Below are 143,877 nucleotides of genomic sequence, written 5' to 3' on the forward strand. Positions count from 1 at the left end.
CCTGGTACTCTGATCCCATGCTGCTATATTTGGCGATAGAAACATGGAATTTCTCTCTAGCGTCATGATCAAGCTTTCAGTCCAAGTTCAACATTTTAGTTTATTTTTTTGTTTGTAAGTTATATTATAATTATTACCTAGTTTCAGATTTCCTGCGCTCCTGTCTTTCCTCTATTTGTCTCTTAAGTCTGTATTTCTTTGTTAGACCTGCTGTTACTTCCTGTTTTACTTTGTTACCCTCTCGTCTCCTCTGCTGGCAGTGACGACGCACCGGATGGGGAGGGCGACAACCCACAGTTATTCCTGGAGACCACCCAAGCCATTTCAGAGCGTGGCAGTGTCCCACGGCAGAATGGGCTTGACGCCAGCCTCGCCGGGGACCTTTGGAGACATCTGATGGGACATTTTGGATCGCTTGGGCCTTTCCCAGGAAAACCGCTGCTGGCGGTTCTGGGGTTGTTAGATGACAGCAGAGGACCAGACACTGTTTGTGGAAGGGTGTCCCAGAAAAATGGCAGATCCTGGGCCAGTAAAAAATGAGATTCAGTACATCCTGGACCTTAGACAAAGCTGCACACAATTGGGAAGGTTGTCACTGAAAAATGTGCTCCAGGCCCAGAAATGTCAGCAGGGCCTCTGCAACAGAGTGGCAAAATTCACCAGGAGATAAACTACTTGTATTACTGCCTTCTTCAAGCTCAAAGTTAGTCACCAAGTGGCAAAGACCCTTTGTGGTCACATGGTGAGTGGGCAACATACAGACAGGGGTGGAGCCACACAGATATATCACCTTCATCTCCTGAAAGCATGGAGAGAGGCCAAAACCACTTCTCTGGTCTAGTGTCCTGGTGAAGGAGAGAGATGAGCTGGGGCCACAGATGCCAAGGTTACCTGAGCATGAAAGGCAAATCTTCCAGAGAGAACTGGCTGAAATGCTGAAAATAGTTCTTATAGTTCTTGTAGTGAAGAAAGGTAGGTCTATATGCTTCTGTGTCAACTACTGCAAGCTAGATTCCCTTGTCTGCAAATTCCAAGGAAAAAACAGCGTGAGGTTTGGACCTGTTTGTCAAACTTTTGTTTGGCTTGTTCCCAGCGCCTCATGGACCATGTGCTCTGTGCCCACGCTGCAAAGCTTCTTAACTGAAACACAGGGCTGGGTGCCGTTTTGTCCCAGCAGGTACGGGGGATTGCCACCTGATCCTGTACACCGGCTGGAAACTGACAGGGCAGGAGAGGAAATACAGCACAGTGGAGAAAGAGTGCCTGGCAATCCGGCCGGCGGTGGACTGTCGTCGTTCGTTCCTCTCACACCCAGACTGATGTGACTGTGTCAGAGGCAGAACTGAGGTCTAGTACAGCTGCATCAGCAACTACGATCAGATCAGCTCATTACAGCGTTCGTTATAGAAATAAATGGGATTTCAAGGTTCAAGGTTCTGTATTCGTTTTATTATTATTATTATTTCATATAAAATCTTAATGTTCTTTTTTATATTCACAGAAACAGAAGTCCAGGCTTCTTTCACCAACACCTCAAAAACATGTTGCTCAAAGTCCTGCTTATTCTTTATTTAGCAGTGACCGTTTCATTTTAAATAAGAAAGTAGAGTTTATACAAATTAGAGAACTAAAGAATAATCTTTTTTAAAAGGACAAAGCAGAAAGAAATGTTTCATAACCAAAATTGGTAAAGCTTGTCTTATACAGATGGTTTCGTTTCCTTGTTTCCTTCTTCATCCTTGTGGAAGACTTCTCCTTCTGGCTGCTTCCTCCAGCTCAGTGCGAGATCTCCAGCGACTCCCTGGTCCTTCAGCGTCTGTTTGAGCTGGGACACAAAAATGTGATTTGCAGAATATGACATAGACAAAATTATTCACTAATATTTGCTATTCACTCTTTTTTGCTGCTGCATAAGTTTGTTGTTATTAGGTATATGAAAGTTAAAGCAGCTTAAGGTTTGTTTCACAATAACGCTGGAGGTGACCAGTTACCTGTTTCAGCATGGCATCCATCACATCATCGTCATTCAGATCCAGACTGTTTTTCTCCAGCCTCAATCTCACCACTTGCTTGTAGGTAGGCGCTGATTAAAGAACGAGGGACACTCAGGGTTAGAAAACAAAGGATGGACAGCTTACGTCACCTGCTTTTCCTGCTGCCCTGAGTTTAGTTCAGGGTGTCAAACTCATTTCACATGGCGGGCCACATACAGCCTCCTTTCAGATAAACTCTCCTTTCTGTCAGTGACAAAGAAAGAAATCGCTCATCGTTTTTCTGACGCTCCAGATGTTGATCTTGCCGCTTTGACTTCCCATTTAAAGAGTTCGATCACAAATCTCAGAGTAAAAGTTGATTCTGCACTTTGACGGTCACGTAAACGAGGTGGTGAAACAGCACCTCAGACGCTTATCGAAGGTTAAGCCCTTTATTTTCAAGCGTGACTTGGAAAGTGTTATTCACGCCTTTATTACTTCACGTTTGGATCATTGCATTTCTCTTTCAATGGGGGTTGGGCAGGACACTTTGTCACGCTTGCAACTAGTGCAAAATGCCGCAGCACGATTTTTAACTGGCAGAAGGAAATTCGACCACATGGCTCCGGTTTTGGCCTCTCTACATTGGCTTCCAATTGAATTAAGGATCTGTTTTAAAGTCCTTTTATTGATTTTTAAATCTCTAAACGGTCTGGCACCTGTTTGCTTGTCTGATTTGTTGAGGCCTCATGTCCCCATTCGCTCGCTTCGGTCAGCTGAGCAACTGCTGCTTTCGGTCCCAAAGTCACGGCTACAACTTGGAGGAGGCCGAGCGTTCTCTGTTGCTGCTCCAATGCTTTGGAATAGCTTCCCTCTCCATATCAGACAGGCTCCATCAGTGCCAGGTTTTAAGTCCAGATTAAAAAACTATTTTTATTCGCTGGCTTTTAACTCTGTGGGTGACTTTTAAATTGATTTTGTTGCTATGTCTGATTTTTGCTATTTTATTACTATATTTGTATTTGTATTGTACAGCACAAGTGCCAATGATGATGATGATCCAGCTGTTTTCACGGTTGTTGCAGTCATGTTGGCAGACAACGGCCGACAGGATATCAAACAGGTTTGATTTTCTATGACTAAATGACTGATGATCGGGAGCTGGTCGTGAGGTCTTAATCGTGACCCCACGTACACAACATGATGCACGACACACGATTAAGGCGAAACTCGGGCCGATCCCCAAAAAGCTCAAAATGGACCAAAAACCACACAGTGGATGCCCAGCTAAAGTTTCACAAAGTAATTTACATGGAAGCTTTCTGTGGTTTCCAGTAGCACATTTAAAAAAGACACGTGGACAATCTGAAAAGAACATATTGAAATGAGTAGTAGCACTTTAGAGGATTCATACACATCACACGGTGTTTGAGAGTACGTGATAAGGGAGCATTTGCATGGATTCAAAACCTTGTAAAGCAGGAAATGCAAAGCAGCTTCTTCCCAGCTTTTTCACCAGGTGTGTGGAGTGGCAGGGTGACTTTCCCCTGCCTGTATTGAATACTGCTGTTTTAATAGTTTGATGATTTGATGGACTGCCTCTACTGCATCTTCCTAACGGACTGAAACATTGTGCATGTTACTATAAATTGTTACTTAACTTACTTTGAAAAATTCTGGTCAAAAGGACTGAGTGTAACTAAAGGTTAAGGCATAAAACCAGCATATTATACAGAAATCTAAATTAATTCCAAATTATTCTCAGACACTACACTGTGATTGGTGGGAGCCCCCCCCCCAGGGTAAAGAAGTGTGGGGTAAGAAATAAAGCAACCTCAGTTTCACAGCCTGATCTCACAGTGCAGCAAATCTGTTGTATCATTACTTTTGCTTCTTTATGGATGGTGTTTAACGTCGGTCTGGAGTGCAGCGTGTGAGGCTCTGAGGTACACGCAGTGTTGCCAACTCAGTAAGGAAAATCGCTATTGGCTGTCCTAAAAGTCGCTAGAAGTCGCTGAATGACGTCATCGCCCAATTTGCATAATTGGTCATGCTAATCTAATTGTAACCTATGTTGATGGAGAGAGAAATAACATCGTGCAAGAGACATAAAGTGAGTAAAAAAGTCCTAAATGCATTTAGAGTTTACTTAGAACTACAAATTAAATTTCTTTTAGCAATTATTGTTTTTTTTTAATGTCACAATTCCAACCCTGCTCCTTTACCCGGGCTTGTGCAGGTGCGTCCGCCTCCTCTGCACTGCACCGCAGGCCACGCCCCGCCACAAACATGTAATTAAATTCAAAACTGAAGACTACCTCGATGTTAAATCTAATATTGTGCTTAAATAAAAATAGTAAGTAGACTGAACTCAGTTTTATCAGCTTAAGTCAGTTACCGGTGGTTTTCGTTCAAAAAGCTGAGCAACTCAGTTTATTTGTGTTGGCCTAAATTAGAGAAATGAGGTAAGCTGGAAATTTTGCTGTTCACTGGTGGAAAGTAACAAAGTGCAGCTTACCACTGTAGCAGATAAATGCTGTTTTTCGATCACAGTTCCAGTCCTCCCATACTCCAGCTGGAAAGAGTCCTGCCGCACAAACCTTACTCCCTGTGCTTAAATCAGGTTGAGTTGGGTTCCAGTTTCTAAACGTGGAGTTACTACCATCTGTCCACTTCCAGGAGTCTCTGAAAAGGCCGATCCAGGCGGATTGCCCTGCAGGTAGCACTTCTGTTACTCTCTGGTTCTCAGACATGTTTCTCACACTGGCCAGGTCTGTGTGATGGGCTCTGCAGTAGCTCTGAGCCTCCGTCCATGTCATGAAATTGTTGATGAAGACAAATGTCACGTTTGGTCCTGAAAACAGACCAAAGTGAAGTGTTCTGAAGAACAATGTAGATCCCCGAAACACAACAGCTCCGGTTGCAGATGAAAATGCTGCTGACTTCTACATTTAAAAAACATTTTATTAATTAAAACCCTCACCTGTGACATCAGAACAAATGGCGTTAAATTTACTGCCACATCTGTCATTATTCCATAATCCAGTCTCATGTAACTTAGCACAGTGTTCGTTCCCTAACCAGTTGTCCGGTTGTCCAGGCTCCCAGTTTCTGAACGTAGCCTCATCATTTTTGTAGAAATCTGTGTCTGGCATCGACCACCTCCAGCCGTTAATGTCACCATACATCCCAATCCAGGCTCGCTGCAAGCAATAATTAAATTGTGTTGACTAAAACGATATGACCTACATTCCTGTCTTAGAAATGAAGCCTGAACTGAGAGCTCTCATTTTTCTTTGGAATCATTCAGTTTGAGCTGGACCGAGAGGAGATCTGGTCACCTGGTGCAGTAATTACCCAGTCACACCTGTAGTTACGTGGTCAGTGGCGTGTTATGTCGACAGACTCAATCCCCAATGGACCCCCTGCAATGGTAAAGTTAGGCTGTGTGTGGACTGTGTTGAGGGTGAGCTTTGGGGGGGAGTGGCCTGTGTCCAAAAAACTGAAAAATGTTTTGTTTTACACCCACGTACAGATTAAACACAAAATTACACACAAGGGAAGGAGCCCGAGTTAGTGCATGAGGTTGAACGGTACCGGCTGAGTATAGTTGGGATCACCTCAACGCATGTCTTGGGCTCTGGAACCAGTCTCCTGGAGAGGTGCTGGACTTAATCTGGAGTTGCCCCTGGTGAAAGGCGGCGAGCTGGGGTGGGTATCTAGCTTGCAGCATGTATGTAGGGGTTTCTCCCAGTGGACAAGAGGGTTTTTTCCCTGCGCCTTCAGGTCAGCGAATGGTTCCTAACTGCACTTATGCACCGAATGATGGATCAGAGTACCCAGCCTTCTTGGAGACCTCTGAAACAATAAGCTCCGTTGGAGCAGCCTTTCAACGCCGACACGAACCCGATGTATTAGCCAGAGGTCCCTTTGCTACGGTTCAGAGCCGCGGACCTGTTTTATATACGCGAGGAATAGTTTTCTATACGAGATCGCTGCAAAAAGTGCAGCCTTACCTAATGTCCACCTACTGTTACTCATTTATATTAAGATTAAACATCTAGTTGGTGTTGGTGTGGAGAGTAGCCTTCAGTATTCTGTAATCTGTAGTGGAGTACATTTTAAAAGTAACTGTCCCAACACTGCACAGAGATGATGACTTGACCAAAAACATAATGGACTACTGGGACGTTCAAGTAAAAGCACGAACACAAATCAGAAAACTTAATCCAACGATAGGTGAACATTTATCTGCAAAATAATTTTATTTTTGAGACAATTTTTCAATAATACATTTTTATGTGTGCTGAGGTGTTTTCATGGTGTTTTATTGCTTTTTTACCCAAAGGAATGATCTGAAAAGTCGTTTTCAGGCAATAGAAAACATATTTTTTGTAATATAGCAGATTCTTTTTAACTATAGTGCAGAAAAGTGACGACATCCATGCCTACCATGCCACTGATACATACAAACACATTAACTCCCACCTGTGGCTTACATATATCAATTTAATTTAAAAAGAGGATAAAAGTGTACTCACATTTTTGTATTGTGCGTAGTTCATTTTACTTGAGTCTGCCATGCTCTGCAGGATCTTCACATCCTCCATGTTTTCTATGGTGGCCAGGTCTGTGTATCTCTCCCTGCAGTAACTCAGAGCATCAGTCCAGCTCTTCCAGTCATAAACAAAATGGTACTGACGCTTAACATATGAGGAGCCTGAACACAGCCCTGCAGAAATGGAATATTATTGTGTTATATGTAAATATCGATTACATTTGGACTTAAAAATAATTATATAGCTTATCTGTGTGGTTTCAGTGGAATTGTAGTGGTATTAGCTGTGTATTTAATTAGAGCTGTAAAACCACCAATATTAATGTCATAAACATAAAATGACTTCCTAACGATGACTATCCTTCTGTTTCTAGATCAGTTAATATAACAGTAACACAAGGTCACACAGTGCTACCTGATACTGTGTTTAAAATGAATATGAAAATGACATGAAAAATAAAAAACACATTAAAATTCTTGCCTGCTGCAACTATGATGAACAGAAAAACCTTTTCCATCCTTGTCTCTTCCTTGTTTCTTGATATTTCTTGGTAAGTTATAGATTCAAATCTTTCATCTTCATGCGAAGTAAGATGAAAATATCTTAGCTCTAAGGATCACTATAGTTCACCTTCTGTCTCTGCATGTCCACCTGCATTCATGTATCTTCTCTGAGGTCGTCCTCTTTTCTTGGCATTTCCCTAAAAACAAAAATATGTTCTTTTTTTCAGTTGTACAACCTGTAAGGTGTACCTGCCACTCTTCAGCCCTCCTCCCCAGACCCCACCCCAGGTATTTGCCTTTAGAAAGTTTTTACTATGTAAATAAGAAGGTGCAGGCACCAGTACTTCCCATCAGTGGTTAGCATTAGCATCTTCACACACTATTTGTGTGTGTGGATGTTTTCCCATCAGGTGTGTTAACATGTGATTTCAGATTGTCCTTCTGAAATGAGATGGCCAGAGGCCACGTCACACTGGACTCTAGCTTCAGTGAAGATCTTTCTTTCTCTCCTGTTCTCTAACTTTCCCCCTGCTTTTACTTGTATAGCTCCCTCTGTGTGTCTCCCTCCATCCTTTTACACTGACTGCATGTCTTTCTCTTTAATGCAAACTCACTCCTCCTGCCTGCAGGAAGGTTGTTGGTGTGGTCACTGGAGGCCTGTGCAGTACAGTGCAGTGGATCACTGTGTCCACTGCAGCGGCAGCGTCATTGTTTGGCCGGAGGACCCAAGCTGGGTCACGACAGGACGCAACATAAAGTGACTTATTTTACTTCAACCTGAAAGACATTTAGCATTCTGCTTATGTAAAACTGGACAGTTCTCCAAGTGTGTAAAATCAGAGCACGGCGCTCTGCAGTCAGTTCATTGTTGAGCCTTATAACTAACCTTCATTTACAAAATCAGTATAATGACGCTCATGTGTGAGTTCAATAAGGAAGATCTTGCGGTCGCAAATTTTGAAGCCATCATGATAACCTTCTCCCGCTGACGATGTGGGGACCCAACTTTTTTAGCTCCGATTAAAATCAAGACACTCAAAAAGACTCTGGAAAAGAGTCGAATCCTTGGGTCAGAGTTTAATACTCTGAATCAAATGAACAGCAGGAAAAATACATACAGACATTTAGCAAGAGAATTACAAAGCAGAAAGCCAGCAAAGCAAAACCCCGGGTGTACAGCTTTAAGCACAGACGGCAGAGCAACAGCAGAGGGGGAAAGTGCTGGGGTGTCCTCTGGTCCCCTAATATATACGGACCAGTATCCCCGCCCCCTGCTGCTGGGTAACTTACCCACCCGTCCTCCAGCCAGACACAGCTGACACTGAGTCTCATCACCATTAAGCTCCCGTGTTTCACAGTGACGATGCTGAATGTGGGAGACAGAAGTACAAACAGAGAACAGGGAAAGCTTCAACATTCATGGGTGCGACGGCCATTTTTGTCTCCTCTGTCATTTTTTTTCGGTCTCCCTCTTCAGTGTCCAGTGCTGTGGACAGGCCTCCATGGACACCCAAAAAAAGTCACAGCGTCGCCTCAGCTGAAACCTACTAATACACATAAGGTTAAACTAATTCAAACAGCATGGTACAAGAAACAGAAACGCTAATATTTATTGCACTGCAAGTTCAGCTCACAGTAGTTTATTGTTTCTGCAGCAATCGTGGCGCGATGAGGAGGACGCTCAGCTGATGGTCGATGCAGGTCAGACTTTAGCACCCGATGTCGCTTTGAAACTAAAGAACAGGCATGTGTCGGCTTGTGCAGCTAGTTTCAAAACACAAATGTCCTCAAAGATTTGTAAATAAATATAAATGTGTTACAGATGTTCTGCACTCACAGTCAGCTGTTCTAGTGCGTCACTGACCGACTTCTGCCTCTGCTGCTTGCGTCTGCTGTCTCAGACATATTTGCACTCTTTCATAATTGTGACTCCGAGTCTCCTGTGTTTGTATAGTTGTAATAGTGTAATCACTCCAGACCTTTTCCATCTGTCACGTTTCTTTGTAGCCACTTAGAGGGTTTTTGCGCTGATATTTGAGTTCTTTTTAAAATCATTTTGCATCTACATGCAGTTATTTTCTTTGCAGCTAAATGAGTATGAGCCTCGTTTTATTTTGCTGTAGTACTGTAGTCCAGTGTAACATATGTGGTAGTGCCATCATTCTCTGGCTGTCAGCCTGTGTCACTCCTGTACTGCATATTTATATTATTTGTGCACTTTTACAGAGCTGGTTTTAATCTTGTTACACTGTGTATACTGACTAGAAAGGCTTTCAATTCAATTCCGTTTTTCTTTCCCTTCTTGTTGCAGTTGTTTTGTGTCTGAAGTTTTCTTGAGAAGCTTTTTCATTTGATTTACTTCAGTCACATCCCCTACATCCCTCTGTGGGTTGCAGGCCTGTTCAATAGTTCACACAGGCAGTCATTAGAGCGCCTGTAACATCTCCTATGGCAGAATCAGAAAGCCGTGAAAAAGATATTCTCTTTTCCAAACACAAAGGCAAACAGTAGAAAGCAGCACAGAGTGAAAGAGTCTGATAGAGGGAGGGTTAAAAGAGCGACGTACACAACAGAAATACAATCAGACAAGTTTATTTTAATAGAAGAACAGAAATGCTGCAGCACACACACATGAAGGGTGAGTCTGTGTGCAGCTCTGCAGAGCACCAGGACCAGAAATAGGCTGAGAGCACTACGAGCATTTAGCGATGAATATTTCAACCACTCTCTCACTTTGAAAGTCTGGTCTCTCATAACCACCACTCCACCTTCTGTCCCTGCTTTCACTTCTTTAAACTTTTAATCCACAATCTTTAAGTTCACATCTTTGTTACTTTCTCCACAGGCCTGCCCACCACACCCACTCAAACCCATGTCCATTGCTGCTCTCCATCTGGTCCTCTCTTTGGAAACACAATGCAGCAGATGTGGGAGCAATAATCAAATATATGATGGATTCACATGCATTCATAAAGAAAACTTTACCTGGTGATGTGATTGCTTCTTGAAAGTCCTATTCTGACTGCACGTGCATGTGAGATTTATAAACTGGAAAAATCTTATTGGCTTTGTGTTGAGGAAACCAGGGCGATGCTAACAAGAATGTTAGATAGAAAGACTGGCGTGGATCAAACACACACACATTTCTCATGCCAGCGTCAGGGGCCACTGTCACTTAAAAATACACACCAGCCTGCCACGTACAGGTTGAAAGTTTCAAGACTCCCTAAAACACATTTTCCTCGATTTGAGCCTCAGTGATGCAGGTCAGAAAAGTACAACAGTATCAACTTTCATTTTTGTATTGTTTGGGTCACTGAAAATTACATTTAAAATATTGTTGCTGTCATCAAAACTGGTCACTACCCTTACATATAAACGTTTATATACTGAACAGTATGTAAAGGTTGTTACATACGGTGGTCCCTCGTTTATCACAGGAGCTACGTTCTGAAAATAACCTGCGATGGGTGAAATCTGCAAAGTAGCCAGCTTTATTTTTTACAGTTATTATGGATGTTTTAACCGCAGTGGTTCACCTTTCGCTGTGCTGAAAACGATGTTGCACTTTTTACCCTTCACAGTGTAAAAAGACTAGAAATAAATGTTTTTCTTCTTTTGCATTTTATCAATAAATGTAGTGAAAAGTCAGCGAGCACCTGTGAAACCTCATGCTGCGTTAACTTAAATTACATTTGCCATTGAACAAAACTAAACTAAACTAAAGTACTGATGTGGATGAACACAGAACAGGAGGAGTAACGACAGCCTGTCGTACTCTTACCACAGAGATTGTTTTCACATCTGGAGGTTTTCGGGGCATCTGGAGCACAAATCGCCTTTAACATACGGCCGCACTCCTTCATAGTTCCCTCTGAACACACGTACACAAAATATCACACAAATCCAAATCAGACGAACAGAATCAACTTTGGGGGATTTCCTGAATGATTGAATAAACTGTTTAGTTTTAGTCTTAGAGTCATTTTCCAACAGAACTAACACGAAGCACCATTGATGTATAAGTGTATTATACTGTATTGTCTACATTATTGTGAGATAATTTTTTTTAATAGAAGCCACATTTAATGACGTCTCTGCCTTCAGTCAAACATAAAGTGTCATTATTAGTACAGTCCACAAGAGGGAGCACTTGTTGTAGTATTGTGCAGCAGTAACACTGGAAGGAGTCGTGGTACTGACGCTGGGTAGTAGTTACAGACGAGGAAGGAGACTCTGTCCCAGTCCAGTCCCTCCATAGTGTCACAGAGATGGAAGGCACAGCCCACTCTGTGTGTGTCTGCCCACACCATCTGTAACACACACGCACAGTTTAAACTGAGTGGATCTGCCACATTCTACACAAGCTTTGGACAATGTCCTCTGCAGTGGATTTTAAATAAAAATATCAGGATGTGATTGAAGTGACTCTCAGCTTTAATTCGAGGAGTTTAACAAAAGTGTCGAACTGTTTAGGAACTACAGTCATTTTAGTCGTATTCCCATTACTGAGAAGTAACCGGACAGTTGATTGATATTTAAAGTCGTTCTCAGTTTGGATATGCATTTCTGCAGATAAATGATGTTAGGATGATTCCAAGTGTTGAACACCTTTTTTGGTGCCACTGGAACAGCTCAAACTTAGAGACATGCTGGTCTGCTTAGCAGAAAACAAAGCAGCAAACTTGTGAAACTCAAAAACGACAACAGGAGCTTCTACAACAGCCCGCACACATAATTCCTGTATCAGAATCCTGAGAGAGATTCTGATGGACCAGAGCACATCCTTCATGTCAGCCAGTTTTGAATTACTGGGTATGAAGTCTATTTGGGCTAAAGTGTATCACCCACAGACTGATGGTCTGGTGGAGCATCTGAATAAGGCTTTCACTGATTAATGATGATGAACATGATTGGAACCAATGTATAGATCCTGTTTTTTTCACTGCGTTTATTAAATTTCCTGTTTGGCAGGAAGCCACATGGGGTTCTGGACCTACAAATATAAAACTGGGAGTGCCAAGCTCCAAAAAAACGGAATTCAGCATGTAATGGACAAAACTTCACGCTTTGGGTCAACTGTCATGTGAAAAAGGGTGCCTTAGGGTGTGTGGTGCTGACCCCCCAGTACTGTACATCAGCCAGTACATCAGCGGATGAGCCACGCTACAGCACTGTAGAGAAGTGCTTAGCTAACAAGTGGGCGGCCAACACCCTGTATTATTTCGTGGCTCAAGAGTTGGGAGTTTGTCTTGTAATCAGAAGGTTGCCGGCTCGAGCCCCGGCTCCAACAGTCTCGGTCGTTGTGTCCTTGGGTGAGACACTTCACCCGTTGCCTACTGGTGGTGATCAGAGAGGGCCCGGTGGCGCCAGTGTCCGGCAGCCTCGCCTCTGTCAGTGCGCCCCAGGGTGGCTGTGGCTACAATGTAGCTGCCATCACCAGTGTGTGTGAACGGATGGATGATTGTGTATAGTGTAAAAGCGCTTTGGGATCCTTAGGACCAAGTAAGGCGCTATACAAATACAGACCATTTACCCTTTTTTTTTACCATTTCCTCCTGAGATCCCCATTCACCCACTCTTTGGAACATTCACCCCTGCAGTGGCACAACAAATGTCAACAAATATCCACACCGTGACCACCTGTCGGTATCTGGCTCAAGGGTAGCAAAGTTAGTGGGAGTAAAGTTAGTGGGAGTAAAGTTAGGCCAGACTGCTTGCTGCCCTAATTTGGGCTTTGGGGTTTTCCAAACAGGCCTGATTATTACATATTTTGATGTATTTGAAAGATGTGGACAGATCACTCAGAAGTATTTTCTTCAACTTTCAATATTTTTTTACAAAATTCAAGAAAGTGTTAATCCCACTGATAAAGTAAATCCAAAACAAAAAGGGCTTTACAACAAGATGACAGACTTTTGTTTTATTTTTATCTCAATATTGTTTTAGTTTACACGGAGGGCCGTGGAAGCTTTGCAGTTCACATGTTTTTTGACAGTAAAGCTGACTTTGAATACAGTCAGACTAACCAAACAGCAGGAAGTAAAACTAACATGAAACGTGAAAAGAAAAATCAACTTTCAATTTTAAACAGGAAATAAACCAGAGAAGTAACACAGACTGAATACTGACACTTAGGCTACGTCTACACTAATCTGGATACATTTGAAAATGGGCGTCTGAAAACGCTCGGCGTCCACTCTATCGTTTTCAATCGTTTCTGAACAGTTGTTCATCCACACTGAAAACGCCGTCTCAGTGTGGACAGAAGGCCAAAACGGAGAGAAAAAGATGCGCTTTTAAACGAAAATGTATTAGTGTGGACGTGGCCTCGATAAGATGCCTGAGTAGAGAACAACGAAGTGCTGAGATATTTACACAGACACGAGAGGCACAGCCACAGATACATGAAAGAAACCTTGAACTCCTACTTACAGACATAAACCAGAACACAGGAACTTAAACGCATCAATAACCATAACATGAAAACAAAACTTAAGTCTCAGTGAGGTCCTAATAAATAAACTTTACTACTACAATCTACCAGAATAAAGATGAATCCAGAAACACACAAACAAATCAAACTCCTAAATGCAGAATAACAGTAAAACAAGAACATGTGACCAGGAGATATTTTATTTTGTATTCTTATGATCACAGTTATAATTAGAAGTATCAATCATCTATGGTAATCTGAGTAAAGATTAATGTATGCAGGTTATCATCATTGTAATCAAGTCTCAAATGGTATCCACAGCATTGTATTCACCGTCCATAACTGGAGGGTCCAGCAGGACCTTGTTCTAATTCATTTGCAGGCCTACATCAGAACATGCACATAGAGAGTTATGTAAACACGCACGTTCACCCTTATTTACACAGGGAGGTCATGTCAGGACATTCTCTAGTTGGACACACAGGCTCACAGAACTGCACAACATGACATGTCACACACTTGTTTTTCTCTAAAGTATCATCTGATGTTTGTATAAGGAGAACTTTGGACTATGGGGAGACTGTTATCATTTCCAGTAAGGTCTAACTGTGTGATGTCATCATGGGTTATATAAGGATGGGGAACGGTCCACTCTTTGGAGATCTGTGGCTGTACGCTTGTCTTCCCATGCTTCTCTTTTAGAAGTGTGTAATAAAATCACTATTCTTGTCACCTACACGGACTCGGCTGTTTTTCCTTCTTACCCAAACTGAACCAGACGTAACAAACACCAACACGTTTATTACTATAATGTGCTCTATGAAAAAAACCCAACACCAAACCACACATGAGCCCTGATCAACATTTAAAACTCATTTTTACAGGTCGTGTTCTTCTTGATTTGCTTTTCATCCCTGAGGAAGACCTCCCCGTCCGACTGCTTCCTCCAGCTCAGTCTGATGTCTCCTTTTACGCCCTTGTTCTTCAGCTTCTGTTTGAACTGAAACACACAAAAAGTGCTTTTCTGAATATCATTTAGACAAAACTCTTCACTAAAAGCTCGTTATGCTTACTGCTCTGCTTTGCAAGGATGCAGGATCACACATCTATAACTGATTTAACCCTGTACATTGTTCCAGTGTTTGTGGACAGCTTATACATTTCTTGATTGGTAAATAAAGGCAGGCAGTATTCAGAGGACTACAGTTTGAGGTAATAGAGGTAATGAATTATTCAGTCAGGTGATGTCTGTTCCCTTATTATTCCATAACAAATTAAAACGATAAAACAGTCTCAAAGTAATCATTCATTACTTTGAGTTACTTTTTACATTCATTACTTTGGGTAAGTAATGAATGTAAAAAGTAACTCTTTGAATAACATTTCTAAAAGCTATTTTTGTGCAAACTGACTGAACCTTGTGCTCTATTAGTGCATTACTGTAATAATATTGTTTGCAGATTTAAACACCTGATTTTAACCAGATGTCAGCAGATGTTTTATGTTGCCCTGGCTGATTTCCATCCTCGACACCGACAGTATTTGCTGTCTTTATACGAGACTGTGCACCACTCACACACAGTTCTTTATTTTAAGTCCATCACAGTTCAGAAAAGTAACCTGTTTGTCTGCACTAACCTGCAGAGGATTTTCATGCAGCCTTTAAATAACGTACATGTAAGCTTTAAATGAGCAGTCGTTCCCTTTAAAGTTAAGCTCGTTTCCTCTCCCTTCCTGTCTTTCTTATCTTTCTCCATCTCTGACTGAAGTTAGCTGCTTCTTTTCTCTCCCTGTGACATGCAGCAGCTGGACCTTTAGTTAGCAACGCACTCTGAGACAAACAGCACACTCACAGGATGTGTGTTTGCTGAGCTGATAGAAACAAATTACCCAACACTTGCTCCCTTTATTCTTGCCACTCTTTTGTAGGGCGAGCCAGAAGCACCACAACCGAAACTTGCAGACATCCGTTCTGGTGTGGTGTGAAAAAAACAAATCCCCAGCAACATCCGCTGGGATTGAGAGGATTGCCTTTCATGTGTCACTGTTCAAACTCAAATCGGTTTGATGTGTGAAGGCTCACAGCGGCGTAACACAAAACTCTCCTCAAATACATTTGTCTTTATTGAACAAAAGCAACCAACTGCTGGTCAGTGTTTATTCACACCTCCCCCAAAAAGCTCTCAGTATCAGGTGAAGATCAAACTGAGGGGCAGACAGCAGTAAAGAGGTGAGTGGGGCCAAAAAATGAGGCAGCTTCAAAATAATTACTTATGAACAGTGTTGGTCAAGTTACTTGAAAAAAGTAATCAGTAACTAATTACTGATAACTTTCCCAAAAAAGTAATCCCGTTACTTTACTGATGACTTATTTCCAAAAGTAATTAATTACTTAGTTACTTAGTTACTTGTTAAAAACACGATTTACAACCTGAATAGGTGATAAAGCGATAGATCTTTCAGCCCAATTCTACTTTTTCTGCATAATCCATCATACAACATGTAATCAAATGGAAAAGTCTCTTTTTAAAACTTGTTTTATTAGTTTTAATCTTTTAACTTTATGCATCAAGCAAAAATTTAATTATATGCAACATTCTCTGACTGGAAGAAATTAGTTTAACATTTAAACCTATTTTCTGCACATTCCAGCACATAAAATAAAATATTTTTTGTGTGTTTACACTCAGTCTTTCAAATAGATGCAAGTAAAACACAGCAGAAAATAAATAAAGTCAAAGACTCAGCGGTCCTGTTGCTCTATTTTCACCTGTAAAGCAGGAGTGGGGTAGGCGGAGGTTTACCCTGGTGCAGGTGTGCCGCGGTCAGTGGAAGAATCCGCGAGTTTCTCTGTGAGTTTCCCATTACGTCGTAGCTACTCGGTGCTTGCTTGGACGTTTAGGGGTTTTTTCGCTGTAAAAAGAAGTTTTCTTCCCACGCACGATGGACACTAATGTTTTCGTCTCTTTTTATGGAATCAAACTCAAAGTAAGGTCAGTACTTCCACGCTTTAAACGCTGCACGCTCATACTCTCTCCTGCACTCGATATGTGATCCATTGTTGATCTGCACACAGCTGCTGTCACCAACGTCGCACTCGCTTACGTCACTGTCATGAGACATTCTCGCAAAAAAAATCACAGTTTTAGTAACGCAGTAACGCAGCGTTCCTACAGGAAAGTAACGGTAATCTAATTACCGTTTTTGCATTAGTAATCCCTTACTTTACTTGTTAATTGAAAAAAGTAATCAGATTACAGTAACGCGTTACCCCAGAACTAGTTTTACCCCTGCACTGAGATCATGAGCTGTATAATTACCTGTTCCAGCATGGCTTCCATCACTGCAGGGTCATTCAGATCCTGATTGTCGTTTTTCCCCATTCTCAGTCTCACCACTTGCTTGTAAGCCGGCTCTTTGTAAATAATGAACAAATGTACGGGTTTAATTGTAAAGGTAAATAAGTAATGCTGCATGTGCACAGTACAGTAGCACTTTGTTGTTGCTGCCCTGAACGTTCTCAGGGATTTGTTATTTCAGAAATGAAGCAACATCAGTTTCATAACACTGTACTAAAGCTCTTGTGTTTTTACTTTCTTATATTAAGCTAAGCTGACTGTATTGACCTTTGTCATAAAAACATACGTTGTCTGTAAAGTTAAACAGCAGCCTGCAGTGCAGTCTGTGAGGATCAGAGATGATGGTAGCAGCCTTGTCTCCATTTGAAAAAATTGCATCTAAATTCAAAAACTAAAAGCTACATGAATCAGAACTTACCACTGTAGCAAACAAATGCTGTCTCCCGGCCACAGTTCCAGTCCTCCCATTGTCCAGTAGATCCAAAGTTTGCTGTGACACAAAATTCATTTTTGACAACATGATTGGGTTCATTTGTATTCCAGTATCTAAACGAGGAGTTACTTCCATCCATCCACTTCCAGGAGTCTCTGAAAAGGCCGATCCAGGCGGATTGCCCTGCAGGTAGCACTTCTGTTACTCTCTGGTTCTCTGACATGTTTCTCACACTGGCCAGGTCTGTATAATTAGCTCTGCAGTAGCGCTGGGCCTCCATCCATGTCATGAATTTGTTGATGAAGACAAATGTCAAATTCAGTCCTGGAAAATAACCAAAGTGAAGGGAGAACAAGACATATTTAAATGTAAAATCCAAAGACATTGAAAAGACTTGTAGAACTTAAACAATTTTGTTTTAGGGTTCTGTATGAATTAACATCCTCACCTCTGATGTCAGAGCAGAGTGCTTTAAATGTATTGTCACAGTTTTCATCAGTCCATGAGCCAGTCCACTTTAACCCAGTACAGTGTTCTTTGCTCATCCAATTGTCTGGTTGTCCAGGCTCCCAATTTCTGAAAGCCACCCCGTTTTTGTATAAATCTGTGTTTGACATTGACCATCTCCAGCTGTTCATATCATCGTACAGTCCAATCCAAGCTCGCTGCAAGGAACAATTGAAATGTGTTGTGACATAAACTATTGATCTCAATTGTTTCATAAAAAGCCTTGAAACTAAAATGGTATTTTTTTACTTTCGAGTCATATATTTTGATTTCAATGTAAACTGGGTGATTATCAGGTCATCAGTTGCTATTTCTTTGGATCTTGGTCAAACAGCATTTGATGATGGTGATCTTTATTTGTCACTTGCAGTTGCCTGCAGGGAAACCATACATATATTAAACAAACATCACGTTGAGGAGACAGGTCAGAATAGGTAGCATAAAGAAAAACAATGAAATGTACAACACAAAAGGGGAGGAGCAAAAATAGAACTCTGCTCTGCTCCTGACAGGGGATCACTAGGAGAACAGAAAACAAAAACTACTCAGCACACAAGCACATGAATCTTCACACCGTAACACCATGAAAACACGTGACAAGCAACAGGGGTGGGTGAGTAGGGTTACAGTAAGGCAATGTAGACAGCAGCATTGGGTCACGGTATCTCTGAGGAGTCCAGCTAACCCGCCGTATGATTCAGGTGGGGGGCAAGCATCTCCATTCAATTCAATTTTATTTATATAGCGCCAAATCACAACAGCAGTCGTGTCAAGGAGCTTTATATTGTACAGTAGATCGTACAATAATAGATACAGAGAAAAACCCAACAATCATATCACCCCCTATGAGCAAGCACTTTGGCGACAGTGGGAAGGAAAAACTCCCTTTTAACAGGAAGAAACCTCCAGCAGAACCAGGCTCAGGGAGGGGCGGGGCCATCTGCTGTGACCGGTTGGGCTGAGAGAAGGAAGACAGGATGAAGACATGCTGTGGAAGAGAGACAGAGGTTAATAACAGATATGATTCAATGCAGAGAGGTCTGTTAATACATAGTGAGTGAGAAAGGTGACTGGAAAGGAAAAACTCAATGCATCATGGGAATCCCCCGGCAGCCTACATCTATTGCAGCATAACTAAGGGAGGATTCAGGGTCACCTGGTCCAGCCCTAACTATATGCTTTAGCAAAAAGGAAGTTTGAAGCCTAATCTTAAAAGTAGAGATAGTGTCTGTCTCCCGAATCCAAACTGGAAGCTGGTTCCACAGAAGAGGGGCCTGAAAACTGAAGGCTCTCCCTCCCATTCTACTTTTAAATACTCTAGGAACAACAAGTAGGCCTGCAGAGCGAGAGCGAAGTGCTCTAATAGGGTGATATGGTACTACAAGGTCATTAAGATAAGATGGGGCCTGATTATTTAAGACCTTGTATGTGAGGAGCAGGATTTTGAATTCAATTCTGGATTTAACAGGAAGCCAATGAAGGGAAGCCAAAACAGGAGAAATCTGCTCTCTTTCTAGTCCCTGTCAGGACTCTTGCTGCAGCATTTTGGATTAGCTGAAGGCTTTTCAGGGAGTTTTTAGGACTTCCTGATAATAATGAATTACAGTCGTCCAGCCTGGAAATAATAAATGCATGAACTAGTTTTTCAGCGTCACACTGAGACAGGATATTTTTAATTTTAGAGATGTTGCGCAAATGGAAGAAAGCAGTCTTACATATTTGTTTAATATGTGCATTGAAGGACATGTCCTGGTCAAACATGACTCCAAGGTTCCTCACAGCGTTACTGGAGGCCAAGGTAATGCCATCTAGGGTAAGAATCTGCTTAGATACAATATTTCTTAGATTTTCAGGGCCGAGTACAATAACCTCAGTTTGATCTGAATTAAGAAGCAGAAAGTTAGCGGTCATCCAGGTCTTTATGTCTTTATAAGACATTCCTGCAGTTTAACTCATTGGTGTGTGTTATCTGGCTTCATGGACAGATAGAGCTGGGTGTCATCAGCATAGCAGTGTAAATGTATGCTATGTCTTCTAATGACGCTGCCTAAGGGAAGCATGTATAATGTAAACAGAATTGGTCCTAGCACTGAACCCTGTGGAACTCCATAACTAACCTCAGTGTGTGAAGAGGACTCTCCATTTACATGTACAAACTGGAGTGTATCAGATAGATATGATACAAACCACGGACGGTGCTGGCATAAGGTCGGCAGCCTTAACCCAATTTCCTTCGGGGTCAATAAAGTTTTATTGGAGATTATGTATCGGACTTTCAGGAGCAGGACCACGCCTCCAAACACGCTCCTTCCGGCTGTCATCTATATAGGTTCCTCCAGTTCTGCTAGCTGTTCATTGTCGTTTACGTGCAAACAGGGTCCATTCTCAGCGGATACCTTTAAACACAGCTTTCTCACAGGAGTAACATAATTTTACTCACATTTCCATTCGCTACAGTCGTCCTCTCGTCTGTCAGCGCATCAGATGAACAACTACTCAAGCTCTGCGTCCATCGCTTTTTCTCCGGCAATCCAAGAAACACACCAAACGCCTTATTTACTAAAGCAGCCGCAAACCTTCTACCAACGCCTTGCCAGCTTCCCTTCCCTCCATCCATCCTTTGCAAAATTCAGCAACATGCTTGGTATGGCGGTTTTGGCGCCAGAGCACATCGCTGCCTGCCGCCCTGCTCTTTTTCTGGCTCAGTGAAACGGGGCTGCCGTGCAGGAGCGGCCACGGTCGCTGACGATGCTCTTCATTGAAGACTCATGCTGGTTGACTCTGGCTCCCAGAAGAGCCCCATCCCACCCACTGCTGCGGACAGTTTAGCGGCAAGCCACGGACTGCAGCTGATTACGGCTAACGGTTCTAGTATTGCAACTTATGGGGCAAGGTTAGTGACTGTTAGTTTCCACGGCCGGAAATTCCAGTGGAACTTTTTTGTTGCTGCCAGCTCGGCACCGATTTTTTTTGTGCCCACGGACTGTTAGTCAACGTTGCTCACAGACGTTTGATTGATGCTGTTCTTTTCACTACCCTGTCTAACCCGGGCCGCCCACTCCCTTATTGGGGCCAGTTTGGTGGCCTTCGGGGACATATTTCAGCGTTTGCTGTAAGAGTTTCTGTTGCTGTCAACTCCTAATTTCTCCAGCGCAGCAGCAAAATACAGGGTTGAGGATTACATCGCCACGGTTGGTCCCCCGGTGTTTGCGTGCGCGCGTAGCTGCTACCCTGTCCATCACCCAGGAGGAGTTTGAGGCCATGGAGCGCCTGGGCATTGCGCAGCACTCGAACAGTGCCTGGGCCTCTCCACTTCACATGGTGCCCAAGTCGGAGGGGTGGTGGCAACATTGAATGATTGATTGGGTTAAGGCTGCCAGCCTTGCCAGCGCCATCTTACCCTCCGACCATACATACATTACACAAACATCACATGGGGAAGACAGGTCAGAGAGGTATAACAATGGAAAATGCACAACATGAGGAAAGACGAGGAGAAAAAAGAACTCCCCCCAGACTGAGCTCCAACAGGGAGATCAGTTTGAGAACAGAAAAAACACCTCAGCACATGAATCGTCACATCTCACAACACAGAAGACATGAGCTTCGAAGGCGTTCGGAGGGGGTGGGGGGTGAGTGTAGGTCTGTGGAAGATCAACACGGCCATCGATGGCCTTGAAGGAGGGACAAAGGGTTCTGACAACAATCCTTTTATCATGGAGAATTTTGTTGTTTCACTCAGCTTCAACCTTGGCAGGCCTTCAGCTGGTGCCAGTGCGAACAGCTGCATCCAATTTTTACAGTTGGTCTAATTCTCAATTATGTGTTATCCATATTGCAGAGCCATGAGCTTCTCCAAGATCTTATCCATATTGTGTTCAAAACACAGTCTGAGTACTCACAGCCCTGCCAATTGTCTATCATGTCGAACAGCCTTATGGGATTTTGAACAGCTGTAGCTGCTTCTTGTTCTTCGATAAGCCGGGTCCAATCAGCCAGAACTCTGTTATTGTGGTTCCAAATTGGTAGATGTCGTTCAATGTCCTCCATCGAGAGTGTCGCCAGACACGATGCAACCGACCATCGAGTATCTGGCAGCAAACGGCTCCGCAGGACAATCGGGCTCTCCCAAGCCCAGCAGGGGGTCAAGTCTGTTACGGGACCAGTTGATCCGCCTCGGGTCTCTCCTCCTCCTGCCTCCCCTTTCCCTCATCCACCTGCTGGCCTCCGTGGAAGCTCCGCCATAGCCTCCACCAAACAACTGAGTTATTTTTACACATCTGCCAGCATCTGGCCAATCCACCACATTTCATTGTTTATACCGTTAAAACAAAAAAAAAAAAGCTGAGGAGCCCCTTTTGTTGGTCCTTCTTTGGCTCTCGCACTCTGGGGCCTGGATCTCCTGCATGCCTGCTTCATGCTCCTCACACCCTCAAGCAGATCGTTACATGGACGAACCTTTTGAATACAAACGTGTTGATCCATACAGGTGTACACACACGTGATCAAAAACAACACCTTTCTTGGTTGCTACCTCAAAGCACGTTGTGCACTGTTGGTCCTGCGTGCTGCACAATAACATTCAGTATTTAGTATTTACTGTTACTTACATTTATTTAGTTTATTGCAGTGATGTTGTGTGTATTGTGTTGCTGTCTTTTTGCTTGCTTTCTCTTTTTTTCTCTCAACAGGTAACCCAGGTGATTTCTTTCTTCTTTTTTTAAAGCTTCCTCTCTCTCTCACTGTCCCTCTTCCTCTCCCTTTTTTCTTTCTTTCTGTCTCTCTCTCTTTCTTTCTTTCTCCCTTTCCTATCCCTCAGTCATGTCTTTCCCGTTTCTAATAACTTAAAAAATTAATAAAATAAAATAATAACAAAGGTCAATCAAATGGACCAATACAGCAAGGCTGTGATGATCCATTTGGTAAAGTAAATCCGTTGAGCATCTCTCTTGGCCTTCAGACAATAATTCTGATTGCTAAAGAACCAAACAGGACAGGCAAAAAGAAAAAGAGGAAGAGAAAAAGTGTACTCACATTTTTGTGTTGTGCGTAGTTCATTTTACTTGAGTCTGCCATGCTCTGCAGGATCCTCACACCCTCCATGTTTTCTATGGTGGCCAGGTCTGTGTATCTCTCCCTGCAGTAACTCAGAGCATCAGTCCAGCTCTTCCAGTCATAAACAAAATGGTACTGACGCTTAACATATGAGGAGCCTGAACACAGCCCTGCAGATATAGATGTGAATACTGATTTTACATTTATGCTTAAAACAAAAGAAATCCATCTTAACTTTGTCATTATATTTTAATGTAATAATATCTACTTTTATGTGCAGTAAAATAACTTAGAATTTTAACAATTTGGTGCAAACTATGATTCTGTTTTCAGCACAGCAATGAAAGAGAAAAGTATTGTACAGCTAACATAATAGTTCCTAAAGGTTTCACAGTGCTGATGTTGCATTAAAGAAAAGTGGAAATGATAAAAACACATTAAAATACTCGCCTGATGCAGCTACGATAAACAGAAAAACCTTTTCCATACTTGTCTGCTTCGTGTTCCTTATCCGACTGAACGTGCAACTGATCTTTCAGCTTGTCTCATGCAAAGTGATTATAGGGAAAATATTTGCATTCGACACCAGTTGGTTTTATGCTCACTGCCTGCATCTTTGGTTAATGAGGTTCTACTGAAGCCCGTGTTTGGTGAAGAGTGAGGCTTTTGTGAGTCTTGCTTGTTCACAGGTGCAATGACGTCACAGGTGTACCTGATACACACTCCAGTGAATCACCTCAAAACAAACTGAAGCAATCTGATAAAAACAAAATGTAACTTTTATAGCAAATATAAGTATGTTCTACTTTTAGCTTCAGATGAACAAAAAAAAGGTTTTTAGATTTTAAAAGTAAAGTAAGACGTAAAAAATATGTTTGACGTGTGGCAGCAAGTAGCACATTTCTTCTTTTTCTTTGAGATGTTCCTTTAGGGGTTACTGTAACATAAGAGTGTTTATTATTCCCAGAGCTGGTAAGTTGTCATGGTGGATGATTTGCCTCCACCCTGTCTCCACCTCCTCTTCTGTCACATCAACCCTTTGCATGTCCGGTTTTCCTGCATCTATAAATATTTTCTTCTGTTCCTCTTTTCTGACCCGTTTATCTAGAAGAAGCTTTAACATGTAAATAAAAAAAGGTGCGGCACTACTGCTGCTAATATATTTTCAGCTGATCTTCACAGTGTCCCTGTGTGCATGCACATGTGTTGTGAGCCTTCGTGTTCAGTTTTGCCATCGTGTGTAACTTTGTAATTTCAGATTATCCTGTTGAATTGAGATGAGATTATTGGCTGTGAAAATTGTGTACATCACTGTTCGTTGTATGCTACTGATGACGGTCATTCCTGTATATACATAAACTTTCCCATTGGTTGGTTTTTATCTCTGCTTTGGTGATTTATCTTGGGGTGACCAACTGTCCTAGGAGAACTGTGTTCCCAGGGGAACACAGCCAGCAACTGCAGGTGAAGCTTGGGATGTGACCGGTCCATCCCCAAAGCCGGAGCCACCCCGAGCTGTTCACAGACAGGGGGCTGGCAGCCTAGCCTGCGTAAGTGGTGGTGCTGGGGGTGGACCCGAAGGTCCACCCCCAAGCACCGTCACCACGTGCTTGTCTGTAGACAGAGGAGCCTCAAGAGTGAACTCGCAATGAGACACTCGAGGTCAGACACATAGTCCCAGCTACTGGGCATCCCCGTGCTGGCCGTCTAAGTCCATGACACACAGGCCAAGCACCAACAGGGAGCCAGCATCGCAGACTGGGGGACACTCACTCACTTGCTGAGGCATCAGACACAGCGAGGACCGACCGGCGGGCAAGCCGGCAAATGCGGCAACACGCCAGGAGAACACAGCCTGCAGTTGCAGCAGCCTATATGCCAGACAGAGACTGGCCAAGGAGGCTGGAGAACACACATTCGCTGGCTGACGTATCAGACACAGCGAGGCCCGGCTGGCGTGTAAGCCGGCAAATGCGGGCAACATGCCAGGGGAACACAGCAAGCGGCTGTAGTGTAGCCGCTGGAGAGGAGCTCCAAGCCAGGGACGCGACCCGCAACTCGCCCCAGGGCCAAGCAGTACAACACACTCACTTATCAGATACAGTGAGGCCCGGCTAACATGTAACGGGCGAACCGCCTGCAGGGAGCCTGACGCTGCGGGTTGGAGAACACTCACTTGCCGGCTGGCGTATCAGAGAGAGCGAGGCCCGGCTCGTGTTTGCTTAAAATTATCTTTAAGCAAACATTATTGTTAAAGTTCTTCATGACTGGGCCAAGTGTCCTCTTTTTTGGAAATCAAAATATGGTCACCCTAGTTTATCTTATTTCTCTGTACACATGATTGAAAACCACAACCAGTATAACTAAGTCGCAGACTCACAACAGAATTAGAAAAACAGGCCTTTAAATAAACGGTCAGTGCAATCTACAAACAGAGCAGAAGTTGCCAGAAATGATCCACCATTGGCTGTCCTGAGGTGCGGTGCCTGCCTTTCAGTGGTCACCTGATCGTCACACCCATGCACACGCACGTGTGGCTCATCACAGCTGATAAACACTGACCATACTTAAGGCCTGGTTGGAGTGGTGCTCCTCGCTGGAGCTTTGTACTCACTAGTGTTGAGCCCGGCTTAGTGTCTTCTTGATCTCCCTGTGAGTCTGACATCTAACTCCATCTCCTTGTATAGACCTCCCTGGGTCTGAACCTGTCTTCCCTGGACCCTTCCCAGTTGAGCGTGAGTGAGAGTGACTGTACATTGTGGAGTGTGACCGTGTGTTTCCCTTTTACCAGCCAGTTATGTGTTGTGGTTGTTGTAACATCTGCTGCCCTCTTGGCCTTTTTAACCTCAATGTGCCTTTTATTTCAATAAATAAAGGATAATTAACTAAAAATGAAATGAGTAAGATTCACTGTTAATCAGGGAAACACATGATACAGTACAGTACATGTACACATGGGGCGATCGTGGCTCAAGAGTTGGCAGTTCGCCTTGTAATCGGAAGGTTGCCGGTTCGAGCCCCGGCTTGGACAGTCTTGGTCGTTGCGTCCTTGGGCAAGACACTTCACCCGTTGCCTACTGGTGGTGGTCAGAGGGCCCGGTGGCGCCAGTGTCCGGCAGCCTCGCCTCTGTCAGTGCGCCCCAGGGTGGCTGTGGCTACATTGTAGCTGCCATCACCAGTGTGTGAATGTGTGTGTGAATGGGTGGATGACAGGTTGTGTAAAGCGCTTTGGGGTCCTTAGGGACTAGAAAAGCGCTATATAAATACAGGCCATTTACCATGTTGTACTGATAATTTTGCAATAAAACAGCAGTTTATTTTGATCAGTTTGTTGCAAAACACCCCCAAACCAATTTTAGCATTCTACAGTGAGTGGGTGTACTATTATTATTGCTGTTATAGTAGAAAAGCAGAGAGCGCCACATACAGTGGATGCAAAAGTATTCGGCCCCTTGAACTTTTCCACATTTTGTCACATTACAGCCACAAACATGAATCAGTTTTATTGGAATTCCACGTGAAAGACCAACACAAAGTGGTGCACACGTGAGAAGTGGAACGAAAATCAGACATGATTCCAAACTTTTTTTTACAAATAAATAACTGCAAAGTGGGGTGTATGTAATTATTCAGCCCCTGAGTCAATACTTTGTAGAACCACCTTTTGCTGCAGTTCCAGCTGCCAGTCTTTTAGGGTCTGTCTCTACCAGCTTTGCACATCTACAGACTGAAATCTTTGTCCATCCTTCTTTGCAAAACAGCTCCAGCTCAGTCAGATTAGATGGACAGCGTTTGTGAACAGCAGTTTTCAGATCTTGCCACAGATTCTCGATTGGATTTAGATCTGGACTTTGACTGGGCCGTTCTAACACATGGATGTGTTTTTTTTTAAACCATCCCATTGTTGCCCTGGCTTTATGTTTAGGGTTGTTGTCCTGCTGGAAGCTGAACCTCCACCCCAGTCTCAAGTCTTTTGCAGACTCCAAGACTGTCCTGTATTTGGCTCCATCCATCTTCCCATCAACTCTGACCAGCTTCCCTGTCCCTGCTGAAGAGAAGCCCCCCAGAGCATGATGCTGCCACCACCATATTTGACAGTGGGGATGGTGTTTTCAGAGTGATGTGCAGTGTTAGTTTTCCACACATAGCGTTTTGCATTTTGTCCAAAAAGTTCCATGTTGGTCTCATCTGACCAGAGCAGCTTCTTCCACATGTTTGCTGTGTCCCCACATGGCTTGTGGCAAACTGCAAACGGGACTTCTTATGGTTTTCTGTTAACAATGGCTTTCTTCTTGCCACTCTTCCATAAAGGCCAACAAGGAAATCTTTGTGTAGCCTAAGCCTGCTTTAAATGTCTCAATAACTTTATCCCTGACCTGTCTGCTGTGTTCTTTGGACTTCAAGGTGTTGTTGCTCCCAATATTCTCTTAGACAACCTCTGAGGCCGTCACAGAGCAGCTGTATTTGTACTGACAGTAGATTACACACAGGTGCACTCTATTTAGTCATTAGCACTCATCAGGCAACGTCTATGTGCAACTGACTGCACTCAGACCAAAGGGGGCTGAATAATTACGCACACCCCACTTTGCAGTTATTTATTTGTAAAACATGTTTGGAATCATGTCTGATTTTCGTTCCACTTCTCACGTGTGCACCACTTTGTGTTGGTCTTTCATGTGGAATTCCAATAAAACTGATTCATGTTTGTGGCTGTAATGTGACAAAATGTGGGAAAGTTTAAGGGGCCGAATACTTTTGCATCCACTGTAGTCAGTGTCATTTGCTGAGTCCCAGTGGTCAACTGCAGTATTTCACTGAAAAAGTCCCCAATTACCTCCATTAAAAAGAGACGTCTCTAAAAAAATAATGGTATCTTCAACATCGAGCAAACTCAGCTTTTACTATCCTTACTGTGAAATATTAGAAGAAGTCACACAGTATCAACTAAAGGAAGTAAGGTAGGTTTTTTATTTATTTATCTTATATACAGACATTTACAGCCACCTTTGCTACAGTTATTTAGGATAATTATGGTAATTTTCCTTCTAAGACAGCGTAGCAGAGATATGTCAATTGTTAGATGTTGTCCAGTTGTAGTTCCAGTCTGAGAGAGAATACGGTGTACAGTAGACATGTAGCGGTGAAAAAGAAGAAGCAGGGTCGTCAGTTTGAAACACAACAAACACACTCAGTGATTATTTCTCCTGCAAACCTACTACAACACTAAAATCCCTGTAAAACAAAATGTCTCCCACTCGGTTAGCTTTCACTTGATGATGCTGATGCACATCACTTTCATCATTACACAACATCCAAAAACAAAGAGGTGATCTCAGCGGGGGATCAGTTTGTGAGCAGCTCCTCTGCAGCACTCCAGTGCTGTTTGGTTTTCAGTGCAGAGGAAGCACTGCTGTAAATATCTGACGGAGCTCAAACTCCAAATGAAAAATATGTAAGTAAAATAATGTTCATATATATATATATATTTTTTTGGTATTTCACTTTCTTATTTTAACACGTTTTTGTGCATAAAATAAGATCATTAGGACTTTGCACAGTTTTTGATGGCATAGTAGCAACAAAACATCAAAAATATGAAGCAAATTCAGTTTTTTAGTGTAAAAAACCGGCTAGTTCACGTATCAGAGTTTCTGCCAAGAGTTAAAGCAGAACAGCAGCTCAAAGTAAGACGAGGGATATGATTAACTTATTAGCACAAAGACTGGAAGTAGAGGAAAAACAACCGTTTGGGGTTTTGACCTGTAAACCAGCTGTGACGGTTATACAATTCTTCCATAATTTTCCATCTATTAAACTGTTCAATAATTTAAAACATTTTTATGATCTGACTGGAAACGCAGGTTTCATTAATGACAATCCTGCTTTTACCTTCATTTAGACTACACGGGCCGGCATTTTACATCCTGGACATTTTTACATGTAAAGATAGAAACGGATAAAGTTACAAACAGGTTGGTGAAACTTTATTACATTTGATATTTTGACAAAATATTTACACTTCATTTTAGTAAGTTTAAAACAAAGTCTAAATAATTACAATATTCAGTGTCCTACATCCTCGGGGAGTCGGATGAAGTCATTTGTGCTCATAGATTTAACAGCACAGTTTAAACCGTTTACTGTGTTTCTGTGAAGGTTGAATGAGGCTTAAAACATGGGGTCCAAAACAGCTGCTGCAAGTGTTCAAATTATTCGTTAAGTTAAGCACAGGTTATTTGATCTGATGATGTCATCAAATCTGGAGACAGCTTCCAGTCTTTATGCTAAGCTATAGGCTAACGATGTTCAGACACTCCTCTCAGACTCTTACCTGATGTTCTGATGGACACAGTTGAATCTGATATAAGTGAAAAAAAACCCTCAATCATCTCTGAAGCGGTGAGGAAAACAACGTGTTCACGTACAGGGACATGGATCTCCCTTCTTTCACGATACAACTTATACATAACTTATTATGTAATTAAGGAGTTTATATTGTGCCAGAAACCACATATTTTTAAGACAAACTTGCACGAAGCTGGCACTACCTAACCTGTGGTTAACATTTTACACCCAATTTAGCCTGTGGGTGTAAAGGCCGACGTTTGGGGGTTAGCAGATATGTGGACAGGCCTTCCAGCTCTGTGCTTTGAAAAAGGAAATAAAATCCTACGCTGTTTTTAGCACATAGGCAGTGAATTAAATTAAACATGAGAATGGGCAGAAAATGTGACGTGTTTTATGATTTTTAATTTTCTGTCAATTATTGAGCTACTTTGTGGCTAGCTAGTTTTCAGGGTTTCCTGTGTACCTAGAAATTTCAGCAGCAACTTCTGCAATTTCCATCCACTGGTCGATGTTTGTACATGCTGATAACTTTTGAAAACTGAAACTTAAAAACTGACGATTGCATAGTCAGCAGTTATCCGATGCATTGATCTCCACAGAGAACCTGCAGGTAATCAAAACCTGCTCAGGTGTATGGAAGCCCGTTTCAGCCACTAAATAAAAACAAAAAAGCCAGTATCCATAACTTGAAATTTCGAGTTATTTTCTCGAAATTTCGAGTTAGCTCTGCCAATCAAAAATATACGTGAATGAGGTCGCTGTCTTGTTTCCCGGAAGCATATGGCGCAGAGGAACGCGCACTCAAAAACGGATCCCAACAAATTGGCGCTTTCGCGAGTACGTTTGCTGATAGTAACACCATGTGATTCAGCTAATAACACAGGGATTTCATCATTTGTGAAGCCAGGCTGAAAACACTCAGCAATCTGTGCGACTGGATGTAATACCGGTAGCTTAGCTGTAGCATTTGTAGCTGAGGGCTTCAGCTTCCGGGTAACATGGAAATGAAGTCATTCACGTAGATTACTAATTGGCAGCGCTAACTCGAAATTTCGAGTTACTTTTCTCAAAATTTTGAGTTAATAAATCGAAATTTCGAGTTAATATGTCGAAATTTCGAGAAAATAACTCGAAATTTTAAGAAAATAACTCAAAATTTTGAGTTATGGAACCTTTTTTTTTTTAGTGGCGGAAACGGGCTTCCATGCAGGTGTGATGAGTAAAAGTACAAAAGGAAATCCTTTTACTACAGAGACTTACCCAAACCACAAATGAAACCATCTAGCCAAACTGCAACAGTGACCATGACTGTGTGTCCATGAACCAATAGATTAATCTTTTTTTCTTAACTATTTCACAAACTGCTCTGAAGCTGTTTTGGAAAACATCATATTTCCTGTCAGTGAACGGTAGTTTACTGGCTGTAAGACTTTAGTTTTCCAGGCAGGTTGAAGCAGGTTATGCACACATTGTTTGACCCAAATCTCAGTCAGACTTGATGCAGATGTGGCAGAAATGGCAGCTATGTTATGGTGAGGCTGATTTATAAATTGACCTATTTTGCTCGACAAGGCAGAGAGGGGAAACGGTGGGAGGGATTAACGAGGCCATGTGCAGTCAATGCAAATATGGTGAAGTGAGGAGAACGCTTCCTCTTCTTCTACTCACAGCCTGACAATCAGGATCGCAGTCAGACAGGCTAGCAGGACTGAAGGCGAGGACATCGAGCCAGCACTGTTCTGTGCAGCGCTACTGTCCTTATTTATTATACTTCCAACAACTCTCTTCACACCTTTCTCCTCCTTATGTGGCGTTTCATTTAGTTTCTCCTCTTCCTCTTTCTCCTGCTCCTTCTCTTCCTCCCTTGTATCAGGACCGATCTTGTTTATCAGTGTAGCGAGCGTTGTTGGGGGGGCAGATGGAGGCTTGGTGGCCTCAGCCGTGGTGTGTGGAGGCGGTGTATCTTCAGTGCTCGATGCAAAGTGCACGGTGGGAACACTGGGAATGCCGTCAGCGGTGGTAGACTCCACTGGAAAGTCAGGTGTTGTAGGAAGAACATCATCATCTGTAGGTTGGAGGGGATCAGTTGTTGCATCAGGACTGGATTCTCCTGTTGTGAGCATGGGATCAGCTGTCACATCATCATCATCTTCATCCTCTTCTTCTACTGTGTCGGGAACTGGAAAACATAAATGAAGGTAAACTTGTTTTAATCTGGGATCTAATGAGGTCTCGCAGTCGTTAATGCTGCCAGTGAGAAATATTTTTAGGTAAGGGACCCGGGCACATGTGCTCATAACAGAGCTGACGTCCCCTAAACTCTGTTACCATTGCTGCAGAAAAAATACACACAGGCATGACATATAGAGCTTCGAGATCCCACAAAGTCACAATTTAGTTTGATTCGACCCACACTGGTGGATCTACAGTCCATATCAAATTTGACATGGGACAGCACGATAGCACATATATATTATATTAAATTTATATGCTGATAAAAAATACATCAATAAAAATAAAGTCCTAAAATAAAATGCTGATGTGGATGAACACAGATCAGGAGGAGTAACGACTGTACTCTTACCACAGAGACTGTTTTCACATTTCTGGAGGTTTTCGGGGCATCTGGAGCACCAATCGCCTTCAACATACGGCCGCACTCCTTCATAGTTCCCTCTGAACACACGTACACAAAACATCATACAAATCCAAATTTAATAACTCCAGATTGTGTTACAAGAAAAACAGAAATAAAAAGAAAAGCTAACAGAAACTGAGTCAAACAGTTGAGTGTTAGTCTTTGTTAGCATGAGGCACCACCAATGAATATATATGCATCGTATTAAATTGCCTGTATTACTGTGAATCAACTGACTTTAAAAAGTAGGTTAACAAAGGGATGTTAAAATATACAATACAGCCCAAAGAATTCACATTTAATGACGTGTCTCCTGCCTTCAGTCAAACAAGTAAAGTGTAACTAGAAGAATTTGCATTTTCTGCAAAAATGCAGTGTGAATGCTGTGTGGTGGAAATTAACTGCTGAAAAATGCAAACGAAGCAGAACTTTCTGCTGAAAAGAAGTGAAGAAGCTGAAGTGTTTGCTGAAGACAGCTTTATTTGAAAGGGTACACCGAAGAGTGTCAAGAAAGAAGAATGAGCGAGAGCGGGGAAGATGTGCGGCAAGAGCTACGGGTAGGATTCGAACCTGCGCCACCCAGTATACTGGCAGCTGCTCATCTCAGTGAGCCAAACAGGCACTTATCTCAGACACTGGAGTTGGAGGTGAAGAAGCTGAAGTACATATTAGAAAAGTTGCAGAATTCATTCAGGATTCCTCTCAAACAAATGGCCATAATTTCCTAACCGTTGGGTCTAAAATGGTCATTCTTGCACGCTTCTTTTAAGAGCAGATGGGGAAATCTTCAGGTGTTCATAATTCATTATTACAATATGAATTATTAAAGATGTATGACTTGTAATGTAACATAACTGAGTAGAAGAGAAGTGAAAACTTCCTTGACTTGCTCTCAAACAACGTTTTGTAACGTTAAATCTATTTGAAGCATCCACCATCATTCTTTAACAATCATCAGGCTTTGGTGAACCATCATGGAGGTTTTCAGGTCTCTGTGGAAATCCATGAAGGAGATATAACAAGAGAAAAAAGTGCTTTATTTCCGGAGTTTGAAATCCGAGAGAAGCACAGATTTCCTGCCCTCAAACAAATGCAATTCATGGATAAACAGAACAAAAATTATTGAATTGTGAGCATTAGGAGTGTCTGAAGTTAAATTGGCCAAAGGCTCAAGCTTTGAAATTGTTTCATTGAGGAGATATGACAACTGGAAAGCGGCTCGCATTAGAGAATTCCAGCCTGATTGTGTTTCTATGGAGAGTTTTCAGACTTTGTGTAGCTCTGAGACGATTTGACAAAAATCTCTTACTTACACAATAATGATAGAGTGAAAACTGAGCGAGTTTTCACTCAAAGCAAACTGCATAACAACGTATGTATTTTCTGAAAAATCATAATGATGCAACTGAAAACTTAAAGAGGGATTAAATTAAAACGAAAGAAGATGTGAAAAAGCTGAATTCCACATGAATAGCTCAATTTGTGTGAGTGCTTTACAGCATTCACACAATTATTAGTACAGTCCACAAGAGGGAGCACTTGTTGTAGTATTGTGCAGCAGTAACACTGGAAGGAGTCGTGGTACTGACGCTGGGTAGTAGTTACAGACGAGGAAGGAGACTCTGTCCCAGTCCAGTCCCTCCATAGTGTCACAGAGATGGAAGGCACAGCCCACTCTGTGTGTGTCTGCCCACACCATCTGTAACACACACGCACAGTTTAAACTGAGTGGATCTGCCACATTCTACACAAGCTTTGGACAATGTCCTCTGCAGTGGATTTTAGCCATTTTAGTCGTATTCCCATTACTGAGAAGTAACTGGACAGTTGATTGATAATTAAAGTCATTCTCAGTTTGGGCGTGCACCCTGTCATTGTCCACATACATAGCCTAACTGTGTATACTGTGTGTGTGTGTGTGTGTGTGTGTGTGTGTGTGTGTGTGTGTGTGTGTGTGTGTGTGTGTGTTTGTGACCTGTGTGTAGTGTCCACACATCTTATCTTCGTCACAGCTGTTGTTCTGGAAGTCGTAGTCCAGGCGTTCTGCACAGAACAGATCAATTAGAACACACTATTCTAATGTGAACAATGATGAGACTTAGTTGAAGAATCACCACATTCAGGACATATCCAGTGACAAGTAAAGGTTCTGCAGTCAAGATGAACATCTGGTATGTTTATCCTGAAACTTGAGAGATAATACAAAATAATAAACAGAAGCTATAACAATAAGGTTCAATAAGGATGCAAAGCTAAAGTGCTGGTCTGGCACAGGGCACTGCTGTCAGAAGTATGATGGTTGGAAAAACCACAAGAAATCTCACAACACAAAAACACAATTTCAGCACAGCTGAGTGAAATCAAATACAAAAAGTGTTGAAAACTGAGAAACTACATCAGGAGCTGTAACTTTAACATTCAGTGTTAAAGTTACATTTTTATACAAGTTCAGTAAATCACTGATCCATAGTTAATGTGTGGTAGGTTCATCTATTAACATCACAGCAGCAAAAATACTTCTAGTGATACTGCAACATAACAATGCATTTAAAATCTAGTCTGCATTCGACTGTAGCAGAAATGTTTTTAGTTACCAAAGGTGAGGAAAAAATCGAAACTCCAACCTCAGCCTGAGTGTGCCACAGCTGAGCTGGTGGATATTAAAGCTTATAAGTTTCCTCAAACTAGTCCATATTAGAAAAATTATAACTTGGTGAAATGCTCGAGTCCTGTTCTGTTAATTTGCGTTTGTTTATTACAGAGTGACAGTTTTTGATTTATTGCAGTAACGAGCGCTGTGACAGTGTTTAGTTATTCCTTCAGATTTATGAGAATTGTCATTATCCTGAACATTTACAGTCACAGTTCAATCCACACTTTCACAACAGCAGTCGCCTCAAGGTGCTTTATACTGTAAGATAAAGGCCCTTCAATAATACAGAGAAAACCCCAACAATCAGGTGTCCCCCTAACAGCAAGCACTTGGTGACAGTGGATTAAATGCAGAGAAGTGTACAAACATATAGTGAGTGAAGAAGAAACACCCAGTGCATCATGGGAATCCCCGGCAGCCTACACCTATTGCAACATCACTAAGGGAGGATTCAGGGTCACCTGGTCCAGCACTAACTATATGCTTTAGCAAAAAGGAAAGTTTGAAGCCTGATCTTGAAAGTAGAGATAGTGTCTGTCTCCCGAATCCAAACTGGAAGCTGGTTCCACAGAAAACTGAAGGCTCTGCCTCCCATTCTACTGTTAAATACTCTGGAACAACAAGTAGGCCTGCAGAGCGAGAGCGAAGTGCTCTAATAGGGTGATACGAGAAACAAAACTAGTTGTGGTGATCGTATTTTAAAAGCAGCAGTAATTTTTTAAAACCCCTGAGAAGTCGACTCAAAGAGACTGTCTTTCTGTAGTAAAGGTTTACTAGTGATTATAAATAGACAAACATCTTATTTGCTCTGACTTTTCATTGTGAAATAGATTGGATTGCAGATCTCGTAGTTGTAAAATACTGAAAACCAACACTGCTTGGAGCGGTTTTCTGTAAGCCTCACTTCTACTGTTCAAAGATAACCACTGACTGTAATCTGTCTGCTGTAAACAAGAAAGCCAACAAATATTTACTTCTGAGATCACTCACCCAGGAACCATTTCTCCAGAGCCGCTCGGAGGTCCAGGGGCCCGGTGCCCGCGTACAGATTCTCTCCAGTATCTTCCAGTTCTGGGTTGTGGTTCCAGATGCATTTAGCAGCGTAGCCCTCTGCCACCAGCTTCAGGTTTGGATCCCATTTCTGCAAACAACCACTGAATGTTACAGAAGTGCTGGTTTGGCACCACCAAATCTGCTGTTTGTTAATCATAAACAGCTCGTGTCATTTTGCAAGGGAGTGTGTTATAACTTTAGATACAGAGAGGAAGTCACGTAACCAACCATATTACAAGCTGTCAGAGTTTAAAGCAATCAAATGAACATGTAAAAGTAAAGCTGGTTGACAAAACGCCTTTTTCCAACATTCCTGTCATGATCCATTTTTTATTATTATTTTTTGTTTCTGTTAGTTTCTGGTTGTACTTTAGTGATTTTTTTAGATGCTTCCTTTGTTTATCCTGGTTTCTATGTTCGTGTATTTCCTGTTTTACTTTGACAGTCCCGTGTTTTGCTTCCTCCCTGTCTCGTTGGTTCATCTGCGTTTCCTCTGCTTTTCTCGTGTTTTCCAAGTCCCAGGTTTCTTCAGGTCTCAGGCTCTGTATTGTTTTTTCCCTCTGTATCTAGTGTTGTGTTGCTTAGCTTCCCCCAGTTTAGGATTTTGTTAGTTTATCTCAGTTCCCCGTTGGATTTGGTTTTGTAGTGTTGTGTGCAGCCCCAAATAAAGGCTCATCTTCTGTTCAACATCTACCTGCATCTCTGTTGTGTGTTGATCATGAACTCTACTATAGGGAAGCCCCAGAATAAAAAAATAAATCAATACACTTGAACCATCCTCATTGTTGTTGAAATATTTAAGATTAGTAGAAATAGAGAACCAGTTCCCAGAGGTTCAGTTCCTTGGAACTGTTAGTGTGCCTGCTTATGGATCACGCTTATCGGATCTACTTATCTAATCAGTTCAGTTACATTTTGCATGCCGGAGGAGGAAAATAGTGGCTCAGTCTCCAGCCTGGACATTACTTTTGTTTTTATTGCACAAAAGGACGAGTTAATTGCAAACTGCCTGCAGGACGGAAACAACTGCATGATGCTGCCAACGCAACTCCAGCTCTTTACAAGCACCTGCACCACACAGCATGCGACTCATTCACATGAAGGTAAAGTCTTTGATATGCTGCTTGGAGATTGTGGTGACTCTCAAAGCTGAGCCAGTAAGAACCCAAAGACAATCAATGAGAACTAAAAAAATCAAATGAATCTTATCAGTGCCCATCCCTACTGATAATTCTGTTACAGCTAACTTTCATTTCAGAATTATATCCTGTTCATTACACTGTTGATACAAATTACAGTGAAACAGCAACAGTAGCAGACGGTAGCACACAGTGGGTCTGAGGTACAGGTACAGGGAGAAAGATGTAAGAACGAGAGAACACAAGAGGAGGAAGTGGAAATGTAAAGCCTAAGTTTTTTTTGTAATCAGATATTGATTGTGTTCATGTTGTGTTGCTGAAGTGTTTTCATATTGTGGGACAAACATAATAATTATGGCATAATTGTGCTCCATAAGTATAATAACTGTGTGTTCAGTGCTGCCTTGTAAGTGACTCTCTGTGAAACACAAGCTGACTTTTATGCTTTTATTCATCGGTGCCGTACATGTGGCTCTGATATCTGAGTCGCGGCCTTGAAGTCGTTGGCTGGTTTGCCCGGATCAGGACTCGAAGCAGAGATGAAAGCAAATTTCATGCATACAAGTACAAAAGACACACAGACATCAATGAACTGGTGCACATCGTCGTTCATGTGCTGCAAGCAGCAGTTCAGCAGGGATGACGACCACGACTCTGTCCAGTTATTTGGTCTTCATGTTTATTTGTGCACGCTGCACAAATCAGAGTTTTAATGTAGACACAGCACCGATGCTTTCACGACAACTGAGTGTATATGTTTTATTAAAATTTCACACCAGACGTTACTAAAGTCATACTTATGAATTATTGTTTGTGAGATTAAATTGGTGGTTTTATAACCCTTCTCCATTTTTTGGTTCCCTCCCCTCTTTAAACCTGCTTTTAATTATCATGATAATTTCATTGCATTTCCCAAGAGTTCAACAAGCCATAAAACAGTAAATCCAAAACAGCAATGTACAAATATTCTGGAGCTGCTTTAATCTGGTTATCTAACCACCTCCATATCTCCCAGTACTATAAAATCAGCCACAGCTCTCCAGCAGAGTCAACAGCAGGATCATTGTTGCTGTTTTCTGTGACACTGGTAGAGGCTTCATAAGCTGAACGGCCTCTTAAAGTAAATTTGACAGCCGGTAGTTAAATAAATATTATTGCACATGATATGACATTTAATATCAGACCAATGAAATGTGAAACGCAGAGAGCTGATTCATAAGCAGCCACTGTGTTTGAGCCACCAAGGCTGAGTCATCCTGTCCTGGCCTCGCAGTCATTTAAAGATGCTGAAGTTATTTATTTTTTCCAATTATTTTCTATCCTGCTTCCTTTATACAAGACAAACCATGGGCGACCCCTTACCCCTGACCTCTGACCCTGAACGCAGTCTGACCCCCTGACGTGCACATTTCCTTCCCATCATGTCTGTAACAGCAGGTTCCTGTACAGAAACTGATCTGGTGAAAGGCAAATAGCCCACTGCAAGGACGTGTGACCTTCAAAAAAGTCATTAAGAACAGCGGCTCTCTGTATCAGCTTCCTTTTAGGAAGACCAACCAAAAAATGCTCCGACTGGGACAAGAAATGACAATGGACCGGCATCAGTCCGTGAGTCGTTTGGTACCGGGCTGCGAGAGTTGAGGCTCGTGTGTGAAAGTCATGGTTTTCAGGGTTTTGATCCTTTTTATGGTTAACGCAGTTTCCCTGGGTCTTTTCCCGTGTGTTATGAATAAATCTTCCCGCTGGTACTGGTTTTATTTTGCTGTATTTATCCGCAACAAGTTTTCGGACAAAACCGGTCAAAGTCACCATTAAGAGTTCTGATTCGCTGTTTGCCTCCCACTGCAGCTGAAGACGTCATGTGATGATGGTCATGAGTGATGAGACGGAGCACAGTGACGCCTTTAACTCAGCCCGTTGTCTGCAGCTCGTGGTCTGAGTCACTGTTGCTACGAAACCTAAAGAATGAACAACAGGACCCTGACAGGGAGTTTAATATCCCCGTGTGCGTGTGCACATGTGTGTGTTTATTTGTCCAGCGCTGACATGCAACACAAACAATAGTCAGGGGTCTCCTTCACATTCCTCTCCCTGCAGGCGCTCGCAACATCTGGTCTGTATTATGACTTTCAGGTCATGTGGTGTACACACACACACACACACACACACACACACACACACACACACACACACACGATCATCACTGTCGACTGTACTGGAAGTCACCTGATCTGAGAACAGCTGATTATGTTCTCCTGAGTTTAACTGCAGCCTGTATTTTGTAATCTGAACAAAGTTTTTGTGTTTTAATCACTGACTCATAAATTAATGGATATGTTTCACTGTTTCCAAGCTCACAGAGTCGAGGTTTCTCCCTCAGGTGTGGACTTCAGTATAAAGTGCGTATGCATATATAAATAAAACGTAATTGAATTAAAATCACAAAGGATGAGTTTACTTAGTGAGTCGTGGCTACAATGAAAGTTGAGTTTGTTTCTAGAGCACATTAGACCCCCCCTCCGAAAAATCTGAAACAGATTTATTAGTTAGTTTGTTTGCATTTGCCATAGCTTACTGGGCTCTAGGTCCGTTTCGGGCTCTAACATGTGACGAGTAGGTTCGTCAAAGTCAGTGTTCTGTTCAGCTGGATGTGAACTGGTCAACCTGATTCTCCTTTGTGCCCTTTCCATCTGGTTCCCTTGTACTGGTTGCACTGGTTTGGCTCAGTCCAGGTCTCTGAACCAGCTGCTTTGCAGACGCCTTTACATCCCAACAAATGCTGAACTCTGTCCTCTGTCTCTTTCTCCTCCTCCCTTTGAGTCTCCCCTCATCTCCCTGTTGCTCCTCTTTTCCATCACTGTCTTCTTACCTCCTCTTTCTCCCCTCATTTGTCTTCTCCTTCCTACCTCCTTCCCTTCCTTGTCTCCTTGAACTGCTTCACATCTTTTTCTCTGCAGACCAGCTAAAATCATAAGAAAATAATATGAAAATGGAAACGTCCCTGTGGGGCTCCCATGGAGGCTGAGACAGCCTGCGACCTCCCCTGGTCCAAACACACACACACACACACACACACACACACACACACACACACACACACACACACACACACACACACATTCCTCTGTGCGCTCATTCATTCTCTGACTAATTTTCTTTTCTCTCTCTATCTAAATCTTCTCTTCCCCCCTCTTCATCGCTTGGCTCTTCCCCAGCCGTCCTCCTCTTCTGTTGCTCAACCTTGATCGCTCACTCCCTCGCTGTTCAGTCTGTTCCCTCTGACACGCTTGCTAATGGAAACACCCGCCTGTTCCTGGAACCCAGGCCTGATTTACTCTGCTGATAAAGAGTGATGACCCTGCTCTGCCAACCTGTGCAAGTACGTTTTTATCAACTCACTGAGTGAATTAAAAATGGTTTTGGTTGGTAGTAAAAGGAGGCGGGGAGGCAGTGTTATTAAAATGGATCTTTGCCATCCATTGTATGCTGGAAGATAGGAAAGAGAAATAAACAAATCCATGCTAGCAGTTCTGTAACTACGACTAAAACAAACTGCAGCATTCAGCATAACAGGTGCTTTTATGTGTCCTGAGGTGTTTATAGTGACAAGTGGAGTAGATTAACCATGAGATGTTAGAGAAAGCAAACAGGGAGGAAGTGAAATTCACAGCACCTCAGATGCTGGAATTACAAAACAAGAGAATAACTTGAACCTGAACATCGATAACTACAATCACAAGCACTCAAACGTTTATCAGAGAAATAAAAGACTCCATTGACATCTGGCAGCTGTTTTTACATTGAAGACTTGATATAAAAGCCCAGGTTACACTGCAGATGTGTGATCGCGCAGAGTCACTGACAGCAGTCTAGCCTTAGTCAGAGATGCTCGGCAACATCCTTCAGCTCCTCCAGGGGGACACAGAGACGACCCCCCCAGGCCAGCCGAGAGTCCAGTGTCAGGGAGATTACGTGCAGCATCGCTGCATCAACCATCCGTTCTTTTCTAGGTGAGCGCCGTGGCCTCAGTTTTGGAGGTGCTGATTCTGATCCCTGCTGGTCCACACTAAACCAAAAGGATCACCTGTGGACTCTGTGGACTTCATCAGTGACATAATGAAGCACCAAAGTCCCTACATCACCTCGCTGATGCAGTTCCCGCATTTATTTTTCATCTCATTTGTTCTCCCAGGGCGGCTGGAGCGGCTGGTGTTTCTCAGTTTAACCTATCGTCCCGCTCACTGGAGTTTTTCTACATCACTCTCTCCACTGAAACCAATCCTAATAGCAGCCCTGCTGAGGAGATTTCCACAGTGGAACCACACATTAAAGTTCCTGTGGTGGAAAACGGACTAATCCTTTCTTCTGGTTTATGGGCTTCAGAGGTTTAATTGCTTGTGGTTAACATGTGACCCAGACTTTGACAGATCTTGGCTGATGATTGTCAGGCGGGTGTCCTGCATGATGCTGCCATTCGGCAGTCAGAGGTGCGCCCTGAGCGTCTGTGTGGGGAGCAGAGTCTTCAGTTCGCTCTCAGGCCCGGGCACAAAAGGTTTAATAGAGAGATGGGACGATAAGAATTTAGCGATTCAATATCCTTATCGATTATCTGCTTCTCATTCGCTCTGCTTTAAGAGTCACCACCATCAATAAGCAGCATATCAAAGACATCAGAATCAGTTACATGCTGTGGGTCGAATGTTTGTGCGTGTTGGGAGTATTTCTTCTCTTTGTTGTGTTGTTACTCCAAAAAAAGTAATGTATTATATATATTACACAGGACAGTTTTCTTAAGTGCTCACAGAAGAATGGCTGTAAATAATAATAATGGCACATACAGTGTTTTTCTTAGTATTTAGGTATGAAGGTAAATGCAACAGCACAAAGCAAAGATGAAATCAAGCACAAGGTGGTCACCACAGTGACTCTACTTATAAACATGAACAGGTAGAACTGGAGGCCGAGCGCTGAGGGTCAGGGTCAGGCTGCTGGGTCACTCGGCTTTAAACTGTCTCTGGGCTAGCTTAGCATTAGCATGCTGTCTATGCAGGTGTTTACAAAGAGTTCTGTTAGCAGTACAATGCAGCTGTTTCTCCTCTGGACACGGTTTGCACTTTACCGTCACACTCTCGTCTTTTTGGGAAATGAAATATAAGTAATGTTCACATCCACACTGTAGACTGCGCCACTGTTTTTCTCCTTTGCACATAACTAAAACCAACTGATTGTAAGTGGAGCCGGTAAAAGGGGGAGACTAACAGTTCCAAGGAACTGACCTACTGGGACTCCCAATGTCAGTTTAACTAAGGTAACATGACATGACTCAGTCAGACCTCATGTTAAACTGTTCAAAAGCTGGATTTCACAAACACTCTGGCCTCAATCATGCTGGATTCTTTCAGAAGAGCAGAAGCCAGAAATCCACAAATATAAGTTTGCTATCTGAAAAACCAACGACCAGTGAAAAGCTCTCTGTCTGTGTTTGTAGTCAAATTAACCTTTGATAAAAACACATTCACATAAAAGACAAAAAGGTACTGAAAGACATATTTTCTTTGAATTATGAAAAACCGACTGAATGTTAACCTGAAATACAACATGTCAGGTCATGTCAGCAATAGATCATCTAGACAGCTGGACATGTTTCTACTGTTACATGACTTATCTGTGCTGATATGATCAAATTACAAAGTGAAAAATATGGAAGCAGTTATGATTTTAATTAGAAGGATATTTAATTATCACGATAAATATCCCAGCTGTTTGTCAAACACAGCTGAATACTTTGATCCTAAAATTCCCTCAGAGAACTCAGAGAGGTGCATCCTTCACTGTAACATCTCCAAAACGAGTCAGACTTCCTCCAGCTCGTCTCTGGTCCAGTGAGCAAACCAAAACAAGCAGCCAGCCCGAAGCTTCAGCACAAAACCATCGCAGAGCTTTTATCTGATGCACAGACAGAAAGCTCTCACATGCACTCTGAACTGTGATAATCATGCTTTTTTATTAATCCTTCATTGATAAATGTTATCAGACTATCAATAAACTAAAATGTTAATTCGTGCTTCTATAAATAAGAAAACACAGAGTCAAACTCACTGGTTTGCTGTATCACTATAGTTGAGTGATATTATCGTTGCTTCACCTGCATTTGCAAACATGTTTTTTAGCATCTTCATCTTCACATCTGATAACATGATGTCATCTTACATTGTGTGCTGTTGTGGCAGGCTTTGTGATTGTTTAGCTGATATCTAACGAGTGTCTTCTTGTGGTCTGCTGTCAGCTGTCCTTCCACTCAGAAGAAAAAACTGGAGAGACTGATCATTTTAATGCTCCAGTATTTATTTATCAAACAGTACACGACTGGCTTTTCTGATCAAGGTAATTAGAGACCACACCTTTTTAAAATATGGATCTATTTATCGTCTCAGCCCGGTGTCTCTGTCACTCACAGCAGTGTCATCATGCTCATCATCCGTGTTGCAAACTTGGCAGAGAGTCTGTGGATCTCTTGGTGAGGATCAGAGGGAGGGACCTCTCCCTTTCTTCTGTTTCATGCAGTTTGTGCACTGACTTGTTTCTTTCTCAGTGATCATGGACCATCGTGTTTACCGTATGCATATGATTTCATCAGACAATAATGAGGTGAGAATCCCAGCCCCACCTCCACTGGGAGAAACGTTTGCTGCTGGTTACCAGAGTTCAGAAAATGGTGTTCGGGACAGCCTTGGTGTGTTCGTCATGAAAACACGGGACACAAAACACAGATACAAACAAGGATAATTAGAACAAGACAAAGCTAGAAGACGGATCCAACAAACAGCGCCAGAGATTACATATGCACTTGTGCTCGGGGGAACATTCGGCAGAGAGAAGAAGAAGAAAAAGCAGACAACAGAACAAGAACTGAGAATATTAGGAAATCAGGTCTATTCTGGACCGAAGACAGTAAACAGACATCCGGCCAGTCAGTTTTTATCCGTCTCCTTCTCCTTATAGTCACATGTTCCTCTTCCTCTTTTTTACTGCAGCCTTTGATCCGAACGTCGCCCTGCTGCCTCAGCACCAATAATCACCCCGAGCCTTTTAAAACAATGTCACGTAAACTCACACTGAATTTGCTTTTGGCTCCGATGAACCCTGATATCCCATAATTCAAGAACTCCAAGAGCTGCTCACAGCTGGAAATGATGAAAATAAATTGCGGACCGTGATGAGAATGAGCAGAATCGTCTTATTTGCTCTGTTTAATTTTCTAACCGGAGAAATCCCGCGCGTTTCAAAGTAAAAGTAGAGTTTCACACACATATGGAGAGGAATTAACAGTATTAAAGACTGAAAACACGGCTCGTCCCTTCAGTTTTATTCGTCTCTACAAAATAGAATTTGTTGGGGTCTTTTTTTTAGCAGCAGATTAATTTTAGAGATTTCAATTCAGCCTTTTACACGAGGCTCAGTGGATGGTTGTTGCTGCTGATGCAACACAATTAGATTAGTGAAACCCAACAGCAGCATCTCTTTCTGAACACAATGGTCAGTCTGTGTTGTCTTCAGGTCTCTGGATTACTCAGGATGAAGCTCAGAGTCAGGCGAGGTTCAGAAAACTGGAGACCGGATCCCTGTAACTGGGAAAAGACTGACTGGGTGGTCAAACATCTGTAAACTACCTCCACCCACAAGCAGTTTTGTGGAGGTTTAAACTGTTACGAAACAGAGACTCGCAGGCCGCTGTAGCATTAGCAACACCTGCCTGATGTCACTGCAGTCTTATCTCACACGCACTGCAATGCAGAATTATATCTTCTGTGAAAGGTTGTCCTCACTTGTCTGCAGGCCGTGAACACCTTTGGGTGCTTTACATAAGACTGGTTATAAGTGCTGATGCTTTAAAGACAAAGACAATTCCGGGGAAATGACTTTAACTGCAGTGAACTGGCAACTGAGGGGCTGTAAAAGGAAGTGAACACTAAAGGATGCCCATAAACTCCCAGGGTTTAAAAATCCAGCTTTACAGTGAAAAATACAAACATTTATTACCTGGTGCAAATAAAACATTTAAAAAAATGTTTTTTTATATATCCAGTCCATTTCTGAAGTGTGCTGCAGTTGCAGTTGCACCCTAAGCTGTAAGATTTCTTACGTCTGGATTGGCTTCGGGCAGTTCTGCTATCAGATGCTCAGATGCATGAAGGCTCCCTGGCAGACATTTTGAAACCATCTGAGAACATTTTGTAGTCTTCGTTTAAATAAATTACCCACAGTTCAAAGAGCTGTGGGCTTCACGGGGTTAATTCTTTGTCCTGAACTGTGGTGACTACACAGGTTTGGACCTAAATGCTGGCCACAGGAAAAAAGAAGTTCTAACAATGAAAGGCAAGTCTTTATTGAGGCCGATAACAAAGTCTAAAAATCAGAACCCAGCAGAAATCCAAAACACAGAAGGGCACTGAGAGCAGAACACTGGGAAGCAACAACAAACACTGACAATGGACAAAGAGAAGAAAAGGCTATATATACAGAGACTGGACGACAGGACACAGGTGGGGAATGAGGCACAGCTTAACAGGATTAACACAGACAAGAACAATCAGGGAAGCTGCAGACAGGAACTAAAACTAAAGCAGGGGCCAGAAAACAAAGCTAGAAGAGAGACGGAGTATAAAAAAGAAAGTTAACAGATGGAGGAATGACACACAAACTCAAAGTAGGAACCGAGGGTTAGTACAAACAGCAAGGTCATCTAAACGTGCGCCCAAAACTCCACAAACAACTAAACAGGAACCAGAACTCAAATAATACAACACGACTAATGCTCACAATCACTGGTGTGACAATGAGATCACAGCAGGAGTGAAAAACTCCAGAAACACTCATCAGAAAGCACTAGAATAACTGTAAAACTCAGTAACTCAGTAAAACTGTGCTTTGTATTCAGTTTAAATCAAACTCTGGTTTGTTTTCGCCCTTTGGTGCAGTTTGTTGTGCAGATCTGAGCTCAGCAGTGACACTCAGGCGCGCTCCAAAACAGCCACACCGACTCCCTTAGAGGACGCCGTCTCCTTCCGGCTCCAAATGATTTGCAGAGCCGTTTGTTTATGGTGAGAACGAGATCCCGCCTCAGTGTGACGACTAACAGGTGTAAGCTGCAGGTTTGAGCTAAACGCATTCAGGCGTGCTTTGCACTCGGTACCAGGGTTACGCCTAAAACCTGCTCAGATAAATATTAATGTTAGGAGTAAATTCTCCACATTATCCGTTAGTTAGTGGGGGAGGGGCCAGTTAAGAGATTTGATTGGGCATCCGGTGTGCAGCATCCCTTCAAATCGGCCCATTAGTCCAAAACTGCGCCTGCCCACCGGGAAAATGCCAGGTAAGCGAGATTACTTGTTCAACTCTGAGCATCATTATGTGGTTTGCAGTGACACATTCTGGTTTGCTTGGAGTTTTCTCTGTGTGAAAAGAAATCAAACCACAGGAAAAAGCTACAAATTTAAAAACTCATCAGCTGATATGCACCAGAATAATCGAACTATACATGGGAAACGCTCTAATCAAGCACAGAGGCGGCTCCGGCTCAGGAGGGTCAATCCCAACTAGGGATGGGTACCGGTATCCGGTGCCATTATGGGACCGGTTCTGACATAAACGGTAGTAACCAGACCGAAAAGCAGCGCACATTTCAGTGCTTTTTTTCCCCTGAGCTGTGATACACTTTGGATTCTAGCCAATCATTTTACCTTTCCAAGGATAGTAGGCGGGCAGGTGTGGTGCCTGTTATCTGACCTGGAGTTAGCAACATCCCCCAAAAACCCGAAGAGGAGAGTCCTGGCCCCTAGCCCTGCCAGTGTAGCAGAAATGATGAGGATGATGATGCAGCAGCAGCCGTTCTTCTCTGCGTGAGTAGCTTCATGTTGTTCGTGTGTAATTTACGTTGAGTAGGCTAACCACGTTATTACATTAATGCATGTAAGGTGAACTAGCAAACACCGTCGTAGTTACATGCGGCTTTCTTCTTGTTTGATGGCAGATACTCCCTTCACCAAAAAGGCTAAAATGACCAAAGAAAAAGTGGAAAACAGTTAAACATGAGAGGTTTTTGGACAAAGTTTGTGTTTTTTACATTGTTTAAGCACTGCTTCCAGCCAAGAGTGATACCATATATGCCCCATAGCTGCAGAAAAGGCTAACATTGTTATCTTTTTACAAAAAAACAGCTGAACATGAGAGGTTTTTGGACCAATTTTGTGTTCTCCATTCTTTAAGCACCGGTTCGAGCACCGTTTAAGCACCGGCACCGTTTCAAAAGTACCGGTTTGGTACTGGTATCGGATAAAACCTAAACGATACCCATCCCTAATCCCAACCGGCTCCAGTCTGCAAAAGTATCCTTGGGCAAGATGCTAAACCCAGAGTTGCATACATCAGACTGTGAATGTGTTTGAATGTTAGATAGAAAGCACCTTGAATGCTCAAGAAGAGTAGAAAAGTGCTATAAAAGAAGCAGTGCATTCGCCATTTACAAACATAGACAGGATCATCACTCAGGTCTGTGAGGCTGTGGTGCTTAGGGAGAGCATTGTGCTTTGGCCATAATAATGGGGTCCTCCTAAGATCTGTGTCTCTCAGATGCTGTGGTCTGATTATGATACTATCCATGGTTCAAGTTGTTTTTTTCAGTTAACAACTGATACATTTTGACTTAAGGAGAAGCAAATGGACAGATGGATGTTTGGAGCTTTTGACTTGGTTAAAACTGCTGCTGTATGAAACAATGATCACTATTGAAGTGTTGTTTTACTTTGATTCATGTCCATATTTGGTGTAACTGCTGGGGTGCTTACTCCTATCATTCACAAAGACAAGAAAAAAACAACACCCATCCATTTCTCCAACTTCTTCTCCGAAACTGGGTGAGGGGTGGGTTACACCAGTGCTAACACACAGAAAAGACAATTCACATTCACGCCTACGACCAGTTTAGAAAAACCAGTTAAACCGACATGGAATGAAGAACACCCAGGACACCAATCCAGGACACACTACTGCGCGTCATCATAATGGCGATACGAAGGCGTGAATTTCTGTTACGCAGTAAAGATCTGCAGCTGTGCTCTGTCATCGCCATTTTACATGATTAGCCAACCGTTTCTGTTCTGTTTTTAAACCAAATTCAAAGTATTAAGTTGCTGCATTTCCTGCAATCGCATATATTTCCTGATGGCATCAACATAACGATGAGTCAAAAAGATGAAAAATGTAACACCGTAAATGGTTCCTGATCAGTGAAGCCACTGTCGTCCTACTCCCCGGAGTGATGACACATTCACAGCTCAAAACCACAAGTTACTCAATCAAAAAAAAGCTGAATCACTCTCAGCTAAGCAGGTTATGTGTTAGCCTGCTGTAGCTGCAGGCTAACTGTATTTACACCATATTTAAAGTAGTTCAGTTACAGAAAACAGAGATGCTGCATTTAGAGTTTAGTTTGATGCTCACACAAAGAAAAGTCAGCAGAGATAAAGATATATTTTTAGTGAGTTCTCTAAAGCTGGATGAAAATCTTTATTTCTTAATGCTGTGCTTTAAATCAAACACTCTCACACTTGGTCTGCTCCTGATCCAAACAATTACTTGTAGCCTGGACTCACCAATATAGCATAATGGTGATGTTGAGTCCAGTTCCATGCCCTAAAAACATGACTTCATACTATTTTACTCTAATCTGCTGATATATATCTAATATAACCATGAGTATAGACGTCTCTGCTTATTTGTGATGAATAAGCAAAAACAGTGATTAAATGTACTGACATTGGACAGAAAATTAGACATTTATAGATGTGTCTGCTTTTATATTCTGTATCTGCACTCGAGGGGGAAAAGGTGATATCAGATACAATATCTGACATTTATTGGATAAACGTGCTGCATTACCTTCCCTTCCTTTGTTTATGCTTATTTGGGATGACTTGTAGGGTCTTACCAGAGGCATCATGGCCGAGGCGCTGGGTGAAACCTGTCCTCTGAAGTGGTTGTGAAGCTCCACCAGCATCTCCTCCTGCTCCTCGTTCAGAAAGCTCCAGGCTTCAGGAACCACCAAAGCCCCCAGCAGCAGCCATACCCAGAGAGGAGCTCTCCTCAGTGGGCTGCAGCGGCCGCTGGAACCTGTCCTCTCTCTGGAGCTGCATGAAGCTCCATCCTGGGTGGTCCATGGGGTCATGGTCCCTCTCTGGGTACTGACCCCCTGGAGCGCTGAGAGTCCCCGCAGGTGCATGAGGAGAAATAGAGTCCTGGGGAATATTCTCAAGTGGTCCAGAGTCCAGCGAAGAGTCTGCGTGTCAGACAGATCAACAACTGAGTGTGTACAAAAGGCCGCTTGTCTTAGTGTGAGTCTGTGTGCCTGTTTAAAAGTGTGTGCGTTCCCTCCTCAGTGCCTCTCACTCTCAGCTCTGCTGATCTTTGTGTTGCTGACCCGGCTTTAAGAGAAATAGGATCCTCCCCTACTCACACTCACACAGACTTCCCTGTCTCTGTGAGTACTCTCAGCATCCTCGAAACCCAAACCCACTAAAATGAAGTATCCCAAAAACTATTTTACAAAGTGAAGAACGGCCGAATTACCCTCACACACACACACACACACACACACACACACACACACACACACACACACACACCCTGCAGAGTTCACATTTCACACACTGCACCGACTGGTACGCACAAAATAACTCCCCACTCCACGCTCCACCCGTGCTCACTTTCCATTTTCTCCATGTCAGCGTGACTCTCTGATCCTCAGTTTTCTGTTTCTTTCTCTCGTCAGTTTTTTCTCCTTTTCATGTTTTTTAAATGAACTTATTCTGCCTTTATTTGACTTCTGTCCTCTTTCTCTGAACATTCAACAATCAAACATTTCAAAGTGTCAAAGAAATGAGTCGGTGTGCCTGTGTTCACAAATAACTCTGATTCAACCTTTAGACTACGCTAAAAACCCAGCTTCAGACAGGAGGGATTTTCTACTCTTAGCTCTTTATGATGTCACAGAGAGAACCAATATTTCCCTGTTTATGACCACATGGGCCCCAATAACAGATCAGCACCCCACTCTGAAATGGATGGATGGATTCTCACCTCTAACTGATAAGAGCTAGGTGAGGTGGTCTGGGCATCTGATCAGACTGCATCTGGGGCAAAATAACATCTTAAGTTCAGGAGAACTTCATGGTAAATATTATGATTTTGATTCATTCCCAAACCCTGTATTACAAAGTGACGATTTCTTGCTACGATCTTCAGTTCAGAGTTTATTTTCCAAAAAAGAAACTTTGGTGCAACATGGCGATTTTCTTCACAGCCCAAGTTTAGTTTTTAGGCCCGAGGCAGTTTGTCTGTTTTCACTCAGGCTTAAAAATGAAATTCTTAGTCTCAAGAAAGCAGTGTTTCAGTTTTAATGAATGAAATTCTAGTGTCACTTGGCACTAATTAACTGTGTGATGCACCCAAGTAAACACCAAGGTATTTGCAGGTATTCATTCTCTCCACCTGGGCCCCATTTATGCTGAGAGGGTCAAAGCATCTCTGCTGTTTTTAAGTGACATTGTCTTTGAGTTGATTCATCAAGGTTGCTCTCCTTACACGAGTCAGCTAGGTGCTTACCTTCATACCGACAGGCAGCCTCATCATTATTTGTGTTCAAGTGACTGAGTAGTGAGTCTACTTGACTATGATGATGAGTCTGAAGTATCTGCACAGTCATAGGTGTAAGGGGGATCCAACAGAGGACTCAACACACAACCTTGAGCCACCTGTTGTGCGAACCACCTGTGGTCTGCTAGTCAGGAAACTGAAGACTCGCCTTGAGGGTGGGGGAAGGCAGGCCAAGGTTAGTTTAGTGGCCAGCCTGAAGTGAGCTACTGCATTAAGTGCTGAACTGTAGTCTATAAATAACAGGCTAACATGAACCCTTCTGCTAGTGCCCAAATTGGATAGAGTTGAGTAAGTGGGCTATGGAGTCATCTGTGGATCTGTGGGGACGTATGCAAATTGTAAAGCTCGGGCAAGGAGGATGTGTTTAAGGTTCTGATCTCGCTTTATCTCTGCAAACATCAAGGATCCAGAAGCAATGGTCATTTAAACTGCTGGGAGCTGGACTTTCTTAGGAACTATGTCTGACTGTTTGATGCATGTGGGGATCAGTGTTGGTCAAGTTACTTGAAAAAAGTAATCAGTAACTAATTACTGATTACTTCCCCAAAAAAGTAATCCCGTTACTTTACTGATTACGTATTTTCAAAAGTAATTAATTACTTAGTTACTTAGTTACTTAGTTACTTTTTAAAAACCCGATTTACAACCTGAATAGGTGATAAAGTGATAGATCTTTCAGCCCAATTCTACTTTTTCTGCATAATCCATCATACAAAATGTAATCAAATGGAAAAGTCTCTTTTTAAAACTTGTTTTATTAGTTTTAATCTTTTAACTTTATGCATCAAGCAAACATTTAATTATATGCAACATTCTCTGACTGGAAGAAATTAGTTTAACATTTAAACCTATTTTCTGCACATTCCAGCACATAAAATAAAATATTTTTTGTGTTTACACTCAGTCTTTCAAATAGATGCAAGTAAAACACAGCAGAAAATAAATAAAGTCAAAGACTCAGCGGTCCTGTTGCTCTATTTTCACCTGTAAAGCAGGAGTGGGGTAGGCGGAGGTTTACCCTGGTGCAGGTGTGCCGCGGTCAGTTGAAGAATCCGCGAGTTTCTCTGTGAGTTTCCCATTACGTCGTAGCTACTCGGTGCTTGCTTGGAAGTTTAGGGGGGTTTTTCACTGTAAAAAGAAGTTTTCTTCCCACACACAACGGACACTAATGTTTTTGTCACTTTTTATGGAATCAAACTCAAAGTAAGGTCAGTACTTCCACGCTTTAAACGCTGCACGCTCATAGGGCTTTGGAGCGTGATGTCACGGGGGTGGGCGTGGAAAGGATTTTGGCCATTTTGGGGGGTCTAAGTAAGGAGCGAAAGCATAGCCATGGTTCGTACTTGCTGTGTGGTCGGCTGCAATGTTCGATCTTACGACCGGCACGGGAATAAGTTTGGATTGTCTTTTTATGCTTTCCCAACCTGGAAGCAACATGAAGGAGCTCATGTATCGGATATTACCAAACGAAGGCGTCTAGCCTGGATAGCAGCCGTGAGACGAGCTGATATCAAGTTCTGTTACGTCTCCAGATATCAGTTGGTGTGCTCAAGACATTTTCATTCCGGTAAGTTCTAAATATGTTCACATCACACTTTATAGCTGAATAATATCATCGTTGGTGGTCTCGGAAGTTATAGAAATTGCGATCAAACATCGAATGGAGTGACTTGATTGGTTGATGTAAAGACAATAAATGAAATGAGACAGGAAGGCAGTGTTGGGACTAACGCGTTATTAAGGAACGTGTTACAGTAACTACGTTATTATTGTGGTAACGAGCACGGTAACTAGTTATTATGCCAAAATCAGGAACGCGTTAGTCGTTACTGGGATTTAGATAGGGTCGTTACTCGTTACTTCGTGTGGTGGCTATCGCGGAGCTTCCACAGATTCAGTAACATTAGCAAGTGGTGGAGGCCAGCAGGTGGATGAGAGAAAGCAACACGTTCTCGGGCTGGAGAAAGGGGACGCAGAAGGAAAAGAGACCCGAGGCGGCCGCCGGTCCAAGTGTGAACTGAACTTCAGGTAAGAAGTTATGACCTGCAGTCTCTCTGGGTCAGATATAAACCAAGTCAACCCGTTCTCACTCCCAAAGCGTAACATTTTACGCTAGGTGACAAATCGTCACCATATTACGTTTTCGGCTACCCACCACGTTCCTAAATGACGACCTCGGAAAAAGAGGAAATATGAGAACCGTCTGGACTGAACCTACACATGTTCGCTCTTTTTCTTCAAATCGCTTAGAAACACGCTATTTAACATCATTAAAGTCCTGGTTACGGTCTGGAATAAGGTTATGGTTAGGGCTAGGGATAAGGTTAGGTTTAGGGCTGGAATACAGGGCTGGAACGTCTATTACCGCGGGAGCGTCATTGCACTGGATTCCAGCCATAACCCACCGCGTACCATAAGAACGCCGAAGGTCTCCTTTCGCGTTCCTCAGGAACGCCGCGGGACGTGACAAAACGTCGACATGTTACGCCTCGGGAGTGAGAACGCTCTGACCAAGTTTAGGTGGAGTTTATTTTCGTTATTCTGACTTTTTCCGTACTGCGTGCTAGCTAGCATGACGGAGTTTCTATACAGCTGGGTGGGTGCTATGAAGTTAATGATGTTGAACTTTATTTTGTTCATAAGTTATTAGAGTTGCCAACCGTCCCGTCTGGTATTCAGAGGAAATATTACGCGTTTCTTGTTGAGGTGAAAAGGAACAGTTTGTCCCGTAATTCAGCTACAAAAAGGCACAAAGCTGGAGTTATTCTGTGTCTTTGCTGCACAGCTGCCTCTTCTTCTTTCATTCTCTCCCCTCCCTCTCCCGTTTCTACTTCAATCATGAAAACTGATCAGTGATCAGCTGATCGGCTCTCTTGTTTGTTTATCGCCCACTTTGCGCCGAAAGAGGAAACCAGTGGATGTCGCGCTAAACAACAGCAGCACGTTTAAGCTTGATCAGCTGTTGTTAGAATTTATTTAATATTAATTTCTAGTATCAGCTGATGTTTGCTGGAGCCACAGCTGGAAAAAAGCTGCTGGTCATGATATGGTTTGGTTATGTGGTGAGAGGGAAACATGAAGATGAAACCAGGAGATGTCCTTACTGAATCATCAGAGCTGAACAGGTGATGGAGAAACAGGTTTACCTTTTAGGTGACATGAATGAGTTGAAGGGAAGTTATGAACTGTTTCTGAGAGACAAATAACACCAGGATCCTTTTCTGTGTAGCTGACAGCTGGTAACTGTGCAGGTGCGGATCTAGCAAAGTGTTGCCAGGGGGCAGGTAGGGCATTAACAGGGAAAGGGGGGCACAAAGAAATACTTTTCTTTCTTATTCTCATTTAAAATGTCTCGCTTTTAATAAATAATTATCTGAATCTTACAACAAACGATAGATAGATTGATACATATATACCATCAGAACAGTGCACATCACTGTCACAACAGTGTTTGTTTTCATTCAAAGGCTTTATGATTTTTCCTATAATGGTGGGCCGGTCTCTAGTCAAAATGCCCGGGACGATTTTTTTGTCCCAGTCCAGCCCTGTATGCAGCTCATCTGCAGTCTGGTGTTACCCACATCTTCCTATTCAGAAGGCAGAATTTCCGAGTTCTGAGTACAATCGAAAGCACCACGACTGCAGTTTTTGTGTTGGATGTAAAAGGGAACATGAGGCTGTGACGTAGGCTAGAATCATGGCAGCAGTCAATGACGGTCCAGGCGTGGGATTTCTCTCGTGGAAATGTGCACATTATCTTTTCCTTTCTATTGGTAGGTGGCACAGTGCACTTGTGGCAAGTAAGCAAGCTAGAAGACTGGCAAAGTTATGGAAGCAACACATTAACAAGAGAATTCTGAGTAAAACCAAAGTTACTTTCCCTAGTAACTAGTTACTTTGAAAGTAACGAGTAACTTGAAGTAACTGAGTTACTTTTGAGAGAAGTAACTAGTAATGTAACTAAGTTACTATTTTAAAGTAACTTACCCAACACTGCAGGAAGGACACAAATTGGCATTAATAATTTGCCCGATTATCAATGTGTTAATTTGCATGTACTTTACAATTACGGGCATATAATATGATAACGTTATTTTAGCAGTTCAATGATAAATGTATAACATTAATTATGGTGGGGGGTGGAAAATGGCTATTTCACTCGATGCACTCCAGCTGACTTACTTTGACGATGTACTCAGAGTTTGGCGGCTTGAAAATAGCCAAATCTTGCACCCAGCCATTTGTAAATTGGATGTGCGCCTCAAGTGACTTGTAATTACGAAACTGGTTCGCTGTGTAAGCGCTTACTCCACAAACAAGATACGTGAAGATATCGGGGTAGGACAGTGGCGGGAGGTCGTCTGGGTCTTTACTCCACTGCCGTATTTCATATGGGTCCAGATTTGCGATGCACTCTATTTTTTTCAAGTACCGCTGCTTCGCCTCTGGACGCAATCGGTCTCTATACCGTCCGTTTTCTTTTGAGCTGCTTTTAAGCATGTTTCTTGTCGTCGTCGTTCCAACACAGTGTGTTTGCTTTGATTCGTAGACCCCGAAAATGGAGCTGTGCTCCCACAATGCATTGCGGCGTGACGTCAACTCCAAAGCCCTATACTCTCTCTGCACTCGATATATGATCCATTGTTGATCTGCACACAGCTGTTGTCACCAACGTCGCACTCGCTTACGTCACTGTCATGAGACATTCTCGCAAAAAAAATCACAGTTTTAGTAACGCAGTAACGCAGCGTTCCTACGGGAAAGTAACGGTAATCTAATTACCGTTTTTGCAATAGTAATCCCTTACTTTACTCGTTACTTGAAAAAAGTAATCAGATTACAGTAACGCGTTACGCGTTACTGCCCATCTCTGGTGGGGATGATGCAGTCGTTAAATATATCACAGGGACTAGCTCGTTGGCACTTCCCTTGAGAAAACGTCTAATAAATTCACGGCCTTCAAGGGAATCAAGTCCTCCTTAAGTTGTGATCTGTCCCAGTGGTTGTCATGAATCCACCAGGTGGTACGTTGGTTTCCTGCCCTCAAAGTACACATAGAAGATCTGTGCTTCTCCAGCCAGAGAGATCGAGGGTTTTTCCTTACAGTCTGTGATGGTACGTGGTCTTCTGGAGACAGATTGCGCTCTGTGGACTTTATCAGAGGCAGCCTTGTATTTCCTCATGTTACTGACTGAGAGCTCTTTATTACAGGCGGTGGTGTTGGTCCTCAGAGCAGTGTAGATGCTTTTATCCACCCACAGCTTCTGGTTCAGAAATGTCCTCGTCATGGTTTTTGGGACACAAAAGTCCATTAATTTCTTATTGAATACCGCACAGCTTCCATAAACACGACATCATTTGAGCAGCATCAGGACGTGGCCCAGGCAGAAACAGGTCACTTCTGCTGGTGTCATTCATCTGTTATGTTTATTTGTCACTCATGCAGGACTTCCACAGACATAAAGCTAACATGATGAATAGTTGGCCCACTTTCATTATATGCTTTTGTTAAAATGTTTAACTCTTGTTGTTATTGTTCCCAGGCAACCTTTGACAAATGGCATCACAAACAGAAACACTGAAGGACCAAAATCTGTGATCAGCGAGGACAGAAAACCACATCATGGAGAGGGAGGAGTCACAGCTGTCACATCTGTAACTAACGAGCTGCCAGAAAATATGAAGCGACCCAGCAATGCTCTCACACTGTGACCATAAATCATCACATTTATGGGTGATAGCTTTGCAAAAGTTTCGTTTTAGGAGTTGTTATGTTGAGGGACGGTCACTCAGAAATGGACTCGGTCTGCCACGCAGATGCAATTAGAACCGGTAACTGTTTTTTGTGAACGCCAAAGCTGTGTTTTCATTCTTTCAGCCAAGTACATCACATCATAACACACACCCTGCTGTACCCACAGGCTCACATTTCACTGTACAATGTAACACATTCCTGAGTAAGTGTATGTGTGTGTGGTAAAGGAAGCAGATGGGATGAATACATGAAACTGAATCCTGTGGGGTCAGCGTTTGCTGAGTAACACCAACCTCATGTTGATGCGACATTCACGAGTCCTGACCTCAGTGTCACATCAACTGTCAGGAGTGTTGAAGACAATAAGTTCAGGGTGGATTTAGGTCGTCAAACCTAAATGAGTGTAGGACTGAACGAGCAGCAGCAGATATCCAAACAAAGAGGACTTTTCCCTCGTTTTCTGTCATATATAACTGTTACAGTAGCTGAACTGTAACAGGATATGGAATTATCCATATTGAATATTGCCAAAGTTTCAAATAACGAGGCAAGTAATAAATTCTATGATCCTCAGCCTTTCAGACTAAGATCGCAGTTTTTTCTAGTCTTGGATCTCTGTGATGTCATAGAGAGTGACTCCTTTTAAGGCCATCTCGGACACACAGTTCTGGCTGTGAGCACTCAGCACCAACTCAGCTGTCAAACCTTCTGTTTATGATAAACAGCCAATCAAAAGGTAGTTCTCTTAAACAGGACCTAAAACACTTTGTTTCAGACATGGCATTGTCACGGTAATCTGTGTGTGCCAGGACCCAAAATCCAGACTCACAAGCAGGACTGCACTCAGAACAGATTTAAACTGGGAAGGCCAACTGGGAGATACTAACCAGAAAGAATTATACAAGGAGTTACCTTACAGACACGACACACAGCAAGAGGGAGATCACAACACCGGACAGAAGGAGACGCAGACACTATATACACAAGTGGACGGGGAACACAGAGGGGGGAATAATAACCGAAACTTAAAGGCTAGACAGCAAACTAAGACCTGGGGATACAAACAACAGAGTGAATACAACGGATGAAACACTGGAACATAACTTCATAAACCAAAAGTACATCATGAACCCTCAAAACACTGGATCAACGACCCAGGACCATGACAAGCATGAACCCAGAGGTTGCACCAACATGACATAAGAATCTTTTTCACTCAATCAAAATATGGAGTTGGAAATGAAATGAACAAATTCACTAAGTTCGTTAAATAATATCCTGATCCAACAGAGGGATAAACTTGATGAGCGTTGCCACAGGCTGTGGGAAAGAGCTGTTGAAGCTAGATCAGGAAGAAGGGCGACGACCGTGAGTGGTAGTAAGAGCACCACAGATGTGATGTTTGACAAAGCGGATCATAGTGTTTTTTGCTTCCTATAAACCTGCTCAAACAACATTTCACAATAAAAGTCTGCATGGCTTTTGACTAAGAATGATAACAAGCACAGATTCATTCATCCAAGCATGTAATCTGCCTGCCACGGTCAAAGAGTACCATCAGAACAGTCCATGTAAAAGATAACTTGTACAGACGAGTACTTTATGTTGAAACAGAGGATTACATGAAGACACAACATGACGCTCTGGAGCCTGTGGAGCCTTCCATCCATTCAGCCATATCAACATAACACAGAGAAGGTCAGAATATTCCACTGCACAGTATCCAGAGTTTGACGGTGTCGATGTCGGGCTTTAATGTTCCCGTTTTTGTAGAAAACGCAACATTTTATTTGTTTTATTGCACAAAAATAGTAATGGTTGAACTTCTCTGTATACCAAAGTATTCTAAAGCTGGGACCAGAGTGGGTCGACTGGACCACCAGACAAAGATCCCAAGCAGTAAATCTGAAAAATAAAAGAATCAAGGTGCCGCAGTGAACCAGTCAAAGTCCAGACTTAACCTTTAATGCTGTGGTGGCATGTAAAGATATCTGTCCACAAACAAACGCCTGCGAACCTCAACGAACATCCCGAAGAAGAGAGCGCCAAAATTCCTCTGCAGTGATGTGAGACTGATAAAGTTGTACAGAAACTGATTACTTCAAGTTAGTGCTGCTGAGGGTGGTTCTACAAGCTGCTGAATCACAGGATCCACAGTTTTCCAGGCGACTGCGTCGAGTCCTGTGAAAACGATGTGCATGCTTCATGTTTCAGCGTGTTCCTACCATGTTTCATAAGCGAGGACTACCAGTAAAACACAAAAGTGTTGCTTCTTTACAAAGCTGAAAATACAGCTTATAAAATAATGTGTTCCTGCTGTTAGAGAGGATACTGTGTAACTGCTTTCCTCTGTTTTATTAAGGATTTTTGTAACTGAAGTAAAATTCCCTCCACTGTTCTGGGATCGGGCGGTTGTGTGCCAGCTGACTGGGGTAAAAATGAATTCATGACAATCTCACAGTCCTGATAATAAAACAGTGAACAGAACTACTGTAAGCTGAACTATACTGAGCCTTACACTCTCTTTGATATGGATAATATGGTGTACAGTCGTGATTTAGAGGCCACACCCGAACAAAGAGCTGATTCAAACATGTACTGTACATTCTCCTGAGACTTGAGAAAAAACACTCTCATGCCTCAAAAATGTGCGGTAACTTGCACCAATATTCTTTTTTCCAACTCTAAAGCTTTAGTATTTATAGTATTTACTTACATTACAATAAAGCATTTCTGGTATTTTTAATACAGTGTGGATAGCCATGATGTGTTGATGCATGTTTTATTTTTGCACTTTGTTTTCCAGATTTTCAGGAAATTCTTTTAAAATTTTAAACGTACTAATTTACATCACGTATTTGAAGTTTGCCGACTTTGCTTTCAGGCACACGTTGAAGAGATCAGAGAGCTCACGGAGTTATCGACCTTTCTTTGTGTGAAGTGAAATCTTTTACTGTGAAAACACAGCGTGAGACCAAATGGATAACAGAAAAAAGACAACAATCACAGATCAAATGAGACGACAAGCAGAGTTTTAATGAATCACATCCTGTAAGATCTCTTTTCCAGACCTGTGAAACTCGCAGGGTGGAGTCGGAGTGTCCACTTTTTTTTCCTTTTGTCCTGCAATCTGCTCCAGCTGGAAGGTGGAGAGGAGCCAAACATAAGTTTAGTCATGTTCGTTCTGATGTAGGGAGTCTCCTGAGTGTGTGACAGCTGGTGCAGTAAGACTGGATGCAACGGAAAGTTAAATCAAATCAGCAGGAAGAGAAATAAGCACCAAGATATGATCTGAGTTATTCTTTTCACAAAGCTTTATGCTGTAAGTGACGGAGCGATTATGAAGGTCTGCTTCCCATAGCATGAGTGTGCATCCATGTCCTGTAGTCACACACAGACAGCTTCATCTTAACTTTGATAGATTTTGGTACCAGTGTTGATTTAGTCCTCAATCTAGACTAGAGAGAAAAATCAAATGGTTCCGAAAAGAAGAGAATTATTTTGTCATTTTAAAGCCCAAAAAGTCCAGATTTGCTTGATATGCATAAAGTTTGTAGTTTCCTAGAGTTTAAACAGCTGCTGGATCAGAGTGAGCGCTTCCAACTCTGTAATGTGTCCATGTGTGGAGCGAGTTGCTGAAGTAAAAAGAGCAGACAGATCTTGGTATTGAACCCTTTTTTAAACTTCAGACTTATTGTTGAGCTTAAATTTGAAGAGCCGCCGGTCCTGTGTTTGAGGGACAGGGCGAGCAGCTCCATGCTGACGGGGCCTGCGGAGATGGTTCGATGTTGTTTTGGACACAGCCCAGTGGGAGGAGGAGACAAGGAAAGATGATAGTTCCCTCTGTCAGGACAGAATCTGCACGAGGAGCAGAGAGGCATCAAAATCTGTTCTTCTCCCAGAAGATGACTTTAAAAGGGATCCGTAGCTTAAATCTATGTGAAGCTTGCATGGATATGACTACAATCTATGTGAAGGAAATTTTGAATGAACATAAAGGGTATAACAAGAACATACAGGGAATAAAACATCTTGTTTTAGGGTCAGAGATTATTTTTAACCATATTCATCTGACATAAATTATCCTGCCAAATATTAAATCACACTTATTAGAGACAGTCGCAGCAGTGTCAGTGATATGTGGGCTAATCCAGTTTAATCCTCTTGAACCAAACATTTGTGTTCAATGCTAACGACTTAAGATCAAACCAAAGTCTTTTTAATTGTTCAAGGGTTTTTTTTAGAATATTTTATGCTTTGTCTACAAGGGGAGTTTCTGTCACACAGAGAGAAACATGACAAGAACAAATGGAGTGAAATATGAAGAGATGGGATAGTGGTGGAGAGGAGGAGGAGATGTGGAATTCCCCTTTGGTTGCAGACTGGAGCTGATGTTAAAGTCGGACCAGCTTACACCTGATCATGACCTAAACCTCCACTTCTCCAATCCAAAAAGATCCTGACTTAAGAATATGTCCCTATTTTTCACAGTAAAGTTTGTTCTCATTTTCAAAAATCCCCCCTCATACCAAACAAGCCTGTTTTTTTAAAGTATCCACACTTTCTGAAGTCCTTCACTGCACAACACAACCTCACTCCCAAACGTACACACACACACATCACTCGCACACACATCCATGCATCATTTGAATAATATGCGATGGTGTGTATGTGCATGAGCCCAGCCCATGTGATTCTGTTGTCATTGACTGGCTGCTAATGGCAACCAGATGAGCAGCCTTGCATGTGTCCGTGTGTGCGTGTGTGTGTGTGTGTGTGTGTGTGTGTGTGTGTGTGTGTGTTGGGTGTGGTACCTCTCACTCCTTCGGTTTATGATTAATTTGGGGGCCTGGAGCCAAATCTCTCTCTCACACATGCATTGCATTATGCAATATTTGAGCAGACCTGCATGTTGTGTAACGCCCATCCTTGACGTCATCATCTGTTCCTAGACCTGCACAGGCTCAGTGATGATGTCATCGATATAGGAAGCTGACTGTTCCTTGGAGACAATGTCGAACCCTCACCAATGTGACTGCTGCACCTCACCCAGTAACTAGATATCCTGGGCCTGATTTCACTCACATTACTGGTCCTAATGGGTTCACTGGTGTTCACACCTTTGCCAATAAACTGTTAACCGATCTCACTGGTGTCAGGTGTTGAATTCAATATGTTTTAATAATCACATATAAAAATGATTTTTGTTACACCATCAGTTACACCAATCAAATGCTTCTCAGGCAGCCTCATGCTTGGTTTCCGGTGCGTTTCCTCCCACGGTCGTCTCGGCGTTATTTTAGAGCAAATCTTTCACCGCTGAGGCGTGATGTATCTGAAATCGCTGTGCAGTGGTAACACAGCTCCCAGTGCTCCCAGCACACTAAACACTTGAACTGAAACGAACGCTCAGTTCGCTCAGTGCATTAAACAGCACCAGCATGTCACAATGGTGACCTTTGAGCTTACATTTCATTTTGGGGAAGAAACAAGGAGTCAAATGTGGCAAGTAAGGCGGGTGATGAGTGACAATTTTGTTGATGGCAGGCCGCCCAGCTGTCATTTGTTTGGGCTTTTCAGTAAATCTCCACACTGACAGTCTGACGCTGAGGGACAAATACATGCTGCACGGCCCTGTGATTATCTGACAAAGTGATCATTCCCCTGTCACGCTCCCGTCAAGATGCACCTTATTCTGTCTTGGATACTGCAAAGACTGCTGTTCCGTTTTTGAGCTGTAGGCTCATCTGAGACGTAGTGATGGGCCTCCACTTGAAGGCTGGGTTATCACTCAGTGCTTCTCCTGCACAAGGTGTTATGTGAGGTCATAATGTTGACGGTCCGGACTGCAGGGTCAGTTACAAAGACTTTCACTCACTTCCTGGACTCGAAGCTGGAGTTTTTCCTCAACTCGTAAATCTTTTTAGAGTAGCGATGACACTCCCGTGACCAGCTGGGAGGAAAGGCAGCGGTTCAGAACTTAACCTCACATGTTACAGTTAATTAAAAGAGACACCGATGAGAGAGACGTCAACTCCTTCTGTCTGGAAAAAGTGCCGAAATATATGATTGAACTCGAGAAATGTAGGACAAGATTCAGAGATGTTGAATGCTACAGTAGAAATGATGTTCACGCCCAAAATCCTGACTTTAAATACTTTCATTATTTGCACATTTTTAATGAAACGTTTCATATTTACCATGTAAATCATTCGATTTAATGGAATCTGGTGTAATTTACATTATTGGTTTACATTCACTTTATACAATGTATATATTTTTGATTTGAACATATTTAATTTTATATATTTTAGTTGCATTACATTTAATTAATGCTTCATGTTCATGAGGGCCAAAATATTTGAGTATTTCAGGTGTTTGAGTAGCAGCTGTATTGGTAACATACTTTGGTTTTTCCAGATCTGAAACCTCACAGTGACAAAAATGTTCAATCAGAAAATCAAACAGGAAGTTGGAAAGGATGTTGAGTCACATTTTGAAGAGACTGTCTGACTCGTCTTCCTCTTTGGAAATCAGATTTTTTGGAGTTAATCATCGCTGCAGGTCTGTTTCTCTGGTTGTTTGCTGGAGGAATTCTCTTTAAAATCCAGAACGGGGGAAAAACAAAGTTCAAATAGAGCATACTGGTGCTGAGCTGCAGAAAATCCCCTCTGACTGATTTCACCCCTACAGGAAAGAAAGCAGCTGAGATAGATTGCATCACCACATGTTTCTCTTTCTGTTATTGTTATTCTGAGCGTGAAGCACAGAAAACCTCAGCAGAGAAGAGACAGGATGGGAGGCTTTGTTTGAAAAACACTTAAAATAAATGTTCAGAAAGAGATTTAAATGGAAATGAAGACAGAAAAACAGCAGAACGTACAATCAGAGGATAAAGCCTGATATATGTACTCAAGTAGAAACTTTCAAGAGGGAAAGATCCAGTCAAAGTCAGCTGTAAAAATGAAAGCAGCAAAAATATCTGAAGTCCAAATGTTGAAGTTTCTATTTCATTTGAAGCACAGAAAAGTACTTTCAGCTAAAGTGAAACGGATGATGAAAGCTCTTGTAAAGTCTCCAAACACAGTGAGAGCACAGAAAGCTGTTGAAAGGTCATTTGATTGAAGGAGGTGATGGTGACAGGAATGAAACGTGTCCCAAAAGAGTTAATGTGTGTGCAGAGCCATCGTTGACCATTAAAACCGTCCTCACTTCACAGTCGATCCCTCAGGTGCAGTAAGAAGCTGAAACAAATGCAGGACATAGAACCTCCAGATGATGAGGAGCTTCACTGACAATGAACCTGGAGGATAAACCCCCAAGCAGATGGCAGGACTAACTAGATTTAAGAACCCGGGAGACTACAATAGAAATCTCTGAAGAACAGCACTCGGCTCAACATTAAACATTCAGACTCTTTATACAGTCTGAGAGTGAGAACAAGACACAGGTGAAGGTGATCAAGACAATCAGGCAGGAAGGAAGCAAAACTAAGAAACGAGCAAACAAGCCACAAGAACCAACTACCAAAATAAAACAGGAAATCAACAACAACCATAAACCATGAAACAAGGAGACGATGAAACATGCTAAACATGAAGTTATTCAGCGAGGAACATGCAAGTAACACAATTTACTAAAGACGAAACAGACAGGTAGGAAGTTACCAGGAAGTAAACAAAAGACAAATACCAATTACAGAGACAGCACTCAGATTGGGGAACAGGCACAGGAAGATGAAACACTCAGAGAACTAAAAATACTACTTCAAATATGACAGCCTGAAACTTAATCAAAGCCACCCTGGGACCATGACACTCCTCTGTGATACAGTCACACATAGTCAAACAGGTGTGAATGAATGATGAGGATTTACAAGGATGAGTGAAGCTGGAACTTAATTCTAGATGACATGACCAGCTGTGGATGCTTTGGCTAAAAACATACAGGAGCAGGAGCCAAAGGTAAATATTTCTCAAAGAGTGTGATATGACTGAGTCATGAAAAATGCATGTTCTGGTGTCCTTGTCTTGATGTCAGTACAGTTTTTAGGGACTGGATACCACATCTATTTTGCAGCTCCAGATAATGTCTTTGCTAACAAGTGGTCAGTTCTCTGGTGCAACCATGCAGTCATTTGTTAGTTAGCGTTACAGGAGAAAGTCTTAAATGGGACAGAAGCTGAAGTGGGCCAGACCAGCGAAACTCCCCTTTGTGCCACTGTAAAGAGGTTTAGCTACACGTGTAATCCCTGAGAAGTCTTTATAGAGGAAGAAGACGTGCAGAGTCAACATTTCGATGGCTTTGCATGTTTCTCTTGTTTATACAGAAGCAGTTAATTTTACAAATGCTTTACTGGTACAACGCCCATAACACTGCACCACATTCTTCATCTATTATTGTTATTTTTCAGCCACTTTATTAGGTACAACTGCTTCTCAAATAAATGATCAGCTAATCTTACAGACCAGATGACCTGCTGAAGTTCAAACCGAGTATCAGGATGTTGGTGCCTCACTAGTCTGATGTTTCAGAGATGGATGATATAATTTGGGCACACAAACATCTCCAGATTTTACAGAGAACGGTCCAAAAAAAAAAAATCCAGTTTGTTGCAAGCAAGGAATGCAGAAGAGCATCTCTGAATGCACAACATGTCAAACGTTGAAGCAAATGAGCTGCAGCAGCAGGAGACCACAGTGGGTGCCACTTCAGTCAGCTAAGAACTGGAAACTGAGGCAACACTTCACACAATTCATCCTGCCCTGTATCAGTGATTCAGGCTGTGATGCTGTCGGGGATATGGTCAATTCAGATCTACACGAGTGTGTACCATGGTGTCGAATCAAAGTCTCTGAACGTTTCCTACACCGTCATGAATCTATGCCATGAAGACAAAACATAGTTGCATAAACTTTTCTGTCTTTATAATTTAATGACTATTCAAATATTCAAAATCATGACTATCCCTGCCAAGTATCATAAGCTGTACCTCTGATCACACAGCTTATGTTTGCAGTTATTTCATGGAAAGATCCCAAAAAGTCATGTGGCTTTAGTTACTTAAAGTTTTGGTCCTAACCTTTAATGTGTCCAGTAAACCATGAGCCCGGGGCTGTGCATACCTTTTACTCTCAACTTCAAACAGCAGAAATGAGTTTCCTTTGCAGGGTGAACAGGATCATGCTGAGATGGATCAAACGCCCCCAAAGGAACTGGTGGCAGCCCGAGAGGTCCGAGTATCTGTGCCGCCCCTGCAGTCCTGACCCAGATAAATAGACAGATGAACCAAAGTCTATTCAAAAAACACAGCAGTGTAGCACTGAGAGCCTCAGCCAACGCAGAAACAGCATTATCAGATGGTCAATACATCACCATTTAACAGGTGGATAAGTAACAGTTAAGGGACTTAAAACTACTAAGACGGTTGAAAACAGCAATATAATGAAATAAAACAGGTCAAAATAGAGCGACAATCCAGACAGAACAACATCAAGTAGACTGACAGAGTGGAGAAATGGAAGGGAGGTATGAATGCTTTAATCCGGTTTAAAGACTTGTTTGGAGCAAAGTCAAGCTCACATTCAGAGCAGTTAGTCATGATGGAGTCATGAATGGAGACCGATCCAGAAACACACCCTGAAAGGACGAAGGAGGGGAGGAAAAGAGAGATGCAGAATAGTGACGGAGGATTGAGGGACGTTAAAAGGTTATAAAACGGAGGGGAAGAAACAGCAGGGTGAGTCCAGCCCTTAATGCCAGAGGGGATTTCTGCTGAACAGAACCAGAGTCGGCTCTGATGCTGGTCCATCACCGACCTCCAACTTCAATCTGCTGTGTGGAGTTGCCCTGTGAACAAACAAAGCTTCTGTTTACTTCTAGAGTTGCACAGCAAAGCCGGCCGTGTGGACCCTCCAACAAACACCGATTTCTCTCTTTGATGTATTTTAAACCCTCTCGTCTTCCTTTCACTCATTCGGTGTCAGGCGTTCTGTCTCACTAGTACAAAAAACTTCAAGTGTTGATTAATTGATTAATGGCTTCTGTTTGACATCAGCAAGTGACAGTTTTTTGACCTTTTTGACCCTAACAGGGGCCATAGTTGATCAAATGAATCTCACATGTGAGTCAGTAACACTGAAAATAGTGACGGAGCCCATAAAGCCATCAGGGACATGTTTACTGAGACCACAGAGCAAAGGGACTCAACAACTCTTTCCCATTCAAGCTTATTGGCAACCAAAGGTGTCGCCCCCTGCTGGCCATCAGAAATAAGACAGGTTGAAGGGACACTGCTTCCTTGATCTATGGCCACAGTGAAAACTTGTTTTAGGGCAGTGGTGTCCAAACCCAGGCCTCGAGGGCCGGTGTCCTGCAGGTTTTAGATGTGTCCTTGATCCTTCACAGCTGATTCAAATGGCTAAATTACCTCCTCAACATGTCCTGACGTTCTCCAGAGACCTGGTGATGAACTAATCCTGTGATTCAGGTGTGTTGACCCAGGGTGAGATCTAAAACCTGCAGGACACCGGCCCTTTAGTTTTCAGATGGAGGATGAGGCAGAGCTGACCTTACCAGGTGAACTTTCACCAATAATAAAAGTTTAGACAATGAAAGAAATTCTGATTTTGGGAGGGTGTCCTCAGCGGGGGGCAACCTGCCTTTTTTTAATTGAGTGGAGCTAAACGCACAAACATGGGTTAAACTCCACGCGGTAGGGCTCTGGGTGGGTTTGAATCTTCTTGCTTTGTGGTAACAGTGCTAACCACTCAGCCACCACGGTGCCGTCAAATTACAGCTTGTGAAGCCAGATAATCAGATAATCCAACAAACTCTTGTGGAAAGATGATCAATTACTTTGGTAAGACGGAGGATGGAGGATCTATAAGTCTTCTGAATCAGAACGACTTCAGCTGAAAGCAGCCATCAGCCCTGCCCTGACTGAACTCCTGACTCGTTTGCATCCATATGAAAACTGTTTGCTGGTAAATGAGTCTGTAATTTAGATCAGTGAGGAAACTGAAGAGCTGGAAAACTGGATACACACCAGGAAAAGTTGATGTTTAATTACATGAAATCCAGAAACAATCACTCTGTTAAAACTGCCTTTCACCATTTTAACTGCTGCAAATCTCTGAGGATATGAAGTTTTTAATCATGATTAGGTTTATTCGTGTCTCCCTCACACAGATCTCCTCCTGAGCATCAAACAGACAGATGACAGGACAAAATCAATCATAGCCTTAAATTTAATGGCAACATTCTGCTTCCTGAAGATGACATCTTCACTTTTCACGTAGAACATTTGTTACTCCGTCACTGCATATTCACATGCACGATACAGATGCAGTGCTCAGCCCGTTTGTCAAGTGTTGCAAGTCCTTCGTGTCACCGCACATACGCACAAAATGTTCCTCCCTATGCAGCGTTACAGTATTTCATTTAGTCCACATAGTTTGGACTGCTCATGATCCAGCAGGTTCCTCGTTAGGTTTTAAACTAATACTTGCTGATTTTTACCTGTGAGTCTTTGAATTGACTAGAAAACATTACTGCTCCTTTTTAAAAGCCTTTGGTTTGGTTCCTGGCAACATTTTCAAAGTCTTTGTGAGCCCAGCCGGGGTTTGAGATCTACAGCACACATCCAGTTAGTATAAATGAGGCCTGGCAGTCACTGATCAGCTGCCCGTCTGTGTCAGTCCAAAATAAAAACAACAAAAAATAATAACCAAGAAGGAAACTGTCAGAATTGATCATTTAAGATGGTCATTTATGCTTAGAAATGTATAATCATTTGTATGCTGATAAAAATCATATCCTTATTAGGTCTGATAAGACTCTGTGTGCACTTGTGTACCATGAGATGAGAGGAAGCAGTCTCGACGTTATCATTTCCATTATAGCTGCAGGAACTAGACTGTGCTGTTCTTAAAAGTGCTTTAAATGTGTGTTTGAGACACGACCAAGTTCCTGTTTTTATAGTTTAGCAAGACGCTTACTTCTGCTTTTCTGCATACAGTGTAAGTCCATTGAAAGGTCGTCTGTCTGGCTGGACGTATGGCTGGACACACACACACACACACACATATACACACACACACACACACACACACAGAATCCAGACACTGATGTTGTTCAGAGATGCCTGCTTAAGGATGTCACGTATATTTGTAACTGCATATTCATGAATGATTGCTTGCTGACAATAAAGGAATCAGTCGAAGTTGGTTGAGTTCAGGTGAAGGAATCTTTTCCTCAACTTCCCTCGCGAGCCACAAACACAAAGAGCTCTGTCTTGTTCTGTTTTGTCGTGCAGTTTGTTGGTCTTGTGTTCCAGCGGCTTTGTGCCTAGATAAACCCAACAGAAACGATCCACTTCAAAGTCTGACACTTTAACCTGGGAGTCTGTGGGCGCTGATCTGCAGTCAGCCTGTTAGCAGCGCTGCGGTTTGGGCACTTGAGCCGCTTGCTCGTCATTAATGATGAGCGGGGATTTGCTGCCCGGCTCCCTCAGATTTTGAATCGTCAGGACGTGCCCTCTTTTAAATGTAAAATAGTATCAAGTGACTTGGATCTCACTGCTTTTCATTCACTCGTGTTCCTGTAAAGACCTGCAGTCTGCTGTCACGAGGCTCTGCACTGTTTCTCATCACACAGAACTTAATTTATGATTATACCGAGTTTCAACAGACCATCTTTGTTTGTACGTCGGGAAAAGTTTATGCTGGGACTCATTAGTAATAAACTGTAATCTATACTGGATCACAAACAAACCAATGTGTAATCAATAATTGATATTCAGTCACTTGCAGCTGTGCTTCTCGGGGCAAATGTTACATAAAAAGAATGATTTGCATGAAATCAGTCCAAGAAGAAGACATTAAGAAAACTAGAAAAGGTTCATGATTTCTGTATGTGACACGTCTCTGTAGGACCCTGACTCCCAGATGCCGGACATACTTTGGCACTATGGAGGCGAAACACTGCCTCCGTCTGGCTGCTGCGAGCACAGACACCCACACGGCACAGACATGACACCGCCTGCACGCCCTCGTGTTATTAATTCTTTCATTTGTGGACTATTGTTCTGTCTGCTGGTTTTATAGTAACCACAGTGACAAAGGCTCCTGAACACGAGCCCATTGTTCCTGATTCCTGCTGACAGGCGATGTAAACCCAATCAACAGTCAGAATTTTGTTTAACTGCTCTCACAGAAACACTTAAAGTTTAATCAGTTTGACTCCTGTCTTTTGTACTCAGAGGTCTGGATCCTGGATTTAGAGGGGAAAACACTTCCCGTCTGTTTTGGAAACTTATAAATCTGTCCCCACATTTCAGAAACCGTTGGCTGGTCACAGAAACTCTCAGAGTGAAGACGAAACCTTAAATGGTGCAAAGGAAGTTAATGCAGACTGCTCGAGCTCGGTGACCCGACCGTCGTTTCCGTAGTTGTGACCTCTAAGTGATTAAACACATTTACCCCTACGGAGGAGCTGCGTGGTTGTAAAGCATCAAAGTCATTACAACCTTATATCGTGATGACCTTTAGACATTTCTTTGGTGTAGAGGATCATTTGGGGATGTAACTCCTGTCTGCTGTAACTATAACAACGACAGTAAACGCACAGAGGATAAACAAACAGGCTTCACAGAATAATGGAGGCAGGTTCACAGAAGCTGAAGAAGGCGTGCCACCTACTGCAACAAACAACTGTCAACTACAGTGATCGGCCACAACGACACATACGTGTGGCTCTGACACATACGACCCGTCAGGTGGACAAAACAGAGCCATCGCCATCCACGGACGCACCACCCGACATCCTCAAAGGAACCAGCCAATCCGCTGCGAGAATCCCAGTTCCAGACACTGCAGGACACCCAGCCCCCCACCAACACCCCAAGGTGGTGCATCCACGCCCTAATGGGAGAGTGTTCATGCCTGACAGTGGTGACCGACACACTGTCAGGCATTCAGAGAGTAAAAGCCCTGGCCTGCACAAAAAACACCTCATCACCAACCGTGTAAAACAGACAAGAAACAACATTTGTTTTAAATAAAAATATATTTTCTCTTTAATTTAAATTACATTTGAGTCGACAAAGCACAGCAAAGTTCTGGTCCTGAGCTCCTTCATAGCAACAAAAAGCGAACCCCAGCAGATCTGTGTAGGAAGGTCAGTTTAGGAAACGGAAACCTCAAAACTCTGTTTTCACTGAGCTGCTGAGATTCGGGTCTCACTCAGTCGCTCACGGCGAGACGCTCGGAGGAAGTCGAACAGTCTCACGTGTCGTCGGTAAAAACTTGCCCCAGGATGGAGAGCCGAGCGCTGAACGGCTGAACGGGGCAGGACAGCAGAGGGGGCGTCTTCTTCTCTCCGGGTTTCAGAGCAATGCTCTCCGATTGGCTGCCCCCCTCTGTCTGTTTGGGAGGGGGTTTTGATTGGCTGCCGGGCTGCGACAGGGTGAGCAGGATGTCTTGTAGCTCCTGGCGGTCCTGGTCGTGCCGGCCGCAGCAGTACAGTGCCGCCGGATCCAGAGGGTGAGCCTCCGTGTTAAAGATGAACCCCCCTGCCCCTAAAACACACTCCCCCGCCTCCCCACCCTCCTCCCACGACCCGTCCCCCTCCGTCCCTCCGCCGTGCAGAAAGTGGGTGGGGTCAAAGAGCAGGTAGAGGTACTTGATGGTTTCAGCTAGAAAGAAGGATTCCATCCTGTTGTCCAGCTGGTGATCTCGCAGGTCTTTAACCTGCAGGAAGAAGAGCGAGGAAAACTTTACTCGTGAGCTCTTTTTAATCACGAGCACTTCAAAGTGATAACTAAGGCCAGCCAATCAAACTGATAGTGGGACTTACGCTGGCATATCCACACGGCGTCTTGGCGATCTTCTCGATGGACTCCAGAGCGTCGACGCCCAGCTGGAGATAGGTGTGATCACCTGTTGCCCTGAACAGGTACATCGCGCTCTCGATTAACTCTGAAACACGTAGGAAGAAGGAAGATCAGCTGGTTTGTTACTTAAAGTTGCTCAGAAAACAACCAAAAACTAGACTCCGGAGTTTTATGACACCCAGGTAACTGACATCAGCGCCTTCAAGGTTCATCTCCATGCATGCATGAGAGGGATGTCCTGAAAGGTAGTAGTTCATATCTGAAGCTTTGGCTTGAGGGGGTGGGACGTGATGAGGGCTGAACTCAGGAGCAACACTGTGCGTGTATAATAATACACAATAAATAAATCACAATAAATATTATTGCGATAAAGCTCTGTGTTGGTGCCCATCTCAGAAAGCATTACTCACCTGCTGTTTAGCTCAGATTATCTCAAGACACTAAAAATCAACCAGCTTCCCATCACTCCCTGAAGCTGATAAATATTAGTCTGAATGAGCTCCGACTGTAACCTTTGACCCCGAAGACAGAACGCGATAGGCGGAGGGTGTTAGTGGACTGACCTGGTCTCAGTGGGTAGCCCTCTCTCTTATCCACAGTGTAACCCTGAGGGATGCTGTAAAACTCAGGCAGTCCTCCAAACTGTCTCCACACAGAATAATAATTCTGGAAAGTTCTCACAGCACTGTCCAGGTTTCCCAGCAGAGACTGAAACACAGATTTGACTTTGTTTGTATGTTAACAGCCTCCCGTTACAGACTTGTGTTTGTGCGTTCACTCACCTGCAGGCCGGGCCAGAAGGCCTCCAGACTCTGGAAAATGGGCATGGACACAGTTCCTTTGTGCATCTGCACCCACAGGTACCAGTCGTCAAAGCGGGTGTAGTTCTGGATGGCTCGATCATACGCTGATAAAAGACATCACAGGATCAGACATCAGATGTTTGGTTTTCCTTCTGTTTGTTAGCACAGAGGCATCAACTGAAGCTTTCACAAAACTTTTGCCAGAAAGTGCAGAAGTTATGCAGCTGGAAGCATCGGACAAACCAACCCTGACGACAACTTACAGGCTAGAAAAAATATTTTATTTGTCTCCACAAATCAAACTTTTTTTTTTTACTAAAACAGGAAATTGCTTAGCAGCTGTCAGGAGGAAGCGCTGTGACTGTTACCCTGGAACATGCTGAGCAGCTCTTCATCCTGCAGCATAACGGCTCCTTTGACCAGATACTCGAAGTACGAGTCGACTCCCGCGCCAATACCAGCATCCTGAGCGACCCACTTCGTGGACACGATGTCAATGTGGTTCCCCACCTGGGCGGGCAGACAGGTGACAGAAACAAGTAGGAGGGCTGTTCCTTTTTTATTGACACATTCAGCTAAAAGCCAGCGAGCTCTGGCAGGGTCGCTCCTTCACCAGCTCCAGGACTGCTGTGATTTGGCACAAAGCCCTCCACAGAAACTTTCGCATAAAATCAGCATATTTAAATGTTTTTGTTTTTGTTTAAATTAATTTCACTGACTAGCCAAGGAAGACAAGCTGGCCTATCAGTGGCTCACCCTATACAAATGCTCATTAGGCCTTTTCCGACTTTAGCTGCCATGTTTGCACTTTGGGTTGGATGTGAGCGGACGGTTGTAGCAGACACTTTATTTACCAGTCCGATGTCAGATCTGGTCTTCCACAGGGCTCTCAGGGCTCGGCGGGCGACGTTCTCAAATGTCGGGTCTCCCGTTAGTCGACTCAGTGTGGCGAACTCCAGGATGAAGGTTCCCACGCCAGCGGTACAGGTGACCGGTGTCTCAGTGGGACTGACGCCACGCAGAAGGTTCACCGTACCGTACGGCATGCCGGTGGGAGTCTCAAACGCTGATTTATTGTTGAGACAAATTTCACTGATTTATTCATGTGTGCTTTTCAAAGTAGTTCATTAAAACTAGAGAGTCTGAAACGCCAGAACACACCAGGCAGCAGCTTCCTGGCGGCGTCCTCGGCCATCCTCAGCAGCGGTCCTGAGCAGGGCCACCCGGGCTCCAGCTCTATTCCCGCCCTCTTCGCCAAGAGATGGGCTGACAGCAGACCACCCACAACTACACGCAAACACACACACACACATTAACCTGAGGTGGACACTCTCCTTTGCCACAGCTCCTGCGCCCAGAGGTGCAGTGTATATAAAAACAGCAGTTTAAATGTTGAACATGAGTTTCCCCTCAGAGTCCGAATCGTCCGTCAGTACCTCTGATGTTGGTTTCAAACACGGACGCGTTGACGTCGATGTCGAAGTCGACGGTGTCTTGGAGGATCGACGCCACTCGCTGGAACTCCGTACGGTTTCCCAAAACCTTCAGAGAGAACACATCGGACGACTGTCGTGTCACGGCACAGGAGTACAACATCTGCTCATCGGTGTTTGTTAAAGGCTCTGTAAACGTAAAACGTCTGTTTCCAGTCTTACCAGCAGAGTGTCGAGGGCGTCAATCAGAGTGAGCGAGAAACTGTGGAGAAAAGAGCAGCAGGGGTCATTTTACTGTCTCTGGCAACTCTTAACCTGACATAATGTTTTCTTCTGAACCACTTTAATTGAAGAGAATATTTTCAATGTTTTACTTTGAAATTCTTTGTCTAAACGTAACTTCCTTCCACATGCATAAATACATAAACAAGAGAAAAATCATAATCGCATAATTTAATATTTAAGTCACAATTTTTTAATGTGATGTGTGTAATGTGTTGGACTTTGGAAAAAGCAGTAAATGTATTAAACTTTTATAAGAGAAATCTTGAATCTGTTCATTAAAGGGAAATGATTTTCACATGTTGTGTCCTTGAACTTGACCCGATTTTCTAAGTAAAGAAAAGTTCACTGCAGTAAAGTGTACTTTACATTCAAGTTTTTAAACTGCCTCACCTGCCCCACGTGTCCTGTCCATCGCAGGTGAGAGGGCGGAGCTCATCGTAGGGGAAGGCGTTGTCAAGGTAACTGTTGTAGGCGTGGTAGAACATGGATTTGATGCGCTGTCTGAGAGATGAAGTTTGTTACATTAAGGACCGGACAATTTATCAAAGCATTCAAATTTAGATGAAACTAATTCAGTAAAAATTGGATTCTGCAATTTTTCCCTCGTGTGAAAAACGTTAAACATCCAAGTACAAAAATATTTCAACAACAGAATCAAAATGGAAACGCTCTGAAGCCAGAGCAACTTTTTAACGGGATTTCGGAAAAGCAAGCAAAGTAAACCACTGAACAGTTAGAATAACTTTCAACGTTTTTCAGAATAAAAGCTTCTCACATTACTGACACAGGCAGACAAACACGCAAACAAACGAGAGCAGATCGAGCTGTACACGAATGGCTGTTTAAGGTTGTTTAGGACCAGAGTTCATACTTTACATCACCTAAACGAATCTGTGTGCTTTCATCGACACATTAAAAACGTTTGTGTTTCAGGTGAATTCAAAGCTTTTAAAAACAAACCGATTAACCTGTGAATATGTTGGGACTTCTCTTAATCATCAGTTTGAAATATCTGACAAAATTAAACGCACATGTCAGTTGCTTAAGTCAAACCCTTAAAAGAAAGAAGGAGGCAGCGTTCAAATTATGAGGCAAATGCAGCTGATAGTAGAGTGAAATATTTCCACAAACATCAAACCTGCCCACACCCACTGCTTAGGAACAGAATCAGTCAAACACAAAAAACAAATGAGAGACAATTAAGATGCAAATGAAGGCAACTCGCACTTATCTTATATTGTTTTAAAGCCACTGCTGCATATCATTCAATTTGGCATCTCTCTTCCACAGTTTGTTTTTTGTCTTGTTTGTGGTCTTGAGTTCTTCCTCCCCACAGTCGCCAGCTGTTGCTCGTGGTCTGAGTGTGGTGACTTTTAGGGCTGCCACGATTTGTCGACTAGTCACGATTACGTCGACTATCAAAATCGTCGACGACTGATTTAATAGTCGACGTGTCGTTTGAAGCTTTGTAAGATCGCAAAAGACGCAGGAATAATAGCAGGATTTAAGAGTGTAATAACGGACTGAAACAGAAGATGGCAGCACTGCATGTACAAGGATGCCAGCTGCCGTTAAACCCCGAAGAAGAAGAAGCAGCTGTGTCCCAGAATTCGTAGCGCGGCCCAGCTTAGTTTCCAACAATGGCGGTAGCTAGTTAGTTTTAATATTACTCTTATTATTCTTTCTGGGTCACAAAATAAACGTTTAACATATTTTCAGGCGAGAATGTAGCTGTGTAAACCTCAAATATCTGCTCAGTTTATCAGGACACCACATATTTTCAAAAGCGCTCCGACGTTTTCGGAGACGTCTGTTACCCACTAGCTCGATAGCTAGCCGGGGGAACACCGGACTCCCGGCAAATTGTTTTCAAACCCACCGCTGTCTTTCGCGACTCAGGTTAAATATATATGAGTCACTTAGATAAATTAAAAATGTTGTTGTTTGGCTTTTTTTTTTTTTTTTTTTTTTTAGTATTTTATTTGTTCCTGAGTAAATCGGTTTGGCTGAGATTAAAGTTATAGTTTTTACACAGCTGAATAAACGTCAAGCAGACAGCTGATTATCAGAAGTGTGAGATGCTGGAGAATATACTCCGGTGTCCTGTTATATTTTAGATAGCAAGGAGTTTATTAAACTTTACCGAAACAATCTGCAAATTTCATTAAAATTGAATAAACTATCATCTTGTCTTTATTTTTAGTTAGCACCTTAAAAGCTTAAAGCTGTAAGCTAATGATAGTTATATAAGAGCAGATGCTGCTGGTGCAATAAGCTGTAGTTTTACGTCCAGTGGATGATGATCTGATTAGTCGACTAATCGCATAAATAATCGGTGACTAGTCGACTATCAAAATAATCGTTTGTGGCAGCCCTAGTGACTTTGTAAATAAAATACAATAAAACGACCCAAACATCTGCCGGACGCATTGCTAAGATGACTGCTGAGTGGAAACGTACAGTAAAAAAAAAAAAAACACTTTACAATTATTATTTGATTATTGTGTTGTGGGAGTTTCCCCACTCTCAAACTCACAGTGGGATCCCAGTCTAGTGTTCGCGTTTGCCCCTTCAGACACACGCACCCACCCTCAGACTCGCTCCAGCTGGCGTGATGAAGGGAGGATGGGTGGTGTCTGCACAAAACTCAACTTTAAACCGAGTCCAGACGGAGCTGGTGTTCGTACCTGACAGCAGCCATCTCCTCCTCCGAGAACTGACGAGCCGCCGCATCCGTCAGCACCCACACCAGCAGCGCCGCGCACACGGGAGCGCGCATGTAGACGGACAGGTGAGACAGGTGGACTCGGACACAGATATGACCTGAAATCAAAGATCGGGGAAACACGCACGGAGCACAGAGCGAAAAGTCTTCTGTTGTTGTTGTGCAGCTGTCAGGAAGCAGGAAGTTAGTCATCTGCGCATGCGTCGAACCGGTGCGCTGACGAGGACTTTCGACGTGGAATCTCATTGGACGTTTTGTTTTGTTTTTTAAATAAACCTTTATTAATAAACTGATTATATGACAATGACGACAGTAGAGCCATTGAAATGACAAATTATATAACTGGACTGTAAAATATATACAGATATGAATTAATACAAAAAAGTTTTATTTGAAAATTACGCTCCGTTGTATTTATTTCAGAGAACGTTTATTTCGTAGAGCTAAATGTATTTTCCAGCTGTCTCTTATTTTGATCTCTTATTTTATTAATTAAAATTATACTTATCTCTATTTATTTACATAATGAGTGAGCCAGTATTAAAAAGATAACTTTGCAAATATGGATGGACACACGTCACAAAATACTGTACACTTGCAGTAGTGTGGAAAGTCTTTGTTTTGTTGTCAAAGAGCCAAACATACATACATGCAGAGACCTGCCCCCTACAGAAAACACAGAGTATGTGAATACCCTGAACAGCATGACAGACTTGTGCAAAAGACCTACAGCCATGTAATCTCTATCATTGCACGTTAACTGAATGCTTCCATTTATTACTGCTCCACTGTATTTTAGAGTGACAAATTTTTCCCCCAATCAGAAAAACTATATGAGATGTTCAGTAATAATAAAGCCATTTTAGTTTCAGAGCTTATCACAAAGCTACTATTTAACTAACTGAAGCACACCTGAGGCGAGCCTGGTTTGGGCTGTACGATGATGTGAACAGCTGAAGGTGATCAATGTCAAACAGACATTTCTATGACAGCAGTGAGGCTGAGTTCAGAAACTGAGACAACCAGACAGTAGGGAAGGCAAAGATCCCTGCGCTCACCGAGGTGGGAATGGATCCTGGGCCAATGGAAATTGCGACCATGTTACCTTAACATGCTCTGATGTCTGAGGATTAGAACAAAGGAGTTCAAGTTCTAGACTTAGACTCAATAATTGATGAGAATATCTTTGAATTTCACATTTAATTATACATTTTTGTGGTATACATCATCCAGCCAACAGCGTCTCCTGTATCAGTTATATGACACGAAATAACCTCACAAGCAAATATTCTCCTTTTAATAACTTTGCATGATGTAAACATTAACGTGTTCATGTATAACCTCCTGAGTTACTTCATTATCTGAGTGTGTGCAGTGACAGATACGAGCAGAACAAACAAGGATGGAGAAACTTGTTCTGTTCATCGCCGCTGCATCAGGCAAGTGTTTTAAGGTGTTTTTATATTTGCTGTAATGAAAACAGAATGATAGCTTGAATAGAAAGCTACAGTATGTCAGTGGCAGTAATACTGGATATGCTTTTACTGCTGGAATAAGTTCAGACTTCACTGAAATGTCAAGTTACTTTTTTAAAAGTGATCATGCATGTCTGTCACTGCAGGGCTGTGGGCCGTGTGCTTAAATCCTGAACGTCAGTACCATTTTGTTTATGAGCAGAAGAACTGGACTGAAGCACTGAGTCACTGCAGACTGTATTACACAGACCTGGCCACCATAGAAAACATGGAGGATGTGAAGACCCTGAATGACATGGTGGACTTGAACAAATTTGATAAATCTGCCGACAGCTATGTAAGTTCACTCTCTCTGTTTAACTGCAACATATTTGTAACACTGGCAGGTCAAATACTTGTACACACTCACGTATTTAATTTTTCTCTGCAATATTCCCCTGTTCCTGTTTTTTTTCTTATTGTACGTTTATGTGATCTGCTAAAACTGGGGCCCACAGTCACTTGACCTTAACTGAAATGCCTTGCTATTGTTATTCCCCAGCCTTTGCAGTAGTATCGTTTTTTATAATATGTAATGAAATACCCATGAATGACAGGGTTTATCTATAAACTTTCAAACTAACAAACTTTGTCTTTAAAAACCTTGTTTATAAATATTTCTCCTATATTTAAAAAGATGATGTACCACTAATCAGAAAAGTCAGGGATGTCACTCGTTACTCGTTGCTTACAGCGAGCCTGGATCGGGTTGTACAATGACGTGAGCAGCTGGAGGTGGTCGAGGTCGGACAGAAGTGATGAGGCTGAGTTCAGAAACTGGAAGCCTGGACAACCGGACAATAAAGGGGGACACGAACTTTGTGCAGAGATTTTTGTCAGTGGAGAATGGAATGATAAACCCTGTGACAAAACCCTCAGTGCAATCTGCTCTGATGTCAGAGGTGAGGATCTCAATCTGTGCACGACCATCAAACAAATCATGCACACTTCATTCTTGATTTAAAGACTTTTTGGGTCTATTTGTCTCAGTGGTAGCTAACGTGAAGATGTATCCCTCATGTTTGTGCACTTCACACTTCACTTTGGTCCATTTTCAGGGCAAAATGAGACATTTGTGTTCATCAACAAAACGATGACATGGGCTCAGGCTCAGAGCTACTGCAGGGCTCATCACACAGACCTGGCCAGTGCGAGAAACGTGTCAGAGAATCGGAGGGTAAAGGAGTTGGTGCCTGCTGAAGATCGATCTGCCTGGATCGGCCTTTTCAGAGATTCCTGGAAGTGGACGGATGGAAGGACCTCCACATTTAGATACTGGAAAACAAAAGAACCAAATAACCAATACTGGAGAGAGAACTGTGTGGCAGCATACTTTAAACATTCTGGAAACTGGGAGGACTGGAACTGTGACTGGAAGAAGCCATTTGTCTGCTACAGTGGTAAGCCATGATTCAGACAGCCTTCAGCTACATCTACACACGGCTGCATGCATGCAGTGCATTTAGCTTAAAAACAAAACAGAAGTAATTTATATAAAAGTTGGACTTTAAAACGAATAATGCATCAAATTCTGTGGAGTCAGGCAGCACATCCAGTGGGTGTTTGTTGTAAATGCACAGAAAGCAGCTTTCAGTGAACCTCACTGGCTAACTGTGAACCTTACTTTTCTCTTTAAAAAGATCCTGTTTACAAGCAAGCGGTGAGAATCAGGCTGGAGAAAAACGCTCATCTGGATCTGAATCGTGCTGCTGTGATGGACGACATGCTGAAGCTGGTAATTTTAAAAAGAAAATTTCGTTTTCATATTCTTTTGTTTTTTCTTTTGGCAACAACAGTTCCAGTTTACATACAAGTCAGAACTTCTCAACAAAAAACAGATTTTAAATCAATTGACGTGTGATTGAAGCACAGACGTACAGATTTATTTCAGGGGGTTCAACAAAAGTACTGAGCTGTTTAACTATTAGTCATTTTCAACTTAGATAGCCAGATTTCCAAGGCTCAAAGGTAACTGGACGATCCAACGTACTGTGATATGGATTTTTTAAAGGTTGATGAAAATCTTTTGCAGTCACAGATTTCCTGAAGTCTGGAATACGTGGACATCATTAAATGCTGTCTTTCCTCCTTTGTGTTGCTCAGCGTTTCACTGCAGCCGTGTTTCATTCCTGCTTGTTTGTGGGTTTCTCTGCCTTCACTTTGGTCTTGAGAAACTCTTGGGTTGCTTTTGCAGTTTGCTTTGGCCCATCATCCCTCTGTCCCATCAGTTCTGCAGGTTCTGAACCTGAGCTGAGAGTCCACTTCATGATTCCTCCTGCTACTTCTCTCAGCAGCCACATCATCATAAACTGGTGGCGGCCACACATGATGTGATATTCTTCAGATTGTAAGCGGTGTCTTTCATTCGCTGGGACACATTATTCTTGGTCTCATCTGTCCAAAGACTGTTTGCAGAACTCTGGAGGTTCAGATGTTGTGTTTTCTCTGTCTTTTCTTTGGCTTGACCCCCCTGGTGTGTAACAAGACCAGTATGTTTGCCACATCAGATTGTAAATATTAACAGAAATTATTTTGTTCCCATTAAAAAGAAGACACCGGTCTGGTATGTGCGTCCTCTCCTCTCTCCCTAAGGCTTTGTAAAAGGCCCAGCAACTGTAATTATTGTAGTGGCCTAAACAGTAATTATTTTGGCAAATATGATAATGTTATAGGACATAGTTTTCTTGTAAAAGAACAAAATTGCAGTCAAGAATTGACTCTATTACAGTTTTATATCTTACATTTTCTGTGTGTCTCAGGTTAAACAGCAGCTCCAGGCCCACGGGGTTAGAGGGGACATCACCCTGAGCTGGATGAAGCAGTCAGATGGAAACGTTTTTCACAGCGACACAAAGAAAACAAAGAAGATAAAAAACCCTTAAGCAAAGATAAAAGCTTTGAGTGTTGCATTATTTATCTGAAAAGATTTGTTTCGTGTCCATTCTTCATGTTTTTGTTGTTTTCCAATCAGCGTCACTGCGTCAGCTAATTAAGCAACACGTCTGTAGTGCATAAGTAAAGGGAGACCGATCGTTTTTCTAACTTAAGTTCATCTTCAGAAGCAAACTCCAAGGTGTTTTAGACACCCACACTGCATTTCTGACATCCCCAATGACTTAAATAAGTTCCTTTACTTCTTAGATAATAAAGACATGTCATGGTTGTGGGTCTGTGTCCCAGCATTTAGTGTTTTTGAATGATTAATAGTCTTTTATTTCATTCTTATTCATAGTTTCTAGTTTCTTGGTTCCTGTCTCTGTGCCTGTCTCATGTTCCCAGTTTTGCTTCCCCCCCAGTCTCATTGTGATTTCTCCCAGCTGTGCTCTCCCCCCGTGTCTCGTTCCCTTGCTATCTCTCGGTGTGTTTAAGCCCTTTGTCTGCACATCTCCTGTTGCATTTCTCATGTTCCAGCTTTCCTTGTGTCACAATACGGCTGTGTGCAGGCAAGAGAAGGACCCAAACGCAAACTCAAAAAACAGCTTTATTGCTGGTGTGGAAGGGAAACAAAGAACAAAACTAAACTGGGAAAACTAATAATAAATCGTGCTTGGAAACACAGGGAGAATAACGGGGATAGCGAGGGGGAATGAGCCACAGGAGGAGGTAAACTTAACAGACTGGGGAGACAGAACATAGGGACCTGAAACATGGGACAGAAAGGCACAGCAGACACAACATGAACATAACGACGCCACAGGGGAAGAGTAAAACAGAACACAACACAGGACCTCTTTCAAAATAAAATAGGAAACATAATGAAACGCAGACATGAAACACATGAAGGACAAGGGAGACTTAACAGGGGTTGAAAACACAAGGGGAAACTAATAAACAAATGAAGTTAGATAACCTAATGAACTTAAACATAAACCATAAACATCAAAAGACCCAGGATCGCGACACCTTGTTCCATGTCTCAGGTCTTTAGTTTCTTTGTGCTTGTTTTTAGGTTTCTTCCAGTTTAGGTTTTGCTAGTTTCGTCATTGTCACCCTTTGCTTTTGTCTGTATTTTGCTTTGCTGTAATAAAGGCTCACGTTCAGTTTAAGTCTGTCACTAGTGTCTTTGGCTGAGGATTTGTCCCTTTTATCTTTTGATTCTTTTACTGATCTTAACTGTTTCAACTATTGTGGAGTTTTGTGCTGTTTTCATTTGATTTTGTTTACCTGCTATCCTCATCTGTTTTCATTATTTTTTGCCTCTTTAGTCATTTTTTTCATTAAATCCTTGTGTGGATCCCGTGAAATGTGATAAATATTACTTTCAGTTTCTTTGTATCCATCAGCTTCATGATGGGATGAGGATCGATTCTGAAAGTTGGCTTGCTGGACTGACCTGGTAACATTGAGTAACTGTACGTGTGACAGCAGCATAACCTGTGCTGATAAATAAAAGGAAAACAAAGAATTGGAGAAAATTTTTTGATGAATTTTGATTGTTGTCACAAAAAAGTGTATGAAACAAGTCCTTTCCTTTAAAGCTTCCTTCCTGTGTCGCTGTTCTAGTTCTCCTCTGATGTGTAATCTATAATATAGCACGCACCCTGCTCCACACAGCGGGTGTCAACCCTTGTTTATTTGACCTTGTGCAGAGTGTGTCTGTCAGGTTTGTCCCTCACCAAAGCAGACAGGCTAGGAAAAGGTAGAAATGTGGAGGTGTCTGGGGAAAGTTGCAGAGAGGTGTGAGTGTTTCCTCCATACAGCCTTGGCATGGGAAGTTTTCATCTCATCACAGGCCACAGATGTCTTTACCTGGCCTCACACTGCTGGAGATAATCCTTCCATAGCCGCTCACCACACCCGGGCACTGGATGGTTGGATGATGCTGGATCGAGACTTACAAACATCCAACAACTGGAATATGCTGGATATTAATTTTCAGCCTACTCTATGGCAAAGGTGGTTTTGGTCAAACCTTTTGGTTTTTGGGGTTAATTTTCCCAAGAGCCCAGAATTATGACCTATAACTGTAACGTCTCCTCTTACTAGTATCAGTTAAAAAAAAATTAAATTGATGCCTTAATTACATCAACAGCCACTTTAGTTCATTTATGCAGCTGAAGGAGAGAATTACTTACAGTAATATAAAATTTGCCATATGTGAAAACAAGAACAAAATTCAAACATTGATCTTTCAGCTGCTGGCAGTCTGACGCTGCTCTCTCCTGTTTCTCTTAAATGACACTGAATGTGCAGCTTTGTGATGGAGCTGGCAGCAGGTATCCACATACAGACATCGCTGCCTTATGATCACTCCTTACACATTTCCTTTATGTTCATTCAGGAAACTTCATCACATCCCAACAGCATCAGTAAAGCTCCACGGTTACATCATCCAGCCAACAGCGTCTCCTGTATCAGTTATATGACACGAAATAACCTCACAAGCAAATATTCTCCTTTTAATAACTTTGCATGATGTAAACATTAACGTGTTCATGTATAACCTCCTGAGTTATTTTATTATCTGAGTGTGTGCAGTGACAGATACGAGCAGAACAAACAAGGATGGAGAAACTTGTTCTGGTCATCGCCGCTGCATTGGAGCTGGCCACCATAGAAAACATGGAGGATGTGAAGACCCTGACATGGTGGACTTGAGCAAATCTGATAACAGACAGCGATGTGAATTCACTCTCTCTGTTTAACTGAAACATATTTTTGACACTGGCTGTTCAAATGCTCGTACACGTCACGTCTTCATTGGACACATGGAGTAATCACTGACAGGACAGGCTCATGAGAGTATGATCAAAGTTTCACCTGCTGGCTGCGATCCTGGACTGGACTGTATGATGATGTAAACAGCTGTAGGTTTACAGCTGTTTATGAAAATAGTGAGGCTGAGTTCAGAAATTGGAAAGGTGGAAAACCAGACAGCAGAAGAAGAACATTGTGCACAGATGATATCTTATGGGTTGTGCCAATAAAGTCCTGGTGTTCTCCTCACCGGCTTAGCCTCACACACAATTTAAGATTAAAGTAAACGTGTGAGCACCGGTGCTGCATCTTTTTATTTACATAGTAACACGGGAGGAGGCCCCGGGGCAGACCCAGGACACGCTGGAGAGATTATATCTCTCGCCTGGCCTGGGAACGCCTTGGTGTTCCCCTGGATAAGCTGGAGGAGGTGGCTGGGGAGAGGGAGGTCTGGGCCTCTCTGCTTAGGCTTCTGCCCCCGCGACACAGCCTTGGATAAAGCGGATGAAGATGGATGGATGGATAGTAACACGTCCTCCAGGCCATCCATTCCCAAACTCAAGAATGCTTTACAACAAGCAGAAAGTCCCCTGGAGCCTAACCAGTGTTAAGTCTTCACTCTAATCAAGACCCAAGAGAAAGTGATGTTTTCATGAAGATCTTATTCTAGAACATGAACAGCACAGGCTGTTGGGTATAAATTCTCAATGCTACACAGTCATGCTAAGCCCAGTTTGTGACCCAGCTGCCACTGGGACATAAGCTTGAAGTCACGTGTAAAAAAGACGACCCATATAAAACTAGAACATGCAACATATACTCTGGTTACTATTGAAACTCCCCCCCCCCCCCCCCTCTCCATTTAAATAACGACTGAGGCAATGAGTTCATTTACCCCTTTATGACATGCAAATCTGATCCAAATTATTTCCTCCTTATTACTTTGCAGCTCCATGTTTACCGTCATACATGAAACAGGCAACAGACGAGGATGGAAAAGTTTCTTCTGTTCATCAAAGCGGTTTCAGGCAAGTATTTTAATCTATTTTTCTTAATATTAGTTAACAATAAATAAATAGCTTTATTATTTTTTTCATCTGGTGACTTTCACAACTATAAATAATATTTTAACTACACACCATTCTTTAATCGCTGTACTGATTAAATAATCAACACGACCGAGCAGACTGAAATGGATGAGAGACTAGTTTTGCTTGTTTTTCACCATGTAATTAATATTCACATCTGTGTCAGGGCTGTGGGCCGTTTCCTCAAGTGCTCAGCGTCAGTACCATTTTGTTTATGAGCAGAAGAACTGGACTGAAGCACAGCAGCACTGCAGACAGTATTACACAGACCTGGCTGCAATAGAAAGCATGGAGGATGTGAAGACTCTGAACAACATGGCAGACTTGGAAAAAATGAAATACTCAGAATACAGCAATGTAAATATCTCCTTAACATCGTTTTTAATAATTATATAAGATGCAGATGATGCTCAAGGTATCCACATGAAATTTGTAATGTGAAAATCAGAAGGTGCCTGTAAAGTAAAATTCTGTATTTCGTGTGAGAAAAATACTTTTTGTTCGTGCATTTTAAATCTTTTAAGTCCTTAGAGCTAAAATTTACTTTGTATTATTGGGCCAACGGTTGAGTTCATGTTCTTTATGTCACACCTTTTCCCAATGAAACACATGAAACACAGCGAGCCTGGATCGGCTTGTACAACGACGTGAACAGCTGGAGGTGGTCGATGGACGACACGGGTTTCTACAAAGATGGAGAACCTGAGCTCAGAAATTGGTCACCTGAGGAACCGAATAACTATAAAGGCACTGAATGTTGTGCAGAGATGTTTGACAGCGGATTATGGAATGACAGAGACTGTGATGCCGTCCGTAATGCAGTCTGCATTTACATCGCAGGTGAGGACTTTAAATAATACAGAACCATTCAAACATACAGGGTTTTTCTGTGATTTCTTTCCTGACTCTGCTTCTATTTGCCTTCATGTTTATTGTTTCTATCTTTTTCAGAGTCAGATGTGACATTTGTCTTCATCAAAAACATGATGACATGGACGGACGCCCAGAGCTTCTGCAGAGCTAATTACACCGACCTGGCCAGTGTGAGAAACATGTCAGAGAACCAGAAGATAAAGGAGCTGATACCCAAAGGGAAAAAAGCCTGGATCGGCCTTTTCAGAGACTCCTGGAAGTGGATAGATGGATCCAGCTCCTCGTTTAGATACTGGGATACAAAAGAACCAAACAACAATTTTCACAAGGAGATGTGTGTGGCAGCATACTTTGGAAAGGAAGGAAAATGGGAAGATTGGAACTGTGATTATAAGAGAGCATTTGTTTGCTACAGTGGTAAGCTAGCCTATGCTATCCCGTCAGTATTGTCATTTAGCTCAACTTTGCAGAGACAGGGCAGCGCTGTTGTGCCTCTGTTTGTGCAAAAATGACAAACATGTACAGTAACTGTTCTGGAGGCTGCATTGAAAAATGTAACAAAATACCAGGAAGTGAAACCTTTAAAGTGTGCATGAATCTATCTATCTATCTATCTATCTATCTATCTATCTATCTATCTATCTATCTATCTATCTATCTATCTATCTATCTATCTATCTAACACTGACACAGATTCAACTGTCGCTCAGCTGCATAAAGTTAAAACCATGTCTAGCACCATCTTCTGTCAGTACGTAACGTGACATCACAGGGTTGGCTGTTTGGTTGCAGTCAGTAGACTTGCATTAGTTTACTTTAGCTAACTAAAAATCAAGAAACACAGTTATGTTTGTGGTGTGATGTGCATGTAGTAACCTGTGCTGTTGTAAACTGGCTCCAAGGCTCTCCTCCACACAGTCCTCATTCATAAAGTGCTTTGCAAACCCGAACATTGCAGCTAACAGCTGGATCTCCAGTTTCAGTGCAGCTAGCCAAACGACAAAAAAACCCACTGACTGCTTATGAAACAGAGTGAAAGTGGGCAGTTTATCCTCGGTTCTTTACATAAAACTAATTTGGACAAGCAAAAGACTTTTCCTGTTACTATTAGTTAGCTAATATAAACTAATGTAAGACTTTTAGCAGCGACCAGCTAACCTGGTAATGTCAGGTCCTGTGCTGACAGAAAAGGGCATTAAACATGTTTTAAAAGCTTTAACTACTTATTTCTAAAACCCAGCTTCACAGTGTTACATCTATGTCATCTTTGGGGAGCAGGGCTCCATGATGTAAATTAGGCTTTGTGCATGTAGAGTTTCATGCCCACTTTTGTACAGTTTGGAGATGATAGCACCTTTCAGTGAAAAAACAGCAGCGTGTGCTCTCTCTTCGGCTAACCCTAACCATTATTTTCTTTCATTTACAGAAGTATGTGCTCGCAGCAAGCATGTAGTGAGACTGGGACTGGTGAAAAACTCCAGTGTGGACCTGAGTGACCCTGCTGTGATGGAAGACGTGCTGAAACAGGCAGATCATTTAGATTTTTACTTTGTGTTTCCTTTTCATCTTTTTCAGCACTCTGTTGGGTTTTGAATTTTGGAAACAAAACTACAACTACACATGTGGTGTAGACACCCAACTGAAAAATGTCCAAAACCAGTTTTATGATCGACAAAGTGAAAAACTTTGAAAAACCAGCTCAAACATACAAGTAACCAGTAAATATTCTTGAAGGAAATTTCCATCCCGGGTTTCCTCCGTGGCGTGAGCGATAAGCAGAGTTTTGTCCTTTCCTTATAAGACTCCTAATTATTCAAAGTAACACTCAGGTATGCCGTTCAGCAGGTTAGTTACAGCGCCGGGAGCAGTTAGGAGAACAAAGTGACACAGACTGTTCAGATTGCTCTCCCACAATCAACTCAAAGGTTTATTAAGTATACAACAGCTTATATAGAGGAAAAAGGTTCGTGTGTCAGCATGTTCTCAGTTCAAACCGGTACAGACCAAATAAGGAAACGTCTTCCTGCCTTCTGAGCAAAGAAGTATCCTTTGTGTAGTTTATCTCTTCAGCTACAATTTATGATCATCCCAGCAAAATACACTCCTAGACATAGAATACAGAGTTCTTTCATTAGTGAATTCTGAAACAAACCACCTGGCCTTTAACAAGCTCTTTTCTAAAGGATAAGGAAGGGAGGATGGGAGTAAGGAAGTGGTCTCGTCTCTGTGGTATTTTCGACCTTGAGGTACCAGCCTGTGATTCTTACACATCAATTCTTGGGTCACAGAGAAAGAGAAAAACAACTAGTAAATGGGCCTTATTGAGTAACAGTTTTCACTACAAAACAATATCCTGTAAATGCTACCATGGTATCAAAATATCACAACAATTCTATTGGAAAAAAAAACAAAGATAACACAACACATTTCACATGGACATTTGTTGCATGCACTCTTTATTTAAACAACTGCAAACTTCCACCAGCACTTAGTTTTTAACCAAAAGCTATAACTACTGTCATTTTTAATCTATTTATCTTTGTGTTTAATGTCCTGAGAAGTTTGGCAGAGGTTCAGGGTGGGAAGGACAATAGTCTGCGTGGGCGGGTAGAGCGCATTGAGTGGTGGTAATAACCCTGTGGAGGGCTTTCCTCCCTGCTCCTGGCACACAGATGCAGTATGACATGGATATCTATTGCTCCACTGGTGCCACCTACAGGAGTTTTCCACCTCTAGAGTAGCCGCCATGATTGCTCAGCCAAACTGTGTGGGGTGTGTGCTGAACACAGTGCATGCCTCAAATCGCCCTCCAGTGAAGTGATTTATGTGCCTGTGATGTCACTGCCCACAAAAAGACAGCAGTATATTCAGTGTAAATTATATTTAAATTCTAATTAATATGATCCCTTCAAATCAGCTGAGTAAAATATGCAGGATATAGCTGGAGACGTTTTTCTGAGTGACATTCAGGCAAACATGTTTTTTGTGTTGCAGCTTAAACAGAAGCTGAAGGACCAGAGAGTCGATGGAGACATCAGCCTGAGCTGGAGGACGCAGTCAGGTGGGGAGGTTTTCTACAAGGATGAGAAGCAAACAAAGAAGGAAGCTCGAAAAGTCAAGAGTAGCCTGTGAAGAGTTTTCATTCTTTGTTCTTTTCAAAATTATTAGGATTTTTTTACCGTCTAATGTTTGTGACTATATCAGTTTAAAAGGTGTCAGAGTTGATGCTACATGAAGTTAAACATCAAACATTTTAAGTGGAACAGCTGTTTTTAGCTACTCGTTTGTGATGTGAAGCCCAGACCGATGATTTTACAAACAGAAAAAAGAAAGATTTTATTTCAGAGTTTCTCATTTCGGGTATTAGTCGTGTTTTTGACTTTGGAAAACGTATTTAATATTTTCAAGTTTGAGATTCTGTTTCGAGCTGGAAAGTTAGTTCTATTCATCTGGACGTCACACTTTCGGAGCCTGAAGAAGTGTCCTGGATGAGCGGGGAAGCGGTTCTCTCACTCCAAACACTGCGTCCAAATGCATGTTTGCATTACGATCATTTCTATTTAGTTGTTTTCATTGTTATTAATCTTAATTTTTGTGTTTATTGTATTTTCATCCAGTTTTCATGATACTGAGTCTCTGGTTCTTTTTACAATATGTTGATGAGTTCAGTGCTTGTAACATCTTGTGTTCACACATTTGATTTTATCTGTAGTGCTCGTTGTAATTTTTATCTTCCCCGTGTCTCTGATTGTGTCTCTCTGTTCTCTGCGTTTCACTGTTGATGCTGGTGTTGTCGTATACAGTGGTGTGAAACTCTGTTCACCATTTCCTCATTTTTTTGCACATTTTGCTTCAGATCATCAAACAAATTTAAATATTAGATAAAGATAAAGTAAAAATAAATGCAGTTTCTGGTGTTTATTATTAAGGGGGGAAAGCTCACAACACAGAAGACATGAGCATTAAAAGGCGTTCGGAGGGGGTGTGTTCCATGTTCAATCGAGATAAAGTGTCCCTTCACTCGGTTAGGCAAAAGCCAACACTTCTCGGTCCACTCGGGTGGCCTTGAATGAGAGGGGAGAGAGTCACAATACAGTTTTGTTATCTAAAGGAGAATTTTGTTGTTCCCTTCACCTTTTGCCTTGAGCATCCAGCTGGCGCTGGGGGGCCCGCATGAGATGAAGATGGTAGTTGTTTTGGTTAGTGCAAAGAAACTGCTTCCAATTTTACAGTTGGTCTAATTTCCGTCACTGTTCACCAGGTCTCTCAATTCCCGTTGTTCTTCTCCAAGATCTTATCCATATTGTGTTCAACAAACTCAGTCTTGAGTACACACAGCCGTGACATCATCAACGGGGCGATCGTGACTCAAGAGTTGGGAGTTCACCTTGTAATCGGACGGTTGCCGGTTCAAGCCCCGGCTTGGACAGTCTCGGTCGTTGTGTCCTTGGGCAAGACACTTCACCCGTTGCCTACTGGTGGTGGTCAGAGGGCCCGGTGGCGCCAGTGTCCGGCAGCCTCGCCTCTGTCAGTGCGCCCCAGGGTGGCTGTGGCTGCAATGTAGCTGCCATCACCAGTGTGTGAATGTGTGTGTGAATGGGTGGATGACTGGATGTAGTGTAAAGTGCTTTGGGATCCTTAGGGACTAAGTAAAGCGCTATACAAATACAGGCCATTTACCATTTACCCCATCAGCCTTGTGGGGTTTTGAACATCTGTAGCTGCTTCTTGTTCTTTGATAAGCCAGGTCCGATCCAGCTCCAATCAGCCAAAACTCTGTTACCGTAGTTCCGAATTGGTAGATGTCATTCAGTGTCCTCCACCGAGAGTGTCGCCAGACACACAATGCAACGGACCATCAAGTATCCGACAGCAAACATCTCCACAGGACAATAAGGCTCTCCCAAGCCCAGGAGGGTGTCCGTTTCGTTAAGGGACCCGTTGATCAAATCCATAATTCTTCTTCAGGTTTTTAGAGAACAAGTCTGGGAGACTCTCTTAGGGTTAGAGAATAAGCGAGACTATACAAAGGACATGAGAAGCCAATCAGGAAAGATAAGGGAGAGGGAGAAAGTGCGATCGCCTCCGTCAAGAGCCAAGAGTTGAAATCAACTACTTTGTTGTCTGGGTCAACTTTGCTAGCAAGAGACAGAGAGAGGCGTTGAAAGGCTGCTGCAACGAAACGTATTGTTTCAGAGGAAAACACGAACACAGCGTACAGTCGAGTCTTAACAGCTTACTTACAACTGGGCTCGTAAGGCTCTCTTCTTGGCTGCAGTGGTTATTATTATATTTACATGCTTCCAGCTCCCGTTTCTGCTCCGTGACAGCTCGTACTTTTCCTTTCTCTCCCTCCTCGCTCACAGACACATCACGGGTATGACAGTCCATTCTCCCTGCAGCACGGACTACACTGCCCATCAGGCTGCATGCTTTAGGGCTATGCCGTAACACTCTGCCTGTTGCCTTCATGTTAAATAATTTTTTAATAATTTTTTTAAATATTTCTTCACGTCATCATGCGGGCTGCAAGTAGAGGTGACATGGGCGGCGTAGAAACCAAAAATAGAGAGGTCAAAGACTAACAATTTGCATATTAATAATCAAGAAACTAACCTCATGACTCATTGTTCCTTCAGTGGGCTGGTTTCAGTCATTGTTCAAATGTACTGTTTATAAGATTGGGGAAACCTGCAGTCAGCTGAGACTGAAGACGTCACCTGGATGAGTGACGAAACAGCAATAGAGATGAGAATAGAAGGGAAAAATGGAAATTGGATAAATAATGTGGTGATAAAAAAATACATTCAAAATAACTTTTTAGTTAAATGAATAAATAAATAAACTGTAATAAAATATTAAAATAATAATGAAATAAAATAATAATAAAATATAGCGTTAGAATCTGTGAGAGAATCTGAAAGTTGGGCAGCCAGTGGGCACCTCAGGGTTGCCATTCAGTGGATTCAAACCCCCAACCTTCCTCTACTTACTCAGGTATCCCTGCCCCTCGTCGTGAGTGGGAATGGGAATTTTAACTGAGTTGATGCTTTTCACACTTACATCCATCACCTTGAGGAACTCTGGTGACAGTGTTTACAACACAAATTACTGGTTTCGCCATCATCAGTTGAAACTGAAATGCAGTTAGAAACAGGAAGATACAGTTCGTTCTAAGATAAATTACAGTTTTAGCAGGAACACACAGAGAAACTCGCTAACTTCACTTAATAAACACAAAGAATGAAAAGACTATAACCCAAAGATGGCCCAAGACGTGATAATGAGTCAGATTCCCTTTTCTTAGTTATTAAATAGTGAATATATATTATATGTTAGCTAGGACATTTTTCCATTACTTAAATGAGCTATTCAGGTGTTCAACGGTAGCCTTAACAGTGTTATCTTCTAGTTACTTCCTGTTTTACTCTGAAGTTTAATTTTCTTTCATTGTGTTTCATGTTTTACATCAATTCAGTTTTATTCATGTAGCGCAAAACTTAAAGCACTTGTCGATAGTTATTTCACAAGTGCCTCATTACTCTCCACTTTCTCATCACTAATGAGCTTCCTGTGACTGTGAGAATCAGAATCAGAATCAGAATCGTGTTTATTGGCCAAGTATATGTGCAGACACATACAAGGAATTTGGTTCCAGTAGATGGTGGCTCTCAAGCAAATCACACACACACACACACACACACACACACACACACACACACACACACACACACACACACACACACACACACACACACACACACGTGTCTATATATACATTACACATGCATACACATACATAGACAAAGCTGTGTAAACCAACTATAAATAACGAATCTAAACTTATATACATAAAATACAGAAATGAATGAGGTGGAATGAATACTACAGAATGTGCATAAGGTGCAGCTGCAGTCTGGCAGTGGGAGCAGTGTGACAGGTCAACTGTTAAGAAGGGAGATGGCGAGGGGAAAGAAACTGTTCCTATGTCGGGGGGTCCTGGTCTGCAGGCTTCTGTACCGTCTGCCAGAGGGCAGCAGATCAAAAAGTCTGTGTCCATATTTCTTTGTAAGCCAAAAGAGCACTTTCGTTTACATGTATTCAGAGGAATTGTGTTTCTACAATAAATAAAAGCATGCTAATTATTGGTGCTAAATGCATGCTGTGAGTCACATCATGATCATTAGGCAATGCGGGCTGGTTACGAGCCGGGAACGAACTCACAAAGGACACGGTTATTAGCTGCTAGCTAACTGGGCGAGGGTGTCATGGGTCTGTAGCTCTGGCCACCGTTTTAGAGACATGTTTCGTTTTAAAGTAAGTTACAGGGCTTTTCCTGCCTTTCTGGAGGGCTTATATTTCACTAAAAACTATCTAATATGTATGTCCAAATGATTATGGATTATTATAATTATGATATTAAAACACACACACTCTATTTTAAAGAAAATACATTAAGAAACAGATTACATTGATATTTCAAATATAACAAAATGTTGATTTACAGCAGCAACATTATTGTATCTCTAACATCTGATGACCCAGGGTCCACGAGCATTTTTGGACTTGTTTATATGTTGCTGGGGTGTATCATGGTTATGTGTTGTGCTTGTGTCCCCGGTTTCCCTCTCACACACCTGCTGCTGCTCAGCTGATCATCACTACTTAGTAGTGTAGCTGAGCTCTCCTCCACGCTGGATCGTTGAGAGACACTCCCTGTCCAGCTAGCAAGTTCAGTGAGTGTAAGCCTGCCACATTTTGAGTGTTCTTACATGTGCCTCTGTTCCTCAGGAGTGTGGAAACGAGAAGGCAGCAGGCTCATTAACTTATTTTCCCCAAAAGGATATTATCAAATATTATCCATCATGTATATCCAAATACTTAAGAGTATATTCTCAGTCATCCAGCTCATCGTAGTCTAAAGAGCTTGGAAAGAAAAGCATCTGGACTTCTTTAAGTTGCTTGAAGATGTTTCGCCTACCATCTGAGATCTCTTCTCCTGTGAAGCTGTGCTGCTGGAATAGATGCAGTCTGCTTTTTATCATCGTCCTGCTCAAACATGAAGGCCTTCCTGAGAAACATGTCTACATGGAGCTGTTGGAGATGTTTCTCCTTTCAGCACTCACTGAAATTTCCAAATCTCCAAATGTTGGTTCTGGTCACCTGGACGTAGCGTTTTGTGGGAGAAACGTTTCGTCATCATCCAGGTGACTTCTTCAGTCTCAGCTGACTGCAGGTTTCCCCAAATCTTATAAACAGTACATTTGCATAATGACTGAAACCAGCCCACTGAGGAACAATGGGCTGGGAGAACAGTTGCTTGATCATTAATATGCAAATTGTCATGACCATTGATCAATGGCCATGAGTCCCATTCACAGAGAGTTGGGGAATGGCTGCAATCACAGCATTGTAAGATGGTGACAGATGGACCCTTAGGCCCCCTCCTCGATTCAGAGATGGTCTTTCCCTTTTTACGTAAATGGCCTCCTTGACTCCGCCCTCAAACCAGCGTTCCTCCCTGTCCAGGATGTTACATCCTCATCCTTGAAAGAGTGTCCACTGGCCTGTAGGTGTGAATAGACTGCAGAGTCCTGGCTTGACGAGGTGGCTCTTCAGTGTTGTACCATCCTCTAAGCCAGAGGTTGTTTGGTTTCCCCGATACATCCTGGCACTTAACAGCTCACACTCTGTTACTCTGTTTGTGTCGGGGGACCTGATCTTTGGGGTGGACCCATTTTTGACGAAACATGTTTTGGGGTTTAAAAGCCACAGAGACACAGTGTCTTCTCAACTGTTTGAATACTCCTGACACATATGGGATCATTACGGGTTTCTGCTTAGGCAGCGGTTGTCCTTCTCTCCTGGATCGGCTGGAGCTTTCTTTAGGTTCCTTCCAGCTTTGACAAAAGTCCAGCTGGGATAACCACATTTACTCAGGGCCTTCTTAAAGTGAAGTTCTTCTGCTTCCCTGGCCGCTGTGTCTGTGGGGATGGTGTTCGCTCTGTGCTGTAGCGTCCTGACGACGCCCAGTTTGTGCTCCAGTGGATGATGACAATGTACTGTTTATAAGGTTGGGGAAACCTGCAGTTAGCTTAGACTGAAGAAGCCACTTGGAGGGGTGAAGAAAACGCTACATCCAGATAAACAGAATCATCTTTTTGGATGGCCTGAAAAGAGGTAAACCTCATCGCATTGACTTTGGTTGCTAGGAGATTTCCTGTGGTTTCTGGCCACATACTGGTCAGCTGTGTTGGGAGAAATAAAAGTGCTGTGTTGTATTCTGGACTAGTAGATAAAATGGAGAATCGTATGGGTAGATGCTACAGTTTGTGCTGTGTACTCTGTATGTCTGTGATACTCGCTGTCACGTGTCAGAATGTGAAACATATCTGGCTACAAGAAGATGGTTCGCAGAAACTTACAGGTCCACCAGGCTGTTGTGTCAGATTGATGTTAGATCATCATAACCAAATTGTTATGGTGTTCATTCAGAACTAGACTGAAGCTAACTCCTGCAAAGAGTCTTGGTGGGGTTATTTTGGTCTGCACCCAAACATCTGCACAAAGGAACTGTCCAAAGGAGAAAACTGGGTTTGATTTAACTGTACTAAACAGTGCAGGTTAGGAAAACATCATTGTTTTACTAGCTGTTTAAACAGATTTAACAACCAAAACAATTGGATGGATTAAACACTCAAAGTTACTTCAGCAGATTTTGGTGTCCTTTTTTTCTAAAAGTATGTAAACTCAGTTTTTCCTTTTGGTTTTGTTTTGTTTTTTGAACTCTAAACAGAACCCAGGAAGCTTTCATTACTGGATTTCTGGATGTTAAGTTTGCGACATGCGTTCATTATTGCATCATGCATCATGCATTCACGCTGTAATGCAAGCAAGCTTTATTCCAAAAGGTGAAAACATAAACAGAAGTGGAGATGGCCAAAACATAACTACGATCAACCTGAACTGGGATAACTAACAAAACAAACAAGAAAACATGAAACACAGGGCATGAAAAGCAGATGAACCAACAACAAGCACTGAGAGAAGTGTCCTGATTCGTGTTTGAGGAAAGAGACATACGACTGAAGGTCCATTGTGCGTCAAAACAATGATTTTATTGAAACACATATATGTGGGAAGATGAGCTCTGCAAAACATCAGCCTCGATCTCCCCAGAACAATAAATGGGATGTCATATAGAATTAACAGCAATAAATTTTGTCAGTCAAATATTCCCCAAACTTTTATCACTAATTACCCCAAAATCCCCACGGACACAGACCAGAAGCTCTACTGAGTGAACATTTAATTTAGCTTAATTTCCAATTTAGCACCTTTGGATATTACTTTAATCAACAGGTGGTGCTTACCTCTCTTATTCTGGGCCCATCACTCAGTCGACCTGCTGGCTGTCCGTCCGTTTGACACCACTAGACCTCAGCCAAACCCAAGTCCCTCCTCAAACCGGGTTTTCGGCACCAAAACTGTCCTGATTCATGTTTGAGGAAAGAGACATACGACTGAAGGTCCATTGTGCGTCAAAACAATGATTTTATTAAAACACATATATGTGGGAAGATGAGCTCTGCAAAACATCAGCCTCGATCTCCTCCGAACAATAAATGGGGTGTCATATATATAACATAGTTGATGACGAGTAATATGCGTCAACGCAGATAAAAACACATGCATGTTCCAGTAATTCTGCCTAGGACATATTCTAAAAAAAGAACAGTTCCTTCCTCTGTTCCTCCGCCACCCGCCAGATGCTTCCTGTTATATCACTTTCTGCGCTTCACTTATTAGTAGAACTAAACTGTCACGTATGCAGGTAAACAACTTTTGCAGTTTCGAGCAGTTTCTAAATACTGTGCATTCAGGCAGACTGTATGTCTGTGTTTTAACCTTAGTGCATGACCTCCCTCTGCGTCATCTGTTACCAGGCAAACTTCAATACCACAGGGCACACAGGCCTTTATTCCATCTCTGGACAGCATGTATAATATGTGGTAAATTGTACTGTAAGCATGCGTGCAATCCTTTCAATAGCTGTACTTTGAGGAGCAAACCATTAATTAACTTGACCGACCTTCAACTCTTTAATTAGCACAAAAATGCAATATGTGCATAACATGATTACGGTTGGACCTGCAATGAAAGATTGTTATGTAATTATGCTCACACCTAAAATACAGACTTTAATGTAACATCAACAGTTTCAATAAATGCTCTAATGAAATGATAAATCATAAGTGATGCAACAGTAATAATAATGGTTATGAATAGTAACAGTAAAATAATATTCTCATCCCGACAGAAGACACACTTATATACACAAAGGGAAACAAAACACAGGAGGGAGACACAGCTGAACCTACAGACATGGACCTTCCAGTTGTGGGATAAAACAAATTATTTCACTGTTACTTGTTATCTGTATTATCATTGCATTAATTAACCTTGCATTAAGTCATTATTATTGCATTAGAACCACATAACAAGCATTACATTAAAGCATTTATTGGAGCTGTTGATGTAACTGTAATCATTTTATACACATTGCATTTTGGTGCTTTTAACCCTTTAAAACCAATCAGAGCGGGCACGCTCCGTTTTGCGTAACTATTTTTAAATCCCAGTAGCTCTGCAACCACGTAAGCTAGCACAATAATTTTTTTTCCATATGAAACCGGAGGAGCTGTACTTACATCTGATGCCATCAGCTTGTCCTCGGTCACAGTTTCCTTCCACATACAGCTTTGCAAAAACTGCATAAAAAGCACTTGCAGCAACAAAAACATAATATTCCAGAAACACGCTTTGCCGATCAGCTGTTTGTAACACTTCCTATGTTGGAATAGACATCAGCATGAACTATCGCATGTCCACCATTACCTGCCCGAAAACCGGAAGTGACATCATTTTCGCAGAAATGTAGTTTTTTACCATCAGGGCCTCATGAGCCTATACTGGTGTTTTTAAAAGTTATCTTTGACTTTATGACTTTCTGTGTCGTTTCTGGGATGCTTAGGACTCATAATGCACAGCTGGAAATAGTTTATTTTGATGCATATGCGGCTTTTTTGCAAATTTGCACTATAATATTTATTTTCGTTTTTCCTGCAGTGTATAAAAATTGGTGTATTTAAAAAATATAAAACTATGAAGTGGTGGGAAACTATTTTGTGCAACTTTTTTGTATTTACAGTTTTGAGGGATAAGCCTCTTAAATTTCTCTAACTAGAAATATATGTTAAAAAAAAGATTTTAAATTCTTTTGTAGTTTATTGCACTTTTTTGCAATTTATGTAATGACTATGTACTTAATGCAGACATATTATTAAAATTTAGGCTGTAATGGTTGTATTGATAGCCCTGCGACAGACTGGCGACCTGTCCAGGGTGTACCCCGCCTCTCGCCCTATGACAGCTGGGATTGGCTCCAGCACCCCCCGCGACCCTGAAAAGGATAAGCGGTAGCGAATGGATGGATGGATGGATGGTTGTATTGATGTATAGCAACTTGAAATGCTCCCAAAAATGGCTCCACAGCAGGTAAAAATATAATATAAGCTCTGGCGGACTTGGTTCTATGGTTGGTCTTAAAGGGTTAAAGAGTTGATGCTCGGTCAGTTAATTGATGGTCAGAAGCTTCGTCCGGCCGATCTATTGAGCAAAGTGGCCTAGAGCTATGGAAGGGTTGCATACATGCTTTTTTTTTTTTTTTTTTTTTTTTTTTTTTTTTTTTGCCTGTCCCGTTTGGCTCTTTTGCCATCAGAATTGTTGTCTAAAGGCAAAGAAAGATGCCCAACGGATTTACTTTACCAAACTGACCATCCCAGCCTTGCCGTAATGGTCCATTTGATTCACCTTTTATTGTTTATTTTATTTTCACTTACTGAATACGGGACAGACTTGACTGGGGGAAAGAAGGGGAGAAAGAAAGAGGGAAAGAGAAACAGCTGAGAAGAGGGACGGGGGAGAAGGGCAAAAGACAAAAACCAACAGAATGAGCAGAGAAAAAAAAATGCATATATCAATCACCTGGATCACCTGCTGAGAAAGAAAAAAGAAAGCAAGCAGAAGAGAACAAGAGTAATAGAATAAACAACATCACAATGATATATGGGAATATGACAGTAAATACTAAATGTTAAACATTATTGTGCAGCACATAAGATCAACAGAACACAGTGTGCTTTGAGGTAGGAGCCAAAAAGGGTGTAGTTTGTGGGTGTGATCACCCGTGTGTACACCTGTGAGCATGGACGCGCTTGTTTTTTGTTTTTTAAAAGGTTCCTTCATGTAATAATCTGCTAGAGGGTGTGGGGGGGCCACAGCCCCGTCCTCCAGGGCGTGAAGCAGGTGTGGAGGAGATCAAAACTCCAGACATCCAGAGGCCCCCAGAACACAAGAGACCAAGGAAGACCAACAGAGGGGCAGCTGCGCCACTGTCCCGGAAAGAGCTGAGGAGAGTCCCAGATGAGGGCTCGCCCAGCAGCCGCGGAGCAGAAGCCAGGGGGGGTTGCAGTGACGCGCCCGTGAGCTCCGCCGGCAGCCAGCCGCGCCTGAGTGACCGAGCCCCAGGCCGAGAGGCCGGGGGCACCCCACCTCCGAAGTGGCCCGAGCGAGCCCCAGGCTCCAGGCCCCGATAAGCGGCCACCAAGGAGTGAGCCGGTGTGTACCTGGACGCCCATCCCCGGACACAAAGAACCACCAACGCACCGATGTCTGAGGGGGTCCGCCACTGGCAGGGGAAGTGGTGGTAGGGGGAGATAGGCCTCCAAACCTTGGAGGGCCTGAGATGTCCCCAGAGAGGTGGCGCCTGACACCCAACCTGACATATAGACACAGACATACAGGCACACACAGATACAAACATCCATTCCCACCCTCATGCTCTCATATGCACTCACTCCACACTCAACCAACGTGGAGACAGACATAAAGAGACGCTGTACACACGATCACACTCCCCAAGCGTACTCTACAAACCGGGTCTAGGTACCCTTGCCCCTGGAGGGGGGAACTGCACCCAGACCCAGGTGGTGTTACCCTTTTCCCTGCGGTGGGGGGAGGCAGACCGCCCCGACTCCGCAGCAGCAGGAAGGCTCCACACTCCAGACCGCAGTCGGACGGCCAACTCCTCCTCCTAGTCCTAGCCCCCCTGCTCCAGCAGGTCGCAGAGAATGGGGGTGAGAGAAGACTCCAAACCTCCCTCCACCCGCTCATTGTAATGTTGATGCATGTGTGTTCTAAGGTGCATTTAAAACCCAGGAGGGCATGGAGCTACCTGCCAGAGAGCAGCAGGTAAGCGCATAGTCCCTCCTGATAGCCCTCAATGTCTACGTGTATTTAAAATTGAGAGGTGGGCAACGATGCCAGGGGTGGGGTGTACACCCTGATGGTACTTTGGACTCCGTGTATCGTGCCCACCCCCAAGATCCTATATGTATGTGTAATGAGAGTGTGAGTAATTTGAATGTCTAAGTTGTGGGATAAAATTGAGGCAGAGGCAGCCAGAAGGGGACAGGGGGGTAGCCTCCTCTGCACCCTGGTGACATACCCCTACTCCAAGGCCCTGCATGTGTGGGTGGTTGTGGTGGAGCGGGAAGAGGGAGGCAGCTGGAGATGGGGAGGGAAGGAAGGGAGGGGCAAGTGACCCCTCCCTGGGGCCAGCTCCCCCGCTGACCCCAGTAGGCACCCCCATACTCCGCGACCCGCCAGGGAAAGGGGGCCCAGGCCCATCCAGACCGGGCCCAGTGCAGCAGCGCCGCCCGGCCCCACAGAGCCCGGGACAGTCCACCCAACCCCACCACAGAGAAAACTGCACCCACCCCACCATCCACTCATCTTCCAGACTACATAAGACAATAAACACCCAGGCTGAGATCTTCCTCCACCTCTCCTGTATCTCCCCCTCCTGCAGAGGGAGCTCCTGAGGAGAGGAAAGCTCCTGCAAGATGTGACAATCTCCCCCACCAGTTGAAGAGCCCCCCAGGTGGCTCGACGCACCGGCGGCACCCTGCTCCAGGGCTGGGCCCCCATGCACCCACCCGCCCACAACCCCGGCAACACACCAACCAGGACCCAAGCCCCCGAGGCCCGGTCCGGGTCCCAGCCCAGAGACGGAGCGCCCCCAGAACCTCACGCCCATCCCGGACCCACCCAGGGGCAGCCAGGCTACCAGGTCAGTAACCCACGTCCGTCAGCTCGGTCAGTTAATTGATGGTCAGAAGCTTCATCCGGCGCGATGTCCGGCCGATCTATTGAGCAAAGTGGCCTAGAGCTATGGAAGGATTGCATACATGCTTACAATACATATATCACATATAATCTAGAAACAGGCCTGAATAAAGGCCTGAGTGTATTCAGCAACCTGCTGCGTTTGAGTTTGCTTGGTAACAGATGACTTAGAATAAGTCAGGAAGTGTACTTCTGAAATGTCTTTGTTTCCTCTGTAAAGTATGCATTTTTTCTGGTTATTTTGAGGAGCTGTCTGGATGAGGCTATTTGAATAACCAGGTTATTCATTATTGTCTTTTGTTTGTTTATATTGGTATATGAGCTGGAAGCACCTGGCTTGGAGGCGAAGAAAATGTTCTTCTCAAACTGTGTCAAAAGTCGTTACCAGAACATTTGTGGTTTTGGAAGTTATGCATGTATTGTATCTGCTTTGACGCATGAGGGGGCGTCATCAATAATACCCTGATGCTATAAAAACAACTGCTTGTGTATTATTGGGTGGAGATCGACGCTGAGTGTGTGACCGTTCATCTCCCCACACGTGATTTTGAATCCCTCCTGTATCCCTCCTCGATATTTGAACCCTTAACACAGTTTTGAGCCGGCCCATCTCATGATATTCGTGCTTGTGTGATTTGAAGGCTTTACCTTTTTCATGAAGTGGTATAAAAGTGTATATAAAATATCTGTGAATCTTATTACTTCTGTTCCTTCCATGTTTTTCTAGATGGGGTGTAAGTAGGTTTCCTTTATGTCCTAATTAGCTAGGACGCCCTCATGCAAACGATTGACTGTAAGGAAAACTGATTTAACTTGTTTTGAATTGACTTCTGCACACACACATGCATCCATCGCCTCCTTGGAAGTAACTTGCATATTCATTTTGCATGAAGATGAAGATGAGAAGTCATGTCACAACAGTCGGACCAAAGGAGAAAGCAGGGAACATACAAGAATGGACAAAGCTCTGTTCATCATAGCGGCATCAGGCAAGTCGGAATTATTACGTTTCCATCATCATATTTAAGTGTGATCCTTGTGATGAAGATTATTACTGTAACTCTAAGGGACTTCCCCTTTCATTGTTTTTCTTCACAGAAATGAAAAAGATGATGCATTAGTGCGTTATATTTACTCCTGACACAAATTTTCTGCCAAAAGAATGGATTACACAGAAATGCATTGAAGCTAAACTCATTTATTTACTGTGTTTGCAGGCCTGTGTGCCATCGCCTCCAAACATCACTACCAGTTTGTTTATGAACAGAAGAACTGGACTGAAGCGCTGAGTTACTGCAGAGACAAATACATAGACCTGGCTACTATAGACGACATGCAGGATGTGCAGATGCTGACCAGCACAGTAGATTTAAGCAAAATGACCACCATGGAATACGGCAATGTAAATTATTTTTCTGGCTTTTTTTTGTGACAGTAGGACTTTAGGTTTTTGTACATTATTTAAATTTTATGGTACTGAACTATATTTAAACTATATTTTCTTGAAAGATCACTTTTCTTTTCTTACTGTTGCCAAGTGCTCACATGGGGTCATCTGATCGTTGACTTTACAGTATAATAAAGCAGATTGAGGCAACAGTTGTTGTGATTTGCTTTTATAAAAATAAAACTGAATTATTATGAACCATTTTGAATTGAACTGAATAAGGTTAGCGTTAGGATCTTGTGAACTTACAAATATTTGAATATAATTTTTGTCAAGTGGAAAATGTTTTTGACAGAAAAATTGTGATGCAAAAATCTACAAATTAATTGAGATTTTCTTAATTTGTATTAATCTTTATAAATAAAAATGGAAAAAATTAAAGAACTAAATTACAAAATATCACAAGATATGAAATGTTTTATACTGTATATATCAGTGCTTACTGATAATCTGACAGCCTAACTCATATATTTTATGTCTAATGAAACAAACCCACTGGTGCTTTCAGAGAGCCTGGATCGGGCTGTATGATGACATCAATAGCTGGAGGTGGTCGATGTCAGAAACCAGTGAGTTCAGAAACTGGTCACCTGGACAACCAGATAACAAATGGGTTATAGAATACTGCGTATTTATGCTTGATGGACCGTGGTTTAATGACCCTTGTGCGAATGTGTTCAGATTCGTCTGCTCTGATAACAGAGGTGAGGATTTTCAACTTAACTAGAAGCTTAGAACAAAACAGGTCCTGTTCTGTGCTTTTATTGATGTTTCAACAACGGCCTAATTGTTTAGACTTACAAATGCATTTACAGTTGTACACAGCACTTGAGTATGGTCTGTTTTCAGGGTCGACTAGGACATTTGTCTTCATTGACATTATAACGTCATGGGCGAACGCCCAGAGCTACTGCAGACTTCATTACACAGACCTGGCCAGTGTGAGGAACATGACAGAGAACCAGAAGATAGATAACCTGGTACCTCTAGGGATAAGGGTGTGGATCGGCCTTTTCAGAGAGTCCTGGAAGTGGACGGATGGAAGTAACTCCTCATTTACATATTGGAAAACAAATGCACCCAATAACAAGAATGGACCAGAGCTTTGTGTGGCAGCAAACTTTGAACAAAATGCAAACTGGGAGGACTGGTCCTGTGACTCACAGAAGGAGTTTGTTTGCAATGTTGGTAAGCATTACTACCTGAATCATTGGCTGCTATTGGTCACAATTTACAAACTACACCCTAATGTAAAAGGTTCTTGCTGTACATCCGCTGTTGTGGTGGCAGCTGCTCAATATGTGAAAGTAACTGTATGTGAGAAAACAGTCCTGTACAGTGAGCTCCTAGCTGCTGGCTTCACATTTTGTCACCCAGAAACCTCAAGTGGGCACACAGTTTATTCTGCCAGACCCACATTCAGTGTTGTGATGGAAGCTGCATCAACCGTTGTGTTCAGTTCAGAGGTTTGAAGTGAACACTGTAAAATTATTGTGAATATTAGTATGACAGGATGGGTCATAACAAATGGGCCATTTCTGTTTTCTCGTTGTCGCTTAAATATAATATTAAAACAGCAAACAACACACCAGGAAGGTTAATCTGAGATTTTGGCACTCATAAGTTTTTTATTGCAAGTAAATTATGTATTTAAAAGCAGAATATGAAAATGCATGTGAAAGATAGAGCTGATGAAGGATGTAACAATTTGTTCTTATTTTAAAAGCACCTGTTTACAAGGAAGTGGTGAAAGTGAACCTGATAAACTCCGGTCTGGATCTGACCCACCCTGATGTGATGGAAGCCATGCTGAACCAGGCAAGTCATGTTTATTTATTAATATACATGAGAGAGAGATTATACATGCACACATACATCTGTGTATGTGTGCATGTATTTAAAAATTGAAGCTCTCACTGAATTGCAGCTTTATCACAACACTGAATGTGGACCTAACAATCTGGCTGGATTCAGTTGCACGACTGTGTGAACAACTTAAGACTCTCACTACTTCTGGGTCTGTCCTCGTGATGTGTCACTGAAACTGCCAGTCGACTGTATCTGCTTCACAACAATATAGAAACAAGAATTTTTCTCAAATCAAACTTAAAGCAGCGTATTACTTCTACTTGATCACTAAACAAGTGCTTTATTACAGCATATGAATACATTTTTCTTCAATATTCAAAACACTGACTACTAGAGATGATTTCATCTGTGTATTAAAGTTGTCTACACAAAATGTTTTGTAATGCTTGTTTGCACAGACACCTCCTTCAGCTCATGTACCTTAGGCTGAGTCAGGTTTTGAGTTCTCAGTTATATGTAAGAGCCATGAGTGTCAGTCTGTTTCATCCTGGCAGATGAAGCTGTGGGGAGCAATCCTTCGAGTACTGTGAAAATCATCAGCCCACAGTGTTCAAGCCAAATGCCTCAGCTTAGGACCATGATCCCGTTTGGCCTCTGGTTTGTAGCTTGTTGTAGTCCTGGTTATGAAAATGAGGTTCAATTTAATCCACGAGTGCTTGCTCTGTGCACAAGTTTAAGATCCACTGAAGTCACAGATATAAAAGTACACGTGGTCAGTACGACGCTTGCAAAGAGCGATCAAAAAATAGTAACCAGAGTCTGAAAAGCACAAGGTGTTCAAATAGTCCTCCTTTAAGAGTAGCTGCGCCACATTTACACCTGGGATTGTTTTATTTTTATCACACATTATAATAACTTTTTATATATTTCATTTCCAATATTTGGACCAATCTCATGTGCTTTTGTAGTTTTATTAGACATTATTATTAGTCATCAACTCTCTTGTGAAATATTACTGCAAATTTAAATATCTTCTCTTAAAAATAGATTCTGAAGAATTTAGTGTATATTATTGTCTGAGTAATGTTAAGTATTTGTGTGTGTCAGATCCAACAGAAGCTGAAGGAGCAGGGAGTACAGGGAGACGTCAAACTGAGCTGGAGGAAGCAGCCAGATGGATCGGTCTTCCACAAGGAAGAGGAAACGAAGAAGAAGAGCATCGTGTGAAAATAGTTCAAGAAATGTTGCTTTCGCCTTTGACCTTTCAAGTGCTATTGTGCCATATTATGATATTATTCTATGCTTTGTATGAATATCATCATCCAAACAAAACAAAAATCTAATTATGATGTCTTTGCATAGTTTTACATAGTTTTATTCTTACCTGTTAACATTTAAAACACAAGACGTTTGCTGGGTATTTGGTGACAGTTCACTGTAATTTTAATACATGCGGTTTTTCGCTGTTGCACTTGTTAGACTATAATATTATTTTATGCCATGTTATACCCCTAATTAAAGATTGTGAATTATTATGTAGTTTTAGTTTGCATTATTCTCCTGAATTAGAAGAAGCTGATAACTATTGCATCTGTTAAACTGATTTGCATTACATTAGACTGCTGATTTATTGTGGATGAATGATATTGTTTTATGATGCATTATACTGCTGAGTTATAAGAAATACTGTTCGCAGAAAGTCATCGCCTTATTTGTCTGATTAGAAGAGAACAGAATATGCTGGAGTTTTCTGCCCCATCTCAGCAGGAGCAGATAAACGGGGAGCCAAGGTCGTAGCTTAGGCGCCGTGTGAGAGAAAGCATGTGAATGTTTAGGCTTTTATGATAAGGTGGGGGCACCAGAGGCTATAAGAGTTTGATCAATGCTCCACCATTTTGAGATCTGAGGCTGTCTGCGTACAGTGTCCATCTCCCACGCGTGTGACTATTAAAATCATCGTTTGACTTAACCCGGCTGGACCAGTGTTGTTATTGTGGTTTTTTTCTCTTGTCTCCATCCCCAATTTTGAAATCGTAACACACTTTACAGACAGCCACTGAGTGTTTGATGCAGTAGAAGCAGAATTAGAAGCTGATTGAGGCTGTAAAGATGGCGCATTCTTCACAAAAGCAGGTCAGCCCCACGCACGGGGCGAACTTGCTAACGGAGATTTGCACATTGGTGCGGTTATGGCATTAGCGTAATTTTAACTAGATTAAAGCTGACAGCACGAATATTATGAGATGGGCCGGCTCATCATTATCCTGATTTGCATTTGTTTGTCTCACTCAGTCCAAAAATTACATCAATAGGGAGACGTGGATGTCTACCAAAGAGTAAATAAAAGGGCGAGTATCCTGTCACTAGTTGTGCAATTATCGGCATGCACAACTTTGTTTACATAGTCACTCCAGTTTTCTTTCTTTTCCTCATCCAGGGTCCGCAGCATTCACAGCACGGTGCGATTAAACCTTTCCACTGGGTTTCCCTGTGGATGGTAGGGTGTAGTCTTTGAATTAGCTATTCCTCTGTACTTCTGCAGCTGTTTGAATAAATGGTTTTCATATTCTCAAAAATCAAATCAAATTTTATCTGCTGCTGTTTTGCCAGATTTGTTGTGTGTAGAGTAGACTTGAGCAAACTTGGTGAAGTTGTCCTGTATCACTAAAATATACTCATACCCTCCCCTGCTCTTTTCGAGATGGACATAGTCTATTGAAACCATTTCAAGGGGTGCAGTAGCCGGCATGTGACACATGGAGGCGCTACGCTGAACTGTAGGTTTTTTTCTGAATATTACATTTGGACACGTGTGATGAAAAACTCAATATCTTTGTACATATTCAGCCAATAAAACCTACTCCTTGCCAAATTCATCACACGGTCCACCTCCAAGTGACCCATTTCGCAGTGAAGGTGTTTGTACACCAGTTCTTTGTTCGATTCTGGAATCACAATCTGAGTATAAGTCACAATCTTTCGTATCAGCAACCCGTCATCTGAAATAAACAGCTTTTTCCACTCATGTAGTAGCTGTTTTACTTTAGGATTTTTGGTCGCTGATGTTTTGTCAAAGCTTGCACCTGTGCTCTTTAAGTTGAGAACATAAGCTACGGCAGAGTCCTGCTTTTGAGCTTGTAATAGCTCCTGTGTTGTGATTCTCACATCTGGCTGAGTTTCTCTAAGTATCTTATTTACTTCTGGATTGCACGTTATAGCTGATATCCAATCCAGTTGTTGTTCTTCCTGTGCTTCAATGGCATTCAGTACTGCGCTTAACACTTCAGGCGAACACAGCTCAGTACATTCTGACATGTATGAGTTCATACTAGAAGGTGTTCTGGACAAAAAGTCTGCATCCACGTTACTTTTTCCAGGTCTGTATTTCAGTGTTATGTTAAAATCAGCCAGCTCGGAAACCCATCTGTGTCCTGTCGCATTCAGTTTACCTGCGCCTAAAACATAGGTTAAAGCAGGGGTGGGCAATCTCAGTCCACGAGGGCCGGTATCCCTGCGGGTTTTAGATCTCACCTTGGGTCAACACACCTGAATCACATGATTAGTTCGTTACCAGGCCTCTGGAGAACTTCAGGACATGTTGAGCTAATTTAGCCATTTAAATCAGCTGTGTTGGTTCGAGGACACATCTAAAACCTGCAGGGACACCGGCCCTCGTGGACTGAGATTGCCCACCCCTGGGTTAAAGGGTTGTTGTCACTGTATACTGTCACTGAGGGAGCATAGAACAAATAGTCTCTAAAGCGCTCAGTCGCCGCCCATTTTAGTGCCAAAAACTCCAGTTTCCCTGAGTGCCACCTGTAGTTCTTCTCAGCCTGTGTTAATGTTCTTGATCCATATCCAATTACTCTTAATTTACTGTCCTGCCTCTGGTACAAAACTGCACCAGGGCCTTCTTCTGATGCATCGATGTGCAGAATGAAGGGTTCCTCAAACTTAGGATAAGCCATCACGGGTGGATTAGTCAAAACATCCACCAAATAGTCTAGTGCTTTTTGGGTGGCTGTCACTCCATATGATTTTTTTGGGTGGGTGCAGCATGCCCCGCCTTGGCTGACCGCGTTGGTGTTTGGTCAACTGAGAGTAAATCATATAGTCACATTGCATGTCTTGAAAAATCTTGTGCATAGCTTCGGTAGTATCCTAAAAGCTTTCTCAGCTCTTTAATGTTTGTCGGTGGGTTGTCCTTCAAAGCTCGTCCTGCTTGTACCTCTTTTTCATCCATTTTGTAACCGTCCTCATTTTTAAACAAGTCACATTTATCAGGTCTTAGTTTTACGCCCCAAGCCTGCTGACGTTTGAGAACTGATCTCAAATCTTCAATATGCTGCTCAAATGTTTGACTGTACACTAAAACATCATCTAAATATGGAGTGCATATTTTGTCCCTCAAGCCTTCTAAACTTTCCTCCACACTACATTGGAAAGCTGAAGGCGCATTGGTGAGTCCAAATGGAATTCTATTCCATTCATACAGCCCCCAGGGTGTTGTGAAGGTGGTATATATTTTCAAGTCTTCGCTGATTTCACCTTGATAGTACGCTTTGCCTTGGTCAAGCACACTAAACCACGTATTACCGCCAAGTCCATCAAGGATTTCCTGTATTCGTGGAATAGGGTGTCTGTCTGGAATGGTCTTTTTATTGAGGCCCCTATAATCGACACACAGTCTCAGGCCTCCATCCCGCCTCCTCACACACACTATTGGAGAGGCATATGGTGAGGTTGATTTGCGGATGTTACAGGAAAAATTATTCTGTGTTTCTTTACCTTCTTTTAAATGTGCAAAGATGCCCTTTGTCTATGGTTAGATTAGTTTAGAATTATCCTTTTAGACTTTCTCAGCAAAGACACTGTTTTGGGACATATTGTTTTAGATTGTTTTATCTCTCACAGCTTTCTCACAGCTCTCTGCTGACGAGACTAGCGCCACATATGGAGTTGTTTATTTTATCTGTTTTGTATTTTCTTATCCTGTTCTCACTGTCTTTCCTATAAAAAAGTGCCAAGCCTCTGTTCACGTTGTGAGTTGTTCGCAGCTCACCCGTGTACACGTTTGATAAAGAAAGTAACTTTGTCTCATTGTGTCTTTATTTCTCCTGGGTCTTTAACAGAGTTTCCCCCAACATTTCTTGGTCCTTCGGAGCCGGATCGCCTCCATCGTGTCCCATCTCCGTGACCAGTCCACGTTGTTCGCCTGTCGACAGCTCACACACCAGGTGTGTGGAAAAAGACCAAGAGCGTTAAAATTCGGGTCTTGGCCAACGTCTTAGAAAGCGACCCACGGTGGTGGGGCCCGATCGAGGTGGACCAGACCCAGCGACACTGACCAGGTAGATACAGACACACTGACACAATCTTGCGTAAAAGCGCATTTTGAATTCAGGGAATTTAAAATAGCGGAAGTAGCTCGTCGACTGGAAGCTTTGGAAGCTCGTCGACTGGTAGCATAGCTCGTCGACTGGTAGCTCTGGAGCTCTGGGTAGCTCCCCCAGCTGGGTCTAGAGAGTAAGTAGCTCTGGGAGCTCCCCTTATCATAAGGGTTCCGGTCACGCGCGCGTCGAAGCTGTGAGTGAGTGTGTGAGTGTGTGTGTATTGTTTTAATTAACGGAGCAAGCTGAATTTTCACGGTCCAATAAGAGACTGAGCTGCTCCTACTGTGCTTTCTTTTACTGCTGTTCACTGACGTGCTGGTGAGTTGAGAGAACGGTCGAGTTCCGTCTCGTAAAGTTCACACCGCTTTTGGAAATAGTCCGAAAGTAGAAGGGCGTGTGAGCAACCACTCTCGTCTCTAATACCAGCGAAGGTGATAGCAGCTGTATCGTGTATATATTACTTAAACAAAAATAAGTAAATACATAAATAAGATGGGTAATCAAGCAAGTGAAATTAAAACTCACTCCTGCTGACGAGCAGTGGTGAGAAAAGTCCAGGCGCCGGACAAAAACAGTGTCTGTAAACTGAGAGATTTAAGAAAACAAAATATAAACAGTCAGAAGAATAGAACTCAACTGCCAGTTTAGTAAAACCAGAAGACGAGACACTGTGCAGTCCCCACAATCTTTTTAGTAAACCATCACTCATTCCTGCAGCCGCATCTGCAGCAACACCCATATCAGGAAGAACATAATAATCCCTTATTAAGTGAAAACTAGAGATCACAGTAGTTTGAAGTAGTTTAAAAGGGTTGAAAACAGACCCCACTGAGTAGATATAAATATAAAAAGTACGAAATAAAGATAAACAAAGGGAAAATTACAGTAGAAATTATCTTTAGAGTATTTGAAATTAATAATAGCAAGGATAACAACCTGTAAAGTGATATTATCAATGAAGCACAGTTGGCATGATGACCATGCCCACAATGTATAAAATGAATATAAAGCAAATAATTCACACGAAAATATTTTAATAACATAAATAAAGTATATTAAGGCTGTGTCACTGTTCAGCCAAGGACAGTGTGTGAAAAGGTAACTGTCTCCATCCTGGGAAAAGGATGATTCTGCAGGTCATCTGAAGCCCTTGATGGATACAAAATAAAATATAAATAATATATTATAATAGACCTGCCTGGTCCGCCATGCAACAGAGAGAACAAATGTGACCGCAGATTGGATGAATTCTAAATTATCTGTTTGCTGAATAAGATGATCCTAACTATCAAATTGGCTCAGTAGTAGTATAATGGTACACACTGATAAAATATTATAATATGCTATTGCTGTTATATAAGACAAAGAGGATAATATTAACAATGACAATATTAATATGAAGAGGCACCTTAATCGGTTATGATGTGAGGTGGATAATTGTTAAGCAGTAGTCTGCATCAAGCTTAAGGTTTGCTGAAACTCAGTGTAATGACATGTGAGATGAAGACAATACAGAGAATAACTAAACTAATGAAGTGCATAGAGGCACTTGACCAGCTTGAAACTTATCATCCTAGAATGACACATTGCTGAGATATAGAGCACACCTATAATAACAACCAATAAGCAAAACCCTGTAGACAACAGCTAAAACTACAGGATTGAGAAGCTGAATTAAATATGTAGACACTGCTAAGCTGATGAGCATGTTACACATTTTCTTTTCTTTTTATTCATTTGTTTCTTTTAGAGCAGAAGCTGCTGTAACACACCCAAAGAAAGACTCTAGGTCTGACCAACCGTCTCAGTCGTGGGCAAAAAGATGTCAGTCAATAAAATTCTAAAAGATAATTTATTGACGAAAAATATATCAAGAGATAAAAGATAAAACAGTCCAGTGTCCCACTTATGAATTGTATAAAAACACACAGTCCCAAGGCCAGAGCCAGCTATGCCACACGGCCAAGTTGCACTCCACATGTTGCCTTTAACAGGGTTAGAAGTTGTCCTTGGAGACCCACCACCCTGCAAGCATATAGTCAGTGGTCACTCAAGCCTCTGCAACCCTGCTGCCTTTAGGCTGTGGCATATAATAGGCCCTGGACTGCACAGAGAGACAAAACGACACACTTAATATAAAATTCATAGCGCAAAACCCATCCATCCCAAACATATCTGATTTCATCACATTACATACCTGCACAGAGAGACAAAACAACACAGCAGTGTTTGTAGTGTGGGCTATATGTAGACCAGTGTGTCAGTGCAATCAAGTACACCTGCCTCTAATTAGTCCAACCCCATTCCAGCCATTGGCTCACCAAAAATGTGACACACACAAAACCACTCCCAACACAGGCACATTAGTCTACCATGTTATAAGCTGCATGCTATTAAAAGCATTTTTTTTCTTTTTTCTTTTGTGTCCTGACACGTTTATGTTTTTGTTTTTGTTTGATTATTTTGTTGGTTTTGGAAACGAATTTAAACGAACTTGTGACAATACTTGAGAGTCACAGTGACACATAGTGATTAGGCATATGATTGAAAAATGCCTAGGTTTAGAGCTGTGAGCTATGAGCTGTGAGCAATGCAAAGTTAAATATATATATGTATAAATGGGAAACAACCCTAACTTGAAAGTTTGAAATGTGTGAGATCCATGAATTGTTTGACAAACTAGAAATTATTTAAAACTGCCTTAAGTGAAAATGTAGTGTTGCACCTATTCTCCCAAACCAAGACAAAAAAAGAAGAAGCATTCTGTAACTTAAAAATAAGGCTGACGTGTTGACAATAGACTAAAACACTAATTCGCAGGTGGCTATCAGGAACAGAGAGGCGAGCAAAGTCACAAACACCAAGGCTGCAGACAGCCACGCAGAAACAGCAGATAACATAGAGACAACGCCTGCTAGAACCGTGGAGAGGAAGGTCACTTCCCACGAGATTGTAGGAGTAGGCCACAGAGAAATAACGCAAAACAGTTTTGAGGCAGCCACTTAAGAACTTACAGTTTTCAAAGGACAAATTAGTTGTAAAGTCAGCTTCAGGCCACACAACTGTACAACAATTAACTGCCCCTTTAGAACTAGTACATACAGCAAGTGGCCGCAGGTGCTTTATTAAATGCATATATGACCCGTCGTGTCCAGTAAATTTGCTAGGTAGAGACGCTCTGACAGAACTTAAGATAGCAGTCATGCCATTCTTTTCTGGTATTACACCTGAGTGCATGCTAAATGACACCCGCCACATCCACTTTCCAGAAACCGACCGAGTATCACAACATTCTGACATTTAAACAACCTCCAGGCCCAGATCCACCTTATGATCAGCAAGTGTGGAAGCTAGGAGAACAGCATTTGACCTTACAGCACAGGCCAAAATTGTGTAGGTTACGCAGTAACCACAGATAGTAGAATAATAGAAGCGAAACCACTTTCTTCTTCATATTCTGCACAGAGCGCTGAGCTGTCAGCTGTGATTCGTGCATGTGAAATAAACAAAGATAAACAAATAAACATTTATACAGACAGCCAGTATGTTTTCTCTGCTGTGCATCATTTCGCAAAGCTCTGGCATAACAGTGGAATGATTACATCAACTGGAAAACCAGTTCAGCATGCCAGCCTTTCACAACGTCTACTGACTGTAATAAATCTACCACAACAACTCGCATTGTGTAAATGTGCAGCAGACAAAACTGATGGCTCTTTCATTGCTACAGGCAATAACTTTGCTGACAGAGCAGCAAAACAGGCGGCACAAAAGACAAACATCACATTGATGGCAGTAAACACACATCAGATTCCACTGGATGTGTTGAAAAATGAACATAAAGCAGCAAGCACAGCAGAGCAGGCAAAATGGCTAAAACACGGTGCAGTTCTGACAAACGACTTAATGATGTGTTATGGCAAGCCAGTGTTGCCAAAATTCCTCCACAAAATGGCGGCATTAGTGACTCATGGCTGTACGCATTTGTCAACGGGGGGACTGACCAGTATTGTCAACTCTCATTTCTACACTGTAAATTCTACACTGTAAATTTTGAAACCTCAGCAAAACAATTTGTCAGAACGTGCATGACGTGTCAAAAATATAATATAAAAGAGGCCGTTTTCCCACACCACCTTATCTTTTTCACACAATCCATATGGACTTTATTGAGCTAAATGAATGCCAAGGGTAAAAATACGCCCTAGTGGTTATAGATGTATTCTCAAAGTGGCCAGAAATCTACCCAGTGAAAAAGGCAGATGAAATTTCAGTAGCAAAATGTATGTCTAAGTTGTAGGAAAATAAAGAGATGATTGTAAATAACGAAGAATGTAATGATGTCTATCAAGTGTCTTGCAGATTAAAGCCCGGTGACTGGGTTCTGATCAAGGTGCTCCAAAGGAAAAACTGGAGCACACCCAGGTGGGAGGGACCATACCAAGTTCTTCTCACTACACCGACCGCTTGCAAAATTGCGGAACGACCATCCTGGATCCATCAGAGTCACTGCAGGCGAGTAAGTGAAGCCATCTAAACACAGCTGACACAGGCTCGCCCAATTGTTGTGATCTCGCCCGGTGGAGGGGTCAGCTTTCCTGGCCGGGGGGTCTACTCACGACAGGAGGGTGTGTCCTGTCGTCATGAGGTGGTGGCTCTTAATAACTGCAGCGGCCCTGACCCTGGCCGGGCTCCTCATCTTTGCTTCCGTGAGGGACAACAAGTCACGCTATATGAAGAAAAGGCAGACACTGTATGACAAAGGAAAGTACACCGAGTTTCCCCATGGATACGCCACTAATTTCTGGTGGCAGTTTATGAACACTACAGCTCACTTGAATAGCAAAACTGACTGCTATGCATGTACCCATATGCCCCTATCCTCACAGACGTCTGGCCTGTGGCCGTACAGCATACCTGAAGATCGCAGTTGGTGCCTGTTGGGCCTGGCAACACATCCAGGCTACGGTACTCTTTGGTCCAAGGCCAACTACAGCATCCCAGCAAAAGCAACCTGGAGGTCATCATCACTCACGAATGTGCACTGTTCCGGACAGACCTACCTACTGACCTGGCCCCAAGTCTCAGACCCACTGCCTGATGTAATTCTACTGAACAAACTGAACGCATCACAACTGCCAGTATGTGTGATGAACAATGGATCGCGGGCAGTGGGGGAGCTGCCTACTCACCTATCTACCGGATGCCACTACAAACAAAGACTCAGCACCAGACAGGATGTGCACGGACGGCACCAAGCAGTAAAGGAACCAGAGTTTCGCATCTGAGGAGGAGTGAAATTGTTACAGAGCTTGATCCCCGGCATTGGAGCTGCCGAGGTGCGGGATCATGTGGAGATCAACCGATATGCTCTGCTACGACACATCAACTTTGACAAAGACCCTGGGACGGGCTTTAGCAGGAGAACAGAAGGCCATCAGAACGATGGTGCTGCAGAACAGACTGACTCTAGACCTGCTAACAGCATCACAAGGAGGAGTTTGCAAGCTGATCGAGGAGACATTTATGCACTGACCACACATCTGGAGCAGCTACACCGCCATGTCTAAGAGTAATGATTTCAAAGATGATAACAACTACAATGACTGCTTATGTTGCCGTGCCTCAAGAAGAACAGCATCCCGTTGCAATTCTGTTAGAGGAGAACTTGTAATAGCTGCTAATAAATGACGTGGTGATTAAAAATGACTTGTCAAGTGATCATGCACTGATTAACACATTAGTAGTTATGCAGGTACAACATAAAGTTTATATTCTTTTCTTTTTATCCTTTATTTTTTGTAGTTTAGTTTTATTGTTTTCTCTTGATTATTCCTCTTGTTATTTCATTTACTATGATTTTCTTTGTTCTTTTTATTATTTTATTTGTTTTATTCTTTAGACAAAATGATTTACATTTCTGCTATGCTGACATTTTGAAAATTAAAAATTGCTTAAGATACTTAATAAATAACCTTCACAGACAATTGTTGTATACATTTAAAATAAGTTAAAACAGGAGGGAATGTTACAGGAAAAATTATTCTATGTTTCTTTACCTTCTTTTAAATGTGCAAAGATGCCCTTTGTCTATGGTTAGATTAGTTTAGAATTATCCTTTTAGACTTTCTCAGCAAAGACACTGTTTTGGGACATATTGTTTTAGATTGTTTTATCTCTCACAGCTTTCTCACAGCTCTCTGCTGACGAGACTAGCGCCACATATGGAGTTGTTTATTTTATCTGTTTTGTATTTTCTTATCCTGTTCTCACTGTCTTTCCTATAAAAAAGTGCCAAGCCTCTGTTCACGTTGTGAGTTGTTCGCAGCTCACCCGTGTACACGTTTGATAAAGAAAGTAACTTTGTCTCATTGTGTCTTTATTTCTCCTGGGTCTTTAACAGAGTTTTCCCCCAACAGTGGATAAAGTCTTTTTTAACAAGTCCTGAATGTGACTTTTTACTTCATCATAGAGAGCACGTGGGACCGCATTATAGGATTTGGCTACAGGAATCTGATCAGTGAGTTTAATATCCATCAGCAGCCTAGTAGGCGTGAGAAGCCATTTTTGTTGATTAAGTTTTCTCCTGTTTTTCATGTAGAAAGTTAGGTAAGAGAATTGTCTTTTGTTTGGTTTTCATTTTGTGTAGGAAAGCGTAGGGACCATTAGGGAGTTTTGTTTGTTACACTGAACAAAAATATAAACGCAACACTTTTGTTTTTGCTCCCATTCCCCATGGGATGGACGTAGAGACCTAAAATTCATTCCAGATACACAATATAACCATCCCTCCCAAACAGTGGTCACAAATCAGTCCAAATGTGTGGTAGTGGGCACATCTGCTATATTGAGATAATCCATCCCACCTCACAGGTGTGCCACATCAGGATGCTGATCTGACATCATGAGTAGTGCACAGGTGTACCTCAGACTGCCCACAACAAAAGGCCACCCTGGAATGTGCAGTTTTTTGCACTATTGGGGGTCTGGGGACCCAGAACCGGTCAGTATCTGGTGTGACCACCATTTGCCTCATGCAGTGCAACACATCGTCGCATGGAGTCTATCAGATTGTCAATTGTGGCCTGTGGAATGTTGGTCCACTCCACTTCAATGGCTGTGCGAGGTTGTTGGATATTCGTGGGAACTGGTACACGCTGTCGTATACGCCGGTCAAGCACATCCCGAACATGCTCAATGGGTGACATGTCCGGTGAGTATGCTGGCCATGCAAGAACTGGGACATTCTCAGCTGCCATCTGCCCTGAACAATGTGAACGATGATTCATCCGTGAAGCGCACACCTCTCCAACGTGCCAGACGCCATCGAATGTGAGCATTTGCCCACACAAGTCTGTTACGGCGACGAGCTGGAGTCAGGTCAAGACCCCGATGAGGACGACGGGCATGCAGTTGAGCGTCCCTGAGACGGTTTCTGACAGTTTGTGCAGAAATTGTTTGGTTGTGCAAACCAATTGTTCCAGCAGCTGTCTGGGTGGCTGGTCTCAGACGATCTTGGAGGTGAACCTGCTGGATGTGGAGGTCCTGGGCTGGTGTGGTTACACGAGGTCTGCGGTTGTGAGGCCGGTTGGATGTGCTGCCATATTCTCTGAAAGGCCTGCGGAGACGGCTTATGGTTGAGAAATGAACATTCAATGCACGGGCGACAGATCTGGTTGACATTCCTGCTGTCAGCATGCCAATTGCACGCTCCCTCATTGCTTGTGGCATCTGTGGCATTTTGCTGTGAGACAAAACTGCACATTCCAGGGTGGCCTTTTGTTGTGGGCAGTCTGAGGTACACCTGTGCACTACTCATGATGTCAGATCAGCATCCTGATGTGGCACACCTGTGAGGTGGGATGGATTATCTCAATATAGCAGATGTGCCCACTACCACACATTTGGACTGATTTGTGACCACTGTTTGGGAGGGATGGTTATATTGTGTATCTGGAATGAATTTTAGGTCTCTATGTCCACCCCATGGGGAATGGGAGCAAAAACAAAAGTGTTGCGTTTATATTTTTGTTCAGTGTATGTTAATGAACCTATGCATATTCATGTAACCTCAATAAAAGAGCAGTGTTACGGGAGAACGGACGAGAGCAACTGGGGTCAAGCGAAGGAACGGCGTTTGTCCGGTCTCTCCCGTGCACGAGAAACCTGAAGAACTTTGCCTACTTCGTGTCTTGCTTTGTTGTGTAATTGTATTGTCTTCAACGTTCCAGCGAATAGGTTCAGGCTACAAACCTATCATTAATTGGTCCTTCGAGAGCCGGCTCCCTGGAATCGACATTCACCGAGGGGAGGAGGGACACGTTGACAGACTGACGTCAGCCAGGAAGTTCCTGTGGATTAGCTGTCTGTCTTTTCTCCTCGATGAATGACGATCGGCAGGATCCGAGGCTGATATTACACGCTAAGCAACGCCGAGTAAGTTTAAAGAGCCCGACTCTATAACCGTGTGGTTGTGCAGTCTCCGCCACTTTGTGGGGCGTTGAGAAGTTCGCTACTTTGTGGAGAAAGAGGTTCCTTGCTACTTTGTGGAGCAAGAGGTTCCTCGCTACTTTGTTCAGCGAGAGGTGAGTTCTCCGCCACTTTGTGGGACGTTGAGAAGTTCCGCGGGGTCCAGACTGTGCTGGACGATAGGCCTATTTTGTGTTGTTGTCGTTGTTGTCGTCGTCGTTGTTGTTGTTGTTGTGTGAGTGTGTGCGGAGCAGAACACGTGGTCTGTGACGTCAGCAGCTGTTGTTGTGAAGAGCGTGTGGAGAAGGCCAGCCCACATCAGCAGCACTTAAGATATGCTCTGGTGAATGGCTTTCCCCCACCCCTTGCTGACACAAAATGTTTATTCTTTAGCTTGCCCTGTTCGACAACAGCCTGTGTGCCAGACCATAGATTTAATTGAGGTGGATAATTGCTAAAAGTAATCTGCATTAAGCTTGTGGTTGCTCAAATTCAGTACAATGACATATGAGGTGAAGTGATATAGGCAAATATTTAAACTAATGATGTGCATAGAGGCACTTGACCTGTGTGAAAGACTGTCGTCTTATTATGAGCCATTGTTGAGATATAGAGCACACCTGTGAAAACAACTAATATGCTGAACCCTGTATGAAACATCTAAAAGTACATGATGGAGAAGCTGAATTGAATATGAAAGTGCAAGTCTTTGCCACTGTGGGCAAAGCACACAACCACTGTGTGAGGTTGCGTTGCGGTCTCTTCTGAGCTGATGAGCAAGCTACACATTATCAGATCGAGAGCTGTCTGAGGACTACTCAAAGAGAGGGAAACAGAGCTATGATAACTGTGATAACTGGCGTGTGCAGCGTTTCCATGAGCAGTTTTCCTGCATCTTGACTCATGTGTGTGGAGTGTTCATAGCATCAGCATCATGTTTTTGTTTATTTGTTTTGTTGAGTTAAAAATAATTAGATAAACTTGTGATCCTGCCTATGGATCACCATGGCACATATCATCAGCCATATGATTTATTTATGCAACTGACAAAGTGAGTGTGAATGTGTCTGACGTCACAGTGTTTTTGTGCGCTGTGTAAAAGTAATTGCCTTTGATTGTGAGAGCGGTGATTCTGCAGGTCACCAGCTATTGTAAAGAAAGAAAAAAAGAGTGAAGAAGAAAGAATTTGTATTGTAGATGAAAAGAAAAAATCATAGGAAAAAGGTTTTGTGTTGATTAGCCAAAAACAACTACAATTTCATTTTCTGCTTTTAAGAAAGGATTGTTCACAAAAACACACAGAGAGAGAGAGAGAGATGTGTGTTGATTAAGCAGTGATGATAATAATGAAAATGTCTTAGTTTGTTAGTTTGTCACTTTCAGGTGAAAAGCAGACCTGAATCAATTTTCCACATGCAGCGGTCGGAAGAAAGTTATAGTTTAACATCATTGGAAACATGCAGGCCAAGTTTCTGGCTGACTTATTTACAGCGCCATGTGTTTCTCAACCTCACAAGCAAGCTCTCACTCCTCCCTGAAGACAAGGAATGCAGCTCCAAAGAGCAATAGCATGGCAGATAAAGAGACAGCAGCAAAGTCCTGAGCAAAGAGTCCCAGCAAGCAGCAGCAGTGTGGACAAACAGCATCAGAGAAGAAGAGCAAACCCATCATCCTGCCTGATCGGATGAATGGCACTGTGTGTCCAACAAGCTGCAAATTCACTGTGCATGTGAAAAGAACGTTTGAGGAGAACTGAGGAGACTGTTGGAGTTTGACATTTGCCACCTTGGAGCAAGAAGAGACAGTGAAACACAGGACAAAGTTGAAGGAGAACTGCCGGCTGTTGGACTGTCAAAGTGGGAGAGGACAACAGAGTGAGAGTAAGTGGAAACACAGAGGAATGCTGTTATTTAATGTGGGAAATCAAAATTTGGGTTAGCAAACCTGGGGAAAAGAAAACTGACTGCTTAAGTTGGAAAATTGTGAAGGAGTCTGAAACACTGCGAAAATAGAAACATATACAAAATCACACACACAAGCAGAACATGCATTAACCCTACTAACACTTACAAACACAAGAGAGCTCATGAAGATTAGACAACATCTTAAGCATGTGAGTCTGTTTATCATCTTGTCCAAGTCACCTCGTGTGACGCAAAGTCCAGTGGATTCATAGCACATTAGTTAAGAAATGGTCAAATAATAGCAGAGAAGTGTGTAGGAAAGGCAGCTTTAAGAACATGCCCTGCTGGAGATGCAGCTCCACAGACATTGATTAAACCTGCCTAATAACACAAACACACATGCAATGAAAATTAGCTTGTTATCTCTCATCAGTGTTAAAATAGTGTGAATTTAACAGACACTTGTTATCAAATACTGAATTTATCCAATGCTGACAATTAACTCTCTAGGTTGCAGGACAACAGTTTAACTTTTGTGGAAAAAAAAAAAAAAGATTCTGGTTTGACCAACCAGTGATCAGACAATAAATTTAGTCGTTGATATAGTAAATTGGGAAATGCTTGCTGCTTGATTGATGCAGCACAAGTAATTTACTGTATGAGGGAAATTCTATTTTTGTGATAACATTTTGAACGTGCATTTCTGTTGTCCTGTCAACTTAGTGGGTTAATAGCTGATATGCAAATTAGTTGATCGTTCTTAGATTAAGGAAAGGTGACTGAATTTTAGCACGAGTGAATGAGATGTGTTGGTTTGTTGTGTGTTGAGTGGAGACTCTAAAACACTGAGTTTCCTATTTTGATGTGCGAGTGAATCCTGTATTTAGATACACAATTCTGGATACGTCAGAACAAACTTCCTTTGTGAAGTTCATGACACCATGTCACATGTTTTAGGATGAAGGGAAAAAGGAAAACTGAATAAAATCTGTGGCCTAAATGAGTGAAGAGCACAGACCTGGGGATTAAACTCATAGCTAATAGGACATTAGGGTTATGTTGTGTGTTGTGCAGCTGATGGTTGGTTTGGAGTGAATCTAGCTGATGATTTTTCCTTTTGTTGTGAAGTTGAGCCTGCCAATTAGTATGATGGTATGATAAACCATGCTAATGGTATGATTTACCCTCCTGAGATGAGGAGCTTGTGTCATGACTTAACAAGGCTTTTTTATTTTGATACTTTCACAGTGCACTGAAAGTTTTGTTCGATAATCTCTGTCGTTTGAGCAGATCTGCACGATTAGAACAGAAAGTGCTGTACGACACGTCGTCGAGGAAATTGTTACGAGTTTCTCCACATTAAAATGGGCTCTGGAGAAAGCCACTTATTTGGGACAATTAGAAAGTAAGTTCCTGTCCAAAAAGGATTCAGCGATGTATTCCGAGCTAAAGTTCTTTTTCTTTTTGAAATGACGTCATTTTGCTGAGAGTGGAAACTAAATGCGACGATAGGTTCCACTATCAGCAAAGAAAGAAAGAATGAATGTATGAATGAATGAGTGAAAGAAAAAAAACTGACTGACTGACTGGTAAAAGCTGACAAAAGCTGACAAGACTTTACTGATGTAACACGACTGTGCGAAGTTAACCCCCACCTGACAAAGGTGCAGATGAATCTATGTGTATTTCCTTTTACAGGAGCAGAAAGATGACAGCAACATTCGAGGTTGCGTGATGATTTAACCTTTTAAGTGCCACTTTCTGTGTCTGTGCATCTACCAGGGGTGTTATTCACTACCTTGTGTTGCTCACAGAGGAAACTGTGAGAAAGTGTGTATACACCTGCGCAGCGCTAACATTTGCATTTTCTTTTCTACAGCATTACAGTTCTTCATGTGGTTTGATCACGTGATTTATACCAGGACAACTGGTTGATGTTTTTTCCTACTACAGGATTTCTGGGTTTATATGTGAAGAAACTGTGTTTCCAGGTCATGAGTGGTGGTGCTGTTACACTGTGTTGTTGGGAAAATGTGAAGGTTACTTTGATGATGTGAATAACATGTGAGAAATTTCCTGTGTTGAAAATTAGTGTCACTTCTTTCCACAGCAATGGATGGCTAACTTTATGGTGTTTTTATGGCACCTCTGGAACCTGTCGACCTGCGTCTGACCACAGTCAATGTGTATTGCTAATGTTTGTTTTTCTAAGAATGCATGTAGAGGATTCAGCAGAAGCGGACAAGTGACATGAGGAAAAACAAATAAGAGATGCAGTGTTTATGGGATAGTTTAATATGGGCTCATTTGCTGGCCACTTTTGAGCCCATAGTAATATATGAGTGGAGTGACTTTGCTTAAGGGCAGTCACCGATTACATTAATGTTAACTGAGCACATGGGATGATCCATGTCTGAGGCAAATTAGGGTAATAGTTGTAGTTTACTGATTTGGGAAAACCTGCACATGACACTTGTCTTGCTGATGTTGAATGCTTTATTACTTTTATGATACAATTGTTTACAAGTGTGAAGTTTGATTTCACTTCCAGATTTTGCTTTCCAGGCCACGATGGTGTGTATGCAGGCTCCTGGGAGAGCCAGGTGTTAAGCAAACTTAATATGCAAAACACGCTAACATCTTTTATTGCAGGGTTACGGAGCTACTCCAGCGGAGATGCCCTGATGTTGCCTGGGACATGATCTAGCTAACGTTTTTCTTTAGGACAGGGATCCAGGTTTGATGAGTTGACTCGTGGGAGTGTCCATGAGTCAAGAGGAGGGGTCCAGGATTAACATGAAATAATGTTTTCTATGATTAACCGTTTATTTACAGGTATTAAACCTATGCAAGTCGTACATCCGTGTTCAGATGAGGCTTTGATGGCCTATAAGTGAAGTTCACTGAACTAAAAAATGTTGGGTGATGATTGTTGACATGCTCTCCAAATGGAAGTTTTTCCTCCTAGCAAGGAAATACAGGTGCAGCAGTCAGAGTATTGCTGAAAGGGATCTCCTGAGAAATCTTAAGAGGCCCAGTGAGAAGCAAGAACCATTCCAGGCATAGCTGACAGCCCAGGCAGTGGTTGAGGTCAAAGGTCGAGCTGGTTGGGGCCCATCATGAGACCAGACTTTGGAGCCACAGCAAGGACCATGAAACTGCATTGGAATGAGAGCTGTGCCAAAGGGGATTTCCAGAGACCAACAGAGGAGATTGTGGACAACAGACGGACACCTGAAGGATGAGGGGAGCGTGCCAAGCTCCATCGACAGCGCAGAGGGAGTTCGAGGATGGCATCATGATTCTGTGAAAAGCACAGGAACCAGAAGCTATGGTGGTGATGACAGCAGTTTCCTATGAACATCACCTAATGCTGTGCCACTATACTGTGCATACGATGACACTCTGAAGGCTGCTGGGATCACAACAGCAGTAAGATAACTGAATCCAGCACCCTTTTCACAGAGAGGTTTTTCTGCAGAGCATGGACAATGGAGGATTCATAAATATCCCCCTCGCAGGACGAAGGCCTGAAGTGAGGTGATGGGGGTTGGTAGAGGCCATAAAACTAGAGTGCTGAGAGGTCTGCAGCTTTGGAGATAGCTGAGACCCATGTTGACAAACAACAAAACCAACTGGTATGTTTGAATGTTTATTCTACATACATTTGAACTCTGGTCCTATGGACAGTGATGGAAACAACTGGAAGAGACATTCATGACGCCCTGCAGAACTCAAACCACTCTGCACAGATGATGAGTGATCACCGCAGAGCTGGGATGTTTTTGAAAATGTTAATTTCTCTTTTGACCATTAAAAATTCATTTGTTTGCTCGTAGGATGCAGTTTGCCATTGGATGAGATCAATGAGGAATGGGATAACTGCAAACACATTTGTTAAACTGTGTACTTTTTCAGTAATCTAGGGTGATTTGACATATGCTGAGTATAAAAATGTTTGTATTGAAACTGTCAGACATGAGGTATTCATAACTGGGAACTTTTCTAGCATAATTGTCAAAAGGGGGAATGTTAGGTTTTGTATTGTTGATTGTCATTTATGCTTAGAAATATTTACTCATATATGCTTAGAAGTATATAATCATTTGTAGATTGAAAGAATGTCTCATCCTAGGAGGTCTGTAACAACTCTGTGTAGCATGAAGAGGGGAGTGCGTTCACTCCTCTACAGAGTGTTCTGGCATAGATCACACACCTCCTAGGAGAGGTCGTATCTTCTCTTATTGATATATGGTATAGCAAACACACGTACATCTCTTTAAGTATAAGAGCCCTTTGTTCAGATGGACCCGCTAGACTCCTGGCACCAGCTTTGGAGAGTCTTCACAGGGTCACATCTTGACCTCACATACACACACACACACACACACACACACACACACACACACACACACACACACACACACACACAGGCAAGGTACTCTTTGTGTGTATGTAGACGTCATATGTTAATGAACCTATGCATATTCATGTAACCTCAATAAAAGAGCAGTGTTACGGGAGAATGGACGAGAGCAACTGGGGTCAAGCGAAGGAACGGCTGAAGAACTTTGCCTACTTCGTGTCTTGCTTTGTTGTGTAATTGTATTGTCTTCAACGTTCCAGCGAATAAGTTCAGGCTACAAACCTATCAACCACCACCTGTCTTTTTTTGCTCTGCCCTTTTCTTGGTTGCTGTTATAAACAAACAGATTATTTCAGGGTCTCTTTTCAAGAGACTAAAAGCAATATAAGTGATAAATATTACCATTCTGTAGAATATTCTTATATTCCACTTTTACTTGTTCCCATGTTCTAGTGGGTCCTGTCGTGGCTCTAATGTGAAAGAGGATATAATGTAATATAATATAATATAATATAATATAATATAATATAATATAGTGTAATATAATAAATTTACCCTACCGCCTACTGGTGTTGGCCAGAGGGGCCGATGGTGCGATATGGCAGCCTCGCCTCTGTCAGTCTGCCCCAGGGCAGCTGTGGCTACAACCGTAGCTGCCTCCACCAGTGTGTGAATGTGGGAGTGAATGAATAGTGGTATTGTAAAGCGCTTTGGGTGCCTTGAAAAGCGCTATATAAATCCAATCCATTATTATTATTATTATTAAATTACTTACGAGTTTAATTTGTCAGCAACTTCCTGCCAGCCCTCTCTCCTTGCTTCTGCAGCCTTTGCAGTGTTCCCTTGCGTTTTAATTAAACTCTGAAACTCCTGAAATCCCTCACTCAAGAGTTCTTCCTCTGCTGCAGAAAAATACTGAGCGCGCTCCTTCGACATTTTCGCCGACCAATCAAAGGGTTGCCGATCAATGTTTCTACTTTCGATGCGTAGCCCCTGTTAAGCCACCCAGTGATCTCACATTACTTCATCCAGCTGTACTAATCGTCAACAACAGGTGTGTTTGAAGAACTGGAATAGCGAGCTCAAAGTTAGCGCGATGATTTGATCTTGGATGTGTCATTTGATCTTGGATGTAGTAAGCGAGGTACGAAGAACGGACCCCTGAACTGGGATAACTAACAAAACAAACAAGAAAACATGAAACACAGGGCATGAAAAGCAGATGAACCAACAACAAGCACTGAGAGAAGTGTCCTGATTCGTATTTGAGGAAAGAGACATACGACGGAAGGTCCATTGTGCGTCAAAACAATGATTTTATTAAAACACATATATGTGGGAAGATGAGCTCTGCAAAACATCAGCCTCGATCTCCTCCGAACAATAAATGGGGTGTCATATATATAACATAGTTGATGACGAGTAATATGCGTCAACGCAGATAAAAAACACATGCATGTTCCAGTAATTCTGCCTAGGACATATTCTAAAAAAAGAACAGTTCCTTCCTCTGTTCCTCCGCCACCCGCCAGATGCTTCCTGTTATATCACTTACTGCACTTCACTTATTTGTGTATGTGTATTCAGGCAGACTGTATGTCTGTGTTTTAACCTTAGTGCATGACCTCCCTCTGCGTCATCTGTTACCAGGCAAACTTCAATACCACAGGGCACACAGGCCTTTATTCCATCTTTGGACAGCATGTATAATATGTGGTAAATTGTACTGTAAGCATGCGTGCAATCCTTTCAATAGCTGTACTTTGAGGAGCAAACCATTAATTAACTTGACCGACCTTCAACTCTTTAATTAGCACAAAAATGCAATATGTGCATAACATGATTACGGTTGGACCTGCAATGAAAGATTGTTATGTAATTATGCTCACACCTAAAATACAGACTTTAATGTAACATCAACAGTTTCAATAAATGCTCTAATGAAATGATAAATCATAAGTGATGCAACAGTAATAATAATGGTTATGAATAGTAACAGTAAAATAATATTCTCATCCCGACAGAAGACACACTTATATACACAAAGGGAAACAAAACACAGGAGGGAGACACAGCTGAACCTACAGACATGGACCTTCCAGTTGTGGGATAAAACAAATTATTTCACTGTTACTTGTTATCTGTATTATCATTGCATTAATTAACCTTGCATTAAGTCATTATTATTGCATTAGAACCACATAACAAGCATTGCATTAAAGCATTTATTGGAGCTGTTGATATTACATTAAAGTCTGTATTTCAGGTGTTAGCATAATCACATAATAATCTTTCATTGCAGGAGCAACTGTAATCATTTTATACACATTGCATTTTGGTGCTTTTAACCCTTTAAAACCAATCAGAGCGGGCACGCTCCGTTTTGCGTAACTATTTTTAAATCCCAGTAGCTCTGCAACCACGTAAGCTAGCACAATAATTTTTTTTCCATATGAAACCGGAGGAGCTGTACTTACATCTGATGCCATCAGCTTGTCCTCGGTCACAGTTTCCTTCCACATACAGCTTTGCAAAAACTGCATAAAAAGCACTTGCAGCAACAAAAACATAATATTCCAGAAACACGCTTTGCCGATCAGCTGTTTGTAACACTTCCTATGTTGGAATAGACATCAGCATGAACTATCGCATGTCCGCCATTACCTGCCCGAAAACCGGAAGTGATGTCATTTTAGGCAGAAATGTAGTTTTTTACCATCAGGGCCTCATGAGCCTATACTGGTGTTTTTAAAAGTTATCTTTGACTTTATGACTTTCTGTGTCGTTTCTGGGATGCTTAGGACTCATAATGCACAGCTGGAAATAGTTTATTTTGATGCATATGCGGCTTTTTTGCAAATTTGCACTATAATATTTATTTTCGTTTTTCCTGCAGTGTATAATAATTGGTGTATTTCAAAAATAAAACTATGAAGTGGTGGGAAACTATTTTGTGCAACTTTTTTGTATTTACAGTTTTGAGGGATAAGCCTCTTAAATTTCTCTAACTAGAAATATATGTTAAAAAAAACGATTTTAAATTCTTTTGTAGTTTATTGCACTTTTTTGCAATTTATGTAATGACTATGCACTTAATGCAGACATATTATTAAAATTTAGGCTGTAATGGTTGTATTGATGTATAGCAACTTCAAATGCTCCCAAAAATGGCTCCACAGCAGGTAAAAATATAATATAAGCTCTGATGGACTTGGTTCTATGGTAGGTCTTAAAGGGTTAAAGAGTTGAAGCTCGGTCAGTTAATTGATGGTCAGAAGCTTCATCCGGCGCGATGTCCGGCCGATCTATTGAGCAAAGTGGCCTAGAGCTATGGAAGGATTGCATACATGCTTACAATACATATATCACATATAATCTAGAAACAGGCCTGAATAAAGGCCTGAGGGTATTCAAGCAACCTGCTGCGTTTGAGTTTTCTTGGTAACAGATGACTTAGAATAAGTCAGGAAGTGTACTTCTGAAATGTCTTTGTTTCCTCTGTAAAGTGTGCATTTTTTGGTGGTTATTTTGAGGAGCTGTCTGGATGAGGCTATTTGAATAACCAGGTTATTCATTATTGTCTTTTGTTTGTTTATATTGGTATATGAGCTGGAAGCACCTGGCTTGGAGGCGAAGAAAATGTTCTTCTCAAACTGTGTCAAAAGTCGTTACCAGAACATTTGTGGTTTTGGAAGTTATGCATGTATTGTATCTGCTTTGACGCATGAGGGGGCGTCATCAATAATACCCTGATGCTATAAAAACAACTGCTTGTGTATTATTGGGTGGAGATCGACGCTGAGTGTGTGACCGTTCATCTCCCCACACGTGATTTTGAATCCCTCCTGTATCCCTCCTCGATATTTGAACCCTTAACACAGTTTTGAGCCGGCCCATCTCATGATATTCGTGCTTGTGTGATTTGAAGGCTTTACCTTTTTCATGAAGTGGTATAAAAGTGTATATAAAATATCTGTGAATCTTATTACTTCTGTTCCTTCCATGTTTTTCTAGATGGGGTGTAAGTAGGTTTCCTTTATGTCCTAATTAGCTAGGACGCCCTCATGCAAATGATTGACTGTAAGGAAAACTGATTTGACTTGTTTTGAATTGACTTCTGCACACACACATGCGTCCATCGCCTCCTTGGAAGTAAGTTGCATATTCATTTTGCATGAAGATGAAGATGAGAAGTCATGTCACAACAGTCGGACCAAAGGAGAAAGCAGGGAACATACAAGAATGGACAAAGCTCTGTTCATCATAGCGGCATCAGGCAAGTCTGAATTATTACGTTTCCATCATCATATTTAAGTGTGATCCTTGTGATGAAGATTATTACTGTAACTCTAAGGGACTTCAACTTTCATTGTTTTTCTTCACAGAAATGAAAAAGATGATGCATTAGTGCGTTATATTTACTCCTGACACAAAATTTTCTGCCAACAGAATAGATTACACAGAAATGCATTGAAGCTAAACTCATTTATTTACTGGCTGACCACGCTGGTGTTTGGGTGTGGTCAACTGAGAGTAAATCATATAGTCACATTGCATGTCTTGAAAAATCTTGTGCATAGCTTCGGTAGTATCCTAAAAGCTTTCTCAGCTCTTTAATGTTTGTCGGTGGGTTGTCCTTCAAAGCTCGTCCTGCTTGTACCTCTTTTTCATCCATTTTGTAACCGTCCTCATTTTTAAACAAGTCACATTTATCAGGTCTTAGTTTTACGCCCCAAGCCTGCTGACGTTTGAGAACTGATCTCAAATCTTCAATATGCTGCTCAAATGTTTGACTGTACACTAAAACATCATCTAAATATGGAGTGCATATTTTGTCCCTCAAGCCTTCTAAACTTTCCTCCATACTACATTGGAAAGCTGAAGGCGCATTGGTGAGTCCAAATGGAATTCTATTCCATTCATACAGCCCCCAGGGTGTTGTGAAGGTGGTATATATTTTCAAGTCTTCGCTGATTTCACCTTGATAGTACGCTTTGCCTTGGTCAAGCACACTAAACCACGTATTACCGCCAAGTCCATCAAGGATTTCCTGTATTCGTGGAATAGGGTGTCTGTCTGGAATGGTCTTTTTATTGAGGCCCCTATAATCGACACACAGTCTCAGGCCTCCATCCCGCCTCCTCACACACACTATTGGAGAGGCATATGGTGAGGTTGATTTGCAGATAAAGTCTTTTTTTAACAAGTCCTGAATGTGACTTTTTACTTCATCATAGAGAGCACGTGGGACCGCATTATAGGATTTGGCTACAGGAATCTGATCAGTGAGTTTGATATCCATCAGCAGCCTAGTAGGCGTGAGAAGCCATTTTTGTTGATTAAGTTTTCTCCTGTTTTTCATGTAGAAAGTTAGGTAAGAGAATTGTCTTTTGTTTGGTTTTCATTTTGTGTAGGAAAGCGTAGGGACCATTAGGGAGTTTTGTTTGTTATTTTTGGCACTGCTCACTGCTGAAGCAAATAAATGGCTGCTTAGCATTTTAAAAGATATTGTTGTTTGTGTTCTTGCTTGGGTGGTGTTTGAGTGGGCCAACTTCTTGTTGCGTTCAATACTCGCCTAGACTAAGAACGTAACACACTCATTATTGAAACTTGGGCTCCCGTGTCCCAGAGTGCCTGTGTTTTGCAGTTTTTCATTCTACACCATACTAGACACTTTTTGCCCATGAAATGTGCTACTTTTCTTTTTTTGGTACTCAGATTGAACACGTTTGGGGGTTGGTTCCTAATTTTAGGATTTCCTAAGTCAGTTGGTGATGCATGGGATAAGCTTTGGGCCTTGGGAATGTTGTCACATTGGGACATTGGTGCTGACAGCTGGTTTATTCTCCTGCCTTCTATCTCTCTGGTGTACCTCCTCAAGCGGCTGGCCAAGGCTGTGAGTCGTTGCTTGGCAGTTTCCAAGGCCTCAGGTATGGACAGCTTCCTGTACTTCTTAGGCACCTTCCTCATCACGCCTTTCTGCAACTCTGATAGTTGGCTAACCTCCCTCCGTGCTACCTTGATCTTAGCCTTTAGCCTCCTTCTCCAGGGAGGAGATGCCCCTTGTGGCTGTTCAACTTGTAGCCAAGCATCTCACTGATCACTGCTGCCGTATTGTAGATCAGCTTGTTAGTGTCGGTAATCGTGGCTGTAGGTATCGTCCGTAGTGCTGCATTAACATCATCTAGCAGACCTTCTGAGGGTACTTCACGTAATCTTGGTAATCGGCTACGGAGGGTCCAGGTTTCAAGCTTGGCCATGATCCTATCTTTCAGGTCAGTTCCTCTCGCACTCAACAGTCCTTCTCCTATCGCACTTGGGGCTTGGTACCCAATCTCAGGTGGGGGTGATGATATCTCCCCCCTGACCTGGCGTCCTGGCTCCCCCTTGCCGTAGCATTTATGTTGTACCTCGTCAATCTCTAGCTGTGAGAGCAGGCCCTTCTTTCGAATGTTGGAACACTGAGCTACTAGTTGTTTCGCCGTCATTGTGGATGTTGGGTATCGAAGAATCCATAGGTCCCTCATCCAATATTCATGTAGCCCCTTCCACCAGGGTTACTTGCGTAGTAGCATTCCAACAACGCCCTGTTTTCGTTTCTTGCCCACCGATGCCTTCTTGTTCCAGTAGCCCACTTCTCGTCAGGGTGCCCTGGTTCCTCAACACCTGACGCGGACCTTGTTGAGCCTTGTGTGAAGTACAGGAGGAGTTACACACAAGTCACAATCAGTACTACTAACTTCTGTTAGTAATTGAGAAATAATGTTTTGGGAAAAACAAGCTTTGCTGCCTTGCTCACTTTGAGTCACCATCCCTTCTTTGTTTGTGCACTACAGTAACACCTGGTACCAGGATGCACTATGCAAAGACTGTGAGCCAATGGAGGCAGCATGATGTTTTGGGCAATGTTACGCTGAGAAACACTGGCTCATCCAATCCATGTGGATTTTATTTAGACACGTACCACCTGCCTATGTGCTGCACAAACACTTCTAATCCATGGAGGTCAAAAATGACAGGACTTCAAGAATCTGTTGCTAACACTTTGGTGCCAGCACACCTTAAGGGGTCTAGTCAAGTCCAAATCTCAACAGATCAGCTGTTTTATGTCTCGATGTTCATCTGCCAGTGGTCATAATGTGAAACCTGATTGGTGATTAAAAATTATGCAGTTTCTTTAAAATAACACTGTCATGTTTGATTGATACTTTTCAAGTATGTACCTCTTTATCTGTCACAGGATGTTGCTGACACTGACAGAGTAACAGTCAAATTAGAGTAAAATTTGCTAACAGTTCTGTGAATGAGATAGCAGCCAGGCAGCTCCAGACCTACTGGTTTGCATTCATGTTGTGTGAGTCCTGATCAGCTACACAGTTTCATTCTGTCAGTAGCACAAAGAGACACCTGTCTCACTGCCATGTGTAACGTGAGGATAGAAAGCAAGGCAACAGTTGCTTCAAATTTGTTTTAAACTTTAGAAACGAGAAATTGTGTTATAAATAGAAAACATGCAGCATGCTCTGTCTCCCAATCAGGAACAGGATATGTATGTATACAGTTGGGTCTCTAAGTAACTGACATGTACATCTTGGCCACACCGCTGCTGATTGTGTCTGTTTGTCCCCATTTTTTTATTTGAAGAAGTGAGGTGGAGGTGGGAAAGGTTGTTTTGTCACTGATGGCAATTTGCTGCATGTTATACTGGTCTATATTATTTACAACAGTAGTCCCTTGTTTTGACTTGACTCCTGCCTGATGATTTATACCTTCTATGAAAAAAAAGTTTGCATAAATACTTTGCATTAAGGTGTGAACAGTTAAAATCCATTTCATCAACAGTCACAAACTGAAGGTGAGAACCGATGCACAATGATGGACAAAGTTCTTCTGTACATTATAGCTACATCAGGTAAGTTTTCTCTAGAAATTATTAAATTAACCTTTAATAATTTGATCTATGTGCTGTCTTTATGATGTGTATACAGCAGTGAGACTTCAAACATCATTACTGTAAAGAGAAGTGTTTTTGTTTCTTTCCTCAGTGCAGAAGAAATAATGCATTGTTGCTGTGTTGTATATTTACAAAGTTTTATCTCAAATATAATTCATTTCTACATCTGTCACTGCAGGGCTGTGTGCCATCACCTTGAATGCTCAACGTCAGTACCATATCATTGCTTCTAAAAAGAACTGGACTGAAGCACAGCGTTACTGTAGAGAGAAATACACAGACCTGGCTATTATTAGCAGCACAGAGGATGTGAAGACCCTGAATGACGGAGCAGTCGCAAACAATCATCTCAACTTTGTAAGTTCTGTTAGAGTTTTTATACACACACACACACACGTACGTGTATGTGTGCGTGCGCTGTCAAAATTAACGCGTAAAAGTAAATTAATCCCACATCATGGTCAACGCGATTAAAATTATTAACGCATCTGGAGTGCAGAATTACTCAAAATCCCTGAAATATTTCTGTCAACGCATTTCGTTTGTCCAAGTAGAGTTACCTTCGCACATGCGCAAATGGGCAGCTGATCTTGTAGTGACAGGCAGCTGAACCAATCAACTCAATTTGGAACACATCGGTCCTCTCGATGGGAAATTTGAGTATTAAAAAAATAACAAGACGGAACAGTCGACCGATATAAAGTATTATGCACCTTGTGGAAGAAGGAGTTTCCTTTTCACTGAAGCACTTCCAGCTTTAAATATCACATTGATGAGAAGCATACGATAGTCGGGGATGCTGCTAGCACTTTGGCTAACGCGTCACCCAGCTTGAGACAAACCACTCACGGAACATCGGGGACTCAGTAAGTCTGCCTCGGACATATTGACTGACACAATGCCAAGTGGATTGCAACAAACTGCAGACCTGTTAATACCATTGAGAACACGCGCTTTATATAGCTTTGGTTCCTTGTTTCAAGGACTTGAAGTGCCTCCCCAAGAGTGACAGAGAGATTGGATAAATGTTTACAGAGTTTTTTGTTAACATGAATGTTCAAGATGTTCAATAAACATGTTAAGTTCGTATATTTTTCCCTTTTATCTCGAGTCTGTTTGCTCATGCAAAATGAAATGCGATTAATATAGAATAAAAGTGAATAATATTTAATATTATTCACTTTTATTCCTCCTTGAATCGCTACCTTATCGTGGTGGAGGGGTTTGTGTGTCCCAGGGATCCAGGGGCTATGTTGTCTGGGGGCTTTTGCCCCCTGGTAGGGTCTCCCATTGCAAATTGGTCCTGGGTGAGGGACCAGACAAAGAGCGATTCAGAAAACCCTTATGAAAAGAACATCGAGGGAACAGTTTACCCTGCCCGGGATAGGGTTACCGGGGCCCCGCCCTGGAGCCAGGCCCAGGGAGGGTGCCCGAGGGTGAGCGTCTGGTGGCCGGGCCTTAGTCCATGGGGCCCGGCTGGGCACAGCCCGAAGAGGAGATATGGGCCCATCCTCCCGCAGGCCCACCACCCGCAGGAGGCACCATAGGGGTCGGGTGCATTGTGTACCGGGTGGCGGCCAGGAGCGGAGGCCCTGGCGGACTGACCCCTGGCTGCCAAGACTGGCAATAGGGACATGGAATGTCACCTCTCTGGTGGGGAAGGAGCCTGAGTTAGTGCGTGAGGTTGAGGGTTACCGGCTAGATATAGTCGGGCTCTCCTCTACGCATGGCTTGGGCTCTGGAACCAGTCTTCTGGAGAGGGGCTGGACTCTGTCTCAGTCTGGAGTTGCACCTGGTGAGAGGCGGCGGGCTGGGGTGGGTATTCTAATATCCCCTCGGCTTGCTGCCGGTACGTTGGGGTTTTTCCCGGTGGACGAGAGGGTTTGTTCCTGCACCTTAGGTCGGGGAACGGTATCTGACTGTCATCTGCGCTTATGCGCCGAGTGGCAGTTCGGAGTACCCAGCCTTCTTAGAGTCCCTGGGGAGGGGGGGGGGGGGGGGGGGGGGGGGTGCTGGAAGGTGCTCCACCTGGAGACTCTGTTGTCCTGCTGGGAGACTTCAATGCTCACGTGGGTAACGACAGCGAGACCTGGAGGGGCGTGATTGGGAGGAACGGCCTCCCTGATCTGAACCTGAGCAGTGCTTTGTTGTTGGACTTCTGTGCTAATCACAGTTTGGCCATAACGAACACCTTGTTCGAACATTGGAGTGTCCATAAGTGCACGTGGCACCAGGACGCTCTAGGCCGTAGGTCAATGATCGATTTTGTAATCGTATTACCAGACCTGCGACCATATGTTCTGGACACTCGGGTAAAGAGAGGGGCGGAGCTGTCAACTGATCACCACCTGGTGGTGAGTTGGATCAGGTGGCGGGGGAGGACGCTGGACAGACCCGGTGTACCTGAACCCGTAGTGAGGGTGTGCTGGGAACATCTAGCAGAGGCCCCAGTCCAATGGCCCATTGCTACGGGCCATTCGATTCCTATACAACCGTTGCAAGAGCTTGGTTCGCATTGCCGGCAATAAGTTGGACTCATTCCCGGTGGGTGATGGGCTCCGCCAGGGCTGCCCTTTGTCTCCGGTTCTGTTCATAATTTATATGGACAGGATTTCTAGGCGCAGCCAAGTGGCGGAGGGCTTTCGCTTTGGTGGCCTCAGAATCTCATCTCTGATTTTTGCAGATGATGTGGTTCTGTTGGCTTCATCGGGTGAGGGCCTCCAGCTCGCACTGGAGCGGTTCACAGCCGAGTGTGAAGCAGCGGGAATGAGGATCAGCACCTCCAAATCTGAGGCCATGGTTCTCAGCCGGAAAAGGGTGGAGTGCCCACTCCGGGTCGGGGATGAGTTCCTGCCCCAAGTGGAGGAGTTCAAGTGATAGGTTTGTAGCATAAACCTATTCGCTGGAACGTTGAAGACAATATAATTACACCGCAAAGCAAGACACAAATAGGCAAGCTTCTTCATGTTACTCGTATACGGGAGAGAACCGGACAAAGCGCCGTCCCTTCGCTTGACCCCAGTTGCTCTCGTCCGTTCTCCCGTACCACTGTCCTTTTATTGAGGTTACATGAATATGCATAGGTTCATTAACATATGACGTCTACATTCACACAAAGAGTACCTTGCCTGTGTATGTGGGTGTGTGTGTGTGTGTGTATGTGTGTGTGTGTAGGTGTGTGTGTATGTAGGTGTGTGTGTGTAGGTGTGTGTGTGTGTGTGTGTGTGTGTATGTAGGTGTGTGTGTGTGTGTGTGTGTGTGTGTGTGTGTGTGTGTGTGTGTGTATGTAGGTGTGTGTGTGTAGGTGTGTGTATGTAGGTGTGTGTGTGTGTAGGTGTGTGTGTATGTAGGTGTGTGTGTGTAGGTGTGTGTATGTAGGTGTGTGTGTGTGTATGTAGGTGTGTGTGTGTGTGTGTGTGTGTGAGGTCAAGATGTGACCCTGTGAAGCCTCCCCAAGGCTGGCGCCTAGAAGTCTAGCAGATTTATCTTTTTTTTTTTTTTTTTTTTTTTTTTTTCTTTTCTAAATGACATCAGAAACAGCAGTATGCGACATTACGTGATGGCAGAGCTTCAGTTCATCCTTTGTCATTTTTTTTTTTTTTTTTTAATAAATAGAACAGGGGGAATGAATGAGAGAAAGAGGGGGAGAGAAAGAAAGAAAACCAAAGGGGAGAAGAGACGGTGAGAAGGGGGGGGAAGAGAGAGAAAAAAAAAAAAAAGAACTCCTGGGTCACCTGTATGGAGTAAAAAAACAAACAAACAAAAAAAAACAAACAGAGGAGACAGCAAACAACAAAGAGCAACATAATAATAGAGAAAACAAAGCACCATCACAATAAACTAGCTAGTCATAGATATCAATATTTACTAAATAATAAACGATATTGTGCAGCACGCAAGATAGACAGCGCACAGTGTGCTTTGAGGCAGCAGCCAAGAAAGCTTTAGTCCGCGTCTGTGAATACCCATGTGTGCATACCTGTGTGGATCAGCATGCTTGCATTCCAAAGGTTTCTCCATGTAATGATCTGCTAGGGAGTGTGGGGGGGCCACAGCCCCGTCCTCCAGGGTGTGAAGCGGGTATGGAGGAGATCAAAACTCCAGACATCCAGAGGCCCCCAGAACACAAGAGACCATGGAAGACCAACAGAGGGGCAGCCGCGCCACTGTTCCAGTAAGAGCTGAGGAGAGTCCCAGATGAGGGCTCGCCCAGCAGCCGCGGAGCAGAAGTCAGGGGGAGTTGCAGTGATGCGCCCGTGAGCTCCGCCGGCCCCCAGCTGTGCCTGAGTGACCGAGCCCCAGGCCGAGAGGCCGGGGGCACCCCACCTCCAAAGGGGCCCGAGCGAGCCCCAGGCCCCAGGCCCCGATAAGCGGCCGCCAAGGAGTGAGCCGGTGTGTACCTGGACGCCCACCCCCAGACACAAAGAACCACCAACACACCGACACCTGAGGGAGTCCGCCACCGGCAGGGGAAGTGGTGGTGGGTGGAGATAGGCCTCCAAACCTTGGAGGGCCTGAGGTGTCCCCAGAGAGGTGGCGTCTGATACCCAACCTGACATATAGACACAGACATACAGGCACACACAGACACAAACATCCATTCCCACCCTCATGCTCTCATATGCACTCACTCCACACTCAACCAACGTGGAGACAGACATAAAGAGACGCTGTACACACAATCACACTCCCCAAGCGTACTCTACAAACCGGGTCTAGGTACCCTTGCCCCTGGAGGGGGGAATTGCACCCAGACCCAGGTGGTGTTACCCTTTTCCCTGCGGTGGGGAGAGGCAGACCACCCCGACTCCGCAGCAGCAGGGAGGCCCCACACCCCAGACCGCAGTCGGACGGCCAACTCCTCCTACTAGCCCTCCCGCTCCAGCAGGCCGCAGAGAATGGGGGTGGGAGAAGACTCCAAACCTCCCTCCACCCACTCATTGTAGTGTTGATGCATATGTGTTCTAAGGTGCAATTAAAACCCAGGAGGGCATGGAGCTACCTGCCAAGGAGCAGCAGGTAAGCGCATAGTCCCTCCTGCTAGCCCTCAATGACTAAGTGTATTTAAAATTGAGAGGTGGGCAACGACGTCAGGGGTGAGGTGTACACCCTGATGGTAATTTGGACTCCGTGATTGTGCCCACCCCCAAGATCCTATATGTATGTGTAATGAGAGTGTGAATAATGTGAATGTCTAAGTTGTGGGATAAAATTGAGGCAGAGGCAGCCAGAAGGGGACAGGGGGGTAGCCTCCTCTGCACCCTGGTGACATACCCCCACTCCAAGGCCCTGCATGTGTGGGTGGTTGTGGAGGAGCGGGAAGAGGGAGGCAGCTGGAGATGGGGAGGGAAGGAAGGGAGGGGCAGGTAACCCCTCCCTGGGGCCAGCTCCCCCGCTGACCCCAGTAGGCACTCCCACCCTCCGCGACCCGCCAGGGAAGGGGGGCCCAGGCCCATCAGACCGGGGCCCAGTGGAGTAGCGCCCCCCGGCGCTAGCAGATTTATCTAAACAAAAGGCTCTTATACTTAAACAGATATACGTGTGTTTGCTATACCATAAATCAGCAAAGGAAGATACGATCTCTCCTCTGTAGGGGAGTGAACTCACCCCCCCTTCATGCTACACAGAGTTGTTACAGACCTCTTAGGATGAAACATTCTTTCAATCTACAAATGATTATATACTTCTAAGCATATATGAGTAAATGTTTCTAAGCATAAATGACAATCAACAATACAAAACCTATCATCAAGTATCTCGGGGTCTTGTTCGCGAGTGATGGGAGAAGGGAGCCGGAGATCGACAGACGGATTGGGGCTGCAGCTGCAGTAATGCGGACGCTGCACCGGTCCGTCGTGGTGAAGAGGGAGCTGAGTGTAAAAGCGAAGTTCTCAATTTACCGGTCGATCTTTGTCCCTATCCTCACCTATGGCCACGAGCTGTGGGTAGTGACCGAAAGAACGAGATCGCGGATACAAGCGGCAGAAATGGGCTTCCTCCGAAGGGTGGCTGGTCTCTCCCTTAGAGATAGGGTGAGAAGTTTGGCCATCCGGGAGGGGCTCAGAGTAGAGCCGCTGATGCTCCACATTGAAAGGAGCCAGCTGAGGGGGTTCGGGCATCTGACAAGGATGCCCCCTGGGCGCCTCCTGGGTGAGGTGTTCCAGGCATGTCCCACCGGGAGGAGGCCCCGGGGCAGACCCAGGACACGCTGGAGAGATTATATCTCTCGGCTGGCCTGGGAACGCCTTGGTGTTCCCCTGTATAAGCTGGAGGAGGTGGCTGGGGAGAGGGAGGTCTGGGCCTCTTTGCTTAGGCTGCTGCGACCCGGCCTTGGATAAAGCGGATGAAGATGGATGGATGGATGGATGGATGGATGGATGGATGGATGGATGGATGGATGGATGGATGGATGGATGGATGGATAATATTTTATAGTTATTAATACAAATTAATCCAAAGTAACCCTGTGATAAATCTGATTAAACATTTTAATTGTTTGGCAGCACTAATATATATATTATATATTAGTGTATACTTACCTATTATTATATAGTTTTTTTTTTTGTATTTCACAGGAGAGAACCTGTGCTAAAAGATTGAAGAAAGCTATTCAAATTTTCTTTGAATTTAAGCATTTAACATTCTTTGAGTTTAAAGTTGAAAAAATGTAATTGCAACCAGCCTCTTGATCAAGTAATTGCGATTAATCGTGATTAATTACAGAAAATTGTGAGAATAATTAGTTAATTTTTTTAATCTATTGACAGCACTAATATGTATCCCTCAAGCTCGGGTCCTCTACCAGAGGCCTGGGAGCTTGAGGGTCCTGCAGTATCTTAGCTGTTCCTAGGACTGCGCTCTTCTGGACAGAGATCTCCGATGTTGTTCCCGGGATCTGCTGGAGCCACTCGCCTATCTTGGGAGTCACCGCACCTAGTGCTCCGATTACCACGGGGACCACCATCACCTTCACCCTCCACATCTTCTCGAGCTCTTCTCTGAGCCCTTGGTATTTCTCCAGCTTCTCGTGTTCCTTCTTCCTGATGTTGCTGTCATTGGGAACCGCTACATTGATCACTACGGCCGTCTTCTTCTGTTTGTCTACCACCACTATATCCGGTTGGTTAGCCACCACCATTTTGTCCGTCTGTATCTGGAAGTCCCACAGGATCTTAGCTTGGTCATTCTCCACCACCCTTGGGGGCATCTCCCACTTGACCTCGGGATTTCCAGGTTATACTCCGCACAGATGTTCCTGTACACTATGCCGGCCACTTGGTTATGGCGTTCCATGTATGCCCTGCCTGCTAGCATCTTGCACCCTGCTGTTATGTGCTGGATTGTCTCTGGGGCATCTTTACACAGCCTGCACCTGGGGTCTTGCCTGGTGTGATAGACCCCAGCCTCTATGGATCTTGTGCTCAGAGCTTGTTCTTGTGCTGCCATGATTAGTGCCTCTGTGCTGTCTTTCAGTCCAGCTTTGTCCAGCCACTGGTAGGATTTCTGGATATCAGCCACCTCCTCTATCTGCCGGTGGTACATACCGTGCAGGGCTCTGTCCTTCCATGATGGTTCCTCGTCTCCCTCCTCTTTCTTGGGTTTCTGCTGCCTGAGGTATTCACTGAGCACTCGGTCAGTTGGGGCCATCTTCCCAATGTATTCTTGGATGTTCCTTGTCTCATCCTGGACTGTGGTGCTGACACTCACCAGTCCCCGGCCCCCTTCCTTCCGCTTAGCGTACAGCCTCGGGGTGCTGGATTTGGGGTGAAACCCTCCATGCATGGTAAGGAGCTTTCTTGTCTTTATGTCAGTGGCTTCTATCTCCTCCTTTGGCCAGCCTATTACCCCAGCAGGGTACCTGATCACGGGCAGGGCGTACGTGTTGATGGCCCGGATCTTGTTCTTACCATTCAGCTGACTCCTCAGGACTTGCCTGACCCTCTGCAGGTACTTGGTGGTTGCAGCTTTTCTAGCGGCCTCTTCATGGTTCCCATTCGCCTGCGGGATCCCCAAGTACTTGTAACTGTCCTCTATGTCTGCAATGTTGCCTTCTGGTAGTTCAATCCCCTCAGTTCTGACTACCTTCCCTCTCTTTGTTACCATCCGACTACACTTCTCCAGTCCGAACGACATTCCAATGTCATTGCTGTATAGCCTGGTAGTGTGGATCAGTGAATCGATGTCTCGTTCACTCTTGGCATACAGCTTGATGTCATCCATGTACAGGAGGTGGCTGACAACTGCTCCGTTCCGTAGTCGGTATCCGTAGCCAGTCTTGTTAATGATCTCACTGAGGGGGTTCAGGCCTATGCAGAACAGCAGTGGGGACAGAGCATCTCCTTGGTAGATCCCGCACTTGATGGTGACTTGTGCTATGGGCTTGGAGTTGGCCTCTAGTGTTGTACGCCACATCCCCATTGAGTTCCTGATGAAGGCTCTTAGGGTCCCATTGATCTTGTACAATTCTAGGCATTCCAGTATCCAGCTGTGGGGCATTGAGTCATAGGCCTTCTTGTAATCAATCCAGGCAGTGCACAGGTTGGTCAGTCTGGTCCTGCAGTCTCGGCTGACTGTTCTGTCTACCAGTAGCTGGTGTTTTGCGCCTCTGGTATTCTTGCCAATTCCTTTCTGTGTCCCGCTCATGTATTGACCCATGTGCCTGTTCATCTTAGCCGATATGATGCCTGACAGGAGCTTCCATGTAGTACTGAGGCAGGTTATTGGTCGGTAGTTGGAGGGGACCGGTCCCTTCTTGGGGTCCTTGGGGATCAGGACCGTCCGGCCTTCAGTTAGCCATTCCGGGTGTCTCTCGTTAACTAGCAGCTGGTTCATTTGTGCTGCCAGACGCTCGTGGAGTGCAGTTAGCTTCTTCAGCCAGTAGGCGTGAACCATGTCGGGCCCTGGTGCTGTCCAACTCTTCATACTGGAGACCCTTTCTTGGATATCTGCCACTGTGATGGTTACTGGACCCTGTTCAGGGAGGTCGCTGTGGTCAGCCCTCAGATCCTCTAGCCACTGAGCATTGCCGTTATGGGTTGCATCCTTCTCCCATATGCTCTTCCAGTATTGCTCCGTCTCCAGCCTTGGTGGTGCTGTTCTCTTATTGTTCCCTTGCCACTGAGAGTACATGTGTATATATATATATATATATATATATATATATATATATATATATATATATACACATATATATATATATATATAACTTTAATATACTGTGTGTGTGTGTGTGTGTGTGTGTGTGTGTGTGTGTGTGTGTGTGTGTGTGTGTGTGTGTATTCATATCTTTGTGGGGACCAGAAATATGAAGTTTAATATGCATGTGGGGCATTTTTCAGACTTAAAATATGGTTTTATTGTCAGGGCTACAATTAGGCTATGGTTAGGTTTAGGGTAAGCGTTAGGCATTCACTTTTGATGGTTAGGGTAAGTGGCTAGGAAAACTATTATGTCAATTTGATGTCCCCACAAAATATGAATATGCAACATGAGGGGGGGATCGAGACAGATGTTAGCTATGGACGCTAACGAAGTCATTTTAAAATTTGTCTTTGCAGTATGGCTGGATTGGGTTATACAATAAGATTTGGAGCTGGTCGATGTCAGGCACAGATGTCTACAAAAACAGTGAAGCTGAGTTCAGAAATTGGGCACCTGGTGACCCAAACAACCAGAACGGTAATGAAGAATGTGGACAGATGATCGGTACCGGAGAATGGAATGATGTACCTTGTTATCTAAATGTTATGGCAGTCTGCTCCAGTGTCAGAGGTGAGGATTTAAACGGTTTAAAGACCACAACACAAACCAGTTTCAGCTCTTCATCTATGAGTTATGCCTGTTGCTGCACAATTTTATCTCTTTTCATACAGCTCATATTGATAACTAAAGATCAGAGAGTTGAAATGTAAGCAATAAAACGTGACTTGTGGATTTAAGAAATTAAGTGCAGCCTGTCTAGGACTGAGGACTGACACAAGTGGATGCAAAATATTATGATGGCTCAAAGGAGCTTGCAAAGAAAAGCGTCTGGACCTCCTTAAGTTGCTTGAAGACGTTTCCCCTCTCATCCGAGAAGCTTCTTCAGTTCTAAGGTCAAATGGTGGAGAGTCCCAGATTTAGAGGGAGACCTTAACCACTTAATATGATTTATTTAGACTGTAATGCTTTTTGTTTTGTTTGTTTGTTACATATTAATGTATTGCAAAAATATTTTATGATATTATATGGCACTTCACTTTGATCTGTTTCAGGGGCTAATGTGACTTTTATCTTAATCAACAATCCCATGACATGGACGGAGGCCCGGAGCTTCTGCAGAGCTCATTACACAGACCTGGCCAGTGTGAGGAACATGTCAGAGAACCAGAAGATAAAGGAGCTGATACCTGCAGGACAAAAGGTCTGGATCGGCCTTTTCAGAGGCTGGATGTGGACTGATGGAAGTAAAACCTCATTTACATACTGGAATGTGAACCAGCCTAGCAGTGTCGTGTCGTATAATTGTGCAGCACTATACTTTGGAGCTGCTGGAAAATGGGAATCCTATACATGTGACTTTCAGAGAGGATTTATTTGCTACAATGGCTCAGGTACCCTCCAGGTTTACTTTGATTGCAGTTGCTGATATAACAAAACCCGCTGCACTAACAAAAAGTGACTTATTCTTAAGAAAGTGAGAAGATGGGTTTGTTTGTGTTGTTGTGAGGTTCATGCTAAGTTACACTAAGCTTTCTCTGCAACTAACAGCCAACTTCAAAAGGTCTCACATTAATATCCGAACAGTTATCGTCCATGTCACTGATAAATCTGCTTTTTGTTTGTTGAAGAGGAAAAGCAGAAGGAAGTTGTGCCACTTGTTTCAAAACATGTGGTGAAAGTGAGGCTGGAGAAAAGCCCGTCTCTCGGTCTGCAGGACTCTGCGGTGCAGGATGAGATGCTGCAGCAGGTAATCATATCTGTAACAGATGTTTTATGGATTGATTAGTTGTCTGTATTTAATGTGGGGGACATTTTCACAAATCATACTGAAAACAGAGGTAGAGTCCTAAGTTTCCAGTATCAGCAAACTTGAAGGCGTACACATGTTTCATTCTTCCTACTTTGATGTTTTCATGGGCTCTGAAAATGGGATGTGGGGGAAAAAAGAGATGCTTGAGAGAAGTATGATATTTCAATTTTTTCTGCAATTTATTTTAAGCATGTTCTAACCATGAAGAGTGGTGCATAGGACCAGGGCTGTGCAGAGATGTTTGATGGGGCAGGTGCTTAAAGTTAAAAATGGGCACATAGAACCAGGCTGAACAACAACACACATTCATCTAGAATCTAGTATGGAATCGCATCATGTTATATCACTGTCATCGGGCGGGGACAATGCAGAGCAAACAGACTATGTCTGCCTGTTGGCTACAACGTTGCTGCTGCTCCTGCTGCTGATAGAGCTGGAGGGCAGGACTGTGCTGATCTGAGACTGCAGACATGAAGAAGTCCATAGGAGAGACGGTAGCTGATTAAACCATAAGACAACAAAACTGTAAGACATAAACGGGGCTCTGCCTGTGAATCACTCTTTGCCTCTCTTCCTCCTTCATCTCCTCATCTCATCTATCACTCTCCACCTAAGAACAAGGCACAGTCTGCTATTGCATTAATCTGTTATTTAATTATTCATACTTAACGACTCTTGCACCTAATCCATAATAAAGTAACGATAGAAAAATGTTATAGAACCAAAACACTGCAACTGTGTTGAGCATTGTTTTTATAATAAAATATCTCCGCAATGCAACAGCTGGTACAGGTCTGTGCGCTTTGTAATCCAGCTACTGAGGGATACGCAACCTTTAGC

At 42.9% G+C, this 143,877-nt stretch overlaps 7 protein-coding genes across 7 annotated transcripts in view; 3 read left to right on the forward strand and 4 right to left on the reverse strand.

The window, feature by feature from the left end:
• Window positions 1-1,699: 1,699 nt before the first annotated feature.
• LOC146645881 (C-type mannose receptor 2-like) lies at window positions 1,700-6,673 on the reverse strand. The gene is made up of 5 exons (XM_085392612.1): window positions 6,515-6,673; window positions 4,957-5,176; window positions 4,492-4,827; window positions 1,992-2,083; window positions 1,700-1,825 (listed from the first exon to the last, which is right to left on the reverse strand). Exons 1-5 carry the CDS (start codon window positions 6,581-6,583, stop codon window positions 1,700-1,702), a joined length of 843 nt encoding a protein of 280 aa, XP_085248738.1. The 5' UTR covers window positions 6,584-6,673.
• A 7,663-nt stretch (window positions 6,674-14,336) lies between these two features.
• On the reverse strand, window positions 14,337-25,490 carry LOC146645882 (secretory phospholipase A2 receptor-like). The gene is made up of 7 exons (XM_085392613.1): window positions 25,388-25,490; window positions 22,805-22,995; window positions 21,358-21,444; window positions 17,712-17,928; window positions 17,249-17,587; window positions 16,792-16,886; window positions 14,337-14,471 (listed from the first exon to the last, which is right to left on the reverse strand). The coding sequence occupies exons 1-7, from the start codon at window positions 25,488-25,490 to the stop codon at window positions 14,337-14,339; spliced, it is 1,167 nt and encodes a 388-aa protein (XP_085248739.1).
• A 2,298-nt stretch (window positions 25,491-27,788) lies between these two features.
• On the reverse strand, window positions 27,789-49,100 carry LOC146645883 (uncharacterized). Its single transcript, XM_085393317.1, has 6 exons — window positions 48,646-49,100; window positions 35,458-35,608; window positions 33,790-33,857; window positions 33,404-33,513; window positions 31,761-31,852; window positions 27,789-31,355 (listed from the first exon to the last, which is right to left on the reverse strand). Exons 1-6 carry the CDS (start codon window positions 48,934-48,936, stop codon window positions 30,841-30,843), a joined length of 1,227 nt encoding a protein of 408 aa, XP_085249443.1. The 5' UTR covers window positions 48,937-49,100; the 3' UTR covers window positions 27,789-30,840.
• Window positions 49,101-70,172: 21,072 nt separating this feature from the next.
• edem2 (ER degradation enhancer, mannosidase alpha-like 2) lies at window positions 70,173-76,529 on the reverse strand. The gene is made up of 11 exons (XM_085393310.1): window positions 76,226-76,529; window positions 73,929-74,039; window positions 73,476-73,515; window positions 73,257-73,362; window positions 72,982-73,107; window positions 72,675-72,886; window positions 72,189-72,330; window positions 71,800-71,924; window positions 71,581-71,725; window positions 70,981-71,102; window positions 70,173-70,874 (listed from the first exon to the last, which is right to left on the reverse strand). The coding sequence occupies exons 1-11, from the start codon at window positions 76,507-76,509 to the stop codon at window positions 70,410-70,412; spliced, it is 1,878 nt and encodes a 625-aa protein (XP_085249436.1). The 5' UTR covers window positions 76,510-76,529; the 3' UTR covers window positions 70,173-70,409.
• A 925-nt stretch (window positions 76,530-77,454) lies between these two features.
• On the forward strand, window positions 77,455-82,101 carry LOC146645885 (putative C-type lectin domain family 20 member A). Its single transcript, XM_085393334.1, has 5 exons — window positions 77,455-78,075; window positions 78,472-78,679; window positions 78,836-79,177; window positions 79,418-79,512; window positions 80,537-82,101. Exons 1-5 carry the CDS (start codon window positions 77,869-77,871, stop codon window positions 80,657-80,659), a joined length of 975 nt encoding a protein of 324 aa, XP_085249460.1. The 5' UTR covers window positions 77,455-77,868; the 3' UTR covers window positions 80,660-82,101.
• A 2,364-nt stretch (window positions 82,102-84,465) lies between these two features.
• LOC146645886 (lymphocyte antigen 75-like) lies at window positions 84,466-88,567 on the forward strand. Its single transcript, XM_085392614.1, has 6 exons — window positions 84,466-84,502; window positions 84,729-84,919; window positions 85,183-85,402; window positions 85,514-85,849; window positions 86,865-86,962; window positions 88,430-88,567. Exons 1-6 carry the CDS (start codon window positions 84,466-84,468, stop codon window positions 88,565-88,567), a joined length of 1,020 nt encoding a protein of 339 aa, XP_085248740.1.
• Window positions 88,568-141,443: 52,876 nt separating this feature from the next.
• Window positions 141,444-143,877, forward strand: part of LOC146645887 (L-selectin-like) — a 3,765-nt gene continuing 1,331 nt past the window's right edge. Inside the window, exons 1-4 of the mRNA XM_085394198.1 lie at window positions 141,444-141,452; window positions 141,584-141,797; window positions 142,280-142,618; window positions 142,874-142,974. Of these exons, the coding sequence (XP_085250324.1) occupies window positions 141,444-141,452; window positions 141,584-141,797; window positions 142,280-142,618; window positions 142,874-142,974 (663 nt within the window). The remainder of the gene's footprint in view (window positions 141,453-141,583; window positions 141,798-142,279; window positions 142,619-142,873; window positions 142,975-143,877) is intronic.

The sequence above is a fragment of the Rhamphochromis longiceps genome, linkage group LG20 (genome assembly GCF_057381845.1).
Source record: "Rhamphochromis longiceps isolate RC_006_pf linkage group LG20, R_longiceps_female_GT1.1, whole genome shotgun sequence".
Classification (NCBI taxonomy): Eukaryota; Metazoa; Chordata; class Actinopteri; order Cichliformes; family Cichlidae; genus Rhamphochromis; species Rhamphochromis longiceps.

What these genes read in the sequence shown, in the direction of transcription:
- LOC146645881 (XM_085392612.1), bottom strand. Translation starts at nt 6,583, where the DNA reads ATGGAGGATGTGAAGATCCTGCAGAGCATGGCAGACTCAAGTAAAATG. An exon ending in ACTACGCACAATACAAAAAT is followed by an intron (nt 5,177 to 6,514) that starts GTGAGTACACTT and finishes TATTGCTTGCAG; the next exon opens with CGAGCCTGGATTGGGATGTA. An exon ending in AGCATTTATCTGCTACAGTG is followed by an intron (nt 2,084 to 4,491) that starts GTAAGCTGCACT and finishes TTCTTTAATCAG; the next exon opens with CGCCTACCTACAAGCAAGTG.
- LOC146645882 (XM_085392613.1), bottom strand. Translation starts at nt 25,490, where the DNA reads ATGTCAGACTCACAGGGAGATCAAGAAGACACTAAGCCGGGCTCAACA. An exon ending in CCAACCAGGCCTTAAGTATG is followed by an intron (nt 22,996 to 25,387) that starts GTCAGTGTTTAT and finishes CTATATCTGCAG; the next exon opens with GGCTGTGTTCAGGCTCCTCA. An exon ending in ACTACGCACAACACAAAAAT is followed by an intron (nt 21,445 to 22,804) that starts GTGAGTACACTT and finishes CCCTCCTTCAAG; the next exon opens with GCCATCGATGGCCGTGTTGA.
- LOC146645883 (XM_085393317.1), bottom strand. Translation starts at nt 48,936, where the DNA reads ATGCACCTGCGGGGACTCTCAGCGCTCCAGGGGGTCAGTACCCAGAGA. An exon ending in CCTCGGCCATGATGCCTCTG is followed by an intron (nt 35,609 to 48,645) that starts GTAAGACCCTAC and finishes GGTTGTTTGCAG; the next exon opens with AAATGGGATCCAAACCTGAA. An exon ending in GTCTGTAACTACTACCCAGC is followed by an intron (nt 31,853 to 33,403) that starts GTCAGTACCACG and finishes ACGTGTGTTCAG; the next exon opens with AGGGAACTATGAAGGAGTGC.
- edem2 (XM_085393310.1), bottom strand. Translation starts at nt 76,509, where the DNA reads ATGAGATTCCACGTCGAAAGTCCTCGTCAGCGCACCGGTTCGACGCAT. An exon ending in ACGCCCTCGACACTCTGCTG is followed by an intron (nt 73,363 to 73,475) that starts GTAAGACTGGAA and finishes TTCTCTCTGAAG; the next exon opens with GTTTTGGGAAACCGTACGGA. An exon ending in CGCCAGGAAGCTGCTGCCTG is followed by an intron (nt 72,887 to 72,981) that starts GTGTGTTCTGGC and finishes ACAATAAATCAG; the next exon opens with CGTTTGAGACTCCCACCGGC.
- LOC146645885 (XM_085393334.1), top strand. Translation starts at nt 77,869, where the DNA reads ATGTCTGTCACTGCAGGGCTGTGGGCCGTGTGCTTAAATCCTGAACGT. An exon ending in AATCTGCTCTGATGTCAGAG is followed by an intron (nt 78,680 to 78,835) that starts GTGAGGATCTCA and finishes GTCCATTTTCAG; the next exon opens with GGCAAAATGAGACATTTGTG. An exon ending in GCCATTTGTCTGCTACAGTG is followed by an intron (nt 79,178 to 79,417) that starts GTAAGCCATGAT and finishes CTCTTTAAAAAG; the next exon opens with ATCCTGTTTACAAGCAAGCG.
- LOC146645886 (XM_085392614.1), top strand. Translation starts at nt 84,466, where the DNA reads ATGGAAAAGTTTCTTCTGTTCATCAAAGCGGTTTCAG. An exon ending in AATACTCAGAATACAGCAAT is followed by an intron (nt 84,920 to 85,182) that starts GTAAATATCTCC and finishes CATGAAACACAG; the next exon opens with CGAGCCTGGATCGGCTTGTA. An exon ending in GAGAGCATTTGTTTGCTACA is followed by an intron (nt 85,850 to 86,864) that starts GTGGTAAGCTAG and finishes CATTTACAGAAG; the next exon opens with TATGTGCTCGCAGCAAGCAT.